Raw genomic sequence first — 144,179 nt, 5'->3', positions numbered from 1 at the left:
ATTTCTCTTATTATTAATGATTGGAGCATTCTTTCATATAGTTGCTAATAGTTTGTGATTATTCTTTAAAGAACTGTATGTTTATGTCCTTGTCCACTTACCTATTTGTAAATGGCAGGTTGATACCAAAATATTTTATGCATTTTGTAGTTATTTGGAATAGGATTTTTCTTTCTAATATTGCCTCTTGGATTTTGTTTTTATTATACAGGAATATTGTTGATATTTGTAGCTTTATTTTGTAACCTGCAAGTTTGCTAAAGCTATTAATTCTCTCAGTACCTTTTCTGATTCCCTGGGATTTTCCAAGTCATGTTGTCAGCAAACAAACCTAGTTCCATCTCATCTTTGCCTTTTTTATGCTTTTAACTTCTCCTTTTGTCTTATTGCTATTGCTAACATTTCTAGAGCTATATCAAATAATAATGGGGAGAGTGGGCATTCTTGCTTTACTCCTATATTTATTTGGAAAGCTTCTAGTGTATCCTCATTATATATGATGTGTTGTAGTCACTGCTCTAACATTAGCACCTTCAGTTCAAATGATACTGGGACAAATAAAGTACTGGCAAATCGCTGAATATTCAACAAAAGAGGAGGTTTGTTTTTCTCTAACACAGCAAACCTTGTACAGCAAAGATACAATGGCACTTAGCCTATATGAGCATACACCCCAACCCACTGACCCTAGACTCCATCTGGAAAAGCATCTAGTTAGTCAGTCATCAGGTATGGTGACTCACATGCTCTTGGGCCAAGTCTCAGAGTTGATTACTACACACAGCTGGGACATTCCCAGACCAGTAAGCTGAATCAGGGAAGCTGGGGCCAATTAAGTTCTATGAGGGAAGGAAGCTGTGTCAGGGTCAGGAAAGTTTCCTCAAGAAGTCACAGGACTCATCGCATGATTCTTGCTTTTGGCTTAAGATATATACTTCCTATGACATTTTAAAAAGTATTTTTAAAAAATCTCTTTCTGTACTTAGGGTTTTTGTGCGAGCATGTGTATATGTTTGTTTGGTTTTGCTTTTTTTTTTAAGCAAAATGAGTGTTGTACTTTATCAAAGGCTTGTTTTTCTTCTATTGAATATCAAGTATATTTGTATATTTGTTTTCAAATATACAACCCTTTAGTCAACCATCTTTTTATTTGTGGTCTCTAAACTGATTACATTTTTTTTTTACATTATGGTTTGTAAAGGATAAATTTGCTATTTCTGCCCTTTAACATTTATTTGTGATATTTCTGTGCTCTAGTGCATGATGAAGTCTTGTAAAAATTCCAAATAATTTCTAAGAAATACATATATTCTTTAGCAGTCCCATTTAGAAGATACCATAAGTCTTTTAGTTCAAGTTTCTCTAGCAATTTGTTCATATATTCCCTTTTGTTTCTCTTTCTGTTAAATTTGTCCATCAGCAATAATTTAACATTTTTTATATGACTTTAGATGAGCTCATCATTTCTTGTAGCACAATAGTATTCTATCACAATCATACACCACAACTTATTCAGCATTCCCCAATTGATGTGCATCCCTGCAATTTCCAGTTCCTTGCCCCCACAAAGAGAGCTGCCCTACTTCCTTCCATACTATTCTTCTATTTCTGTCTAGACTAAACTTTTAGTCTATGATTCATGGTTCTTACATTTATTTATTCCTTTGTTAGTCTCTTTGTTCCATGTGAATTAAGGTTTCTAACTACCTATTTTGAATTATCTCTTCTAAATAATTCCTATTATTGCCTTGCAGCTCTGACTGCATTCTCCCTTATTACTGCTATACCTCACCCTTAGAAGTATTAATTCTTGAAGGAGATGGAGACCAGGGAAGTATTGTCCCATTGTGGAAATTTTCTTGTGTGCCTGATCATTCATTTTATTTTTACCCTTTTTTTCTCACGGTCAGTTTTCTTTCCAATTTGCCATGAAATCTTTCTGGGTCCATGCTCTTCCATCCTCTTGGACATCAGATTCCCCAGGAACTCTGATTCTCCTTATCTTAAGTCAGGATGTTGTCTATGGAAGCACAAGATTTACTCAGAAGTAGTGGTCTTTCTGAGCAAAAAAATCCCTATGATTATACACACTGTAAGGTCCCTGTCTCCCATTACAGAATATCTCTCCTCCCATGGGAGGGTTCTCCACTGGGACTTGTTACTAAATTCAGATTTCCCTTTTTCTTTCTTCTTGTTTTAATCTCTCACTTTTATGCCTCACATTTTCCCAAAGTTTCTCTTCTTCCTGAGAGACTATAGAAGTTATCTCCCATTCATTATTTATCATTGACTTTCCTAGACTACCTCACATGTTCCCCTCTATCTTCATCCTCCCCTCTGACCTTTTATGCTTTCCCATATTCTTCAGTTTAGTCTCACAAACAAATATTGATTTATTTATAGATGGGGTATTGTGAGGTTTAGTCCATGGTTTTTCAGGACTGATCCTTCACCATCATTTCTATTTTAATTCTGCTTTCTTCACCCTTGTGTCTGTTTTATTTTAGAAAGAAATCTCTTAGTTATCCCCCATTGTTATTTTGTTGTTGCTATTTTTGTTTTGTTTTGCTTTTCAATCTTATAGGAATCACTTTTCCTTTTTCTCCAGTGTAATTTATTTCATTACTTGTACTTTCCTTGATAGATCTCTTTGGTTTTGGTGTTATTTTTGTTCAGTCCTGTCTGACTCTTCATGACCCTGTTTGGAGTTTTCTTAGCAAAGATACTGGAGTGGTTTGCCATTTTCTTCACCAGCTCATCTTACAGGTGAAGAAACTGAAGTAAACAGGATTAAATGACTTGCCCAAGGTCACATAACTAGGAAGTGTCTGAGGCCAGATTTGAATTTAGGAAGATGAGTCTTCCTGACTCCAGGCCAGGCACTTTATCCACTGAGCCACCTAGTTGCCCATTCTGTTTATTTTGCCTTTCTTGTATTTCTTTTACCTGGAGTCCATGCAGAGCAAATTATCACATTTTTCTTTTTTTTTTTGTAGAAATACTTTCAAATTTATTGAATGTTCATCTCTTTCATTGATGATTAGGCTCAGATTTGTAGGGCATGTCACTTTGCATGGTGAGCTTCTTTGGTCTTTGAAACACATCATTCTATTCCTTTCTGTGATTTCTGGTGGTTACAAATAGCCTTCTGTTATTTGAATTTCCTTTCCTTTATATTTTAATGTCTTTCCCTTGGTCACTTAAAGGATTTGGTTTTTATCATTAGAATTGCTGGATTTAATTACTTTGTATCTAGCAATATGCTATGTAGTGTTTTCTTTGTTTTTTTTTTTTGAGGTATACAATTGATTCTTTTGATGGGCACTTTGTTTTCTGCTTTCAGAAGTTATAGGCAATTTTCTTATATTATTTCTTGCATTACGATATTCCGATTTTTTGGACTTGTTCTGTCCTTCTTGGGAGATCTGTGATCGTTATCTACACATTATGTCTTAGATTTTCATGTTGCCCATGTGTAGGCATCATGTGTTCTTTTAACATTATTACTTTTTTGATTCTCTTCTTCCACATTGTCCTTCACTTCTATACATATGTATTTCCAATAAGTTGTTCTTCCTTTTATTTCTTTGGAGAGATTTGCCACTACAGAATCAAGTTTTTCTATTCTGCAAATTATTTGTGCTGTGTGGGTCACAAAATCTACTTTCATGATTCTTATTTCTTTTAATCATTTGGGAACATCCTGCTATGATTCCATAACTTCTTGAGAATACACAGAATATTTTCTCATTATGTGTTGATTAATTTTCATTTGTTTTGCAGACTTTATTCAGAGACGTTTGCACATTTTTATTTGATCTGGAGGCCATCTCCCCTTCTATTTTTAATATCTTCCCTTTTGATTTATATGTTAGTATTCCAGGTTCATAACTGAATTTTCTTCCTCCTGAAAGCTTTACAAATTTTATTTCTTTCCCCTTACTTCACCCTATCTTTCACTTTCTGACTTCTTCACCTTTGATCATGGATATCCCACGGCTGGACCTCAAAGCTGTCTCAACTGCCTCCTTTGTTGTAGAATTCATTTTTCACCAGCATCATTCCCTGCCCTAAGTGATTTCTGGGGAAACACGACTGGCTCTGACTGGGTGCCAGTCCCCCTTTATTCAGACATGGTGAAGTCTCACTTATATATTGGCATCTCCCTGAGTTTTCTATTTCTTTAGCTCTCTGAGTATTATAGCATTGTAGTGCACTGCTGTTCTGGACTGAGAAGGCTTCAATTTTTCTATATAGCCACCTTGGACATAACTATGTGAATTCATTAGGTTGTTGTCTCATTAGACTTCTTGGTGTTTTTGCCTGTGGAGACAGCTGCAATTACTTTACTTCTTGTACCTATTTCTACTTTTTTTTGGAGAGTTTTGCGAGTTTGGGAGGATCAGAGAAAATGTCTAGTCATCCATTTTATTGGCCACATCACCCAGAAATCCCTTTAAAAGAAACACTAGACTAGCCTGCATGGAGTAGGACCTCAGGGAAAACTAGACCAGTCTATGTATTAGGGCCCTAAGGGATATTATTTCTACTACCAATCAAAGTCTTATATTTCCAAGATATTTAAACAAATATTCTTCAGAGAAAGGCCTTTAACACATTTGCCATGAAACTCACTGTATTGCTTCAGTCTATTCCACCATCTTGTCTCTACTCTGTTTGATGAGTTATTTAGACAATGTATTTGCAGAGGGAAGGAGGTTGCTTCTCTAGCAACCTCAAGTTTATTTCCTTTCCTTGAATAGAAACCACAGAATTGCACTAGGAGACTGTATGAGGAGGGCCCTGCAGGAAAAATGGGACTCACTGGAATGGAAAAATAATATCAATTATTAGGAAATTACTGTGAGTCCATTATGTAATTTTGGTATTTTATGTGAGGTGAAGTAACACCTGTCTCACACCTGATAAGTATTTGTTACCTTGAGTATTTGTATTAGAACTAGTGTACTCATTTATCCACATCTGTGAATACATAATCATGACCCTAAATTCTGAGATTTCTCAGATGAAACTCCAGGTGGCAGCAAAATGAGTTAATGAAAGAGTGCTTTGGGGGAGATCCCCTTAAGATATGACCTACGATGCAGAGCACCAGATTCTCCATGAAGAAAAAAACATAATAGGTTCTGCCTTGATATCAACATGGGTGATGTTTGGCTATCAAATGAAACTATCAAGATTTTACAAATTTGATTTTCATAACTCTTGTAGTTCATTCCATGAAGCTAAATTCAAACATTTTTGAACAAAGAAATAAGTGTTTTTTTTAAGTCAGCTTTAGTACTTAATGTTACTCATTTCTTTCAAACTCTGGATCTGTAGGTCTCTCATAAATGAGGCAGATAAAAATGAAGACCTCTGAAAGGAAAAAGAAGTAGATTTGTGTTTTGTTTTAAATAGGTTTTAAAATAGTTTCAAGGGACTTTAGATTTCTTTCCTAAGGGTATTAGCAATAATGGATTGGATTGGGGCTGGTCGTATGATTACATTGCTTTAGGGAACTCCTGGATGAAGAGACTCTGCGAGTACTTGGCTCTGTCCCAGCCATTCAGCTTCACACAGAGGAACACACCCAACTTCTCTGGCACAGCTACAGGGAGCTCTGTCACCACAAACTCACTCTGTGAGCCTTGGATCCCAAAGGAGGTCAACTAGTATTGGAAGGCTAGGGAATAATATTTTTCCTCTTTCTACCCTGTACAAAACTGTTCCTTTTTCTCCCTTATTAATGTCTTCTCTCTCCCACATACATGCTATTTTTCATATTTAAATATTTCCCCCTGCAACTTACAGTTGAAAATAGTATATTTTTCTGAAAAACCCAGAGATTAATTGATTTGTCCAGGGTCACACTACCAGTAGGGGTTAAAAGCAAAATCTTCCAGGCTTTAAGGCTAGCTTTCTATCCAGTGCACACACTGCTTCAAAAGAAGTAATAGCCAAGTGAAACAAAAAGAAAGAGAGGCACTTTTTATTGGGGGTTGGGGGCCTTTGAATACTTTCTGAATTAGTATTATATACTTTTAAAAATTCAGTTCCTTAGAAAAGAGAGGTGGGTCAATTATAACCTTTATCTTTCGAGTAAAAGTGGTACGTGGCCAAGAACAGGGTTTGATCCCTCAAGATCTTTTGTGTATCATCATTATGTCTAATATGGTTTTCATCTGGTGACTTGGAGAAACAGTTATTTTCAAGCATCATCTTTTCTCTGTATTTTGCCTAAGTTGATGAACTCCTGATCATTGGCAGTTGTTGTTATTATTTTATTGCCAGAGTGGAACTGCTGCTTCATCTCTGAGACTTCTGGGTTTCAGCATGGGATATGATTTGTGCATGTGAATAAGTATAGCTCAGTGTGTGGACTTTAAAATCCATCTGGAGAATTTTATGCAGCCCGGATTGCCCTCTTTTTTGTCTCCTTTGTTCATGCTACAACCACAGATAAATATTTTCCTCAAAATGATGACAGTCACTTTCTTTGGGTCCTTTCCTAGCATCTGGTCAAATAGGGGCAAAGATAGTGGGAAAGCAACATTTTCAGAACTCTGAATATTACAGAACTATAATATGTCTATAGAAATATGAACCAATATATTTACCTTTCCTCATTTTATGTCAGAATTTATTTTGTGTTTCCTGTTCGTTGTCTTATAATCTCAGTTCCTTTTAGTGGTTTGTGTCCAGAGATATTGTGATCTATTAGCTTTAAGGATATCATTTAATAAAGAGAATGAAGCAATAGTGTATTATTAAAAATTAACAACTGGCTATATGGTGATTTTTCAGAGGGAAAAAAAGGCAATTTAAGTCCTAAGTGAAAAAGAATGAGCAGTGAAACATTATATTTCATTTAGACATGTTCTAGTAGGAGCCTTCTTTAGATGTTTAGCCACTCTTAAAAAATAGCAACTTCTTATTTTGTCTCATGTTACTTGGGAATTGAGCTGTTCCAAATAAATTCTAAGTATTTCCAGATAACTGAAGCTTCTCCCTATAAATGCCAAAACTTTGATTTCAATAATTTTATTAGAAAAATTTTTAAGATGTATTGCACACTTCCTTCACTGCTTCTTGAGCAGTACATGGAGGTTAATTTCACTTTGGGGAGGGGGGACAATTTTTCTGGAGAGGCAGCTTGAATAGCAGATAGAGTTCTGGTCCTAGAGTCAGGAAGACCTGAGTTCAAATCCTTCTCCAAATACTTAATATTTGTGTGATCCTGTGCTTAAATTTTCTGAATCTAAGACCCCTATCTGTAAAATGAGGAGCTCTGATGGCAACTAAAGTTTCTTTTGGCTCCATATCTGTGGTTTAGGTTCATGATTCAGTTTAGTTGTTTTTCAGTCATTTCTGGCTCTTTGTGACCCATTAGGGATTTTCTTGGCAAGTGGTTTGCCATTTCCTTCTCCAGCTCATTTTACAGAGGCAAACAGGGTTAAGTGACTTGCCCAGGGTCACACAGCTAGTAAGTGTCTGAGGCTACATTTGAACTCAGGAAGATGCATCTTCCTGACTTCAGGCCCAGCACTCTATTGACTGAACCACCTAGTTGGCCAGACTCATGATTATAAACATAAATATTAAATTATGGCTTCTGTGACTTCGAGATTTGTAGGGTTATTTGACTGTAAACAAAATGGCCTGGCCATGTGTGCTTTAAAAATTCTTCTGTTTGCTTTTCAGTCTCTGTCTCATTCAATATTATGAGTTTGTCTAACTCTAACAGCAAACTTCTACCTACTGGTGCTTCTAAATATACTGTTTCAACAGCAGAGCTAGGAAGAATTAAGTTCTCAAGAGAAACCAGCAATTAAGTTTATTAAATTAATAATCTTATTTTAAACACAGTTCTGAGTCAATAGACTCTGGATTAAATCCTGATGGTGGTTTTCTGTCCTTTTTATGGCATAAAATAGGAAAGCACTGATTTCCTGTGTGAACTTGAACTTGTGCAAGGCTTTTGACTCTGGTCTTTGGTCCCTGGTCTTCAGTTAGCTCATTTGCCAAATGAGGTAGCAGGACTAAGTATCTTCTAAAATTCCTTCCGATTTTAAGAGCCATTCATCAATTTATTCATTCACCTGACCAAGATGTATTGTCAATTGTGTGTAGAGCACCGAGCTGGCATTGAAAGATCTATAAAATTTAGATGACATAATCCTTGCTGTCGTGAAGACATAAAGACAGATAATTGTAATACTGAACATTACAGTATACAAAGTATATTGGAGAACTGTAAATCCAAGTGCTTGTTCAGTGGAAGCTGAGGGGGAAGCCAGTTACTGACTAAAGAAGTAAAACTGAAACAATGAAAATAAATTTTATGTTTTGTGTTCTATGGTCTTATTCAGGTGTTTTCCTTGTCATATAGATGCTTTTTAGACTTCCAGTTTCATAGCTATGTTGTTGGTTTTGAGAAGTTTGGCCACAATGTATTTTCTATATTTTTATCATTTAATATAGGTGGTAATTAATAGTCTAGGTTTTATAATTTGTGAGCAGATTACTCTGTTGAATGAGCTATGTGAATGAGCCACTACGAAGATTGCATATAAGCTTTTAAGTTTGTGGTCATAATCAACTCACACTTTCCAGGTTAATCAATCATACTTAGTGGTATAAATAATCAGAATTGTGGTGAATGATAATTAGACATGATTAGTCAGTCATAATCCAAGAAAGTGATTGCTGTGTGCCAAACATTGTGCTAAACTTTAAGAGGAACAAAAAAAAAACCCTCACAATCTTTGTCCTTAAGGTACTAACATTCAAATGGAGTGAGGGGAGATAACATGCAAACAGGTATCTCCATACAAACAAAATAGCTACAGAATAGTTGGTGGGAGAAGTAACCTAAGAGGAGAAGGAAGACGCAGCTGGGGAGAACAGGAAAGGCCTCCTGAAGGAGCTGGCATTTGAGCTGAGTCTTAGAGAAAGCCTGAGATTCTAAGGGGGATGGAATTGAAGAGGGAGAACATTTCAGGAATGGGGAACAACCAATACAAAAGGCCAGAAACAGCCAATGGAGTGCTGTGTTTGAGGAGCTGCAAGCTGACTAGTACAGCTAGATTGCAGAGTGCAGACATCTGGCAGAAGAATAGAGAAAAAAGAGAAAAGAAGATTAGAAAAACAGGTAGGGGGCATTTGATCCCAGAAGGAATAGGGAGCCACTGGAGTTTATTGAATAGGGGTATGACACAGGCATGTCTAAGCTTTAGGAAAATCACTGTGGCAGCTGTGTGAAGGATGGATTGAAATAGAAGAGACTTGAGTCAGGAAGACCAAACAGAAGGCTATAGGGGTAAAGGTGTGGGGTGATAAAAGCCTGCACCAGGGTGGCCTTCCATTTAGGAGAGATACAGTGAAAGCAAACAACAGCACTTGGCAACACATAGGATGTGTAGGATGAGTTAGAGTGAGGAGTCGAGGATAACACCAAGGGTAGATAGTCTGAGTGACTGGGAAGATTGTAGTTCATGTGGTAGTAATGAGGAAGTCTGAAAGAGAGGTGGATTGGGGGAGGTGGGGAGGAAAGAGCTAGTGAGTTCTCTTTTAGATCTATTGAGTTTTGAAGTGCTTATAAGACATATAGTTCAAGATGTACAAAAAGCAGTTGGTGACACAAAACTGTATCTCAGGAGAGAGCAGATAGGGCTGCATAATTAGATCTGATAAACATCTGCATAGCAATAATAATTGGACCCATGGGAACTGAGATCTCGAAGTGAACTAGTACAGCAGGATAAGAGAAGATGACCCAGGACAAACTCCTGAGGGATACACATGGTTAGTAGTTATGACCAGGATGAAGACAGAGCAAAGGAGACTGAAAAGTTAGTGGTTCGATGAATGGGGGGAGAACCAAGGGAGAGCAATATCATGAAAAGCTAGAGAAGAAAAAAGATCCAGGAGGAGAGGATGATGGGCAGTGTCAAGGACTACAGAAATGTTAAAGCAGAGAGAATTGAGGAAAGGCCATTAGATCAGACAATTAACAGATCATTGATGATTTTAGAGAGAGTAATTTCAGTTGAATGATGAAATTGGAGGCTAGAGTTCAGAAAGTTTAAAAAGAAGAAGTGAAGTACACTTGGTATAGAAGACTTTCTCAAGAAGTTTAGCTGAAAAGAAGAGGAAGAGAGATATTAGATGGTACCTACCAGGGATATTAGGATCAAGTGAAGGTTTTTTAAAGGATGGAGGAGACATTGGCATTTATGTAGGCAGCAGAGAAAGAGCCAGTAGACAGGGAGAAAAAAGATTGAAGAGAGAGTGGGAATAATAAAGGGGGCAATCTGCTGCAAAAGACAGAAGGAAAATCAAAAGGAAAGCATTGGGAAAGAAAAAAAAAGAAAGAAAATTGGGGGGGATTATAATTTCTCAGATAAAGGTCTCATATCTCAAATATATAAATAACTTTTTTGTCAAATTTATAAGATGAGTCATTCCCCAGTTGATAAATGGTCAATGGATATGATCAGGCAGTTTTTCAATGAAGAAATAAAAACTATATATAGCCATATGAAAAAATGCTCTAAATCATTATTGATTAGAGAAATACAAATTAAAACAACTTTCAGATATCTATTTATACCTATCAGATTGGCTATAATGATTGAAGGGGAAAGTGACAAATATTGGAGGGAATGTGGAAAAATTGGGACACTAATTCACTGCTGTGGGAACTAATCTAACCATTTAGGAGAGTAATCTGGTACTATGCCCTAAGAATTATAAAACTGTGTATAACCTTTGATCCACTAATACTACTATTAGGTTTATTTCCCAAGATCATTAGGGAAAAAGGAAAAGAACTTATATGTTCTAAAATATTTATTGTAGCTCTCTTTGCGGTGGCAAAGAAAAGGAAATTATGGGGATGTCCATCAATTGGGGAATGGCTGAACAAGTTGTGGTATATTATTGTGATGGAATACTACTGTGCCGTAAGAAATGATGAGCAGGTTGATTTCAGAATAACATGGAAAGACTTGCATGAAATAATGAAAAGTGAAATGAGTGGAACTAAGAGAACACCCTGTACAGTAACAGCAATATTGTTCTAAGAACAACTTTGAATGACTAAGTCATTTTGAATATTATAAATACCCAAGTCAACTACAAAGGACCTATGGAGGAAGATGGTAAATGCCTCCAGAGAATAAATTGATAAATAGAGGTATGTATAGTATGATTTTACATATATATGGATATTTGTGTCCAATGGTAGCCTTCTCTAGGCCTAGTGCTTCTTAAACTTTTTCCACTTATGACCCCTTTTTGCCTGAGAAATTTTTATGCAACTCTGGGTATATAAGTATATAAAATAGGTATACAAATCAAACATTTACTGATAATAAATCACAAAGAAATTTAATAGTCTTGAATCTGAGCAGAGGTGTTTCTGGCATCATTTGTTATAATTGTGTGGTGTGACAGCATATGCAGTGCAAAGTGTGTATGTTGTGTGTTCAGAACCAAGACTGCAGTGAGGTTGCATGATGCAACATCGGCAAGTGCTGCCAGAAACATCTCAGATTCATTACGTGCTTGATTTTCAATTAATTTTTGGTTGTTGCGCATTCAGAAACCTTTTAGTATTGCCAAACTTTTCACCATCCCCACATTCAGTTATGCAACCTCATATGGGTTGTGACCCACAGTTTAAGAAGAGCTGCCTAGGGCAAGGTGAGGAGGGAGGGAGGAAAAAAAAATTTAAGTGCACAATAGAGAACAAAACAAAACTTAGAATGAAAAGCAGAGCTTTGCAAATGTTCTGTGGTACTTATTACATAGTTGTTATTTTTTTAAAGTAAACAGTATGAAATAGAAATTCATGGTTTTATATTGAATCCTCTTTTTATGTTGTGCTGTGTACATGGAAATGTTCTTTTTTGTCTTTATGTATTTAAGTTCAAAAGGAATACAAAAGAAGAGATAGGAGACAAGGTCAATGATACATGGAAAGGGGTTAGTCTTGACAAGAAGGACTATCTCTTCATGATGGCAGAAATGGGAGAAATTTTACACAGGACTGTTGGATCACAGAGTAAGAGCCTGAAAGAATTTTTAGAAGCCAGGGAGGACTAGCACCACTGGTGTGACGGTTTTCTGAGCCCTTTTCTGGGCTGCTTATCCACCTTTGGTGTCCACCTGCCACTCACCTCTTACCTGTGGCTCTAAGAAGCTGTAGCATGCACAGCGGCCACACTTCAGTAAAACCAACCCAAACCAGGTTGAGAGTAACTGTTGATGAGTTAGGGTGATGCCTACCCCTAACATGTGAAGACTTTACTTGGTTGATTGGGTGGATGACACTTGTTCTAATGGCCATGAAGGCAGCTGAAGCAGACTTTGAGGAGCACTTTGAGTTTGGTCAGACACTGAAGACACTGAGATCATCCACCAGTTGTCTTGACTAGCCTTGCCACTGAACTTCAATGATTCTAGATGAGAGAGTGAGGCTGACAACTTTATGCGACTTAGACTCACTCTGACTATACCAGACAACAAATGGAATAAGTGAGCTCTACCACTAGAAGCAAAATGTCTCAGCTAAACAAAGAGTGAGTCTCTGATTTCACCCAAGGGGAAACTCTCCAAAGTGTCTTGGGGACACAAGTTGAAAATCAATGACATGTTGAAGTACCCAACTCCTCTTCCTTCCAAAGTCTTTTTTGTCTTGTGCCCCATCTCTCCTTCTCCCTTCCTGTTTTGAGAAAGGATACTTCTGGTTCTCTCTCTCCCTCCCTCTCTCTCTCCTCCCTCCCTCTCCCTCTCTCTCTCTCTCTCTCTCTCTCTCTCTCTCTCTCTCTCTCTCTCTCTCTCCCCCCCTCCCTAACACCCACCTCTTTCTATATGTCTCAATTTTGAAAATAGGAAGCAAATATGTCTCTCTTCTCCCAAGCTCTCATACCAACTCCATCTTTCACTTAGATAACATATATAGTGTAGCAGGGGTAGGGAACCTGCTGCCTTGAGGTCACATGCAGCCTTCTAGGTCCTTGGGTGCAGCCTTTTGACTGAGTCCAAGTTTTATAGAACAAATCCTTGTATTGACTTGGAGTCTGTAAACTTAAAAAATATATATACAGAGAGAGACAGAGACAGAGTCATCACCCTCTCCTTCATTGAGGATAGTTTTATGCAGATGATCTAGGCTTGATCCTAGGGTTACATTAGACAAAAAAGAGGCTGGAGACACTAAAGATAAATTTTGCTAACTACACATTTTTGCCACAGATTGTTTGCCTTTATCTGTTCCCAAAGCTACTTCTCCTTTTATAGCTTTAGGACACTGCCTCTTGGAAGGGACTATAATTTATCTTATTCTTACAGATCTCCATAGAAAGACCTTCCCCCACCCCCAGCTTTCCTTGGTAACCTCTTCTAATGTTAAATAATCCTTTCTTCCCTGATTCATTTCCCTCTCTAGTTCCCAAATCTTTCCTGCTTTATCTTCTTTTCCTGCTGTAGCCCTCTCTCACTAAAATCCAATTCACTTGCTTATCATGGCATCACCTTCCTGATGTTATGGTCTTCTTCGAGAATGAAGGACAGTCAACAACAGGGGATGAATGCAGTGCTTTCACTAAACTTCATATTGTTAGGAAATCACTTATGGCTAAGTAACTACTGTTCTAACTTTTATTCATTGATTCAATTTTCTAATAGTAATGTTTTTATTTCTCCCATTCTCTCATTTAATTTCTCTCATTCTCTCATTTCTCTCATTTATTTCTCTCATTCTCAGACAAAATCTCCATAGTTCCTAATGGAAAGGATTTAGAAAGTGTCTTCACACTTGTAAGCTATACAGAACATGGTGAGTGATTTCAAATTACTACTCTATACTTTTCTATGCCAAATGACCTTAGCCTCCCATCATTTAAACTAACTACCATTTTAGTTGCCAATCCCAGCTCCAAAAATACTAGCTACCTCATAATATTACCTACCTTTGAGAGTTTTGCCACCCAACCTCCCAACTCTTTTTAGTGGAAAACTTTTTGTTTTGCTACTGTTACCATTTTTGAAATATCTCGTATGTACACAATGCTGATTATCCTGTTACAATATCACTATTATCAAAGAATATACGTTTCCAAATGTTTTTGAGGGATGTCGAAAAGATAGAGGAGGGATTAATTTAGCTTGAAAAAAGTGTAGCCAGGAGTCTTATTCTAATACTCAATTCCTTCAATTTAATGTGAATCCTTGAGATCAGGATCTTAACCTTTTTGTGTCATAGTCCCCTTTGACAGTCTGGTGAAGCCTACGGACACCTTCCCACAACATTTTTAAAGACGTACATAAAATACATAGGATCACAAAGGACAGCAGTCATATTAAAATATAATTATATATATATATATACATATATATATGTGTGTGTGTGTGTGTGTGTGTGTGTGTGTATATATATATATTAATTTTTTAAATTCAAAAACTCCAAGTTAAGAACTTCTGCTTTTGCTAAAACATTGGGTGATTACTCTAGAAAATTCTGTATTTAAACATAATCAACAATGTAATCAGAAAGGAGAGTAATTTTCTCTCATACCTACCTGCCTTCCTCACCAAACTGATGAATTATAATCTTATTTTCTCCTTTTACCAACACAATGACAAGTTAATTCTATTTTGCTAACAAAATAAACTCTGCATAAGAGGCTATCTTTGAATGTTTACTTCAAAGTTACAAAATCAATGTGTTTCTTTGTTTTTTAAATTCGTTTATAACTAGTTCTCTGCCCTCACAATGCTTACCATGTAGTTAGGAAGATGATAGATACAAACTAAATAGAAAGATAAGTAACAAGAAAACAAATTTAAATAGTTCAAGACAGAACAGCAGAAGAGGTGGCCTATGATTGTCCTGCTTAATGGTTAATTGTCCAGTGAATTAGTATTGCTAATGATCACTACAGGAGTTTCAAGAAAGGAGAGATCACTTTTTGTTGGAGTGATAAGAGAAAGTTTTCACAAATGCTGTAGGATTGTAGGATTTGAGCTGGGTATGGCTGTCAAAAGTGTGCTGGAGCCAATTCAAACTGGCTTAGGAGAGCTGATTATTAAATTTTTGGTGTGAGCATTTACACCCCAGAAATTTGCAAACGCCACAAATCCAGGCTGGGGATTGATGTATTGTCTTGTTAATTGTCTAGACTTATGAAAGTGATAGAGAAAATCCTAAAAAATAGAGATTAAACTTAAAAAGGGGATCTCAAGTACATTTTCTTTTTGGGAGAGTCTGGTTGTTAAACATTTACCAGCACACTACTGGTAACAATCACGAAGTGACTAGATCTACGGGAGACCTTATTACTTTTAATAGTTAGGCAAACTCTGTGTTGAGATCCAAAGTACCTTGGGAAGGAATCCTGCCAATAATAAGCAAGGTTTTATTAGAAAAGATGATCTTCCCCTAGTAGTTGTCATTCTGTGTGTGGTTATTGTAAAACAGCAAACCATTTCATGTAGAGTTGATCCTATGCAAGGTACAGTTCTAAGTTCTGGAAACTCTGAAGCGGTCCATGCCAGAAATAGCAAACATGTGAGTGTATTTGTAGAACTCTGTGTTGAAGCACCTGTGCCCACAGTGTCGGGGCATGGTTATTAGTCCTTCACTTTCCTGAGGGGTAAATTTGTTCACAGATGTTATTGGAGGGGAAAAAAAAAACTTTGTCCTATTTACTTAATAGACTCACTCTGAAGAAACCATTATGCTCAGCTATGGAAATACCTTAACTGTTTTTGTATTCCTTTAATTTCGGAAACCTTTACTATTTGCAGTGTATACCAAAATAGCCCATGTCACAGGCACAAATAAACACTAAATGTTCCTTAAACACCATGGATCTGGGAGAGAAAAAGAGGAAGTAAACCTGTATGCACAGTCAATCCAGCACCACTACTGGCAAAAGGAGATGAATTGACTAACCTGGAAACCAGTGTCCTTTCCTATATCTGCAACACAAACATTACAGAAAATATACTTGGAATAAAGTTTGGATTCAACTCTGAGTTAGAATAGACATCTGCACGAGGTGTATGCTTAGTATTCATACTCATTTTATCCTAAAATAAATTTATTCATTTATTTCTGAGGATGACAAAAAAGTAGTAACAAGCACTTTCAGGAATTGGAATAACTGCACAGACATGAACCTGTATTTAAGCTCTTCCTCTGGCTACACAAGGGAGGCTTAATATAGTTTGTTGGTTGACCAGGAGGGAAGCAGTGAATGAAAATGACCTTACATATCTTTTCCATAGAATAATCACTGCACCCCTGTGTAGTATAGTATAATAAAAGTGGGTGTCTCATGTGTAACATAACCATGTTGTAGGAAAGCATGACGGCATTTGACCTGTAAGGGTAGTGAGGACAGCCTCAATTCCATGGAGTACTAACACACACACACACACACACACACACACACACACACACACACACACACACACACAATGGCTGTCTGCTTTCCTGATTGTTGGAACCTGTGTCTGCCTACGTTTGGGCAATTAGTCCAGTTCTTAACATCCCAAAGCTGTTTTGTGCTTCTTTGTGAAAGTGGAGAGAACTTTTCTCTCCCAGATTCTTTTTCCAAGAATTTTCCAAAGCCAAATTCAAAGAGATATTATGAAAGCAGTAGATTCTGGGATAACATTTATTTGAGTCTAAGCATTCAAAGCCTAAGGTGTTATGCTTGTTTTTGCCATCTCTTTTTCCTTTTACTTCCTCTTTCCTGGTATTACATTAAGGGCATGACTTTCCATGACTTTCTCTGACTTTATTTGGCTTCTTTGTTGCCTATTGAACTCCATGAGTTTTTTTTCCCCCCATAGAAGTGCTTCTAATACACTATTAACCATGAACACATTAGCATAAATCAGTTTATCAGATTAGTTAGCAGAAACAAAGCTCTCAAAGATATTGGACAATAGATATGTAAAGTTAAATGGAAAACTTAAGGAGAGGGGTGTTTAGGAGCAATTTGGCCTAACCAGGGAGAGCCTACCTAGATGGAGTACAAATGGGGTGTGGTGAGATGAGCAGGTAGAGGGCAGAAACAATATAAGGGGAAGAACAAAAAGAAAGGAATGATCCAATAGAATTATAAGTTGATACCAAAAAGCATTTGATTTTACCTCATGTTAGCCCTGGCCAAAGTAAAGCTTCTAGAGAAAAATAGAATTTACATATTTAAAATGGTTTTTTTGAGCTTTGGTTTTGAAGTCCCCTTGTGAAGTACCTAATATGGCCACAAAATAAACTAGTTAATGTTTTAAGCACCTCCTTCCCAGGGGGTTAATGGGGTACCTATAGGAAGTATAGACTAAAACTGGAAGCAAAAGACTGGAGATAGGCTGGAAGTGAGTGGGAATGATGGGCTTTCAGGAGGCAGTGTAACCAGATTGGGGGGAAAATGGCTGTGAAAATAGGACAATATATATTTAAAATGGGTTCTCTTCATGACTAAAGAGAAAATAGCACCTCCAAACCTGGTGTCAGTTCTCGGCAATTATTTTTTGTCCCTTGTCTATTTTTCTTGGGAACTATTTTTGCTAGTTCATATTTGGAGAATTCTCAGACCTTGTGGTGAGCTTATGGCAGGAGTTTTGCAGAGCTAGCTCATCTGGGTTTACAAAAGCTAATTGCTAAATTTTCAGTGTGAGGATTTACACCTCAGAAATCATCAATTGCTAACAAATCAGGGATTGATTTATTGTATTGTTGATAATCTAGAATTTTTAAAGTGATGGAGAAAATGTTAATAATGCAGATTCAACTTAAAAGTGTATACATTTGGGGGCAGGGAGAACCACTCATTAAACATTTACCTGCATACCTCTGGCTAATGGCTACTAAACCATTCCCTGCCTCCTCTTTCCAAACTTTAAGAACAAACTTCTAGAACCTCTGGAAAGTTCATGTTTTGTTCGTTTGCGTGTGTGTGTGTGTGTGTGTGTGTGTGTGTGTGTGTGTGTGTGTGTGTAAATGAATGTTTGGATCCTTATTAGAAACAAATTAGTTTTTTGGTAGATTGGTTTGGGGACTAAAATTTCCTCAAAGTGATTGTTGTATATTTCAGGCCTCTGTGTTTGATAAAATACCTGTCCCTGGTTTTTAAGGGGAAAAATGTGCATGTGATTTATTAAGTACAATTTGCCAAGACATGCTATTGCCAACATTTTAAGATCCCTGGGTTTACAAGAGATTCGTTCTGCTACAGAATTTAAAGAACAATCTTGGCAGTGTAACTGATTTATGCATGCAATATAACCACATGAAACCAAGATTTCTTGTAATACATTTGACTAAAATAATAAGAGCTGATATTTCTGGAATATTATTTTAAGGTTTGCAAAGTTTTACATTTACTATCTCATTTGATTATCACCATTTTTACAGAAGATCCTAGCAGCCATCTAGTCCAAACCAAAACTGAAAGAAGTACTCAACATAATGTACCTGGCAAGTGGTCACCCAGGATCTCCTTGATGACCTCTGAGAGTGAACCTACTGTCTCTTGAAGCAGCTCATTATACTATGGACAGCTCTAATCATTAGGAGGTTTTTTCCTGATATTAAGCCTCAGTTTGCTTCCTTGTGATGCCTACCTATTCTTCCCAGTTCTTCCCTTCTGGGAAATTAGGAGTTCTCCTCTTTTCTAGATGTAGAGACTGAGACTCAGAGAGGTTATGGCTTGCCCATGGTGATGCAGCAAAGTGTTGTAGATGGGATTCAAATTTTGTAACTCATGGCAATATGCCATACTGCTTCATAGCTCTGTATGAGCTGTATATGTATATAAGACACATACCTTGTGAATCTTAAAATAGTGAAGGATAAAAGGTTTCATGATATAATTAATAGTTAGCTTTTATACAGTGCTTTAAGGCTGTCAAAATACTTTACTTATTTCATTTGATCCTCACACCAATCCTGTAAAGCAGGAGCTGCTGTTATTATCCGTATTTCATAAGGAATTGAGACCAAGAGAGGTTGAATGACTTGTCCAGAGTGACACAGCTAGTAAGTGAACCAAGGCAGGATTTGAATACAGGTCTACTTGACCACAAGTCCAGTGCTCTATCCACTGTTCCACTTAGCTATTTTAATAAGAATAGTATGGTGTGTGGATACTTTTTCTTACTTAGTAATTGAAGTGGTTGGTGACACATCTACCCCTATAAAAGGCATGATGTGAAAATTCATTTTTATATTGTCATCACAATTATTATTTTATTTTTTATTTTTTATTTTTTATTTATATTTATATTTATATTATTTTATTTTTTAATTTTTATTTATTTATTATTATTAATTCTGTTGTCATGTGGCATTTACTATTTACTATTTATCTTATAGAAATACAGTAGTAGTAATAATAACATATGTGTATATAAATATATGTGACCCCTTAGATACATTATAAAAATTTGATCCTCACAATGACCTTATGCGGTGCATAGTCTTATTTCTCTCAATTTACAGATGTGGAAACTCAGAGTTTCTCAGGGCAAAACTCAGGGCAAAGCAAGTGCATTGCCCATGGTCAAAGAGGTAGTAGATCCAGGATTCAAACTCAGATCATCTTACTGGGCCAGACTAGATGAACTTCAAGGTCCCTTTCAGCCCTAAATATATAACACTGTGTTCTTCTACAATAATTTACCCAAACTCCCCAATTAGAGATGATTTCATCCAACTAGGAGTATTGGAGTATGACTAATTGGGGCAGCTAGGTGATGCAGTGGATAGAGTGCTGGGCCTGAAGTGAAGAAGGTCCAAGTTCAAATCCTGTCTCCAAATACTTGCTGATGCTTCAAATACTTGAAGACAGCTCACCCCAACCTAAGTCTTCTCTAGGCTAAGCATTCCCAGTTTCTTCAACCAATTCTCTTATCATATGGACTCAAAGCCCTTCACCATCCTGCTTTTTCTCTGGAAATTCTCTTCTAAATTTAGGACATCACAAAATATTTTATTGATTCAAAGCTTCTCCATGAAACAGAAATCCAACTTTTTGATGACATATTCTCTTTGGTGATGCTATAATATTGCAAATCACGGGATATCAATATCTTCAAAAACTCATAATTTTGAGTTATTCAGAGGAGGAATGGAATGACCCATGGTTCAAGGGTATTTTATCTTTTTTTTAACACTAAGTATAATTGCAACTCTGCCATCATTTCTATTTTTTAAAATATGCTTGCCTATGTTTATGCTTACATATTTTAAAATATGGAATGTTAGCTTCAGAAGAAACCTTATAAATCATATCTATCAGGTTTCTGAATCTGCTGACTGCCAAGTTCTTACAGCCTTCTACATAGGCATAATCAAAATGATAGGAAAGGGATCAGAAAGTGTTGTCAAAGACATACCTGCTGCTCATTTGATACCTAGAGTCATTCTTTAGCTAAGTCCCCTAGAAAGCAAGGTCCTCCAGAGCAGGGATAATTTTGTTCTTTGTATCCGTAGTACTTATAATGTAGTAAGGACTTAATAAATATTGGTTGAATTGAATTGTCACCCAGTAAAAACTGGTATATTCTGTTTTCAAAACTTCAAGCACTTTGCAACAACCAATTAACAAGCTTTTATATAATGTTATGGGACAGCCATTGTACTAAGTGCCAGGGAAACAAAGACAAACACTAAACAATCCTAGACCTCATAGTTCCAGATCACAAACTATACTACACCTTAGTACTGGTTGTTAGAAAGACTGGTCAGTGGAACAGCTTAGGTACATGACATACAAACATAAATGTTTCTAATGCCTGAGTATTTGATAAATACAAAGAATTCAGCTACCAAGATAAAGTGGATAATTTTTATTATATAACATTAAAAGGTTTTGCACAAACAAATCTAACAAAGCTGAAATTAAAAGGGAAACAAATGGCTGTAAAAAATCTTTGTAGCAAGTTTCTCTGATAAAAGTCTTATTTCCAAGACATGGAAGAAACTGATTGAAATTTGTAAGAAAAAGAACCATCTCCCAACTGATAAATGATATAAAGATATGAACCAACAGTTCACAAAGGAAGAAATGAAAGCTATTTACAGTCATGAGAACAAATGTTCCAAATCATTACTAATTAAAGAAATAACATTTATTATTTTTATTTAACTTATTTTCAGTCTCAGAATAGAAGAAAGGCTGATGCTTTCTTTAGGGTTATTGACAGGGACTGTTGCCTTTCTACCCTACACAGATCAAAGATGCTCTGCCTACTTGATTATAGTAACAATCTAGTCTAAACTCATTTTACAGAAAGAAAAAAATGAGTCCCTAGATGATATGGACCGCATCCGTTTGATTTTGAGCAGCACACATTATGGTGCCCTGAATCAATACACAATTAACAATTATTATTTGCTGTTGATCTCAATGATGATAATCATGATGACATATAGCTTTAAAAAAGAGCAGCAAGGTCCAGAGAACCTGTATGACTGTAATATCTCTGTGATGAGTGAATGAATGGATGAAATAAATACACAGACACACACACACAGACACACACACACACACACACGTATATGTATATACTCACATATGTATTCAGAATTTTTTTTGGTTGAGGATTTAATAATATGACATACTGAACATTAGGGTACAAGGAAGAATACATTAGGGTAAAAGGAAGCAAAAGGCAATGTGGCATAAGAATTTTGAATCAAGAGACATGGGCTCTATTCCTGGCTCTGCTACTAACTCTTCTTGGACAAATTATACATCCTCTCAAACCTTAGTTTCCTTACCTCTAAAATTAAAGCTGACTAGATGATCTTTAATCTTCTTTTTAGAATAATATCTGAGGGTGGAGCGAAAATGGTGGAATAAAGGCAGGGCCTTGTCCGAGCTCTCCCACAAACCCCCTCAAAATACCTTTAAATAATGACTCTAAACAAATTCTAGACCAGCAGAACCCACAGAAAGATGGAATGAAACAATTTTCCAGCCCAAGACAACTTAAAAGGTCAGCAGGAAAGATCTGTTGCATCAGGGTGAGAGAGGAGTGCAATCCAGCCCAAGCTGGGCCCCAGCAAACCCAGAGCGGGCATCAGAGTGAGTGAATCACTGGCAGCAGTGGTGGTTTCCAGACCTCTCAGCCCACAGACACCAAAGACAACTTAGAAGTTCATCAGGAAAGGTCTATCACACCTGGGTGAGAGTGGAGCACAGTCCAGCACAGGCTGCACCCTGTCAGCATAGACCCAGCCCCAGCAATCCAGGAGCAGGCCTTGGGAGTGACTGAATCAGTATTGGGAGTGGCTGCTTCTGGAGCTCTCTATCCAAAGATGGTAAGGGGGTTGAACAACTGGTCAGATGGAGATTATAGGGGCCTCTTTGCTAGCATTGAGGCAGGACCCTATTGTTTTGTCCATACTTAGAACGGGACCACAGCCCTGGGTGGCAGTCCCAGGGCAAGATGGGGTACTTGCACACCAGAGCTTGCAGCCACAGTGGAGCAGGGACCCTCTCACAGTTTCAGGGCAGAAAAAAAATTTCTTGTGGTCACTCATAGACCAGAGGACAGGCCAGGAGAATACTTAAACACCTCTCCTTAGATCATACCACCTTGAAAGAACTGAAAATTTACAGATCTCTAGAAGTATCTCTAAAAACAGCAGCACTAAACCCCTGAAGCTTGGGACAAGTGCACTCTCCATCCTGGAAACAGAGTCCTACTTTAACAAAGAGTTAAAAGTCAAGTAATAGGCTGAGGGAAATGAGCAAACAACAGAAAAAAATCTGACCATAGAAAATTACTATGGTGACAAGGAAGTTCAAAAGAAGACAACAAAGTTAAAACATCCAAAGCCTCCAAGAAAAATATGAATTGGTCTCAGGCCATGGAAGAGCTCAAAAAGGATTTTGAAAATCAAGTAAGAGAGGCAGAGGAAAAATTGAGAAGAAAAATGAGTGTAATGCAAGAAAATAATGAAATAAACAGGTAAAGGAAATACAAAAAAAATTGAAGAAAATGACACCTTAAAAAATAGACTAGGCCAAATAGTAAAAGAGGTACAAAAAAATCACTGAGGAGAATGCCTTAAAAAGGCAGAATTGGCCAAGTGGGAAAAAGAGGTGCAAAAATTCAATGAAGAACAAAACTCCTTAAAAACTAGAATTGGCCAAATGGAAAAGAAGGTCCAAAAGTTCACTGAAGAAAATAATTTCTTAAAAATTAAGATTGAGCAAGTGGAAGCTAATGATTTTATGAGAAATCAAGAAACAGTGAAAGAAAACCAAAAGAATGAAAAAATAGAAGACAATCTGAAATATCTCACTGGAAAAACAACTGACCTGGAAAACAGATCCAGGAGAGACAATTTAAAAATTATTGGACTATCTGAAAGCTATAATCAAAAAAAGAGCCTAAACATCATCTTTCAAAAAATTATCAAGGAAAACTGCCCTGATATTCTAGAACCAGAGAGTAAAATAGAAATTGAAAGAATCCACCAATAACCTCCTGAAAGAGATCCCAAGATGAAAACTGCCAGGAATACTAGTGCCAAATTCTAGAGTTCCCAGGTCAAGGAGAAAATGTCACAAGAAGCCAGAAAGAAACAAGTATGGTGGAGCCACAGTCAGGATAATGCAAGATTTAGTAGTTTCTACATGAAAGGATCAGAGGGCTTGGGATATGCTATTCTGAAGGGAAAAGGAGCTAGGATTACAACCAAGAATCACCTACCTAGCAAAACTTCAGGGGAAAAAATGGGCGTCAAATAAAACAACAGACTTTCAAGAAATCTTAATAAAAAGACCAGAGCTGAATAGAAAATTTGACTTTCATATGTAAGGTTCAAGAGAAGCATCAAAAGGGTAAACAGGAAGGAGAAATCATAAAGAACTTAATAAGGTTAAACTGCTTACATTCATACATGGGAAGATGATACTTGTAACTCATAAGAACTTTTTCATTATTAGGGCAGATAGAAGGAGTATATATAGACAGAGGGCACATGTGTGAGTTGGATGGGAAGGGATGATATCTAAAAAATAAAATTAAGGAGTGAGAATAATTTACTGGGAGAAAGGGGAAGAAATAGGTAGAATGGGGTAAATAATCTCACATAAAAGAGGCAAGAAAAAGTTTTTACAGTGGAGGGGAAGAAGGAGAGGTGAGGGGGAGTGAGTAAACCTTACTCTCATCAGAATTGGCTCAAAGAGGGAATAACATACACACTCAATTGGTTATAGAAATCTATCTTAGTCTATAGGAAAGTAGGAGGGGAAGGGGATAAGAGAAGGGGGTGATAGAAAGGAGGGAAGATTGGAGGAGGGGGTAGAAAGAAGCAAAACACTTTTGAGGAGGGACAGGATGAAAGGAGAGAGAGAGAGAGAATAGAATCAACAGGGGAAATAGGATGGAGGGAAATACAGTTAGCCATAGTGACTGTGAAAAAAATTATTAAAGCAAGTTTCTCTGACAAAGGCCTCATTTCTCAAATATGTAGAGAACTGAGTAAAATTTATAAAAATTAGAGCCATTCTCCAATGAATGGTTTATGAACAGTTTTCAAATGAAGTAATCAAAGCTATCCACATGGAAAATGCTCTAACTATTGATTAGAGAAATGAGAATTAAAACAATTCTGAGGTACTACCTCATACCTGTAAGATTCGCTCAAAGAACAGAAAAGAAAACTAACAAATAAAGGAAGGGAAATAGGAAAAATGAGACATTAATGCATTGTGGGTGGAGTTATGAACTGATTCAACCATTCTGTAAAGTAATTTGGAACTATGCCCAAAGGGCTATAAAACCATACATACTCTTTGATCTAACAATACCACTACTAGGTCTGTATTCCTAAAGAGTTTTTAAAAAAGGAAAAGGAACTATATGTACAAAAATATTTATAGCAGCTCTTTTCTGGGGGGCAAAGAATTGAAAATTGAGGGGGCACCCATTGATTGGGAAATTGCTGTACTAATTGTTGCATATGATTATGATGGCATACTATTGTGCTATAAGAAATGATGAGCAGGACGCTGTCAGAAAAACCTGGAAAGACTTATATGAGCTAATGCAAAATGAAATGTACTATGTACAAAGTAACAGCAGTATTGGAAGATGATCAGCTGTGAATGACTCGGCTACTCTCAGCAATGCAATGACCAAGACAACTCTGAAGAACTTATGATGAAAAATTCCATCTATCCCCTAAGAAAAAAACTGATGGTATCTGAATACAGATTGAAACATGCTTTTTTATTATTTATTTTTCTTGAGTTTTGTTTTGTTTTGGGGTTTTTTGGTCTATTTTTTTTTCACAATATTTCTATTGTGGATATGTTTTGCATGACTACACATGTACAACTTATATCCAATTGCTTGCCTTCTCAGTGGGAGGCAGGGAGGGAAGAAAGGAGAGAATTTGGAGCTCTAAGTTTTAAAAACAAATATTAAAAATTGTTTTTTACATGTAACTGGGTAAAATAAAATGCTAAATAAGAAAAATAAAATGAAATAAAATCCTAGATGGAAGAGAAAAACAAAACAAACAAAAAAGAAAGGTGGCAGGCACTGTGCTAAGTGCTGGAGATACAAATGATAATTCAATGAATCTATGATCTCATGGATGTGGGCATTCTCTCCAGTGACCCAGATTGCTTTCTCATCCTGAAGGCTCTTGCCAGTGAGTTTTATTGTGTTTGAAAAATCATTGTCAATTTACAGAGCAAGAACAGCCAAGAGGCAATTACACTGTAGGTCCTGTCCAGCCATGCCCTAATAACAGAAATATTCTCAGACAGAAATTAGTAAGTACACAATGTCTGTTGAACCTGAATCCACAACACCATCACTGACTACTCACAAATGGCATTTTCTGTGGGATTTGCAGAGGCATCCCAGCCCAACCACAAACAACAAGGCACACTGTAGGGGAAATAACACACACTGCCTATTCATCTGGCTGCCTCTCCATGAGATTTAGGCATACAAGCAAAACACATTAATGCACACAGAGAAAGATAGACATCTAGGGACATGATTCGATAGCAGTTAAGATGTTTCTCCACCTGAATCCTGCTGACCTCCTTCTTCCTTGTATGTTGAGCACAGAATAGTAAGGGGTTAATTTACAAACTCTACTCAGATATGCTTAATTGAAGGTGGTTGAACCATGAAAGATAACCTGATATACTCCCTATATCTATTAGCTACAGCTATTCCTTTTCCTACAGGGAACAGCTATAGCTAAAAATCCAACTGTGCAGTCCAACCCACGTCCAGCTGCTCTGCTTTTCTTACTGTACTAACACAATCCACTTACAGTATCTGACTTAATCATCAGCAGAGAGAGAGATACCACAGATTTCAGCAAAACAGGAAAGATCAAATATTCCACATCACACAAAATTTCCAGATAACTCAACAAAATAAACTAAAGCATGGCATAATGGAAGACTGCTAGCACCGGGGTCAATAAACCCTTGGATCCAATTCCTGCCTCAAACATTTTATACATATGTGTGTGTGTGTGTGTGTGTGTGTGTGTATAGATATACATATATATAGATATATAGATATACATATATATATATCTATATATATCTATATATATATCTATACACAGACATACACACATACACACACACACACACATATATATATAGAGAGAGAGAGAGAGCGAGAGAGAGAGAGATTATATACCTTTATCCCTATCTATCTATCTATCTATCTATCTATCTATCTATCTATCTATCTGTCTGTCTGTCTGTCTGTCTGTCTATCTATCTATCTATCTATCTATCTATCTATCTATCTATCTATCTATGTTGCCCTGGTGAACAAGTCACCTAACCTCTAAGTCTCAAGTTCTTTATCTATAAAATGGGGATAATCATATCTATAGCCAAACTTCACGCAATTGTTGTGAAGATCAAATGAAATAATATATGGAAAAGACTAGTAAACTTTAAAGCACTATACACAGCAAATCCCTAAAGCTCATTCTCTAAGCTATTTAAGCTCAAAACTGTATGAAGACTTCCTGGTTCATCCATTTCAGTCATGTCTGACTCTTCATAACCCCATTTGGGGTTTTCTTGGCAAAGATACTGCAGGAGTTTGGCATTTCCTTCTCTAGCTCATTTTATCGATGAGGAAACCGAGGTAAGCTGGGTTACTTGATTTGCTAAGTGTCTGAGGTTGGATTTGAACTCAGATCTCCCTGACTCCTGGCCTGGAGTCCATCCACTGCACCAGACTTCTTGGACATCCTGTCTATTAACAGTTCCTCGCTGATCGGATTCCCAGTTTATTTTATGTGCAATACAGATGATGTCTACATTAAACTTCAACCAATTTAATCTTAATTGTTTACCCATTGTCCCAAAACTTGAATACCAAAGGGCAACTTTTAGTGTTAAGTTTTTCAACAATATACTTTATTTTAGTAGTTTCAGTACCTGTTTGCTTTGTGTAATTCTATGTGTAGTATAGTGAAAAGAGCACTGGACTTGGAAGACCAGGGTTCCACCACTTAGTTTCTGTTTGATTTTGAACAAATCACTTATTTTCTCAAGGCCTCAGTTCTTTCATCTGTAATATAAGAGGATGTGACCAAATGGTCTTATCTATCCTAATCCTATTATCCTTCTACATTGTATGGGTGAGCAAAGATGGAAAGAAACAATAACAATAAATAATAAGCACCTACCATGTACCAAGCACTATGCTAAGCATTTTACAAATATTATCTCATTTTATCCTCACAACAATTTTGGGAGGTCCAGTGCTATTATTATCCCCATTTGACAGTTGAAGAAACTGAGGCAGACAGAAGTTAAATAACATGCCAAGCATCATACAGAGTTAGTTGGTGTTAAGGTCAGATTTGAACTTAGGTCTTCCTGACTCCAGGCCCGGACATCACAAGGACTTGCAGTGATTCCAGCAGTTTGACAGATCAGCTCAGTCTGACACTATGGGGCACAAAGCATCCCCTAAATATTTGGTGCCCTAGTCTACTTATTTCTCTTTGCTCACTTAGGACTGTTTATTTAGAAGAATAATTAGCCAGAAAGCTGACTTTGAAACAATATTCTGTCTGGTGCTTTGAGCAGAGTGAGAGGCAGAGCTATGCTGATATTTAACAACTAGCTTTGGGTGGGGTGGGGGAGGGAAGTACACATCACATACTTTTTAATCTGCATTATTAATATTTCTCTATCACATTCAAATCTAGACATTGAACAAAACAATAAATCAAGTCCCAAATTGTAGTTTCATTGATTTTCAAGGTGTAAAATGCTCACTCTGAAAATTTAATAATTGACTCTCCCAAGCCAGTTTGAGCTGAAGCCAGCACATCACTGGATGGGAGAGAGCCCGTGGTGGGTATTCTCTCTGCTGCTTAGGAGTGGATGACTCTATAGCAGCTCTGCTCTTTCATTCTGTGGATTGTTCAAGAGATTGTATATAATCTGTGGTATTTTAGCAGTAACTATGAGCCTTGGCAGGGAAGACAACTCAGAGTCAGTGGACCCATGCCGGTCACTGACTGCTGATCAGTGCTTCTGCCCAAGGGATAAAGTTCTACCTCATTAAACTTAGCATGACTCCAAGGGAGTATAGTATAATGGGTACAGAAGACACCCTCTTTCCTTTTATAGCCAGAGAAGTCACATTCCCTTTTACACAGTGGGATGTTGAACTCTCTGAGAATTAAACAGTCCTTGGAACTTCTCCGGAACTTGAAGCATAGATTTCATCAATGGTATAGTTAATGCTAGGTTGAGACTTTCTGCTTGTAATTTTGGTACAGTTTCCTGTTTATAATAATCTTGAGGTTTAAGGATTGTCTGACTCAGGGGAATTCAAAGTAAAAACATAAAAGCCAATATAATTGAAGGGAAGATGCAGGTTGTAAAATAGCAAGTTTCTGACTCAGTTCTGGTTGGTATGAAACATTCCTTTTAGTGGAGCAGCTAATAAAAGTCTATTTTCATGGTCAGTTTTTCTCTGTTACGCATTACTTTTCCTGCTTAGTGAAATGTTACTACAAGAGCTATTTATAAATAAAAAATACCTTTTTTGAAGAGTTTTGGGCACATTTTTCAAAATGGGACTTGTTTTCTCCTTTAAGTTTGAGACAATAAAAAGCAAGGACCCCTCATTTAAACCAAAACTTTAACATACTTTTTGCATTTGCTCATGGTGATAAATCTCTAGGATTTATCAAATGGACAAATATGTAAAGTAAGACTATTAAGGAGAGCAGTTTGTTAGTGAAGAATTATATCACACTGAAGGAAAAACAAGATACATTGTAGAATGTCAGTTCAGTATGCTTCCTTCTTGTCTCATTATAAGAATATACTATGTGTCAGTATGATTCCACCTTAACTCCAGAAAAGTATAACTTAGTGATGATAAAATTAATCCTTTGAAATTGTTTTACACCTGGCCAACTTTTCCTTCTCCTGGTCCTAAGATAACAACTAAGAATTCTATTCTCATAGTGGCAACATGGTGAACTTTTGGGGATTAGAATGTGAACTCATTGAGAACCAGGACTATTTCATGTTCATCTTTGTATCCCAAGCTCCTAGCATAGTATGTGATCTTAGCAGGTGCCCAATAAATACTTATTGAATTAAATTAAATTGGAATTTCTTTTTTTTTAAATTTGTGAAATGGATAGCACCTACCCCACAGGGTCGGTGTGAGGATTAAATGAGAAAATATATATAAAGTGCTTTATAAATGTCAGTTATTATGATTCAGAATCTTCTTAAATGAAAGATCTCATAGATTCATAGAATCTTAGAAATAGAGGAGACCTTAGATACTATCTGGGCCAATGTCACATTTTATAGATGAGGAAACTGAGACCCAGAAGGTCAAAGTCATTGAGGTGACAGATCTGGGACTCTAACCAAAGACTCTTCACTCTTATATCAGTTTTCTTGGTATTATACCACACTTTCCAAATGGCAAGTTCAAAAGAGGTTTGGGTCACACACAAAAATCCTTATTTGGTCTCCTTACAGGGAGCATATCAGCTTATCCTAGCCTATCTCCCTACTATTGCCCTGATTTGATAAAATAGGCATGGGTGTAACCTCAGAGCAATTTAAAAGTTCTAAGTGGGGAAGAAAGTTGAACCCTGATAGTGCAGCAGTCTGTTTGCTCACCAAATGACAGACCTTACCAGCAGGCTTACATTAAATGTATAGATGGGTTAACAGTTGTGTGCAGCCAACATTATATCTGGCAAGGTGTGTATGTGGAAAGGATTAAAGTTGTGTGTGTGTGGGGGGGAGAATCACACCTTACAGGCACTCCTGACATCCTCTGGACTGTTTTACATGTACAGAGTTCTCACTGATTTGGCCAAAAGGTCTCTACTCTTCTCAGCTGGCAAACTGTGGTACCCATTAAAACAACTGTGACTTTCAATAAAATCCTGCTGCAGGCCAAAGCAAACCTGTGAAAACTGTTCACTTTTATGCAACCCCAGAAAAGTCTATAGAGTGCTGAAATCACCATTTAAAAGGATTTCCCTAAGTGCCAAGAGAACTGTGTTTTTGACTCATTTTGAGTGGAGATTCTTCTAACTCAGAGCCAAATTTGCATTTCATATCTGGAACCAGGACTAGTAGGAGCCAGTGCAAACAACAAAGGCTCACTGGCTTGTGTTTTTTTTTTCTGAAAGAAGAATAAATGATGATTACCTGAGTTTGGGAAGCTAATCCTTGGTCATTTGTTGGGGCTTCTTGGGTGGTGCTTTTGTTAAAAACAAAACAAAACATAAATAATGTATTCCAACAACTGTAGAAAACAAATTAGATTATTAAAATAATCTTTTTTATTTTGTGAAATATGTTTTTTTGGGTCTCATTTTCTTTTTTGCTACTTCAGTTTAAGAATTCCCTTGCCTATGAGTTTTAATAGGATAGTTTCAATGGTAAATCAAAATGTCACCACTGACCTTGGCAATATCACCTGGTAACAGGGATGAAAGGTACATGGAACAATTTGTATCATAAGTGAGTAACCCAGTTTTCCTTCAACAGCAAGAATGTGTCATATGTTTTGTCATTATTTTTCTTGAGCTATTGCTCAAGCAAAAGTCTACTTGCCCTTCTAAATTTAGTCTTAAGTAGATTGTGAACAATATGATTTGGAAAATGTTTATTCCCAATTCAATGAAACAAACTTTTTTTTTTGGACTACCTATCATGGGAGGAGTCAGTGTGTTGTAGGGAAATAGGTACTTCCTTAAGGAATAGGAGATCTGGGTCCTAATCCTGACCCTGCTATGAATAACTATAACATGATATAATACAATACTACATACATGTATATAATCACAGACACATATACATATCTATATGTGTCTGTATTTGTGTATACATATACACACATATTGCATATTACACATGTGTGTGTACATGTATATGTATGCATTTATGTTTTATGCGTGTATCTGTATAAACAAATCTATAATTTTGGGGAAATACCAGAAAAGAACTTTTGTTAATTCATATTGACACCTGCTGTGCAATTTATGGTGCCAGAGACTTGCCTAGAACACTGAGAAGTTAGGAGACTTACTCAGGGTTGTGTTGCCAGTTTGTGTCAGAGGCATGATTGAACCAATGGCTGCAGCTGCTCTCTATCCATTACAAAAGGTGTAAGAGGCATAGAATAGGAAATCTGCCCTCAAAAGTACCTATTATGTAGTTGGATAAACTGGATAAAGCTTCAAGAAACAGTTAATCATATGATGCCTTGAATTATTAACTAAATACTAAAATGGGTGGTACAACTATCAGTCCTTTGCATTTAAAAAAGGGCAAGATCAATTTGGAGTGAAATGATTGGAAAGATTCCTTAAAGAAGGTAGGATTTGAAATATACACTGAATAACAGATAAGATTTGGGTAGGTGGAGACATACAGGATCACAAAATAAAATAGGAATCTTAGAGGCCATCTAACCAACTCCCCACTCCTCCTTTGACAGCTGAAGAAGCTAAGATCCAGAAAGATTAAAGTACTTGCCCAAGGTCACACAAGTAGCAAGTGGTAGAGTCAAGAGTTGACCCCAGATCTTCTACATCTGTATCTAATATTACTTCTTTTTTTTGTTGTCATGCATTTTGAAATTTTTTTTCTTTTTTAAAAAAAATTATTTATTTATTTATTTTTAGTTTTCGACATTCACTTCCACAAGATTTTGAGTTCCACATTTTCTCTCCATCTCCTCCCTCTCTCCACCCCAAAGTAGTGTACATTCTGAATATCCCTTCCCTAATCTGCCCTCCCTGCTATCCCCCACTATATTCTCTTATCCCCTTCTACTTCTATTTTCCTGTAAGGCAGGATAGATGCCTACACCACATTACCTGTATATCTTATTTCCCAGTTGCATGTAAAAACAATTTTTAACATCTGTTTTTAAAACTTTGAGTTCTAAATTCTCTCCCTTCCTCCCTCCCCACCCACCCTCATTGAGAAGGCAAGCAACTTGATACAGGTTGTACATGCGTACTCTTGCAAAACACTTCCATAATAGCCATGTTGTGAAAAACTACATTTCCCTTCATCCTATCCTACATCCCATTTATTCTATTCTCTACTTGGAGCCTGTCATTCTTCAGAAGTGTTTGCTTCTGATTACCCCCTTCCCCAATCTGCCCTCCCTTCTATCATCTCCCCTCTTATCCCCTTCTTCCCTATTTTCCTGTAGACTAAGATAGATTTCCACACCCAATTAAGTGTGTATGTTGTTCCCTCCTTAACCCAAATACAATGAGAATAAGATTCACTCATTCCCTCTCACCTTCCCCCACTTACCCTCCACTGTAAAAGCTTTTTCTTGCCTCTTTTATGTGAGATAATTTACCCCATTCTACCTCTCCCTTTCTCCTTCTCACAGTATAATCCTCTCTTAATTTTAACCCATCCCTTAATTTTATTTTTAGATGTCATCCACTCATCTTCAACTCACCCTGTTCCATCCATCCATCCATCTATCTATCTATCTATCTATCTATCTATCTATCTATCTATCTATCTATTTTATATACATATATTTTTCCCTCCAACCACCTTAATACTGAGAAAGGTCTCATGAGTTACAAATATCTTTCTGTGTAGGAATGTAAACAGTTCAACTTTAATAAGTCCCTCATGATTTCTCTTTCCTGTTCACCTTTTCATGCTTCTCTTGATTCTTGGATTTGAAAGTCAAATTCTCTATTCAGCTCTGGTCTTTTCATCAAGAATGCTTGAGAGTCCTCTATTTCACTGAATGTCAATTTTTTTCCCCTGAAGGATTATACTCAGTTTTGCTGGGTAAGTGATTCTTGGTTGTAGTCCTATCTCCTTTGCCCTTCAGACTATCATATTAAAAGCCCTGTGATCCCTTAATGTAGAAGCTGCTAAATCTTGTGTTATCCTGATTGTGTTTCTTCAATACTTGAATTGTTTCTTTCTGGCTGCTTGCAATATTTTCTCCTTGACCTGGGAACTCTAGAATTTGGCTATAATATTCCTAGGAGTTTTCTTTTGGGAATGTCTTTCAGGAGGTGACTGGTGGATTCTTTCAATTTCTACTTTATCCTCTGGTTCTAGAATATCAGGGCAGTTTTCCTTCTTTTTTTTTTTATCATGGCTTTCAGGTAGTCCAATAATTTTTAAATTATCTCTCCTTTATCTATTTTCCAGGTCAGTTGTTTTTCCAATGAGATATTTCACATTGTCTTCTATTTTTTGATTTTTGGTTTTCTTTTATAATTTCTTATTTTTCATAAGGTCATTAACTTCCATTTGCTCCATTATAATTTTTAAGGAAGTATTTTCTTCACCAAGCTTTTGGACTTCCTTTTCCATTTGGCCAATTCTGCTTTTGAAGGCATTCTTCTCCTCATTGGCTTTTCGGACCTCTTTTGCCTTTTGGGTTAGTCTATTTTTTAAAGTGTTATTTTCTTCAGTATATTTTTGGGTCTCCTTTAGCAAGCTGTTGACTTGTTTTTCATGATTTTCTGCACTACTCTCATTTCTCTTCCCAGTTTTTCCTCTACTTCTCTTGCCTCCTTCTCAAAATCCCTTTTGAGCTCTTCCATGGCCTGGGACCAATTCGTATTTTTTGGAGGCTTTGGATGTAGGAGCTTTGACTTAGTTGTCTTCTTCTGGTGGTACGTTTTGATCTTCTTTGTCACCAAAGTAAGATTCTATGGTCTGATTTTTTTTTTGCCCAGTTTGCTCATGTTCCTAGCCAATTATTTGACTTTTAAACTCTTTGTTAAGGTGGGGGTTTGCTTTCAGTGTGGAGAATGTACTGTCCCAAGCTTCGGGGGTTTTGTACAACTGTTTTCAGAGATACTTCTAGGGACCTGTAAATTTTCATTTCTTCCAAGGTGGTACAATCAAGGGTGAGGTGTTTACTCCTTTCCTGGCCTGTCCTTTGGTCTATGACGGACCACAAGTGCTCTTTTCTGCCTTTGAATTGTGAGGAGGATTACCTCTTCACTGCCACCACAAGCTCTACTATGCCAATGCTCCTCCTCGTCCCAGGACTGCTACCCAGAACTGTGACCCAGATCCAAGCATGGGCAAAACAAGAGAATCCTGCCTTAGAGCCAGCAAAAAGATTCCTGCAATTCCCCTCTGATCAGCCACTTGCTCCCTCCTCAGTCTGTTGGCTGAGAGCTCCCGAAGTAGCCACTGCCCCAGAGCTGTGCTGGGAATGGGGCTGGACTGAGCTCCTCTGTCACTCAGGTCTGATAGAACTTTCCTAGTGACTTTCTAAGTTGTCTTTGGTATTTGTGGGTTGATAAGTCAGGAAACCACCACAGCTGCCTGTTATTCAGTCCCCTGAGGCCTGCTCCAGGTTTGCTAAGGCCTGGTCTTTGCCTGCAGGGCCCACATTGAACTGTGCTCCTCTCCCAGCCTGGCACAACAGATCTTTCCTGCTAACCTTCCAGGTTGTCCTGGGCTGGAGATTTGTTTCACTCTGTCTTTTTGTGGCTTCTGCTGCTCTAGAATTTGTTTAGAGCCATTTTTACTGGTTTTGGAGGGGTTTGGGGAGAGCTAAGCAAGTCACTATTTTTACTCCATCATCTTGGCTCTACTTCTGCTCTATTACCTGTAATGTATCATGCACTGTTTGTTCTAGGTATGAACAAAGACAAGAAGGCAGCACTGAGCATGACATATTAAGGGAACAATGGCTAGACCACCCACATTGGAATAGAAGTTTTGTCCTGGGAATAATGGAAGATAAGATTGTAGGGTGCCTTGAAATATGGTCTGGCAGTGAGCAGTTATGATTCCAAAGGACTGCTAGGGAAGCAGACTTTACACCTTTCAGTCTAGGGAATGGACAAATAAGTATAGCATGATGAAGATATGGCTAATGTCCTGGTTTATTTTACTTAACTATATTTCTTTGTTATAAGGGAGAATTTTATGATAGGGTGAAGGAAGTCCTTGAAAAATCACAAGATAAAAAATATAATTTTCAAAAAAGCATTTGTTTAAAAAAGTTTTAATCTAAGGAGTTCAGACTTTATCCTGAGGGAAAGATCAATAAGTAACTTTTAAATAGGGAGAACAATGTGACAACAGAATTAAAGGATCTTCAAGTCAGAAAAGATATGATGGTAATCTAATTCAGTTTCTTCTTAAGCATGAGACAATTCTTCAACATTTATGGTTGTTTGACTTATACTTGAAGACTAATGGAGGCTGTTTCAGTTATCCATGTCTGAGACCCCATGGCAATAATGCTTGAGCAAGGATGGTAGCAACAAGAACAGATACAAGAAACATTATGAAGGGAGATTTCACAGACCTTCAGGTAATATTTGATATTGAGATGAGTTAGGCAGAGTGATGAATTAGAGAAATTCAAGGTTTCTGGGATAACAATGATTCTGTTGACAGAAATACAGAAGTTAAAGGGAGAGCTGGTTTGAAGAGGGTGGAGAAAGCCTCAACTTTAAATCTATTGAATCTGAGGTTATGATGGTACATCTAAGTGTAAATGTATGGCAGATAGCTGAAGACATGGACATGTAAATCAGGAGAGAGATCATAACTTTATGTATGCATATATGTGTTGGAGAAAATGTTAATATGTGTTTTTATACACACATATACATGTATAATTGTTCCTGGTATGAATTCGTAAGTATGTGTAGTCTGCCCAGCCTGGTGACAACCCATGTGGATGCTTAGGGACCCTGCTTCTAGGTTTCTTCTAGAAAAGCAGAATGGGAGGCTCTGGCCCCCCCCACCCCATTTTAAAGTATACAGAGATATTTTGTGACTTTTCTGTAGCCTTACCAGGTGAGAATGGAAATCTTTCTAATTGGCTGCTGAGTCAGAAATGAGTGTACATACAAAAAGCTGTCAACAGGACAAATATCTTTTTTCCTTCCTGCTGTTCATGAGGTGTAAGAACTCTGAGGTCTGGAGGGTCAATCAGTGCCCTTCTTCACCCAACAGTCCAACTCATGAATACATAGCCATCTAGGCAAGTCTGTTTTTGGCACAGTGCTACTTTTTCTTTTTTTCCCCTTTTTTGGTAAGCAATGGGGTTAAGTGACTTGCCCAGGGTCACGCAGCTAGTAAGTGTTATGTGTCTCGAGCTGGATTTGAACTCAGGTCCTCCTGACTCCAGGGTGGGTGCTCTATCCATTGCTCCACCTAGCTGCCCCTACAGTATGACTTTCTGATTGTTTCCTGTACAAGGTACAGGGCCTTGTAAGATCACAAAATGTGGGAAGAGACACCAGAAGCCCAGTGAGCAAGCCTGGTGAGGAGCACAGCTCTGAGGGGTAACAGTGTATGTGTGTGTGTTAGAAGTGTGACCTAGCTTATCAGAGGAACACCCTGCTTGCTGATATGGTTCAGGGTTCTTTTTCTTTGTGAGTTCCTTTATGTCCTATTCAACTGATCTTTCTGAGATTATGTGATTTAAATTGCCTATTTCTTATTCTGTTAACATGGCTATTATATATTTTTGTAAATATCATTTCATTTTATTTTGCTTGCCAGGTTTGTTGCCATATTAGTCTTATAATTTAACATAATGGTTTCTGAAAATTTCTATTTCTTCTTCCTTTGTGAATTCTCCTTTTTCATTTTCAATATTAGCAATTTGGTCTTCCTCTCTTTTCATCAGATTAGGTCACCTGTTTTTTCCCTATTTTATTAGGTTTTTGTTTTGTTTTTGGTCTTTTGTTTTTGGAAACCAGGTCCAAATTATATTTGTAAATTCAATGATATTTTTGTTTTCAATTTTCTTTACTTCTTTGATTTTTAAAAAATTTCTACTTTGGGGGGCAGCTAGGTGGCGCAGTGAATAGAGTACTGGCCTTGAAGTCAGGAGGACCTGAGTTCAAATCCAGCCTCAGACCAAACACTTGACACTTACTAGCTGTGTGACCCTAGGCAAGTCACTTAACCCCAATTGCCTAAAAAAAAAATTTCTACTTTGGTATTTAGTGTGTTCCTTTTGCTTGTTTTTTTTCCCTAGCTTCATGTTTGATTCATGTCTCTTACGCTTTTTGAAATAATTTAGAGATATAACTTTTTCCCTAAGGATATAAAATTTCTTCTTTGCTTTCCAAAGTTTATCATCTTGTCTCATTGTTGTCCTTCCCTTTAATAAAATTATCTAATAATTTTTATGATTTATTCCCTTCTTCACGAACCCAAGTCAGATCTCTAATTTTTATACTTTCTTTCCTCTTAATCTTGATTTTGTAATCAATCTCCTGAATTTGAAGTTTGCTTTGCTTATGACTTTTCTTTCCTTGACACTATTCTTCCTCTTCCCCCCCCCCCAGGGGTGTGCTGGAGCTGAGGAGAGCCTAATGATAAATTTTCAGAAATTTTGTACCTCAGAAATCAGCAATTTTACTAATTGAGCCTTGATTTGTTGATTTGTTGGTTGATTAGACTTAAGAAAATGTTGGAGAAAATGTTGATATTGCAGATTGCACTTCCAACTGTGTCAGGCACATTTTTTTCCTCTCTAGAGAGCTGGTTGTCAAACATTTGCCATCACATGCCTTTCTCCTCCTTCTGTTTCCTCAAATCTTTCCTTATTGAGTTTAATGTTTTTCTATATTATATTCTCTCTGTGTTCATTCTTTCCTTGTCTTTTTCAGATAAGAATAAAGAGTGCTGAACTGGGAAGACTTGAGTTTGAAACCTGCCTCAGACACTTACTAGTCATGTGATTCTTGGCAAATCACTTAATCTCTCTTGGCCTTAATTTATTCTTCTGTAAAGTGGGAATAATACTGTCATCCACCTCCATGAGATATTGTTAGGATCAAATGTGATAACATACCTAAAGCACTTTCACAATATCGAAGTGCTGTATAAAAGCTAGCTACTATCTTACTACAAAGCCATGAAATATCCATTCCTACTACCCTTTCCTCTTGTCTACATACTCCCTCCCCCCATATCCTTTATGTGAAATAATGTTCCTTTATTTATTTTATTCCTTCCCTAGCATATTCCTTTATTCCTCCAATTTATTTCATCTCTTAAAACCAACAAAACAGAGAGGAAAATCACACTTAGACCCTGTGTTTATCTTACTGAAATGCTTCTGTCACCCTTGAAGATAAAATCATTCTAAAGTGACACTTATCTCTTCTCCCCATCCATTTGAATATAAATACTCATAATCATTTAATTTTATTCTCATCTGTTCTTTTCATCTAAATGCTGTATAGGATTCATTTATATTAATGGTTCATCTTCCTCTTCTATTATTATACCCAGTTTTGCAGAGTAAGTTGTTCTTGAGTGTAAATCTTTATATTTTGTCTTTTGGAATATATTCCAAGATCTCCTTTGCTTTAAAGTTGTGACTATTGTGTCTTTTATGATCCTGATTGTAGTTCCTTGGTACTTGTACTCTTTCTTACTGGCTACCTACATAATTTTTTGATTTGTTCTTGACTACTCTGGATTTTGGCTTTGGTATTCCTGGGTGTTTCCACCCTGCTATAGCTTCTGGTTCCTTATTACTGAACCTCGTGCTGGTTTTTGGTCCCCCCTTTCAGACTGATTTATGACTTTAGATTTGTTTGCATAAGTTCACACCAATTTAACTAGTGTGGCTCCTCTCTTCACTCCTAACTGCCTGTGGTCTTTTTTTTTTTTCCTGAGCTGTACAACTGGTTTCCTTGGTGTGACCTTTCTACCAACCTCTGCAAGTTTCTGGCTATCTTTCGATACAGTTTTCTCTTGGATAGAGGGGTTTAATTACATTTAATTTTCAGTTTTATTTATAATTTGTATTTCTGTGATCTCTTTCAGATAGTTGCTAGGGGGATTGGATAGTTTATATAAGGAGGCCTGGCTTGTCCAAGTCCTTTAATATGTTTATTTTATGCAGAAAAGAATCTTGTTGTTCTGTTGTTTGTTGTTCTGTTGTTTCTACCTTAACAATATATCTCAAATCCATCCTCTCTTCTCTGTTCACATAGTCACCACCCTACTTTAGGTTCTGATTGTACTATTGCAATAACCTCCTAATTGGTCTCCTTGATTGTAATCTTTCCCCTGAAATATCTGTCCTCCCCACAGGTACCAAAGCAATTTTCTTTCTGCACCCTGCTCAATAAACTATAGTTGCTTCCTGGTATTTCTAGGATCAAATATAAATTCCTATGTAAGCTTTCAGATCCCTTTACTTTTTGAGCTCAACTTTATTGTATATTACTTTCCTTCCCACATCCATGGTCCAATAAAACTGGCCATCTTGTTGTTCCTCACACATGACACTCTATCTCTCATATTTGTGCCTTTGTACTAGATGGATGTCTCCTATGCTTAGAATTAATTTCTGCCTCATCCCCACCTCTTAGAATCCATTGGGTTTTTTTTTAAATTCTATTTAAAGGGCACCTTCAGCATGAACCCTTCCTTATCCTTCCAGCTGCTAGTGCCCTCATCCCCCCATTGATATTTATTTTGAATATTTTCTTCAACATAATTTATATTCCTTGAAGGGACTATTTCCTTTTTGTTTCTGAATCCCCAGTAACAATCATATTGCATCACACGTACTAGGTTTTTAACAAATGCTTGATTTATTGACTGTTGTAATAATCCAGACAAGAAGTAACACAACCTTAAAGGAGTTGGTTGCAGTCTAAATAGAACGAAAGGGCCAGATTTGAGAGATATTAAGGAATTATTACTCACAGGATGTGGCAATTGATTGAATTTGGGTGTGGGGAAATGGAAAGTATTAAAGAAAACCCTGAGGTTTTAAGCATGAGTGAATAAGAACATGGTGGTGCCATTAAAAGAAGGAAGGAATAACAGTTTTGGGGGGATAGATGACAAGGCTAATTTTTGACATATTGAGTTTCAAATATTTGGCAGATTATGCAACACCTGGTAAATGTAGGACTGAGCCTTAGAGAGAAAACTGAGTATATATTTGGGAGTCAGTCATGTAAAATGACAAATGTGATCATAGAAATGGATGAGATTACCTAAATAGATAGTATACGTAGAAAAGAAGAAGTTTAAAATTGCCTAAAATAACACTTGTATTTATGGTGTGGGAAAGACAAAAGGAATCTGAAAAGGAGGCAAAAGGAAGGGATGGTGTGGTACAAGGAAGGGACAAGGTTGGATAGAGTTGTTATTTTCTAAAGTGAGGATTTCTAAGTGGATTTATTGTCTTTTAGTTTACTGAAAGGTGTTCTATGCAATGGTATAGACTTTTGAGTACCTTGGAGTTTAAAGACAGTAAATTTTTTTTTCAAGTCATATTGTAGACATTTCAGAATTGGCCCAAAGATCACCTTTTGGAAAACCAACTGCCTTGCTGGAGAGGAAACTTCTCATGAAGGTTAAACATATTGAATCTCATTTTAGATAGGCAGAAAGAAGAAATTACACAGTGTCTTTCAACTTAAAAATTGTATAATTCTCTGTAATTATTTTGAAGAGAGTCAATTATCCTGTCAATTTGTTTTTATTAAACCTCAGTAATGTCAACTTTGTACTTCTGCTATGGCCACTGGGGAAAAAAAAAATCTCACATGGCTTTGTGTAGGCTTAGAACAGATTCATGGAATAAGACCAGTAACACTGCATCAATGAGACAGACCATAGGGAAAAACAACAACATGTCTTTTATTCCATAAAACCAATCTGATTTATTCCTTTAATAAAAAGTTTAGTGTGGAACACGGATGCAACATCCCCAGTTTTGTGAAAGGTAAAAATAGCCTGGAATTTTTCAGTGAGAGTGGAGGTATCTTTGTCAGTCAAAATGTGGGTTCTGATCTGCTGATGAAACATCCTACTGTGTTGGGCTCTTTAAAGTATTGTATTGAGTCAAAAGATTCTTCATGGCATCTTGGGAAGTAGAAGAAATTCAGGAATTGTCTCACAAATGATACAGATAGGATTCAGTGGTGATTTGCTGCTTCCTCATTTCTGCTTCCTCATCTGTAAAATGAGGGAGTTGGACTAATCAGGAGCTCCTAAGCATTTTTGGTGTTGTGTACCCTTGTTGAAGTCATGAATCCTGTAGACCTTTTCTCAGGGAAAAAAGGTTTTTAAATGAATAAAACAAAATACACAGGATTACAAAGGGAACCAATTATACTGAAATATAGTTATCAAAATATTTTTTAAAACAAGTTCACAGACCTCAGATTAAGAATCGCTTGTAAGAAATCTAAGGTTTTCCAGCTCTAATAACCCAGGGTTTTATCAATAGTGGCAAATAAAACCAGCTCTATGGGAGAACTGATTGAACAAAGGCTATGGGGTCCTTGTTCTCAGATTGAGCTCAGAAGGACCTGAGCAAAGTTATCTTGGAAGTTGCTGCTGTTTGTTGCCAGACCAACAGATGCAAGCTGCTTAGGAGCCTTCGTGAATCAAGGGCATTTTGCCAGTGTTATAAATAGAGATGGGTAAATATACTGGAGTCATCAGCTTCCAACTCTTCTTCTGATGTTTGGGGCTCCACAACACCCAGAAGACATTGTGCTGAGTACATTTTCCCTTAATTTGGGGGACCATGTGTAATTTCTGGAAATGGAATCCATATGTTTCTGTTTCATTTACACTGAAATCATCAAAAGGTTGTGTTGTAAGAGCTATTTGATGTCTAAGATGCCTTTTGAGCTTTTCTTAAAAAAGAAGAAGAAGAAGAAGAAGAAGAAGAAGAAGAAGAAGAAGAAGAAGAAGAAGAAGAAGAAGAAGAAGAAGAAATCTTTAAAGCCTTTTCTCCTTTGAAAACAGGAAGGCATGTTTGCCAAGACCAAATAAACTTGAACCAAAAGGTTCAACTTGGGCTGAAACTCCAAACCTATTAATTTCAACTGGGTTCTCAACTCAGAAAAACACAAAGGCCATTTTCCCAAAGCTAGTTACTGAGACACACTTGAGGGAATGTAGAGAGGACTGTAGCTTGGCAGCTACTCAAAAGGGACAGCAAGAGCCCTGAAGCATCCCTTGTTACCAAGCTAACAAATGCTCAGGTTGCTCTAAGCCTGTGTTATTTTCTAAACTCCTGAAAGCAGTCACTCCAGGTCAGGGTTAAGAGCTCTTGGCAGGAGCCTCATGTGGATGAAGCTTTAAATACAACTGCTTGCCTTTGTGTGGAACTCAATGATTGCATGATGTTTTTCTGGGGATAGTCTTTGGGTCCAGGACATATTTTTTTTTCTCTGCATGCTGTTAATCAGTCCCATTTTCAATACCTGAGTAGACTGTGTCCATGTGAAAGTGTGCAAAAGTTCTTTTTAAAACTTATTAGAGGGGCAGCTAGGCGGCGCAGTGGATAGAGCACCAGCCCTGAAGTCAGGAGAACCTGAGTTCAAATCCGGCCTCAGACCAAACACTTGACACTTACTAGCTGTGTGACCCTGGGCAAGTCACTTAACCCCAATTGCCTAAAACAAAACAAAACAAAACAAATTAGACAATTGATTCTAAGAAAACCTTTCATCTCACAAGTTTGTTAAAGATAACTAGTTTGAATAGAGTGCTTTGATAAACTAACAATGAACAAACAAGTCTTTTCATTTAGAAGGTATGAGTTAAATTCAATTAAAAAACATTTTAAAGTGTACTATGTGGAAAATATTAGGCTAGATATTACCAGGTTGGGAGGGGTTATATGTTATGTTCCCAGCTGTACCTAAAATATAATCAATGTAAAACATGTTATCAATTTATGTATTGAGGGTAATCAGGAAGGCACTTGATTTGGTAATTCCACCAGTCCCTTGAAGAGATTACTGAGAAAGCAAAACATATAGTGCAGAAAAGATACAGTGAGATCCTTTGATTGGTTGTCAGTAGTTAAGGCTACCTCCTTATGACTGGTTGACTGAAGCAGTTTGGTCAGAGAATCCACCCCCTCTGTCATCTGTAAGAGTGAGCTGGGAATATGTTGTCTCTTTTACTTACTTTATCTTGTAGGCAAAAGGGGTTTAATGCAGATCTCTACCAGTCCTCACCCTTAGACTTGAGCGTCCTGTGAATGCCCAGGTGAGACTGGACCTCCTAATCCTGGCTGAACTTTTTTTTTCCTATTTCCTTTTCTGAACCCAAATCAAAGATTAGAGGTTCTAAGAATGGATGTTTCTAGACTTGAGGGTTGTCCCCTGGGTAATCCTGAGTTCAAAAATACCTGAGTCAAGAGTTGAGCACAAACCTCCCAGACTAAAAATGCTTTCCCAGAGAAGAAAGAAAGGAACCTCTACAGAGAAGCAAGCACCCCTCAGCTAATGGACAAAAGCCATGCCATGAGAACCCTAGAATGTTAGACCTTTGCCAATCTTCCATGATATTTCAGTGAGGTACTTAAATGGCACAAACCCAATGTGAATAGAAAGTATTATTTTTTAGTAGTTTAACAAAAAAATTTACTTTTCTGGGGAAGTATAAAGGATATAATGGGCTGTTTCAATGAGTCTTTGTGTTATGTTTTTTGATGCTGTGTGTGTGTTGGAGGAAGCAAAAAGTTATTTCATATGTGATACCCATACTGAACATTGAACACTTGTGGGAAAAACATATAGGGAGATGAGGAAAGTTCTAGGGATAGAAGGATGACATGACATAGGCCCTTCCTTCAAAGGACTTGCATTCTACTAAAGGATATGTTATGTACCAGTAAGTGTAAGACAAGGTAGGGAATGATGAGGATAAAGGAGAGGTCCAGACAAAATGTTGTAGGAAAAATTGAGAGGGAAGTCAATGTTTTCAGTTGAAGAAATCAGGAAGGATTTCACTAAGCCTTAAAGGAATAGAAGGATTTTGAAAGCTAGAGATGAATAAGAAGTGCATGAATGCAAAGAGTTTTATTATGACATCTTGTCATTTCTACTTACTGGAGAAGCAATGTAGTGTTGCTGGCTTTGAAGTCAGGAAGATCTGGGTTCATGTCCCACCTGTATGTGAGATAACTGGACAAGTCAATTAATCTCTCAGTGCTCTTGGCAACTGTGTAAGACCTTAATATTCAGAGAGTGTACTGACCTACATTGATAGAGGAAGTTTCCTATATCAGTGAACTCAGATTACTTCCACCTACAGATAGTTATACTGTGGTGTATTTAATATAATAACAAAACTTTAAAGTTAGAAAATCCTTCAGAGGTCACCTCGTTCAGTTAAACTTTATGTTCCATGAGTTACTTAAACAGCCCTATAGGTGACTTCTGTCATCCATTTTTGATTGGCAAAACGGAAAAAAACAAAACAAAACAGTGAACTTTTGTATAAAGTAAATTACTGTTTTGTGGATATTTTTACACATGTTCCTTTTGCTTATTTTAACATGGATTCAGATTTATAATGAAAAGATACATTTTCAAAAACCCTATATTTTGGTGTGACTAGTATTTTGGACTTATTCAAAACTAATGCTTTGTGACCCAGTAGCATACACCTCAATTAGACCTAAGTTCTTCTAGACAAAGGAGGATCTTTAAGGATCTTTTATAGAAAAAAAGAGGTTAAGTAAACAACTTCATGGAAATAACACAAAAGAAAAATCTGTTCATTAAAGAAGCATGTTCTATTTATTCCCTTTTGCTTTCCCTACTAAAGAGCCTCTGGTATTTTGTTTTCCTTCTATTCCTTTTGGGCAGTCCTACAGTCCTACAGGTTAGTTTGTGAGGAAGTTGCAGCCTGTACCTATTTTCATTGTTTGTTGCTTAGTTCATTCATTTTTGTTTTAAACTTGTCCAATCAGCGTCTGCATAACCCAGTCACATTCTTTTTGTTGCCACGTTGCCAGGTTACATCCAGAGGACAAAGAGCTTGGATTCCTGTTACCCAGGCAGTATCAAATGCTAATATTCTAAAGTCTTAAGGGAGAGGAGACTTCTGTCTTTGAACTGGGTGGTTTTGTTCCTATCTCTCACCAACTGTACCGGGCCCTGGTATGTTATGGCAAAGGACTGAGGCTGAAAGGTAAGAGAGACATGTCACAAGCCAAAATTATCAGAATGAGTTGTTTTTGTGTTGTCTATATCTCCTTCAGTTTTAAATTTTCCTTTGAACTAAAAAGAGATTAGTTTTGTTCCTAGTAAATGCTTGCACCTGATCTTGTCATTTGATGACCATTTAATCCTCAATATTTCTTTGCAATAGACAAGAAAACCAAAGTAAAGTAATTAGCCAGTAAGTCAAAATCTTAAATAAAATGCTGTAAAAAAAAATCCAGTCACTTCATTGTTTGAGGCTGGTAATGTGAGCCATTCTTAAATTTAATTAATTTAATTAAAAAATTAAATACTAATGCATAAAATGGAGAAACAATTTTTATGCAGAGAGAGAAACTTTTGTCATATTCCTTGGGTGGGGGGAAGACTATAAATTGAGAATTCTTTTTGGTTTTAATTTTTTTCTTAATTAATTTTGATTTATTAACAATCACTTTCATAAGCTTTTGAGTTTTAAATTTTTCTCTTCCTCCCTGTCCCGCTCCCTCCTCAAGATGGGTGCGCAATCTGATATAGAAGAATGTTTTTGACAGATGTTTATAAACTATGTTATCTGTGAAAGAAAAGGTACTATTAGGGCCAAATGTACTCACTGATAATTTTTAAAATGATTTGATAGTCTTATTTATGAATTTCCTCATCTACATCATCATGTTTTTAGTATTTGCACCTGGTGCAAGCATAAAAAACAAATGTGCAAATTGATACCTCCTTTCACTCTGTTCTCTTGGGGCTATGATGGACTGTCAGGAAGTACATGCTTTCTCCACATATTGTGTGCATATACTCACTTCTCCCAGTACTCTAATGTGAAAAAGATTTTGGAGTTAGCCAGAGCCAAAGAGATAAAAAGTTTAAAATCTTTTCTCAAGTAACAGAGAAATATTTTCAAATATGCTGTATATCACTTGAAGTTGATAAGACCTCAAATTTCTATTAGACAAGAGATGTTTCATATGTAGTATATATGTAAATACACATTTTATGTATGAGCATGTGTGTAAAGTGTTGCATATCAATGAGTTAGTTTCTCTAAATAAGAACAAATAAATCCTTTTTAAAAATTTTGTAGCAAAATAAAGTATCTTCCCATTTTTATAACCCTAGATGTAATTATAAATAAACAAAAAATCAGCACTTTGAAATTTTTGCTAGCCTGTCATTATAATGAAGCAGCAGATTTCAATGTTCTTCGTGGTTTAAAGAAAAATAAATTCTTATATTCCTATAGTATTCTGCAGCTAAAATGCTCATGTTATCTCATTTTATCCTGCAACAAACCTATGAAGTAGGCAAATAGATTTGTTATAACCATTTCAAGATGAGGAAATTAAGGATCATAGAAGTTATATGACTTGCTCAAGATCAAATGATTAGTAAAAAGTCAGGACTAGAATCTAGGTCCTTTGACTTCTAGCAACTATTCTTTTCACTGTACTGTTTCACAGTATTGTTTCTATGGATCATATTTTCTAGCTTCTTTATAGAAAGTATAACCCTTCCAGAATTCCAAGGGATTTGGCATTTCGGAGGGACTGACTGCTGAAATCATCTCTCTGAAGGTTTTTAAAAACTACACAGTCATGAAAATACATGTAAAAGCATTTTCTCAACCACATGCAAATAGAAATTCAATGTATATATATATATATATATATATATATAATATGTAAATTTTATTGCATGTATTATGTATCTATATACATATATCTTAAGTTGACATTTAATGCAACACAAACCAAATTTATTTTTTTTCCAGTGGACTTTCCATCTCAAAGTACATTAAAAAGCAACATCAGAGTGAGCAGTCATAACAGACCCAAACTCAAAAAAATCCTTCCTGACTGGGTACAATTCCTTTCATAAGCTATGTAACTCCACTTTCTTATCAATCTGTAAAATTTCAGTCAATTACCCAAGCTGTTAGAAGGAGTTGCTTCTTCACTAGGGAAGGGATAATAACAACTAACCATTTCTGCACTAAATGTGGCCAAAACAGTCAAGCCATAGGACCCAACTTCAACGAAGAGTTATCTTACAAATGTTGAAGGAAGTTTAAGGGTGGTGCAGGGAGAAGCTCCAAAGATTGTTTGATGCACAGTTTTGATGTTAATAAGATTTGGGCCATTTAATATGAAATAATTTTTCCCACCATTTTCATGCATGAGAAAAGGCTCTTTGGTTTCATCATGGCATCCACATATCCAATTCATTGTCAAATTTTGTCATGTTTGCTTTTATAATATCTTTCATAAATATCCTCTTCTTTCATATAGCTATACCCCTAGTTCGGTACTTCATCACCTCTTACCTACAACACTCTTCTAACTGCCTGAAGTCTCCCCTCCTGTCCATCTTCTACTCAACAAGAATGAACATTCTAAAGCATAAATTTGACCACATCACTGGCCCTCTACTGTAGGGATAAAGTTTAAAATGTTTTATTTGACATTTAAAGACCTTCACAGTCTGACTCCTTTCTACTTTTCCAATCTTTTTTATACTTTACTCACCTCTAAGCACTGCTACACTGTCCTGCTTGCTGTTCCTCACATGAAGCTGCATGACCACTTCTAAAAGGTGCAGGCAGTTTTGTCTTACGATTTCTTGAAATATGGTCTCTAGGTTTCAGGGAGTCCAATCATTCCTAAACTCTCTCTCTTTAATCTGTTTCCCAGTTCTGTTTTTTTTTTAAATTTTATGTCTTACAATTTTTATCTATCTATCTATCTATCTATCTATCTATCTATCTACCTATCTATCTATCTGTCTGTCTAATTTGTTTGTTTGTTTGTTTTTAGTTTTTTGACTTTGTTCTAATCCTGTTGTCTCATGGAATCACCACATGTGAATTGCTCTGTTCTCTCTTTCAGAGTCCGCTATCTGAATAAGTCTTACCTTTTCTATTTTTCCTTGCATATCTCTCATTGCTAACTTTATTTTTTCAAGTGTTTGCTTCATTTTATTTAGCTGCTCTCAGAGATTGTACAGTAAAGCCATTTTTTTCCTTTGAGGCTCTGCTTTATATATTCTTAACTTATTCTGTCTGGGTTTATCTCCTCGACTTCTCTCAACACATGGAAATTCTTGTTTATTCATATTTTCAACTTTAGTTCTTTGATTTTGACTTCATGATAGGTCTAGTCTCTGGTACTTTAGGATTTGATCCTAGTTGGTACTGCTCCCATGCACTCTTTATTTTATTTTATTTTAGTGAGGCAATTGGGGTTAAATGACTTGCCCCAAGTCACACACCTAGGAAGTGTTATGTGTCTGATGCCGGATTTGAATTCAGGTCCTCCTGACTCCAGGGCTGGTACTCTATCCACTACACCACCTAGCTGCCCCCTCCCCTGAACTTTTGATGCACTGCCATTCTGGACTGGTGGCTGTTACTAGACACTACTAGATCTGCCTTGATACTTGTCTTCTGACTCAGTGTCCTGATGGTACTATACAGTTGCTGACCTCAGCCTATCTCTTTCTCTTCCTTTCACAATCCCCAAATAATCTGTTCTACCCATTTCTCTTGCATAAAAAGTCCCAGTTAGATGTTGATCGGGCCACTGATCCCTGACCTGTGAGCACCACCATCCATACCCCAATAACGTTTAGGTGATCAAAGACTGAGTTGGCCCTGTCTCCATAGTTCATAGGTAGGCCCTCTCTCCCTGCACAGTGACCTGTGGGGACAATTACTATGCTGGAATCTGGTTTTAGGTATTTATTAGTGTAGCTCAGGCTGCCTTGTGACACCTTCTACCCCTGACCCTGGGAGTGTCCTTGTTCAGAGGACCTGCTGATTTCAGGACAATTTACTGTAGCTCTTACGGGCTTTCCTAGCACAGCCCCTCTCCTGTAACATGCCAGCTTTTTACTTGCTTACTGGAGATTGGGTTGGTTTCCCTGGTATTACCACTTTCCTAGCCTCTATTGACTTTTGGATGTGCTCTTCTGCAGTTCTGGACTAAATGACAAAGCTTACTTCTATTTCTCTTGGTTTTCTTTGTCATTGACCTGGTCCTTTGCAGTTATTTTCTTGAACTGCCAACATAGCTGGTTGTTTACTCAAGCCACTAACTAAATTTACTTACATACATTCAGCATTCATAGTTTGTTGCTCATGAACCATAGCTGTCTCATCATTGTAATGGGAACATCACATTTCAAAAAATTAATTGATTATTTTGTTTTTATAGTGTCTTCTTTTTTCAATATATCTCTTCCTCTCTCTCTCTCTCCTGAAATAACATTCTCATTATAAATAATTAAAAGAGAGAGAGAGAGAAAGAGAGAGACAGATAGGCATACAGAGACAGAGATGAAGACAGAGAGACAGAGATAGAGAGACAAAGAGAAACAGTTGGGCAAAAGTTATCAATATATCAACAAAATGTGACATATGTGGGTTTCATACCCACAAATGCCTGCTTCTTTGGGGATATGTCCCAGGACTGATTTCTAGTTGTTGTTTTCATCTACATTGTTGTAATTGTTATGTATATGTTGTTTTGTTTTGGTTTGGTTCTGCTTACTTTGCTTTGTATCAGTTCATGAGTTTTCCCATGCTTCTCTGTATTCTTGATATTCATCTTTTCTTACAATTTCTATTACTTTTGTTTACCAAAGTTTAGCCAACTCCCCATTAGTAGGATTATACCTTGTTTCTAACTCTTTGTCATGCCAAAAATTGCTACCATAAACATTTGGGTGTATATGGACCTTCAGTTCTACAATATCTTTGATTTCCTTGGAGGATATGCCTTAGAAGCCCAATCTTTGGATGAGGGGATATGTCCATTTAGGTATATATTTTTTGAGTGAGATTCCTGAACTAATTACTTCTTTATTGCAATTTAAACTGTCAAATATTTTAAATTATTTATAATTTCTCTGTCCTATCACATAATCTGTTTTTATAGGTACTATATGATACTACAAAATAAGAATATTAATGGAAATTAAGATGCTGCTATTTTTTTCTTCACAAATTCTGGAATACTGTTTATGTCTTTCTATTAAATAGTCCAACATTGAGAGAAGAATATTATTACAAATTTTAAAAGGAGGTATAGCTATTGCTCACAAACATTTTGGAAGAGTTGTCTAACTATATCTAAAGTTTCTGGTGAATTGAAAGAAGGACTCTGCTTTACAATGCGGTGTATATAAGGATTAGATTAAAATGAACACTAACAGTTAAGAATGTGTGGGAAAGATAGCAAGTGATACCTAAGTGTTTGGTTCTCTAACTATTTCTCTAAATAGTATCATCTTTTCATAAGAGATTTCAGTAATACTTATGAGTTTTAATAATCACTTTAAAAAATAAAGTAGAAAAGTAGGTTAATCTCTCTCTCAATTAATCATGCCAAGTGACTTTTTATTCTGTTTAACTATAAACATGACATCACAGTTTTCTTGGCATCGAAACAACTTATCCTTTAACAGAAAATTCAAAGAAATGATGAGCCTCTCAGGTGCTGGATTGTAAAACCTAATTTTACAAAGTGATAGTAGTGTTACAGAGAAACTGTTCTAAGTTAAGAGAATAAAATGAAAGCAGGAGAGTAAATAGGTAAAAATCGATTTCATTAAGAAGTACAAAAACATAAAGAAATGAGAAGATATAAAAGTGTGAAGGAGAAATCACAGAATTACAATAACACTGCCTATTCTCCCATGTTCAGAATATATCCACCTTTTTCTCCACCTCTTGGAATCCTTTGTTTTCTTAAAGGGTCAGTTACGGAACAATTTCTTGAGACTGAAAGAAACACGAAAGCATTCCTAAAGATTACAAAGTCTGAGGCAAATAACTGAAGATCTTAGGGGCACAGGTAGTATTTTCATCACTACTGCCCATCATATATTAAAAGGACTTAAAAGAGAAAGGTTGATTTGGTAAGTGTTCAAATCATTAAGATGATTTTAAAAATAGGATTTGGATTTCTAGACCACAGCATTGGATGGCTTCTGAGTATGGATAAACTGCATCTAAGCATGGCTGATAAATATTTTCCTGGAGTCTTGCAAATCTAATCAGAAGGATTTCAACTGAAAAGGGCAAGGGAGAAAACTGCCTAGAAGTTAAGAAAAATAACAATTAACTCATAAATCTACATAAGACAAAATCCAAGAAAGGGGCCATGATAAAATTAATGATATCAAATGTCAAATGTACAAAGTATGAGTAACAAAGGAAAACGGAAATAATAAGAAAACACCTATAAAGTAATACATCTAATCAGTTTCCTTCTCTGCCGCTGTGAGTAAAGTAAGACAGTGGCATAGGTTGTGGATAATCCAACAATCCAATCTAACAATTATCTGTTACTCTTGGTCCTGCTTAGATAAAGCCCAGTGATCTCCTACTTTACTGAGATGATATAGGACTTCTATCATGAATGTCTTCATCATCTTTTCTCTATACATCAAAACCTTCTTGTCTTTACCAATCTTTTTGCTCCCCTCTTCTCAGAGTAGAAGAAATGGTTCTCCTTCTTTCCAAGGTTAATTCTTCTACTATTTTACCCTTGATTCTATCCTATCTCCTGAGACTTGGCTCCATAGATCATTCTCTCTCACACATCTTGAATTACTTGCTCTCCACTGACTCTTTCCCCTCCATCTACAAATACGTTCTACTCTACTCTAACCTCAAATGTTCCCATTATCTGACTCTAGCTATTGTTTTTATCTCAGGTCCTTCCGTTTACCATCAAACCTCTAACAAGGTTAGTCTAAACTAATTGGTTTACTACTCATTCAATAAGTCAACTGAGTCAAGCAGCAATTAAATACATGCCAGAAACTGTGATAGGTGCTTGGTATATAAATAGAAAAGTGAGACATTCAATGCCCTTAAAACTTTTTTTTAAAAAATTTATTAATTTTAAACTTAAATACAAAATAAGAAAAGAAAAAAGAACACTTGTGTGTACACAGCAGAATATAAAGTGAGGATTCAATATGAAACCATGAATTTCCATTTAAGACTTGACTTTTTTTCAAAAACTACGCAATAATTACTACACATTGTTTTCAAAGTTACCCAGCTTTTCTGTGCTTCCTTCTATGTTTTCTTTTTTTCTCTATTATGTACTTTTAATTTTTTTCTCCCTCCCCTTCCCCTGCCCTAGAGAAGACTACATAAACACAAACATATATGTATAAATGTACACACATATATGCATATACGCATTCATACACATACACACATAAATACAGAAACACATGCACATTATATGCAAGACCATACTATATATACTTCTATTTATGAGTTCTTTCTCTGGAGGTGCATAGCATCTTCTTTCTTAGGTCCACGTCTTTCCATGTTTTTCTAAAATCAATTAGCTAATCATTTCTTTTAAGGCAGTAGTATTCCATCACAATCATATAACATAACTTGTTTATCCATTCCCCAATTGAAGGGCATCTATCATTTTAACCAATCTGATAGATGTAAGATGATATCTCAAAGTTGTTTTAATCTGCATTTTACTCATTAATAGTGATTTAGAGAATCTTTTCGTATAACTATATATAGTTTTGATTTCTTCATCAAAAAAACTGCCTGTTCATATCCTTGATCATTTATCAATTGGGGAATGACTTATATTCTCATAAATTTGACAAAGTTCTTTATATGTTTGAGAAATGAGACTTTTATCTGAGAGATTGCCTATGAAAATTTTCCCCCTCTCCATTTTCTGCTTTTGTTTTAATCTCGACTGCATTGATTTTATTTTTACAAGAACTTTAAAATTTAATATAACCAAAATTATCTATTTTATACCTCAATGCTCTCTATCTCTTGTTTATTCACAAATTGTCCCCTGTCCATGAGTCTGATAGGTAATATATTCCATGTTCTTCTAATTTCCTTGTTATATCTTCCTTTATATCTAGGTCATGTACTCATTTTGACCTTATCTTGGTACACGGTTCAAGATATTGATCTATTCCCAATTTCTGTCAGACTGCTTTCTAGTTTTCCCAACAATTTTTTTTACCAAATAATGAATTCTTATCTCCAAAACTCAAGTCTTTACATTTGTCAAACCCAAGGTTATTATAATCCTTTATTGCTGTGTATTGTTTATCTACTCTGTTCTACTGATAAACTTTCTATTTCTTAGCCAGTACCAGATAGTTTTGATATTTGTTGCCTTATAATATTTTGAGGTCTGGTACTGCTGAACTTCCTTCCTTTACATTTTTTCATTAGTTTCTTTGAAATTCTTGATCTTTGTTCTTCCAAATGAATTTTGTTACTATTTTATCTAACTCAGCAAATTTTTTTTTTTAGTAATTCAATTGGGTTGGCATTGAATAAATAGGTAAAATTGTCACTTTTGTTATATTGGCTTTGCCAACCACGCAAAATTAATGTTTCTCCAATTATTTAAGTCTGACTTTATTTGCATAAAAAATATTTTATAATTATGTTCATATAGTTCCTGGGTCTGTTTTGGCGGATATACCATCAGGTATTTTATACCATCTACAGTTATTTTAAATAGGGTATCTTTTGCTATCTCTTCTTGCAGGGTTTTGTTGGTGATATATAAAAATGCTGATAATTTATGTGGATTTATTTTACATACTACTAATTTGCTAAAATTGTTCATTGTTTCAACTAATTTTTTGGAAGAATCTTTAGGATTTTCCCAATATATCATCAAATCATCTGCAAAAAGATAGTTTACAACCTCATTTCCCATTCTGATTGCTTCAATTTTTTCTTCTTTTATTGCTATTGCTAGCATTTCTAAAACAATATTGAATAATATTTGTAGATGGAGGGGAAAGAGTCAGTGGAGAGCAAGTTATTCAAGATGCATGAGAGAGAATGATCTGTGGAGCCAAGTCTCAGGGGATAGGATAGAATCAAGGGTAAAATGGTAGAAGAATTAACCTTGGAAAGGAGAAGAATAATTTCTTCTACTTTGACAGAAGAGAAGCAAAAAGATTGGTAAAGACAAGAAGGTTTTGATGTATAGAGAAAAAATGATGAAGACATTCATGATAGATGTTCTACATCATCTCGGTTATTTACTTTATCTTTTAAATTAAATCTATTTTAGCTTTAATTTTGAGATCATGATTGCTACCCCTACTTTTTTTTATAATATTAGCTGAGTCATAATACATTCTATTCTTGCCCTTTATTTTAATTCTGTGTGTATCTCTCATTTTTAATTGTGTTTCTTGCAAACAAACAATGTATCAGATTCTGATTTTTAATCTATTCTGCTATCCATTTCCATTTTATGGTTAAATTCATTCTATTCACATTCAAAGTTATGATTACTAATTGTATATTTCCCTCCATCCTATTTTTCCTCATTGTTTATCCTTCCCACCCTGTTTACCCTATTCCTCCTCATGTATCTAATTTACTTCTTACCACTACCTTGCCCTCTGATTCCTTATTATACCCACATCTGTACTCCCTCCCTTATTCTCTCCTCTCATGCTCCTAATTTTTAACCTATATATTTTCTATAAGTCCTTCCCTATAAATTTAGAAGATATTAATCCCTTTCTAAATGTATATGTTGTTCCTTCTTTAACCCAGTACTGATGAAGATAAGTTTCCAGCACTACCAACCCTCCAACCCCTCTTGTTTCTATAATCAGTTCTTCCTTCCACACCTCATTTGTATAATTGCTCCTTTTAACCTCTCCCTAGGCAGTTCTTTTTTGTTTGTTTTTAAGCAGCCCATCTTATTCAGCTCAGTCTAAATCCTTCTTTCAAACTACCCAGGTAATAATGACAGTCCTAAGACTATTGACAATATTTTCACATATAAGACGTTAACAGTTTGATCTTATAAAGTGCCTTATGTTTGGTCTCTAATGTTTACCATATGTTTCTCCTGAATCTTATATGTTGAATTTTCCACTGAGTTCTGATATTTTTGTCACAAACACTTGAAAGTCTTTTAGTTCATTGAGTATTCTTTTTTTCCATTTAGGATTATATTCAACATTTCTGGGTAAGAATTCGTTTGCTTTTTGAAATATTATGTTCCAAGACATATAGGCTTTTAATGTACATGCTTCTAGGTCTTGCGTGATCCTGATTGTAGCCTCATAGTATTAAAATTTTTTATCTTGTTGTTTGTAGTATTTTTCTTTTTAACCCGGGAGCTTTGAAACTTTGCTATGATTTTATCCTGGGATATCTTTCAGGTGATGACTGGGGGATTTTTTCTATTTCTACTCTACTCTCTCTTTCTAAAACTTCAGATCAATTTTTCCTTCATAATTTCTTGCAATATTGTAGCAAGACTCTTGTTTTTGGTCATAACTTTCAGGTAGCCCACAACCATTCTTATATTGCCCCCCCTCCATCTGTTATTCTCCAGATCATTTGTTTTCACATTCTTTTCCATTTTTTCATTCTTTTGTTTTTGTTATTATTTCTTGATGTCTTATAATATCACTATCTTCCACCTTACCCAATTGTAGTTTTCAAGGAGTTGTTTTCTTCTTTAAGTTTTTGGATCTCTTTTCTCAATTCTTTTCATAATTTTATTGATTTTCTTGTATTGCTCTTATTTTTTCCTAATTTTGTTCTCAATCTCTCTTATTTGATTTTTGAAGTCCTTTTTAAGTTCCTCCAAGTTACATTCCTCCAAGCCGTTTTTAGCCTTGTGACCATTTGATATTTCTCTTTTTGGATTAGGAGTGGCTTTTTTAAACTTCACTACCTTCCTCTAAATATGAACTCAGATCTTATCTATCCCCATAGTAGCTGCCTATGATCAGATTCTTTCTCCTTTGCTTACTTATTTTTATTTTTGTTTTGTTTTATTTTTAACAACTTATTATTGCAATCAGCTGTAGTCCTAAGGTGTAGTAAATGGTACCCCAGGCCTCAGGACCTGTGCAGGCAGCTCAACCTTGCCTCTCCACTCCCAAGCAATAGCTAGGGCCCCCAGCCATGCTGTTTAGCAACAGCTCTTGCTCCACCACCACCCCTCTCCCTCCTGTGGCTGCAATCTTCACCTCACTCTTGGAACTGAAAGCCTGAAATTTTTTGACCTACTTTTCCATCTTCCCAGAATCCTTTCACCCTTAAGAATCTTACATTTTGCCTTTTAGAAGCAGCATTATCTAGAGAGCTGGATTTTTATTCTCAGAACCCTGTTTTCAAATCTTGCTTCTGACATTTAATTTACCTTGTGACCCCAGGCAAATCACTTCCATGTCTGAGTATACTTCACATCTCTCAGTATCCTCCTTTGTAAAATGAGGATTATAGTACCTATTTCATAGGTAGGATCGGATATTTAGAGTTGGAAGAGGCCTTAGAGGGCATTTAGTCCAACTACCTCATTTTATACGTAGCACAGGGCATGGTGTCTGTTTTCCTTTTCCCTAGTTCTTTCTCTCTTTCTCTCTGGAGCCTGGCCCATTTATTTTACTTGTGTTCACTCTGAAAAAGATAGTTTTCCTGAAGGAGGACAGCATGGCCACTACAACTCACTTTTAAGGTTTTAGGAGTCACTCTGTCGTAGGGGAGGCTGTATATCTCTAACTTATAACCGTAGATCCTAAGCCCCAACCAGTGTGTTTCACATTTAAACAAAGCAGTCAATATGACACCATTAACTCTTAATCAGGAATTATTTACTGCAAGGCAAAAATATTGATCATAACATATCAAATCATAAACTTGGGTCCTACTTTTCCACTGATGTATGGAGTGTTTATGGGGTAAGAATAAACACAAACATGCAGAAATCTTACAGGTAGGTACATACATAGAAAAACCCATGCGGCTGGGGTAACTCCTCACTCTGGACAGTAGGCCTTAATGTCCTTAATCTTCTTAGGGAATAGTCTGCACTATGTGCCACCTGTTGGGTGGGACTGATTCTTTTCTAGGCTCCTTTCCTCTCTTGCTGGGCAAAACAATTTCTCTGCCAGATGCTAATATTGGGACACAGAATCATCCTGCTTTTATTCTTTTAGGGTAAGCCAAGATCCAAAACAGAACTGTTAAGGTCTGCTCCCTTGCTTGGAGAACAGAAATAGTTTTCCTAAATCTGGAATTTGGAAAATTAATTAGGTTAGCTCACTGGAATCTGAGGGGTTTCCCCATCTTAAGCCGCAGATGACAATAAAGGAGGTAAACAAACCTCTGAGGAGTTTCCACTTTTCAAGCTGTAGGTGGCAATAAAGGGTAAAGAAGTCCAGTCTTTCCTTTCTCCAACCAGCTCTTCACACATCAGAGGATTCTCCTTTCCTCCAATCAGCTCTTTCAAATAGCAGAGCTTTTGTCCAATCACATTAACTCCCAGAAGCATCCAGAAAGCCTATCTTCTTTTAATCTTATTACAACAATAATAGCTAGCATTTATATTGCATTTTAAGGTTTTCAAATTGCTTTATAAATATTATCTCATTTTTTTCCTTTACAACAATTCCTAGGTGCTATTATTATACCCATTTTACATATGAGGAAACAGAAGCTTAGAGTGGTTGAGTGACTTGCCCAGGGTCACAAGGCTATTAAATGTCTAAGATCAACTCCCGTCAGGAGCTTCAAAACTGGTCTTCTTCAACAGATCTCAGCTGGGCTTGGGTTAAACCAGCTTCCTCTCAAGAAGAAGCCCTTGGTATGAAGTGACTCATTTTGTTCTTGGGGTGAGAAAGAAAAAGCGCATTTTTGTCAGAAACCACAAAATAGGCTGTTTGTAATTTTCACAATGAATACAAAGGTACTAGGGTTTTTCCTAGTTAGCAGTCTCAAAGCTCTTTATAGTTACATGTAAATTAACTGCTCAGAAGCAAGCAACCTTAGCCATCTGTGCTGAAAAGTAAATGCTCTTCCCTCTGAGGAGCTATCAGGTCCTCTCAATACATTTATCTGAGTTACTACTTCCTTTCAGGTCCTTTGTTTCTCTACCCATTGTAACAAGGGGCTGCTTTTCTGATTGTTTCTCACACAAATGCCCATTTTTCTCACCCTTACAATAAATAAAATGTCCAAATAAGACACAGACAAGGAAATTGAAGCCCAGAAAAGTATAGTGAACTGTACATGGTTTATGTAGCTAGGATGACATGCTAAACCTGGGATTTGGACCACTCTTGTCTAATTTCAGTCCCCCTTTCCACATTGTTTCATAAAAATCAAGAATATGTTACCAAAAAACCCAATATAAATGTCATGATTTTTTGTTATGCCTGTGTTTATTGAATTGAATTTTGAGGAATGGGAGGAGTCTAATTATAGTCCTCTACCCTTCTTTGGAAACTACTCTTTTTTTTATGATTATCAGTTCAGGAGTATACTGGTACCAATTGGCTGAAACCAATTATTAGATTTTCACTGTGAGAATTTACATCTCAGAATTCAGCAAATACTGCAAATCAGGTCTTCACTTATTTTGATGATTGGGTAGACTTAAGAAAACAATAAATACAGTTTTAACAGCATAGATAAAACTTAAAAGCGATTCAGGATAGTACTTTTTTTTTTCAGAGAGCCAATTGTTAAACATTTACAACTGACACACACGTAATTACTATTACTCTGACCTGACCCTGGGGCGGCTAGGTAGAGCAGTGGATAGAGGGCTGGGCCTGACTTCAAATTGGGCCTCGAAGGCTTACTAGCTGTGTGACCCTGGGCAAGTCATGCTGTTTGCCTGTTTCTTCATCTGTAACATGAGCTGGAGAAGGAAATGGCAAACCACTCCAGGATCTCTGCCAAGAAAACCCCAAATGGGGTCACAAAGTAAACAACTGAACAACAATAACAACATGGCCTGATCTCTCTATTATATTTGGTACTAAAAACCACACCCTTCTTCTTGATACTGAATCCTACCTTGGCTTACATGATATGATGCCCTTCGTAATTCACTTCATAACTCATTGACCCCATTTCCCTTTTCTCCTTTGTTAGCTCACTTCTTCTTTCTGTTCCATAAATGTTGACTCTGTGCTTGACTGATTTTTATTTTTCTCAGCTCTCTTTTCTTGGAAATCATCTATTCCAATGGCTTCAACTATTACCTGTCTATACAAGTACCTCCAATCTCAACTTCTCCCCTGATCTCCAGGTGACATCTCTAACTACCTGTTTTATTTATGTGTGTGTGATGTGTATACATATATTAAAACATATGTGTATGTATTACATGTGCATATTATATTTATACATATATTAAGGTATATGTGTACGTGTGTGTATGTGTGCGTGTACATGCACACATACATATATAACTAAATTTGTCATTATTTACTGGAAAGTTGCCTGTCTTCCTATATTCTTATTTCTGTTAATTGAATCACCATTCTTCCAGTCTTCAAAAATTGAAACTTTCAGTTTATGCTTGATTCCACATTTCATCACCCCCATACAATCTTATCAACTTATCTCACAATCTGTCTCATCCTTACAATTCCCATTGCATTCACCTTCATTTAAGTCCTCAAGTACCATTATCTGAACTGCTGAACCAGCCTTCTTATCTGGTTTCTATGTCTCTAGTCTCTCTGCATTCTATTCTAAGCATAAAACAACTGCTGAATTAATCTCAAGCTGTGAAGTCAAATAGAAAAGTAGCCACTAAATCTGCTGCCTGCATATTGACTAAGAAAACCATATACTAACATTATCTATGTTCTCATATCTTCATTTTGTTAAATACTTTTCAATTACATTTTAATTTAGTTCAGCTATGCTCTCCCTCCCCACCCCCACCCCCACAGTGTTATGGCAGCAATGTCTCCCTTTAGGTGTTTGACTCCTGTCATCTAAAGTGTGCAAAGTACTTTGTAAAACCTTAGAGCATGAGTTAAATAAATGTCGGTTATTATTGTTATTATTAGGGTTATTGTCCTAATATAAAACTTTAATCTTGTCAGCCCTCTTCAAAGGAATCTTTGTGGCTTCCAAAATATCATACCAAATAAATTGCCAAACTTCTTAGCTTGGAAATCAAAGCACTGTCAAATCTTATTCCAACCTAGTTTTCCATCCTTATCAAGCTACTCTTGTTTATACACATTAAGTACCCAGCAAATAGGATCACTTACTGTTTCTCTCTTTGATGCTATTTCTTTCTGATTCTATGCTTTTTATCATGCCATCCCATGTACCTAGAATGTATTCTCTCCCCACTCATACCTGTTGAAATTCTGACCATTTTCAAAGATAAGCTAGCATGTTGCACTGAAAAACATCAGAAGGCTAGGACTCAGAAGCCCTGAGTTCTAATCCTTTCTCAGCCAGAAGCTACCTATGCGATCTTTGGCAAGTCATTTAACCACTGTGTTTCTCAGGTTTCCATAACTCCATGGGAATTGCTTCCCAGTACACTAGCTGCTGGGGATATAGTGGAAACAAGATGGGTCTGGAAGGTGGGGTCACTCTCTGTACTCTTGGGGTTCCCTGCCAAGCTGTGGCAGTTGGTCTTTAGCTTTTGTTGGTTGATGTTGAAGGAAGTGAACCCTTTCTTCAGAGTGCTTGTGCTTAGCAATTATGTCTGAGGGAGCAAGATGGAAGCATGATGGTGTTTGTGTGGGAGGTGAGAAGTGGGGGTGGGGCTTCTATTCCTAAAGACTCCTAAGATCAGAGTTCTAGACTATCTCCATTGGAGTCTGAGGACATGGTAATTAAAATAGTGGGATTGTTTTGATTTGCCTGGCAAGTGCTGCCTCCTGTCTCCCCTCAGTGTGCCAGCTAACCTGGTTTGTCCAGCCTCTGGGTGGCAGTTGCTGCTCCCCTCAGTGATATCTTCAGGGCCTTGGCTGGAGAAAGGGCTGGCCCACCTCCTACAGGAAGCCTTCCCCAACTCCTCTTAATTCTAGTGTCTTCCCTTTTAAATTGTTTCGTAGTTATCCTATAGGTAGCTTGCTTTGTATATATTATTTTGGATGTTGTCTTCCCCATTAGATTATATGCTCCTTGAGGACAGAGACTGTCTTTTGCCTCTTTTTGTAACCCTGGTGCTTAGCACAGCTCCTGGCACATAATAGGTGTTCAATAATTTTGATTGATTGATTGCTCTTCTCAAGACTCTTGGGCTTGGGGCAGCTAGGTGGCATAGTGGATAGAGCACCGGCCCTGAAGTCAAGAGGACCTGAGTTCAAATCCGGCCTCAGACCAAACACTTGACACTTACTAGCTATGTGACCCTGGGCAAGTCACTTAACCCCAATTGTCAAAAAAAAAAAAGACTTGTGGGCTCAAGGTCCTGGGCTATCTCCAGTGGAGTCTGAACAGAGGTAGTGGTTAAGGTTTTGAATATCAGTGTTCTAATAACAAGAAATAGCACAACTGAACAAAAGAATGCTCTGTCTTCTTTGTTTGGCAAGAATATTTATTCAATAATACAATGGAAACATATACCTCTCTTTTGAGAACATTCTAAACTATGGCTCATTTAGCCTTAAGTGGTACACAAAAAAGTTAATATTTGTCTCAAATAAGTTCATGACTTCTTAAAAGACAAAAAAAAAGTGTAACAGCACAACTGAATAAATAAATATTAGGATGATTTAAATGTTCAGTCCTTAGTGGGCCATCATACACGTGAACAAAATGAAATTTCATTCAGCCCAAACTAAAAACACATTTCACTTTGGCAATAAGTTGTTTTCTTTATAAAGTGCAGTTGCAAGAGGAATTTAATTATTGTAACTATCAGGTATAATTGCAAAGTGATAGGGAGATTCCAGATAAAAGTTTCCTACAGAGGTTCCTGGGATGATTTATCATACTGACTAATGGGAAATGGATCCCAGTCTATTTAAAAGTTCTTGGAATGACCCCAACCCTTGTTTTACTATATAAAATTAATTTGCTAGTGATTTACTAATGATGAAATAATAGTTAATGAAATTGGCTTTATTGCATCATTAGTTTTTTTTTAATTTAAACTGGCACCTTTAATTTATTATGACATTTGAGATTCATAAATCTTTTGATTTATCTACCCGGGCAAAACATTGACTATTTTATGTGTACAGAATGGATTGATCTTAGATATATGTGTTTTAAAAGCATATTGATTCCACAGTGTCTAGAGAGATTTATTCCTGTCCAATATACTTTTCCCATACAATCATAGAACTTAATAAAGTTCTGGTATTTGAAGAATTATAAGACTGGGAACGAGATGGTGTAAACAAATAAATGAAAACCAGTTCCCGATACTTAAAAGGAAGTTAAAGGAAGAAAACTGGAAGGAAGAACAGTGACTGAAGGAAAGTAACAAACTGTGAAATCACAAATAAGAACTTATTCCTTATATCTCATTTGTAGCTTCCCATACAGTGAAATGTAGTGAATATTGATCTCATAGGTAAGTTTTTCAGAAGAGAGACTGAAAGCTGGAGAAAATAGTAATAATACCTAGCATTTGTATACTGTCTTAAGGTTTGCAAAATGCTTTGCATATATTTTCTCATTTAATTCTCATACCCCTGTGAGGTAGAATTATTATCCCCACTTGACAGATAAGAAAACTTAGTCTGAAAGAGGTTAAGTGACTTACCCAGGGTTACCTAGCTATTAAATATTTGAGGTGAGATTAAAACTCCTGTCACCCTGACCCCAGGTCTAAAATCCAGTCCATTATGCCACCTAGCCATCTCTTATACTGATGTGACTTGAAATAGTGCTCATCTAAAGGTAAGATTGCTTTCTCTGCCAGTAGAACTGCTGCGTCTAGATAAATTGAGAAATGGGAGGGAGTAAAAGGAATGTGTATTGCTGAAGTCTCCCATATCTCAGGTTTTGTGGAACTCCATGGATTCAAAGACTAGGATAGGAAGAGGAGCTGCTAGACAAATCTTTGGACAGAGCCTGATTATACAACATCAGAAATTGGGGTGAAGGTCATTTGGAGTAAACTGTGGAAATGGCAAAATCTTAAAAGTAGTTGGGATTGGGGGCATGAGTTTATAGGATAGCCAAGGGAATAGAGCATAGGGCATGATTGAGGTGGCTATTGTTAATAGAACCGTGAGGAGAAGTGACGTTCGATTACATGGATTCCATACTTTTTCTTTCACCAAACTATGGCATAGTTCTTCATTTACCCTAATTTTGTCTGTGGGTCTTTTAAGTGTCCACTGGCCATATTAGATTTGGATGGACCCGGGGGTCTTTTCAGTTCACTAAAGCCCTACTCCAAAGTTTCATTATAGTGTAACTTTCAACTACAGGTTCTTAAAAGTCTATGCCAGAGGATTATAAGCTCTGGCAAATACTTCCAACACAGAAAGGCTTAGAGTGTGGGTGTAGGCGTGAATTGTGTGTCTATTGCATTAGTAGTCTAGCTGCATCCAAGAGGTTGATCACCTGGCTAATTGAAGGGTGACAAATATTTCAGGCCTAGCCACACTTGAAGATCATCTACTAAATTATAGAGAGATTGTCATCTGTTAGTGGAAGAGATACTAAAATTGACAAAATTATAAATATTTGAAGTCTTCTAAATGTCTCTTGACTGTGTTAGTCTTACCTCATAGGGACTGGATGTTCTCTAAGGTACTTTCTATCCCTTAGATTCTATGATGTGTAGTTGGCTACACGCAACAATCAAATGTGCCTCGACATTTTTTATGAATTTCTACTTCAACCAAAGAATTCAATCTGGTAAACCCAACTTCAGAAAGTGACACTTTTAGGCTCATAGAAATGCCAGTTTTATGTCTTGCAAAATTGTCTGTTTTCTGAGGCACTCTCTTATTTACCCTATTGTCATCCATTTCATTCCTCTGTTTTCCTCTGTTCAACACTAAATTACCCAACTCCAGGCTTGTAACCCAGCCTTGTGAATCTCTGATAAGTTATTAAATAATAACTTAGGTAATAATAATAACCAGCATTTATATATTGCTTTAGGGCAGCTAAGTAGTGCAGTAAATGGAGTGCTGTGTCTGAAGTCAGGAAGACTCATCTTCCTGAGTTCAGATCTGGCCTCAGACACTTCCTATGTGACCTTGGGCAAGTCACTTAATCCTGTTTCCTTCAGTTTCCTCATCTGTAAAATGAGCTAGAGAAGGAAATGGCAAACCACTCCAGTATCTTTGCCAAGAAAACCCCAAATAGGGTCACAAAGGGTTGGACATGACTGAAAAATGACTGAACAACAAATATACTGCTTTAAGCTTTGCAAAAGCACTTTATACACATCACCAAGTTTAATCCCAAATCAAGTTTGATTTGAAACCTATATTATTATTTTCCCTATTTTAGAGATGAGGAAACTGAGGCCAAGAGATTAAATGACTTGCCCAGTTACCTAGAGCTAGGAAGAGTCTGAGGCAGGATTTGAACTTAGATCTTGACTCTAAGCCCAACACTCCATCCATTGGGCCACATAGCTCCCAAAAAGTTCAACCCTTTCTCAAAGTGTTTGCATTTTTTCCTGAAAGCTAATGTATTTCATTTTAAAATTAATTTTTACTCAGCAAAAATCTGCCTCTTCTCTTGCCTACCATCCCACCCCCACAATCGAGAAAGAAAAACAAAACTGTTACAAACATGTGTAGTCAATCAAAGCAGATTTCCACATTAATCATGTCTTGCTCCTCACTCTGAGTCTTTCACCTCTCAATCAGAAAGAGATTGATGAGTGCCTTTTAAGTATAATTTTTGGGAAAAAATTTTATAGTGTAAGTATTAATCATGTGTTATATTTTTAATAGATTTCATTTGTAAATCCATCTGCTAGAGTGTTTTGTGGTTCCCTCCCCTTTAGAAATTTATTTATGGCTTACTGATTTTTTTCCCTAAGATTGAGTTAAGATACTTTTTTTTGTTAGTTTGAGTGTTTTATATTTTTGTAGACACTTGAACTGCTTCCTTAGAATTTTCACTTTTGCATATATATAAGGTAAGAAAGGATAAAGTAGTTTCAGATCATTTTCTTTTCCAAATGCTGTGAACTCACTTTCATTTTTTTATTTTTATAATTTGGTTTTCCTCTATTTTTCTTTATCTGGGTACCTAATAGTTTATTTATTTTTTTATTAGTCTTTTAAAATATCTTAGTTTTGTTTATCAGTCCTATAGTCTGTATTTTCAAGTTTATTTCTACTCTAGTTCTACAGACAAGAGTCACTTGTTTTAAGATTGCTATATTTTTTTATTTCTATCTTTTTGATTGCATCCTCTTAACAGTTATTATTGTTTCTACTTTGTTCTTTGACTCACTCATTCATGATGCCATTATGTTGTTTCCATTTAGGTCTATATTTTTTGCAAATATTTCATCTATTAATTGTATTTTTTACATTATAGTCTACAAATAATACATATATTATTTCTACCTTTTAAAATTTTTCATCATTTATTTTATGTCTTATAAGATGATTTTTAAAGGTACCATAGTGTGTTGAAAAATATGAATATTCTTTCATTTTCCCATTCAAAAGTCTCTAATCAGTTAAATCTGTTTTCTGACATTCTCTTTAGCTCTGTACTTTTTTTCCTTCATCTTTCTCTTATATCTCTCCAGCTCTGAGAAGGGAATGTTAACGTCTTCTTTTATTAATGTGCTACTATTAATGTTGTTTTTATAATCCACCCAGTTTTTCTTTTCAATATGATATTATATGATTTAGTGGGTATATATTTAATATTATCTTCTCCTTGCCTCTGATGTCTTTCTATATGGCACAAGGGTGAACCTTACTCTCATACATATATATATATATATATATATATATATGTATGTATATATATATATGTATGTGTGTGTGTGTGTGTGTGTGTGTGTGTGTGTGTATATCACTATTCTTTCAAGCTTTTCTTTGTGCAATGGCTATCTACTTTGTTTCCAATTCTTTGTTGTTTTGTGGTAGGTTCTTTCACTTTATCTCTCTAATCATCATTATTTTTGTTACATTTGGGTGTATTTTTCTATTTGATTTGGGGTGATAGAGAGGTCAGGATTCCCAGGTACAGTCAGTTCTGTTATAACATGTGTTTCAAAAATGTGAATTCATTGCAACATGATTAATATATTAGGGAACCATTTGATCATGTTTCAAATTTGCTTCTGATCAATTTCTTTCTCAAAAAACAAGAGCATTCAGAAAACTGCAGCACTCCAAAATAACTCACGAACTTCAGACACCCACTTCCACAAGCAATCTTCAGGTCTTTGTCAAGATAAAATGTTGTATGTATTGTATGTCTTCTGGTGCAGTAGGCTCTGTGAGCAAAGAAGGACTGGTACACCCAACCTTTTCCTCCATTACATCATTTCAAAGCCCAGAATGGCAGCACGCTGCCCAACTTGCTTGAGAAGCCAGGGGCACATGCCTGGCAGCACTGGAGGTCACTATTTATTGTAGTATTTATGTATTTCTTAACCATTTAACATGTATAAAACTGTTACTGATTTAACCATGTTCTAATCTTTTTTATGTGTCACTGACAGTTTTTCAGTGTTGTACCACTGACCTATATTCCACACAAGCTGTGCGTTTTTTGTGGTGCAGTTTTGTGTAGCAGGTGTTTTGGGGGAATGAATTTGTCTCTTATAGCAGAACTGCCTGCATTTTTTTAGACTGCAAATAGAGTTCAGCAAGAAGACATTATAAGAAAAAAATTGACTAGAATACGGTTAGTAGAAAAATGAGATACTGAAGATATTTTTTAAATGATAGGAGAAATCATGATTTATTTTCTACTCACAGAATTGCCTTTAAATTGAATGCTTTCAGTGGAAGGTCACAGTCTTCAAATCTTATGAATTTTTAAAAATAAAAATATTGAACCACTTTCTTGTTTACCAAAAGTAAAAATGAAAAAGGCAACTAATAATACTCTTTTATTTGTAGCCTCAAGTTCAAGGATTTTCCTTTTTTTGATAGCTAGTGGCATACCAAGAATTTTCAATAAACATTTAACAACCACAAAATTTTGGCTGGAAATAGGGTTAAGAGATTACAAACAAAGAGCTGTCACCATGGTTCACATTTTGTCTGGGGGACACGAAGGGCCAGCATGTTCCTTCTAGTCGGCAGGAAACCAACACTGTTCATTTATGACTCTATGAGATAAACACTTCGATTAATTTTGCATCATGGGATTTTCTACAAGGGATTTTGTGAAAAAATGAAAAGACTGTAGGATGGAGGCTTCACAACTGTCAGCCAATTCCAATTTTTAGCCAATAAAAAAAATATCCTTTTTCCAGGATTCAGATGGAGTGACAATAGCTTTTTGAGGAGTTATTTACTTAGGAGGACCCAGAAAGACGGAAGGATATAAAGACTCTTTGTTCAGGAAAAAGTTTTGGACTAATGGGGAACGTATGTTTCCAATGCACCACCAAAGAAGTCATGATGAACATGCTAAACAGATTAGCATCAATCAAAGAAAGGTCTGCAACACAAATATCAACACCACACCTATGGGCTCTGCACTATTTGACCTCTCTCTTAGCATTACGCTGGTGAAACAGCTTAGGTTAGAAGATGTTATTAATAAAGAGTGTTGACATCATTGCAATAAATTGTAATGAAAATCAATTAATACTATTGCCAGGCTCCAGGTGGCCTTGACCTGGGGATGGGAGCAGGGATATAAAAAGCTCAAAAAGACTTTGGGACCAGCACACTATAGAGCTGGCAGCAGTTCAAAATGCACTCCTAGAATACAGAGACTCCTTCTCTTCTGCGCCAGTCTAGCCTTGCCAACACAGCCCTTCTGAGGCATGTTTGTTAACCACTGTGTTCCATTTGCTATAACCTGGCCTCCCCTCACCCCTGACTTTAGATTTCTGATTGCCAATCTGTAGTTTGGAAATTAGTGCTGTTATATACCACTATTATGGTATGATAAGGAGTAACAGCTAGAATTCTAGACAGTGAGAGGTTAGAGTATGTGTATCATGTAACTGGACCTAGTTTAAAAAAAAAATTCATCCATTTGAATTTTTTCCAATTCAAGGAAAAAAAATGGTAGGATTGCTATGGGACTATTTTTTTAAAGTGTCTTTTATCATAACAAATGAATTCTAGGAACTCAATTCATATTCGAGATTTTATCCAAGGTTGAAAGAAGGTTGCTGAACCATTCCTATATATTTTTATTTCTTACTGATTTATAGGCATTGTCCAACAAAACATTCAACTTGGCAAGAAGAAAAGCCAACCAAGTAGTGTAATTCCCAAAAGGAAAGATAATTCTGTTATGAAGTATTTCCAGCCACAATCTTGGAAATCTAACAATAGGCTATATTGTTAATGGCTTGCTTAAGGGTTCTTTTATTGACTGATTCATTCTTTCAACTAATAGCTTGAGTCACCCAACATTCTACATGTGGAGAATCAGTGACTGCTTAATGCAAAATCAAGGTCCATTCAGCAGAAGGGAAGGATAGCACTCACTGGATAAATTAGCAACTAATTTATCATAGGAATACCTTCAAAAGGTTTTCTGAGCTGTTCTTTACCCTCCCCCCACCCCATCCCTGTCCAATTATGTTTTTATACTTCATCATAAAACACTGGTTACTGGAACGCCTGTCTGCTTCTAATGAAATGTCCCATTTCCTATATCCTCCAATGTAAAGGTGCTTAACCTGGGATCTGCTGTTAAATATATACACGTACGTATACACACATATACATACACATACACATAGTTATATAGAGAGATATATACACATATCACATATATGTATGCATATGCATATACATATGTTGATATGGTAGGGCCTTGAATGTATGTATATGTATATGTTTAAGTATAGATATAGATGTAGATTTGAATGTAGCAAGGCCTTAGAGCATTCTATCACCTAACATAGAGGGACCCTTACCACATGGGTGGGTGTAGCCTCCTTTGATTGGTTGCATAGCTATAGCAAGCTGTGTTTGTAAAAACTGCCAGATTTAGACAGTTTGTGTCTTCCTATGCACTCTTTCCTGCTATGTCCAGAGAGGGAAAAATAACATTTTACACACAGCATAGGTATCATAAACTGAAGCAGTGAGAGAGGAAGGATTTCCTTTCTCTGATCTCCCTTTTATCAATTGGCTCTGAGAAACGGGTCTAGACTTTCGATTTCTGTTCTGTATTGTTTTCTTCAGTTTCAGGTACTGGTAGCAATTCCCACTGGACTGGGGAGTTTGACTCGTGATGAACTTGGAGCCAGGATTCCAAGAGAGATATTTCAGTCAGTAATCCTGGCAGGGAAGGATAAATAACAGAAAATAAATAGATCCCCAGGCCCATTTCTTAGAACCAAGCAATAAAAAGGAGAGCAGGGGTAGGAAGTTCTTTCCCTTTCATTATTTTCAGTCTGTTCCAAAGGTGGTACTCCCCACTCATGTGGTGGGGGAACACAAAGAAACTAGGTGCCTCCATGTTCTGATATCTGAGCATGCTTTGAAGTCCCACAATTTTATAATGCTGATAACTGTTTTTCAACATAATTGACTTCTTTTGTAAACCTATGTATTTTATTTTGTCTTTTTAAAAATATTATTCTGACAGATACCCATTTGCCCAAAGGGGAATAAAAAAGGTTAAGAACCCTAATGGCTGCCTTAATGGCTCATGAAGATTCTTTCCCAGGAGTCTATTTTATCTTTTTTCTTTTGTTTCTCCCCACTCTAGAACCAGGCTAGTTGATGTATCTTGGCCTCTTTCTACTTGCTCTAGTAGAACACCAACCAAAGGTTAACGAGAAAGGTCCTCATCAACCAGTCAACAGTTACAGGCCACTTTTAGGGAGGAGGAGGACCTGAAAGAGAAATGAGAGAAAGTGTGGCTTGGAAGAATATTTCCATTGTTGTTGGTCAGTCAGTTCAGTCACATTTGACTCTTTGTGACCCCATAGACTATAGCACATCAGGCTTCTATCCTCCTTCTCTTAAAATGTGTCCAAGTTCTTATGCATTGTTTCTATGATACTATCTATCCATCTCACCCCCTGCCATCCACTTCTCTTTTTGCCTCCAATATTTCTCAACATCAGGTCTTTTCCAACAAGTCCCCTTTTCTTATCATGTGGCCAAAGTATTTAAGCTTTGGCTCCAGTATTTAACCTTCCAGGGAATGGCCTCAATTAATTTCTTGAGAATTGATTTATTTGACCTCCTTACTGTCCAAGAGACTCTCATTGTCTTTTCTAGCACCTCAATTTGAAAGCATTGATTCTATATTCTCAGCTCTTCTTAGAGTCCAACTCTCACAGCTATACATTGCTTCTGAAAAAAAAAAAACATAGCTTTGACTTTATGGACCTTTGTTGACAAGGTAATATTTCTGCTTTTTGGTATTCTGTCCAGATTTGCCATAGCTTTTCCAAGGAGCAAGGTGCAGTCACTATCTGTAGTGAACTTTGAGCCCAAGAATATAAAATCTGATGTTGCTTCCATTTTTCTCCCTTTATTTGTCAGGAAGTGATGAGACCAGTTGTCAAGATCTTAGTTACTACAAATTCACTTTAAATAGTCACTTATGTACAGTCTCTGAACTCTGACAAAAGAATAAATGACTGTTTTAAGTGCTTCTGCCTTGTTTCCATATCCTGCCACTCTGATCTACCATATAATAGGTAGCAACAACTTCTTCCCAAACTACTTTACCTCTATTGTCTGGGAGAGCTGTTAAGTTTTGCAAGAAAGCTAATATTTCCTCCTTGATGGCTGCCACCTTCTTGTAGACTGAGCCACTCTTTCCTAACTCTTCTCTTCAAGCATTCCCTTGGACATGACTTTGTATTAGTCAGCACCTTCACTCTACCCCTCAGAAGAGATGTTTCCTTGGACCTGCCCAGGAAATGGAACAACAGAGAAAGGAGTTACCCAAGATCAACTTTCTCAATATGACTAAAAGAGAAAGTTTCTATCATACTTCCTTTCTATATAATTCCATTGATTTAGTATTAAACACTAGATTCATTTGAACTTCTTTACTTTGGGGGAGCTTAATAATATGCTTTCAATAGAAATCTCTTCAGTTCCTTTCAAGCCCCCAGCCAATGAAACTGGTCATTTGGAATGGGGCCATTCTCTCTTCCCTGTCCTGACCCCTGTGTCCCAAGGAGACATAGTTCTTTTGAGCTTTTTTTTTTACTTTTTCCCCAAGGACACATATGCAATGTAAACAATATCTTAGAAAAACTACCTTATTTTGAAAATGCATGCCAAAAACAAAAAATTAACAGATAATCAATAGAAATAATATTCGAAGAGGAAATGCAGATTTTCTTCCTTGAGAGAAGGCTAGAAGGGTATCACCAGCTCTGTCAGTAATGCAAATGGTTTATCTTCTTGCATCAGCTCTGTTCAGCTCAGTTCTACAGTCTGTTTTTCTGGCAGCCATGTCCTCTCACTAGCTATAGGCAGCTAGGGGGAGCAGTAAATAGAGTGCTGGACCTGGAGTTAGGAACACTCATCTTTGTGAGTTCAAATCTGGCTTCAGATAAATACTAACTGTGTGACCCTGGGCAAGTCACTTAACTCTGGTTGCCTCAGTTTATTCACCTGTAAAATGAACTGGAGAAGAAAAATGGTAAACCACTCCAGTATCTTTGCCAAGAAAACCCCATTCTACCTTAGGAAGAGTAAGAGCTAAGCTTTCAGTCATTAGCTTTCTAGTTTTTCTAGGCCTAATGTAGAGAAAATCATTTACTCAGTCATGGCAAAGGTTTATTTTTGGGGGACAGAAAAGCAATGAGAACCAAGATTACTAAGGGTCAATAAACTCTCTCATGCCTCCTCTTCCACCCATATAAGAATTCTTCACAGCCCTAGGCCATTATAGTACAATGAAGGTGGGGAGAGTAAGACTACTAGAGTTAGGAAAACTCCTAGGATATACCACTACTTCCTTTTTTAAGATTTGACCTGTAATTGTAATTCCTTTCCTTTGATTTCCTTTCTGAAAATAGCAACACTCTAGCTTGGTTATATGTAGGGGGGAAGTAGCATATGAGACTTACTGAGTTTATAAATAACAAAATTACAGGGTTCCCTCCATGATTTGGTTCTGTTAGTGGGTAGAGGAAAGAGGTTATAGCTCTTAGAGCTTGTCTCAGGTGTAAAAAATGACTGATTATGAGTATAAGCGATGAAGATCAAGACCTAAACCACATTGGGGATATTTGTAGGAGACTGCCCAATTTAGAAACACATGGGTCCCAGTTGAAGGTTGTTTTCCCATCACCATTTTGGTCCCAACCCATGGTATCAAGGAAAGCCCTAAGTCACCATCCAAAGATTATGAGGATTAGATATTGGTTTCTGACATTTTAGTTGGACTCATGTATCCTGATAATGGATCTTCATTAGTGGTGATCAACACTGGAGGGAGATACAAGAAGAGGTATATGTAGTATATGTAGTATTTCTGTGATCTCTGCTATTGCTAGCATAGCTGTCAATCACCCTCCAAAAACTGCTGATAACTGGATGATTAACAGATCAGGCAGCTAGCACCATTGATGGGAAAAGGAAAACATGGTCCTAAATTCATGGTTCCATAGAATTAAAAAAAATAAAATTAAGGGGTGAGAAAGAGGAATGCACTAGGATAAGAGGGAGTTCATCTTATTCATATTTATAGTTACGATTACTATATAGTTCTCTCCATCCTCTTTCCCCCCCTTTATTCTTCTCTCTCTCTCTCCCTCTCCTTTCGCTATGTGCTTCCTCTCAAGTGTTTTGCTTCTGACCACCACTTTCCTCAATCTGCCTTTCCTTCTATCAGCTCCTCCCCCACCCCATTCCCTCTTACTTTCCTATAGGCTAAGATAGATTTCTACACCCAATTAAGTGTGTATGTTATTCCCTCTTTGAGTACATCCCAATGAGAGTAAGAGTCTAGTATTTCCTGCCGCCACAGGGGCTTTTTTTCCTCCACAGTAATGGGTTTTTTTGCTCTTCTTCATGTGTAATAATTTACCTCATTCTGCTTCTCTCTTCCCTCTTATCCCAATGCATTCCTCTTTCTCACACCTTAATTTTTTAAAAATTATCCAAACTTAGTCAATTCATACCCATGTTCTTTATCTGTGCATCCTCCTTCTAACGGACTTAATAGTAATAAACTTTTTAAGAGTTAGAAGTGTCATTTTTCCATGTAGGAATGTAAACGTTTTAATCTTATCTAATTCCATATTTTTTTCTTTCCTGTTTACCTTATCCCTTTCCCCCTACTTTCCTGTACAGTAAGATAGATTTAAGTAGGTAAGATTTAAGAGTAAGATAGGATAACATACCTATTCGAGTGTGTATGTTATTCCCTCCTTAAGCCACATCCAATGAGACTAAGATTCATTCATTCTTTCTCACTTCCCTCCTCTTCCCCTCCATTGTAAAAGCTTTTTCTTCTTTCTTTTATGTGAGATAATCTACTTCTCCCTTTCTCCTCCCAGTATAATCCTTTCTCAGCTCTTAATTTTATTTTTTAGATATCATTCCTTTCATATTCAATTCTCCCTGTGCCCTCTGTCTATATATGTATTCACCCCAACTACCCTAATACTGAGAAAGGTCTCATGAGTTACAAATATCATCTTTATGTGTAGGAATGTAAACAGTTCAATTTTAATAAGTCTCTCATGATTTCTCTTTCCTGTTTACCTTTTCATGCTTCTCTTGAGTCTTGTGTTTGAAAGTCAAATTTTCTATTCAGCTCTGATCTTTTCATTAAGAATGTTTGAAAGTCCTCTGTTTCATTGAATATTTATTTTTCCCCTAAAGGATTACACTCAGTTTTGCTGGGTAGGTGAATTCTTGTTTTTAATTCTAGCTCCTTTGACCTCCAGAATATCATATTCCAAGCCCTCAAGTCCCTTAATGTAGAAGCTGCTGAATCTTATGCTATCCTGATTGTGTTTCCACAATACTTGAATTGTTTCTTTCTGGCTGCTTGCAATATTTTCTCCTTGATCTGGGAACTCTGGAATTTGGTTACAATATTCCTAGGAGTTTTCCTTTGGGGATCTCTTTCCAGAGGTGATCAGTGGATTCTTTCAATTTCTATTTTATCCTCTTAATGTAGAATATCAGGGCAGTTTTCCTTGATAATTTCTTGAAGATGATGTCTAAGCTCTTTTTTTTAAATCATGACTTTCAGGTAGTCCAATAATTTTTAAATTATCTCTCCTTGATCTATTTTCCAGGTCAGTTGTTTTTCCAATGAAGTATTTCACATTGCCTTCTTTTTTTTTCATTCTTTTGGTTTTATAATTTTTTGATTTCTCATAAAGTCATTAGCTTCCATTTGTGTTTTCTTCAGTGAGCTTTAGGACCTCTTTTTCCATTCAGCCAATTCTACTTTTTAAGACATTCTTCTCCTCATTGGCTTTTTGTACCTTTTTTGCCATTTGGGTTAGGCATTTTTTTAAGGTGTTCTTTTTCTTCAATGTTTTTTGGGGTCTCCTTTAGCAAGCTGTTGACTCATTTTTCATGATTTTCTTTCATCACTCTCATTTCTCTTTCCAATTTTTCCCCTACTTCTCTCACTTTCTTTTCAAAATCCTTTTTGGGCTCTTCCATGGTCTGAAACTAATTCATATTTTTTGGAGGCTTTGGATGTAGGAGCTTTGCTTTTGTTGTCTTCTTCTGGTTGTATGTTTTGATCTTCTTTGTCACCAAAGTAAGGTCTATAGTCTGGGTTTTTTTCCTCTGCTCATTTTCCCAGCCAGTTTCTTGACTTTCTAACTCTTTGTTAAGGTAAGGCTCTGCTTCCAGTGTGGAGGGTGTACTGTCCAAAGCTTCAGGGGTTTTGTGTGGCTGTTTTCAGAGATACTTCTGCAGACATATATATTTTCAGTTCTTCCAAGGTGGTATGATCAAAGGAGAGGTGTTTACTCCTTTTCTGGCCTGTGCTCTGGTCTATGAGTAACCACAAGCACTCTTTTCTGCCTTGGAACTCTAAGAAGAAGTCCCTTTCTACCACCACAAGCTCCACCATGCCAGCACTCCTCCTTGCTCCAGGACTGCCACCAAGTACTGCTAACCAGATCCAAGCATGGGCAAAGCAAGAGAATCCTGCTCAGTGCCAGAAAAGAGATCCCTGCAATCACTCTCTGATCAGCTGCTTGATACCCCACCATGTGTGAACTGAGAGCTCCAGAATTAGCTACCTCTGCCAATGCCCTGGAGCTGCACCAGGGCTGGGGCCATACCATTCTCCTCTCTCACCCAGGTCTGATAGAACTTTCCTATTGACCCTCTAAGTTGTCTTTGGTATTTTTGGGTTAAGAAGTCTGGAAACCACCACAGCTACCTGTAATTCAGTCCCCTGAGGCCTGCTCTGGATTTGCTGGGGTACTGTCTTTGCCTGTGGCAACCCACGCTGAATAGTGCTCCTCTCTCAGCCTGGTGCAACAGACCTTTCCTACCAACCATCCAGGTTGTCTTGAGCTGGAAATTTGTTTCACTCTGTCTTTTCGTTGGTTCTGCTGCTCTAAAATTTGTTTAGAGTAATTTTTACATGTATTTGAAGGGGATTGAGGGAGAGCTCAAGCAAGTCGCTCTTTTACTCAGTCATCTTAGCTCTGGCCCTGTGGATAGCATTTTTTCTCATAAATCCTTCAGAGTTTTCTTGGATCATTGTATTGTTGAGAATAGCTAAGTCATTCACAGTTAATCATCTTATAATGTTGGTGTTAGTGTTAGCAATGTTCTCCTGGTTCTACTCATTTCACTTTGGGGGGCAGCTAGGTGGTACAGTGGATAGAGCTCTGGCCTTGGAGTTGACATTTACTAGCTGTGTGACCTTGGGCAAGTCACTTAACCCTGACTGCATAGCAAAAACAAACAAACAAACCAAAAAAAGATACTCATTTCATTTTGCATCAGTTCATGTTAAGTCTTTCCAGGGTTTTTCTGAGAGCATCTAGCTCATCATTTCCTTTAGCACAATAGTATTCTATCACAATCATATACCACAAATTGTTCAGCCGTTCCCCGACTGATGAGCATCCTCCCATTTTCCAATTTTTTGCAAACAGAAAAGAGCTGCTATAAATATTTGGGCATAATTCCAAATTACTCTACGTAATTTCTTATTTGCAAAACAAATCCTATATTTCTAAGATTTCCCATTCTGTGCTAATAGAAGCTTTATTAATTCAGAGAGCCTTTCATAGAAAGATACTTAGGGAAAGCCAATGGTAGGGGCAACATCTAAATCTCACCATATGCAATCTAGAGATGACCTTACCAGTAGTTAAAATACGCTTCTTTTTTTTTTCTTGGTAACCAACAAACAGTAAGCATGATAGGACCTGATTTTCTCTACATCTTCCTATGAATTGTGTAAGATGAAATAGGTAGACTATTGATGAATTTCACTTTTGAAAGTCTGCTAGTTGTCTACTGATATCTTTATTGAAGATGCCTCCATTTTTTGTACAATGATTATTTGGTGATGCATTTGTTGGCCATGGCAACCTATGACACAAAGAAAAATACAAAATTATGTTTGTCCCTACATGCTCCCCTTCCACTTCTGTAGTGATTGTGACAAAGTGGTAGTAAAAAGAACAAACAGGTCCTCCAATATGTTTTGTATAAGTGGGATAGGAGGGACATACAATGGCAGATGTTGATATTTTATTTGCCTTTTGGGCCAGGGAATATTTAATATCATCTGGGATTTTTCCATTTTTTTAAATGTTCCTTTAGATACCTTACATAAAGATGCCATGGTGATTGTACGATTGTGTCTCCTCCAGTAAAGAGCTCTTCTTGTTCCAATCTGGACTGCTTTTCTCATTCTTGTTCTTGTTAATGCCATTTCTAGCTCCTTGACAAACTTATCTGAGACTATGTTAGCTAAGGACCAAGTGTGGTGGTTTTTCATTTATAATGGAGAAAAACATTTCTTAGAGTTATCTTTTCAAATACTTTCCATCTTTCTTCTATTTGTTATCTCTTTAAATTTTGTCTTTAAATGTTTTAGGGATGATTTTGCTTAATTCTTACCAAATTTTCTTTAAACTGGTTTTAACGTACTTTCCCATAATATTCTTTCATCCTCATCTTTCCCTACCTTTTCATTTGAAGTCAACAAGGATCAGACAGTATATTGATTTCATTTGGAACATCTTACAGAATTCTTCATAGAATTTTTCTATCTCTTCATCTTCAGGAACTGATATTGGTTCATAAGCTACAGTTATTTTCATGTCTTTCTGCAATTACTTATCATCAGTTATGCAGTATAAGATGATCAGGTATCTCATAAAATATTTCTTGTTGCCTCTTGTCGTACAATAAAAACAAATTCTCCAACAACTTCTTCTTCTTCTTCTTCTTCTTCTTCTTCTTCTTCTTCTTCTTCTTCTTCTCTTCTTCTTCTTCTTCTTCTTCTTCTTTTCTTCTTTTTCTCCTCCTCCTCCTCCTCCTCCTCCTCCTCTTCTTCTCCTCCTCCTCTTCCTTCAGGAGTACCTGTGATTCTTCCTTCATTTCACTTCAACTTTCCTCTTTCTTTAATTTACTTGATAGCAAAGATGTCAAGAGTGACATGATTTAGCTCATCCAGCATTCTTTGGTTATTGGAAAAAGATGTTACATTTAGAGCACCAATAGTCAAATTAAAATTTGTTGATGGTTTAAAAGTACATGATTTTTGGACCTGTTTGTCCACTTTACTACCACTTTGTTACAATCACTACAGAAGTGGAAGGGGAGCATGTAGGGTCGAACATAATTTCGTATTTTTCTTTGTGTCATAGGTTGCCATGGCCGACACATTCATCATCAAATAGTCAGCCTAGTGGTGATGAGCCTTTCCATACTTAGCTGGGTTGGTCTTTGGAAAATAGACTCAGTCTGTTCTCAGGGCCTTACTTGAAGATTTTCCAGTGTAGTAGAATCTGCCAGAGTTTATACTAAGCTGGCATACATAGCCTTTGAGAACCCAAAGTAACTTCTGTACCACAATGAGGCATCAAATATGATTCTGTGGAGAACCTTTAAACTATCCAGAGCCAAAATTTATGCTGATTATTTTATAGAAGTGTTAGCTAGCTAAATAACTAGATATGAAACTCTACCAAAGTAGTTTTTATGGAATGGAAATCTACTTTTTTAAATAATAAAGCCTAAAATTCTAGCCCTACACAGGTACTTACATTAAGGATTTTGGTGGATTGAGAATGTATTGAATTCAGTTTGCAGAGAAATAGCTCACCCTAGTTCCTAAAAGCCTCTTTCCACTTGTGAGTGTGACGCCTATTAATTATGGCTAGCTCAACAGCCACCATGGGCTTCTCACTCTAATTTCTAGACTCTCCCTAGAAAAGAGGTAAAGACAGAGAAAATTTATAGACCTCAGTGATCCAAGAAGAATGCCTATTTCCCCCTCCTTATGCTTTACCACCTCTTCTGGGTCAGCCAGATACCATATTCAAAAGAATCCATTAAAGGTCACAACTCTCAATCTCCCCCAGTCCCAACAGCTGTCAAATATCACCAGCCTTTCTAGAGGAGCCCACACCATATTTTGAGTCAATAATTTTATTTGCCTGTGTTTGTCTTCTAGCTTTTAGAAGCCTCATAGTGAACCTGCACTTTCTGTTTTAGAAACCAGATCTGGTGTGTTGTTACTTAGGGAAAGGGCCAACTGAGAACAGTGACTTTTTGATCCCTATACACAGCCTCAACTAAGTACACCCTTTTCTTAGGAATTAAATTCTGACAGAAGCTGGCCCTTAAGGGCCTCATTAAACAGCTAAGGTGCAATGATAAAATTGGTTAAAAGCAAGCAGGCTTTTAATATAAGGCTGCTGGAAAGTGACAGGAGTAAAGTCAGGCATGCTCTATTCATTTTGATTATGGCTAATCCTCACTCCATCCTTCCTCTTATTTGTTTTGTCATTTGTAGGTACATTGATCCTGTATCCACTGAGCAGTGACCTTGTATGATTAGTATATCTTTTAATTTGCTTGTGTGAAACAACTTTTTAAAAATATTAAATCAATATTTTGTTTCTCCTCACCTTTCCCCAATCCCACTTCACCTTTACAGAACTATCATCTGTTGCTAACATGCAGTCTAGTTTTCCACATCCCTTCCATCTGTGGATATATGAATATTTCTTCCCAGTCCCAGGAACAGAAGAACTTGGGGAAATGGTGTCACATGGATTGAGAAGTAAGGCATTTAAAAGGCATTTTTGAAAGGTCCTACTTGTAGAAATAGCCAAAATGAACCACTTTAGCCAAAAGGGGTTTGGGTCTCTATCCTTGATTAGAATATGGGTATATTTATAAAATTTTTCTTTAAATGCTAGCCTAATTATTTTTATAATGTGTTTGGGTAACAGGCCATGGTGACATTTTAAATGCATATGTTTGATACTTTCTAATACAGCCACTTAAATTTTAAATTCAGTGGTCTCTACTTTTTCTTTATCAAACTTTATTCTGCTTTCTAACATTAAGCTCCAGTAGTATACTAAGCACTGAATAGATTATCTTTAGTTACACACATACTTTTTAATTTCCTCTGTCACAACTATATCACATATCATTGATAAGTAACATGTAGTAGTTGTTTGTCACTATTACAAAAAGATGTCAACGGGTCCAGTCCACCTCACACAAAAGGACAAAAAGGGGCTGATCCTGGCTCTGGCATGAGTTCTGATTCAAAAACAGAAACTGAATATATGAGCAAACAAATAAACCTGAAAATAAAGAAATAGAGGGAATCCCAAGATAAAATCCCAGAGGAATTTGTTCTGGAGACAGCTTTTTCACCTTTCAGGGAAAAACTAGCCTACCCCATGCTATATCAAGGAGGAGGGAACTCTAGTGTTGTTACACTACGGATCCTCTGGGTAAATGAATTTGTGATATATTTCCAGGTATAGATATGTCATATGTCATGCTATAAGTTAATATTTATAAAAAAGTGATTCTATTTCTACATGTCACATTTTAGAAAGAACATTGAAAAAGTAGAGGTTGTCTAAAGGACAGTGATCCTCTAGAAAAAGGGACTGAGTCAAATAAGGATCCACTGAGGAATTTAGGATACTTAGACTGAAAAAGAGAAGATTTGGGATAGGTGAAGAGGAAGGGGAGGAGGAGGGTAGATAGACATGACAATTGTTTGCAAGTACTTGAAGGCTTATCATATGGGACATCAGACTTGTTCTGTGTGGCCCCAGGAGCAGAACCAAAAACAGTGGGTTGAGGTTTGAGGAGGAGATTTCAGTTCAAGGTGAGGGAAGCCTAAGTGGAATAGCTACCTAAGGTGGGAGTGGATTTCCTGTCACTGGAGGGCTTCACACAAGGACTGGATGACCACTTGTTTTCAATGTTAGGTAGCAGTTGAAGACCTCAGAAGCAGGAGAAGACCTCAGATGTCCCTTGCAACTCTGACATTCTGTGTTATTCTATAGGTTTTTGATACCATGAAACTTACATAGCATTCTTTGTGAAAGGTAGCTAGGTGGTGCAGTGGATAGAGCACAGGCCCTGGAGTCAGGAAGACCTGAGTTCAAATCCAGCCTCAGACACTTACTAGCTGTGGGGCCCTGAGGTAAGTTGCTTAACCTCTGTCTTCCTCATTTTCCTCATCTATAAATGGGAATAATAATTTCCATGGTGGGTCTGCGGCTAAAATGAGATAGAATTTGTAAAGTGCTTTGCAAACCTTGAAGCCCTATATAAAAATGCATGCTACGAATGCAAGCTCTGATTCCCTCCAAAGGTAGACAAGGCAAACAAAGAGAAACAGTAGGAATTACCACCTAAACCCGTGCCCTTCTGCCAAGACCTAATTTTCCTCTTCTCCCATTCACCACCACCCTTGCTATATATTAGGATTAAGAGGAGCAAAGGAGCTCTGCAACACCAGAGCTAAGGCCTACTGTTTTGTGCAACCAGGACCAGACTGAAAAAGGGTTTGCATAATTTCTCCAGCCCCTCTTCATCTTTAGCTACTGAGAGCCATGCTCCAAACTGGCAGTGGAGGACATCCAACCAGTGTGAGAATGTGGATAAAAAGTTAGCCTTGGAGTCAAGGAGACCTTAGTTCATTCTTTAACTGTGATATTTAGAAGCTGTATGACCATGGATAAGCCACTTAACTTTTCAGTGTCCCAGGATACTCCCTGTCTGTGAAGTGCAAATCTCCTATGGTGGGGAGAGTTACAATTCTAGGAGTTTCCCACACTGATAACATTATAGCTCAGGATTTTACCTCTGCCATCAAGGAAAAATAAAATAAGAAGATGCCCAGGATATTTAAGTTTGACTGGAAGCCTTTTTAACTGTTGGGTCAAAATGTTTCTACTCTTTATTATAGTGCCTCCAATCCTTTTTCTTTCTATTGAAAGTCTGAGTTTCTTAATTGTCCATGGTAGAGTGAAGGGTTCAAAATAAATTATTAATGTTAGCCCAAGATCTGGGACTGTCTCAGTTGGATGTTAAGGGAAGAGTCTTTTGAAAAGAAGACACTTGATTTCAATGCAGAACAGAGAGGAGAGGGCATTGAAAAGAAATTTTGCCCACTCACAACAGGAGCTTGGTTGGCAGGAGAAAATGTGAATGGGAGGGAGAATTGGATTAAGAGCTTCAGACCCCCAAAGACATGTTCTTCCTCAGGAACAGGGGAGGGAGGCAGAAAGAAGGTGACAGATCCATGAGAGGGGAAAGAAGGGACACAGCTTTTGTGAAAACCCAAGCAGAGGTGGAGCCCAAGCCAGGAGGACATCTTAACTCACTGGAATAGGCAGTTATCCCCTCCACATTGCATCTTTCCCCATTGCGGTTTTGATATATCACAGGTGCCCATAAGAAATTAAGTGGGAATTTTTGGGGAGTTTTGCAAGAGTTGCAGATGATATGCAAAGGCCAGCAGACAACACAGAAAAAGTTTAGAAAATCAGAAATGCAAAAATATACATAAATATTGTATAATAGCTACATATTTTATCTTTTAATACCATAAAATTCAGGCTTCTCTAGTATGAAGAAACAGCCAAAAAACTTTATGTGGATTTTCCAGATCATGGGGGTACCACACCCCTAACTCCCACAATGTGAAAGGAATAACTGTAATGCAAGGAAATCTTTCTGCAATCTATCTAATTCTACTCCATTTTCTGAAGTCTATAAATCAATCAAATTATATCACAGAATCAGCGTCTTAGTTAGAGGTCATTAAGTCTAACCCATATTTAATGGTGGTTCTCTCTATGATATGCCCAACAATAGGTCAGGTAACTTTTGCTTGAAAACTTCTAGGTGGGTTGAGTGGGAGGTGACCATTATCTTTCATGGTGGCCTATTCTGATTTGGATATTTCTAATTATTAGGAGGCTTTTCCTCACACAAGCCTGAAACTTGCCTGTCTGCAGCTTTCACTCATTGCTTTCAATTGTACCCTATTGTCTAATTCTTTGCCACACAAGAATCCTTCAAATAATTGAAGATTGTACACATGTCCCTCCCCTCCCCACAATATTCTTTTCTCCTGGCTCAAAATGCTCAGTTTTCTTCAACTGATCCTCATGTTACATGTCTACCAAGCTGTTGTTCATTGTTTAATTTGTTAATGCTCTTAGGAGCCAGAATTCACTATTGTGATTGACAATTATAATTATTTTCCAAAATGTTAATACTTATTTTATTTTTTACGTTAAAATGTTTTCCCATATTTCTGATTGGTTAGAGTATGCTCATGTCTCCATAGCATAATATTATTCAAAGTATTTTATAGGATATTATTGTTTAAAGTTACAACCTAGATACAGTTTACAGAAGTTCTAGGCTAGACCTGACTCATGTCAGGCTGATGGGTCAGTCTAGGAACTGCTATGAAATGAGATACACTTACAGACTATGTTTTGTGGTTCAATTGTTCGGTAATATCTGACTCTTCATGACCCAAAGGAACATAGCATACTAGGCCCTTCTATCTTCCACTGAAGTCTGTCCAAGCTTATATTCATTGTTTCCATGACGCTATCTATCCATTTCATCCTCTGCCATCTCCTTTTCCTTTTGCCTTCAATCTTTCCCAACATCAGGGGCTTTCCCAATGAGTTTCATCTGCTCATTATGTGGCCAAAGTATTTAAGCTTCAGCATTTAGCCTTCCAGTGAATGACCTGAATTAATTTCTTTGAATATTGACTGATTTGACCTCCTTGCTGTCCAAGGGACTCTCAAAAGTCTTCTCTAGCACCATAGGGTCTGCCTATCTGAAATTGTTGATATTTCTCCTGACAACTTTGATTCCAGCTTTTGATTTGTCTGGCCTGGACTTACACATGTTGTACTTTGCATATGAATTAAAATAAATAAGATGACAATATACAGCCTTGTTGCACTCCTTTTCCAATCTTAACCAATCAGTTGTTCCATGTTCAGTTCTAATTATTGTTTCTTGACATACAGGTTCCTTAGGAGAGAAGTAAGATGATCTGGTACTCTCATCTCTTTGAAGACTTGTCACATTTTGCTGTGATTCACACAGTTAAAAGCACGGGTAGTCAGTAAAGCAGAAGTAAATTTTTGTGTGTGTGGAATGGTGGCAATTTGGTCTCTAAATCTGCTGCCTTCTCAAAAACAAACCTGTACGTCTGATAATTCTTAGGTCGTATATTGCTGAAGCTTAGCTTACAGAATCTTCAGCATAACCTTGCTGGCAGGTGAAGTGAGCACAATTATTCAGTTATTTGAACATTTTGGCATTGCCCTTCTTCAAGATTGGGATGTAAACTGGTCTTTTCCAACCCAGTGACTGCTGTTGAGTTTTCCAAATTTGCTGACATACTGAGTGCAGCACCTTAACAACATCATCCATTAGTGTTTCAAATAGCTGGAATCTATTAGTCTTATGGTTAGCAATGTTTCCTAAGGCCACTTGATTTCATTCTCCAGGATGTCTGGCTCAAGATCAAGTAACCATAGCATCATGGTTATCAGTGATGTTAAGATCTTTCTTATAGAGTTCTATATATTCTTGCCACCTCTTCTTAATCTCTATTTCTCTTAACTCCCTACCATTTCTTACTTTGATCCCATTTTTAATGGAATATTCCCTTGATATATCTAATTTTCTTGAAGAGATCTCTTGTCTTTACCATTCTATTGTTTTCTTCTATTTATTTGCACTGCTCATTTAAGAAAACCTTATCTCTCCTTACTATTCTTTGGAATTCTGCATTCAGTTGGATATATCTTTCCCTTTCTCCTTCTTTCCTCAGCTTTTTGTAAAGCCCCATCAAACAGCCATTTTGCTTTCTTGCTTTTCTTTTTCTTTAGGATGTTTTTTATTGCTGCCTCCTGTACAACATTGCAAACTTCTGTCCATAGTAATTTAGGCACTCTATCTACCAGATCTAATCCTTTACATCTACTTATCACTTCCACTTTATTTTCATAAGGGATGTTATTTAGATGACACCTATACAATCTGATGGTTTTCCCTATTTTCTTCAATTTAAGTCTTTAAAAATTGCAATAAGAAGCTCGTGATCTGATCCAGGTCTTGTTTTAACTGACTGTATAAAGCCTCTCCCACTGTGTTTGCAAAGTATTTAATCAATTTGATTTTGATATTGAACATTTGGCAATGTCCACACGTCCATCTACCTTTTGGGTTGTTGAAAATGAGTATTCTCTATGACTATCAAGTTATCTTGATAAAACTTTATTAGTCTCTGCCCTGCTTCATTTTGTACCCAAGGCCAAAAATTACCTGTTATTCCAATTATCTTTTGATTTCCTACTTCATCATTTCAATCCCCTGTGATGAATGTGATATCTTTTTTTTTTTGGTGTTATATCTAGAAGAGCTGTAAATCTTCATACAATTAAGCAACTTTGGCCTCTTCAGCATCGGTGGTTGGCACACAGACTTGTTTTACTGTGATGCTAAACAGTTTTCCTTGGATTCAAACAGGTATCATTCTGTCATTTTTGAAATCATGCCCTAGTACTGCATTTCTTACCCTTTTATTGACTATGAGGGCTACTCTTATTTCTTCTAATGGATTCTTGACTACAGCAGTATATGTAATGATCACCTGAATTAAATTCACTCATTTCCCATCCATTTAAGTTAGCTTACACCCAAGATGTTGTAGATATTTCCATCTCCTGTTTGAGCACATCTAACTTACCTTGGTTCATAGATCTTACATTCAGGTTCCTGTGCATTATTGATCTTTACAGCACTGGACCTTCCTTTCATCACCAGATACACCCACAGCTGAGCTTTCTTTCAGCTTTGGTCCAACTTCCTCATTTTTTGTGGAACTACTTGTAGTTGTGCCCTGCTTTTGGGTTGGACATCTTCCAATCTGAGGGCTTCAACTTCTGATGTCATATCTTTTATCATTTTAATACTATCCATGGAGTTTTCTTGGCAAAGATACTGGAGTCATTTACCATTTCCTTCTCCAGTGAATTACCTTTTGTCTGAACTCTCTTCTGTGACCTATCTGTCTTGGGTAATCCTGCATGTCATAGCTCATAGTTTCTCTGAACTATGTAAGCCCCTCCATCACAACAAGGCAGTGATCCAGGAGTATATAGACCATATAGCATTTAACAAAAGGGAAAGTTTGCTGAACAATATAACGAAAACAATAGTCAGCAAAGATACAGCATTTCAGGAAGGCACAGTTTCCCAACCTCTGAATTTATACTGCAACCAGTCAGTTGGGTATATCTAGCTTAAATAGCCCCAAAATCCTCATGTACTGGGCTTTTATTCTTAGGAGGCCAGGAAATTATGACAATGAATTGAAGTCTTAATTCTCTGAACAATTAAATTTTGAGAATGGTTTCATTTGTTTTAAGGAAGAACTAACTTTACCTACATGGAGGAGATGTTGCAATAGTGGTAATGTTTTAATTTTGGAGTTTTCTTTAAGAGTTCCCAAAGCTCTTAAAAGCCATATCTTGCCCTAGGGCTATAGGTTTGTTACTTTTGATATAATTATAATCATTTGGTCTACCTTTTCTCTCAGGTCTCAAAGACTTCCGAGGGTTTGATGGAGACTTTACAATACTCCAAACCATCGCCTTGCAATGAAGCTTTGGATACTAGATCTTTGGAACCACAGTACTTGCAACAACATGGGACTTCAGGACAGCCAGCATCATACTAAGAAGAAACCCATCTTATCCCTTGTCTTAAGGGAAGAGAGATCATCCTGAATGGAAAAATCAAAGAAGAAAAAGAATACCAGCAGCTTACAGCACACTGCAAATAGCTCATCAGGGCCTGACCAAGTAATCCTTACTAGTGATTCCAACGCTTATAGACATTCACCAAGAACAGAAAGGTTTAATCCTTCTAAAATCATCAAAAAAAATACTCAGATAAAGAGACCAACTACTGTCACCCTATTGCAAAGATCCAAAAGGGGAAGCATGTCTGATGGTCTGGCTCAACCCCCTATAATCCCGCCCCGAAGACCAAGATTTAGACTGTGCTACATTTGTGGAAAAGAATTTGGTTCTCAGTCCATTTCCATTCATGAACCCCAGTGCCTGAAGAAGTGGCACATTGAAAACAACAAGTTACCCAGAAATCTCAGAAAACCAGAGCCCCCAAAACCAAAACCTCTCAGTGGTACTACTTCTTATGATTTGCAGTCTATCCACGAGACTGCCTTTGAGAGTGCTCAGGCTCAGCTATTGCCTTGTGAACACTGTGGTCGAACTTTCTTGCCTGACCATCTTCTTGTTCACCTAAGAAGTTGTAAGCCAAAAGCTAATTTCTCTGAGAATCCCCCTGGCAAGAAGAAAACCCTTGGTGGATTCATGTCCCCACCGAAGACTCTCCTCTGTTATGTCTGTGGCAGAGAGTTTGACAGCCAGACTCTTTCTGCCCACGAGTTAGAGTGCCTGGAGAAATGGAAAGCAGAAAATCAGCGACTCCCCAAAGAGCTCCGCCAGATACCCCCTCAGAAGCCAAAGCGTTATTCAGCCAAGCCAGCTAAGCCTGAGACTTCTGACAGTCATGAGGATACACAAATGGTGTGCTCCAAGTGTAACAAGATCTTTATATTGGATCGTCTTCATATACACCAAAAAATTTGCCAACTTCAAGCCTCTGATTCCAGCACTTTTAAAAGTAGAAGCAATGGGAAGGAGTCAGTAAAAATTAAGCAACAAAAGAACAAGGCAGGATCCTTCAGATCTGACAAGGTAATCCCTTGCACAAAATGCATACTAAAGGGGCCTGGTAATAATTTCCATGGCACTAGAAGAAACTTTTCTTCTGGACAACTTTTTTAAGTGTCTAATTTCTCTTTTAGGGAACCCTTGGTGAATCTGCGGGAGAAGTACAACCTTTTCTATATCAAAAAAAAAATCATGACTTGCCCTATTGTTTTCTTTATTATCTAAATCTTTGCTGTCCAGGGGGAAGGAAAAGAAAGATGGACACCTTATTCCTTGGTTCCTCATTATGCTTTATCTCTGGGAGAGGCTGTTATTTGCAAATGAGTCATTAATGCTGTGTCTGTGTTACAAAGTTATAACTCCCATTTCAATAGCCAGGATTCATTATGGTTTATTTCAGTCATCTGCATTAGGAATTTGCTTTTTGGCAATACTGAGTTATGTTGAGTTTATTTGACTAAAATAGAATCTGTGTCAAAAATCCCAGATGACTAAAGCAGTACACACTAGGGTACTTTTGGTAACTCACAGACCTGCAATTGTGACCTCTTTTTCTTAAAAAATTAGTCAATGGATAGTTAATAAAATGAAGGATATGCCCCAACACAACTGTTATCCCATAATCAAGAGGAAAGGAGGGCAAAGTGAATGAATATTTATAAAGTCCTACTATGTACCAGGCACTCTTTGCTAAGTGCTTTACAAATATCTCATTTGATCCTCACAATAACCTTTTTGACATAGGTATTGTTATCCCCTTTTTACAGAAGAAATTGAGGCAGACAGAGGTTAAGTGACTTACCCAGAGTCTCATAGCTAATAAGATTCTGAGGTTGGATTTGAACTCAGGTTTTCTTGATTCTAAGCCCAGTACTCTATCCACTGTGCCACCTAGCTGCCAGGCTAATAAATAAGCATTTCTTAAGCACATTCTATGTGCTGGCTAAGTGCTATTCATTGCCACAAGAGTCAGCCAATGTCCCCCACCTCTGCTGAGCCCCATGCTCCAAGAATAGCTCTAGGCCTAGTGCTCCCCTGGACCATGCCCAGTGGTTGTTCTATTATTTCCCTATCTTTTGGGAGTGAAGAACTACTATACTTTTTACCTAAAGCTTTATGGTTGACTAGGGATATGGAATTAGACTGTGAGAGCAGTGGAGTGAATGCTGGAAGGGTTCTACCCTCCTCTGATGTGATGGCAAGCCTAGGCTAATACGTGCCCACCTTCTAGGGTTTGCTTTCTCAAATGTTGATTTATCAAACCAATTGGACTGATTTGACTGATTGGGGAATCCTGCAATGTACAAGTTATTTTTCAGGACAAAATAGAATAGTTTATGATTTTTCTCATTTACATGGTTTCTGTTCTTCTTTACTAGTTTTCTGTTTCTTTGGGATGAATATATTCTTTTCTTCCATTTTTTCATGTTTAATAATTAAAGCTATATATATTTGCATTTTTAAAATCCCCAAAGGATTACATTGAAACACCAGAAAAAATTACAGTATTGTATAGTTTTGTAGTGAACACTTATGAAAGAACTCAAGGGGAAACTAGGTGGTAGAGTGGATAGAGTGTTGGGCCTGGCATCAAGAAGACCTGAGTTCAAATCCAGCCTCGGACACCAGCTGTGTGACCCTGGGCAAGTCACTTCCCCTCTGTTTGCCTCAGTCTCTTCATCTGTAAAATAAAGATAATAATAGCACCTATTTTTCAAGGCTGTTGTAAGGATCAAATGGTGTAATAATTAGCACAATGTCTGGCACATATTAAATGCTATATAAATATTAACTATTGCTATTATTATTATTATTAATTTTCTTACGTAGTGAAAATCTCAAATTTTAGATGTGGCACACAAAGGTACTCTTCTAGTCTAAAAAATTTGTTTCTTTTTTCTTTTGTGACTTTAAAAATTTCTGTATTCATCCAAAATATATAATCTGACTTCATTGAGAGAGACAGAGACAGAGAGGAGGGAAAGGAAGAGACAGAGCAAGAGACAGACAAAAAAGACAGAGACAGAAAAGAGAAAGGTAGAGAAGGAGAGAGAGAGAGATAGAAAGATATATATCTATATCTATATCTATATCTATATCTATATCTATATCTATATCTATATCTATATCTATATCTAATCTATATCTATATATCTATGTCTATATCTATATCTATATCTATATATATTGAGAGAGAGAGAGAATGTTAGAGTGTAAGTTCCTTGTGAGTAGGGACTATTTTGTTCTTTGTACTTGTATCCCCAAGCACCTAGAACAATGCCTGACACACACTAGGCCCTTTTGGAATATTTTTTCATTGATTGAATGTGTATGTATCTGTATCTGTGTGTACATTTGTACTACAAATCAGATTCCTTTGTATTCTTACTTAAAACTTTGTCTCTTAATTGGATCCACTTATTTCAAATGTTCTTATTACAGATCATGGATATGGAACACTTTGGTCAGGATTCTTTTACTTGCTGCTATGCTCCCAAAAATGGAGCCAACAGGCAAAGCACAGCATGTACTCCTATGCAGTCAAACTGCTAAAACAAAGTGCCTTGGGTGGATGTTTTATAATACTCTGTTGATTTGAGCTGAAGGCAAAAAAAAAAGCCCTAATAAAGGTCCATTGGTGGCACACCCACCTCTACTAAGCTAAGGGGAGTCTCAAGAACCAAGCCAGAACTCTTCAGAAGATGCTATAACTTGTGTATGTTAGGGTACATATGTCACAACTCCCAACCTAGAGTAAGTATGTCAACAGGAAACTGTCACCCACTGCTCTCAGGCATGTGCTCACTGTTCCTAGGACCACTCGTACTTTCAGAGAGAGTATAAAAAGGCCATCCAAGATGGATACCTTTAGCCGCATGATTTAAAAAAATTTCGGTTAGGAGAGAATTCTTGGTTTTCTGAAAGGAAAAATTACTTCTAAAGCAATTGGGCATTCAGTCTTTCCCTTAGCTATACTATTTCTCATTCCAATAAAATTCTTCAGCAAGAAGCCTTTTTCCATTCGTTTCTTCTCTGGTGCAGTCTACTGAAACTTCTTCCTTTTTTACCACTCTGTTACTTACTAACTCTAAAGTCTCTGCCCAGACTTCTTTTTTCTGGACAGTGAGGCTATCAATTATCCTTCCTTTTAATACTCTTTAATTTCTCAACATCATTCTAGTATAACATCTTGTCTAAGATACTCCCCCAATTCATGGTTTGGGTCACCGTAGTGGTTACTACTCTTGGGATCTATAACTAAAACTGAAGTGCTACTTTGACAATATGGCTCAAGAGCCCCCACTGGTATGTATCCCATTAGTAAACAATAAGTAGACTCAGCTTTTAGCAAAGTTATTTACTAAGCTGGCATTATAAAAGCAATAATTACAACCCCTTCCAAAATCCCTCCCCCCCACACACATATAAGTACACACTTACAAAAACTTCAGGCACATTCTCCAAAAATTACACTTGAGATTGATGGGAAGAGTCAGTTCAAATTTAGAATATAATGGAAATGAGGCATACGTATAAGGAATATCTTGTCAAAGACGTCAAAACTTCTAGTATTGGAAGTTCCTTCTCCCTTTGTGGAATCCATATATAGCTTTTTTTGGGGTGTAACATCAATGCAAGACAGGTTGCTTAGCTACTAGTTTCAAATGGCTCCTGAAATATGTAACTTTCTTGAGTTTCTAGTCAATACTTCCCTCTGTTATTAGAGTTCACATTCCTTGAAGCTATCTTCTCCCTCTCTTTCTCCACTGGTCTGTCCTCAATATGTTTTCTGCTCCCAGATGGATGCATTGTCTCTTATTAGTTCAGTTTTTCTGGTGACATAGTCAATGGGACTAGTGATGTAGTCACTTTCCTTCCTTGTTGCTCTCTTCAATAGATAAAAATAATGATCTGACTTCATAAAGCACTTCTAATCCTAGAATCTTTTACTGCTGGACTGGTTAAACTCCTAAATTCACTTCCTCTTTTTAAATACTGGCCAAAAGGAGTGAATGATTTTCTCAGCCAATCAAATTGCTTTCTTTCTTGTCCGTCTTCTAGGGAAGTTTGCACCTAAGAAAGGAATTAAGGAAATTATACATGTTCACACATTCCTAACTTGGGGAATTCACTCTCCATTTACTAATGACTTGGGGGCATTCAGACATTGTCCTTCCCTAGTGCTTTATGCCAAAGGGTGTCTGAAATGTATATGTGGCATGGTTCACAAACAAATGTAGAAATTATAATTTTGCCATATTTCCAAATATATGGAGATGCAATTTTACAAACAAATACTATTTCATAAAGTTTTCCACTTGTCTTAGTGTTTGCGAAGGTCTTCCCCAACCCAAAGACAATAAAGGAAAAGGGAAAGAAAGTCAAATGTTTCATCTCAGAGGAAAAATCTCACTCCCTGAAGAGGTCCCAAAACATGTTGGGCCCTCTCCATAGGAATTAAAGACATGGGATTCAACAAAAGTCAACCTCTCACCCTTCAGACGAGAACTTAAACCACTTTGCTTTGGTGCTTGGGTAACAGCACTGGGCCTGAGACATTTACCTTTTTTCTCTCCCACTGAAGTCCCTCTGTGCATTGGGTTCACTCGGATACTAAGTGCCATAACAAACTAGCATAGGACCTGGGGTGAGAGGAGAAGGGGGCTGCAGTACTTGTTCTCTCTCTGAGTAATCACCCCCAAGTCCTCTCCCTCTCTGTTTAAGAGGCCCCTCTGCTCAGAGCCCCACATAAAACTTGCGTTTAATCTTGTGAAATTCATCTGGGTTCCAACATAAGGCATCCAAATTCTCTAGAGATCCCTGAAGTGTATGGGGAATCTAACTGGAGGTCTAGACAAAACATTTCCGGTATCTTATCATACATAAAGCACACCAAAATTTCTAGGGATTTTTTCATACATAAGGCAATCCAATTAGAAGTTTCAGATAAAAATTATCTCTGAGTTCCTGCACCATACATCATCCAAAATTTCTCCACAAATCCCTGAAACTTATAGGGGTCCAAATTCACTCCTTACTAGGACAAGTAGACTAAACTGAAGAAAAAGAAAGCAAACTCAAAAAATTTCCGAAGGGGTATAAAGGTCCTCAAAGGGATGATTTTTGAGGATTTCTATTCCAGAAAGCATACTTTATTCCTAGTAGTCCATAACAATATGACATTTGAAAAGTTTGAGAGACAATTTCTGGGTAATTTAATCATTTTATTAATAATGCCAAGCATTTTTAATAAAGGGCAGTGATGCTCTCAAATGCCAAAGACCATCTTGGTGGTGGGCTCACAACTTGTATGCCCTTGGAAGAGGGGTGTTCTGGTGAGTGGCAGTCAACTCTGATTGGTTAATAATTAGTGAGAGAACAAATATTACAAAGATAAGTAAGCTCATACTATTAAGAGGCTGAGAGTGACATCATGTCACTCTTGGCCAGAGAGACTATCCCTATATCCAAACTACCTACCCAAGCCTGAGCTAGTTGGTGGAGTAGCAATACACAGAATGAGGAGAATGTTAATCCTATCTTCCATCAGCCCTGTCCTTGAGAAATTGGTCAAGGAAATTGGACAGAGGGGAAAAAATTGTCTCCTCAATTTTAATAATTGGCTATTGATATGACAGAGAAATAATCATTTCTCTCAGTGACAAGACAAAAACAGCCTAGAAATACTAAAAAGTAAAAAAAAAATGAATATTTATGATCTATCAAAACCTGGTCTATGTGAAAGGCTCAGTACCAGTATTTTAGGGACACAAAATCCGTACTGCTCATATTAACTGCAATGCTTATGATGGGTACAGTAATATAATAGACATCAGTATATAAACATTAAAACAAACAAAAGTTATCTTAAAGGAATTGGTTTTACTCGTAAAAGAAATACATGGAAAAGTTACTGTCCAATTATGTCTAAAACAAAATAAAAGAGAATAAATTATTTTTTCTTCATTGGATCACTGCAAATTTTAGTACATAAGAACAAGAGTCCTGGATAAAGAATCTCTCCAGTAGCTCTCTTCAATTGTAGCAATGGGAAGAGGAAGGGGAAGACTCATCTGAACTTCACATATGAATTTCATAGGAATAAACTCAGGCTATACTGTGGGGAGCAGGGGACCCCTTAAACAGAGAGGGAGGGACATAAGGGTAATTACTGAGAGAGAAGATAAGTATTCTTGCCCCCCTGGGCCCAACATCAGTTTGTTATGGCACTTATATCCAAATTCATATTTCCTGAATTAACCTCCTCTGCAGAATTTCTTCAATTTGCACAAATGTTTTGGGGTCCCTAGAGGGTCAACTGCTAACTTAGGATAACTCTGTGAGGCTTCATTCTTAACATTATATTTCTCAAGCCCCCACCTATGTGCTTCCTATTAACAATCAGCCCCCAGACAATTAGCATTTAGCAAAGACATTTGCTTTGATGATATGATAAGAACAACTGGTACAAAACCATTTCTTCCAAAGCCTGGAAAACACTTTCCCACAAATACATCAAGTATCCTTGGGGAAAATGGGCTAATATGTACCAAAAAGGCAATTAAAAATCCCTGGTATTGAAAGTATTTTCTCTTTTATAGCATGCTTATGCAGCTTACTTCTGGTCCTCACATTGTACTTGACAGGCTACCCAGATGCTAGGCTGAACTGGTTACCAGGAGTTGCTCTTTTCTTGGATCCATAGCTAGCATTGTCTTTATATAATTGCCTCCATAACTGTCTCCATACCGTAATGGATAACACTCCTGAAGCTGCCTCCCTTTCCAGATGACTCTTAGCATCTGTCCTCAGAGTGTCTCTCTGCTCCCAGATGGTTGTATTATCTCCTACTGTTTCAGTCTCTATAGTGACAAAGTTAATGTTGGATGGGGAAGTGGGAAACATGTCTTACGGGGTCACTCACTTTCCATGTCAACCACCTTGCTGGACTCTGGGATAGTTACAAGGATCTGCCTCAATAAAGTATTCCTGAGCCTGGGATCTCCCATCACTGGACTGGTTGAACTGCTAGCATAACTTTTATATATAGGACCAAGGTTTTAACAGATTGTCTCAGCCAATCACATTGCTTTCTTGACCTCAGGAGAGAGAATTTTGCATTTGATAGAGGAATTAGGGCTTAGATAGATCTTGTTTATATAACAAAACCTGTTCCTGTGTTATTATATTATTGTGAGGTTGTAGGAAAATTCTTTAACACCTACTACATTGTGATTATATTCTGGGGTTAACTGGTTCAGTTGAGGTACTTAGCCCTTCTGTGTTTCTATTAATTGAGGTATGTTAGGGAGGGGGTAAACAGGGCAGTGGAATCTCACCTTCTTACACCAGATTCCTAAATTTGAGACCAAACTGGAACCTAATAACACAAGATCAGATTTGTCAGACATCCTCATCCCATAATAAATCATACTGAGGAACATATTTTCCAGAACTCTGATCCAATCATTCCTTTAAAGTGAATCATATCTGAATGGGTGACAATAACTACTCCCCTAAAAGAATATGGTCCCTTACTACTGCATCAATTCTTTTCTCTTCCAATGATTCATGGAGTTCTCTTAGTTTCCTTTGTAATACAGAAGCTTCTATCATCTTTACCTAAGTCAAAAGAACTCCTTGAAAACTTTAGGAGTCATATTGGAGCCTGATTTTGGCCATGAATCAATTTACTGGGTTGGAGAAAGTCACACTGGACTTTCATTTCTTCATTTGTAAGATAGATCTGAAATATCTCATAGAAATACTATTAATTTTCATTTAGGGTGGGGGAAGAGAAGCCCTTAAGTCAATGCCTTCTGACTATCTAAGAAATAATCTTTGAAGTTAGTTTTATACACCCTCCTCAAAAAAAAAAAGACATAGAAAGAGCATGATATGGCAACCAGGTTATTTTCTTAACTATAAATGTTCCATCTTTAGCATGTATTTTAGAACAACAAAAAATATTTTAGAAAAATAAAATGAAAAAAGCTGCTCAAATACTTAAATAATTTATTTCTCTTTTACCCTCCAAATGGTCTGTCAAATTCTTATGTAGATGATCCAGACGGAAATACATTTTTTAGTGCTGGCAATTTAATATTTGGCAAAGTCTTTGTCCTTTCCTAAAAGAGGCTATTTTTTAAAATTCTGCTGGCTTTACACTCTTTTAGACCATTTGGAGCAAAGATAGATAGAGTTAATAACATTTAAGTAGAAAGCCTTTGCTTAATTAACTTTTAATAATTGTATGCTATTTGGGTTAGACTGTGTTAATTATATTGCCTGTATGATATGATATAATGTGAAACATTCTTTCTAAAATCCTTTAAGAAAGATATCTGTTTCACATTTTTATATTAGATATTGTGAATACAATTTTGTGATTGATTTTGGAAGATATAATGCATTTAACTCTAAAACCTTGTCAGACATATTTTTAGCATCTGGTGCTGCCATCTGGTGTTTTTCTCCTAGTGTAACTTTCTTTCACAGATTTTTTCTTAACCCTTTCTCGTTGGTATCTTGCAACTATAACTTTTATTAAGGCTCCCTTTTTATGAATTCCCAGATTTTCAAATAAATTTGTCTAGATCAAAAGAATCTTATAGACATAGCTTACCTAGATTTTATCAAAGCATTTGATTGATGTTACCATAATACTCTTGTGGAAAAGATGGAAAGATACGAGCTAAAGGTGAGTATAGAAAACCTTTTCACCCACTAGATAACGCAGCCAAACTGGACTATTCATTATTCCCTTCCCTTTCCCTGCTTTATGCACTTGTGGAGAACTTTCACATCTGGAATGGACCCATAGAAATGCTTTCTTTCCTTTAAGGCTCAGTTTAAATACTAGTTTTCTGGAAAGTATCTCCCTGATTTCCTTAGCTAAAAGTGATTCCTTCCTCCTCCAATCTCTTATGCATTTAAATCCATATTTGAACATGGATTTTAGTTATTTGTGTACCTGTCTCATCTCCATGCACACACACACACACACACACACACACACACACACAGAGAGAGAGAGAGAGAGAGAGAGAGAGAGAGAGAGAGAGAGAGAGATTATAAACTCCCTAATGGTAGATTATTATTTTTCATATTTGCATCTCCAGCCCAAAGCACAGTGCCTTGTATATAACAGATGTTTAATAAATGATTGTTGAATAAATCAATGACCTGAGAGCCATGTTAGCAGAAGCAATCAGAAGTTATAAAAGATGTCTAGAAGTCCTTGAGTCCATTTTCCTGGGTCCAGAACAGACAGTACCACAATCATTTTAAGCAACTAGGTGGTAGCTGTTCTTAGACAGTTTTCTTAACATAAAGCATCTGAATATCCCCCTGCCAAAATATTTGAGTGTGTGTTTGTAGACATTAAATCTAAGAAGTCCTTAATATAAATTAACCATTCATTTAGCAAGGAGTTATTGAGCAAGACTGTGCAAAAAAAAAAATTTAAGTCTATGTAATGTGAGTCTAATGTATGCTTATGTCTACTGTAATGGGGGTCTGATGCATGGACACCTGGAATGAAATCTCTTCACCTCAAGAACCTGGAAAGGCTGTTTCTAGGAGAACCCTAACGCATATAAGAGAGGTGGCTTTGACAGAAAGACTGTGGAGGATGTGAAGACAATTCTGTAACTACATCCAGGAGGCTAGCCACATATTGACGAGGAGGCATTTTGATTGGTTTATGAGGCATCCAAAAAGGTCTATCAGTTTCAGCTACCATTTCTTCACCTTGATGCTCTCAAGGAGCTATGTGGCCAATGAAGAGACTGTGGCTTACAACTTTTTTAGTTCAAGAGGTCCAGAGGGCTCCTTGACCTCCCATAATTCCAGTCAGGATTTTTAGCCAGTGCATATTGATGCCAGAAGGGGTAAGGAATGATCTTTTGGACTCTAGCCCAGTGGTAGCTGTGACAAAGACCCTCTGGGTCTTGATGCTACCTGTGCACATGAATTTGGTGAAACCAATACTTTGTAGGAACTGAGCTAAGTTTGGCCTACCCTGTCCAGACACCAAGGTGATGTAGAGAATGATATGACCCTGAGTTATTGCTAGGGGAAATGTTTGTACTTGATCCTCTCTATGTCTTTGAAGTAAATATTCCTTTGAAAAAGCTACCTTGTTAAAAGGGTAAGGGAACCGGAGAACTAGTTACAGTCCCCTAATGAATGAGAGAATATGGCTGGTGGGGACTTGAGGCAATGACAGGAAAGGAAGAGAAAGAATCTTCTTGGGTATCCTGAAACCATGAAAAGGAGATTTAGCTTGCCTTGCTCTGAGATAAAGGGCTAGCATGCTGGGTACATTTATAATGCACTTTAAGGCTTATACAACACTTCCTTCAAAATACCTCCTATGAAGTATATAGTATAAATAAAACTATATCCATTTACAGATGAGAAAATTAAAGTTCTGAGAGCCGAGGTGACCTTCTGAGATCATATGGTAAATATTGGTAGAACCATTATTCAAGCTCACATTGTCAGACACCAAGACCATTACTCTTCCTCTACCCTCAAATTTAATTCATGGCCTCCCAACCTTCACTCTTCTTAAAAATTTCTGTCAACTGCTCATAAGGCATGTATAGAGCTGGAACTCTTGGGAATACCCAATTAAGTGCTTTATACATGTTTATGGCTGTTCATAACCTACCACCTTTAAAGGATGATACAGTTATTGCCTGAAAAATAAGATTTCCTGTCTTTTCTCATATTCTGGCATAGTGATGTATCTAAGGAGGAATGGAAACCTCTTAGCAGTCAGACAGTCTTTGAAATGTCTGCCTTAGTACTTTTAGTCACCTGTCCTGCCTCATTTATTGTTCTACGAACTTTTATGCCTGTATATGATCCTTCAGAAGGCAGCAACTTGACCTAGAGCAGTCTGAACCACTGACATTCATATACTAATATCAAACAATAAGAAATGTCTCCAGGCTCTGTCTCTGAAAGGAAAGGCTACTGGGGCCAAAAGGAAGGTTGAGAAAAGGTTTAATCAAAACCATTCCTTGACCCCTCCTTCCACTTTCCCACAGCCAACCAATATCCTGCTAGAGAATGAATCAACGGAGTGACTCTGATTTTCATAAACTTTAAAGGAAAGAAAAAAAGATGTGAAACTTTAGAACATCTTAGAAACTGTGTTCCTTTCAGCAACATGGATTTTTAATTTAGAAATTGTACTTGGACATACATTTTTTTTAAGCTCATCTCTCAGGATGAACTGTTAAAATGATTTAATCATTGTCACATACACTTAAATTCCAGCAGATCTTATTTTCAGATACAGAGAGATGTTTTCAAGTGAATGACATTTCCAAATTAATGGGCAAAAGTCTTTCTTGTTGTTAAATCTCTCTTAAAAGGGGCAACACAAGACACCAACCAGTAACAGACAGTCTAGTTACTGTCCAATAAGCAGTCTGGATTGGAAAATTCCTTTACATGGAATCCAGTGATTTCCAAAAATAATTTAACTTCAAACAATGATCCTTCCAGATGTGACATTTGGGTAGAATAGTTGGAGAATGCCAGAAATGAATGTTAAATGCTAGCAGTGTCTAGAATCCTGAGCAACCTCTGCTATTATTGAGATTTTCAAATTTAAGAATCTGATTTGTTTTACTCTTTACATGAAAAAAAATCATTTATTCATTGTGTGAACATATATAAGTGCATGGAAAGATGGGAGGACAGAATTGCTAGCGTATTTTCAAACTGCATATTTTGTTTCAATTGTGTCACTCAAAATAAACCTATAACTTTCTCTTTTTCTCTCCCTTTTTCCCTGAGAAACCTATGGTTTCCCCATCCTGATGACTGGGAACATGGATGGGTGGATGGAACAAATTAATCAAAATCTCTAATCTTATGATCCTGTGAACACATTCACAAGTAGTCATAATTAGGTTCAGGTGACTAGGTGCTGACATCTGGAAGACCATACTCATTTCCCAGAGTGGTCCTTTTGACCTATTATCTCTATGCTTTGTGACCCTTTACTGGTCCACATCACGTGACACAACTACATTCACCATTGGATACAAGCACTATGGCACCCTTTTGGGGGCTCTCTTTTCCTTACCATCTTGTCCTATCTGACAGAGACCTCCCTCCTCCTTCTTCTGGTAGGGATTCAAAGATTATAGATATAAGTTGGACTTTATTGGGCGGGGGGTGGCACACTGCCTTCTTTCCCAGTGTGATTACACTGGACATAGGTTGGCTATCCTCTACGCTATTCTGATTCCCCAACTGAAGTGTTCCATGTACAACAATTCCTAGTTATAGCTCCATCCAGGTTGAAATGATTCCTGGAGATGGTAAAGTTTAACCAACAATAGTCGGCTAATGCTGGAATTTGGAAAAACCCAACAACATTAAAGTGTCTGAAGTCCTCATTAGGTAAATGTCTGCCTATTTTGAAAAGCCATAAGGCCAACCTTGGTGTAACACATAGAGTGAAAAGCTTTGGATTTACAGTGAGAAGACTCAGGTTCAAATCTTGGCTCTACCATTTTCTATGTCTGTGTCCTTGGAGAAGTCATTTAACTTCATTGGGATTCAACTATAAAATAAGGAGGCTGGGCTGGATTATCATCAAAGTCCTTATAGCTTTAAATCTGTAATACAATAACCAAAATGAAGAGCATCATCTCCAGGGCATTGGATCTGGAGTCAGGGATCTAGGTTCAAATGTCGCCTCTGATGTTTACTATCTCTGTGACTTTGGCCAAATCATTTAATTGTACTGTGCCTCAGTTTCCTCATGCATAAAATGAAAGGATTAGACTAGATGATCTCTGAGGTGTCTTCAAGGTCTACATCTGTGATTTTATTCTCTCTTTACCACCTATCTATACATCCTATGCTTTTGAGGGTTCATTGATCTGAAATTCAGACTTTCATATTACCCCATATTTAAAATTATATAACTTGAGAGATGGAAAGGATCTTATTAATTTATCTATCTCAACTCCTATCCATCTCTTAAACAAGTAATCATTCCACTTCCAGCAATAAAGAACCCACCACCTCACAAAGTTGCTCATTACAGTTCTTTTTGGGTAAATCTAAGGTGAGGAAGCTTTCCCACATAGTGAGCACAGACCTGCTTCCTTGAAACTTCCAGGCTACCTGTAGAACTGAGCAGGGGAAAGAGCATTGGATCTGGATTCAGGGGACCCAAATTTGAGTCCTGATTTGTTTACTTCCTAGTTCAAGCTCTTACACATTTACCAGCATTGTATTCTTGGACAAGTCACTTACCCTCCATCTACCTAAGTGCTCACAACCTGTAACAAGATAATAACACTTGTTTTACCTTCCTACCTCTTAGGGAGAATGCTTTATAAACCTTAAAATGAACTGTAAACAAGGGTAGTGATGATGTTGGTGGTTCCATTCTCAAGTCCTAGTTTTGGTACCTAGAAACAGAGTCTAATTTCTCTAATGTTTGACACTCCTTTAAATATTTGGAGATAGGTTGTATGTCCCATCTAAATCTAAAAGTTCACTTTATTAATTACTCAGCCAATAGGAATTTATTAAGCATGTACTATGTGATGAGCTATGAAGAGTGTCATACAATCTACAACTGTGAAAGTGAATTTTGTCTTTGTAAGAGATCCCTGGCCACTCACATAAAGATCTCACAGTTAAGAGTACCAGCAGTTCAATTAATGTTTATAAGCAATCTAAAAACAACAATTCCTATTATTCTTTGCCACCCCTCCCCTTTCTATCACCCCTACTGAAGCAGAAAGAGACTATGCAAAGTTGAAGCCATTCTGTATTTTTGTGTGTTTCACTGATTGCCATAGCCAAGGAATTGATTACCTAGGGGCCAATGTAGACAAGCCTTTACATTAACTAGGGTGTTTCCCAGGCAACATGTAACATAAAATCTCTTAATTGGACTATAATATAGAAGCCTTCCATTATGGTAGAACTACCAAAACTTGTATCCTTCTGGCATAGCCTTCAAAAATCCAGAGCCATCTTTATGCCATGATGATCCATTTGGTTGATAAGTAGTCAGTCAATAAGCATTTGTTAAGTCTACTATCGCTAAGCACTAAACACAAAAGATAGTCCCTGACCTCAAGGAGCTCACAATCTAATAAGGGAGACAACATACAAACAACTATGTACAAACAATCTAAATGCAAGATAAATAGGAAATAATCAACTGAGGGAAGACACTAGAATTAAAAAGGATTGGGAAAATCTTCCTGTACAAGATAGAAAATTAAGGAAACCAGAGAAGGCAAGAGGCAGAAATGAGAAGGGAAAGCATTCCAGGCATGGGAGCAAGCCAGTAAAAATATCTGGAGCTGAAAGATCTCTCTTGTTTGTAGAATAGCAAGAAAGCTATTATCACCAGGGTAAAGAGTACATGGTAGAGAGAAGGAATGTAAAAGGGAAGAAGACTGGAAGGCGGGGGAGGTAGACTATAAAAGGCTTTGAACACCAAAAAGAGAATTTCTTACTTGATCCTGGAGATGATGGGGAACCATTGGAGTTTACTGAGTAGGAGGAATGACATGGTCAGACTTGCACTTTAGGAAAATCACTTTGTTCACTGAATGATGGAAGAACTAGAGTGGGGAGAAGGACTGGAGTGTGGCAGGTGGACCAACCAGCAGGCCATTCCAATAATCCAGGGGTGAGAATATGAAGATATATACTAAGGTGGTGGTATTATCAACAGAAAGAAGGAAGTATATTTGAAAGATGTTTCAAAGGTGAAATTGATAGGCCTTGGCAATAGATTGGATATAGGGGATGAGAGATAGCAAAAAGTAGAGGATGACACCTAGTTGCAAGCCTAGAAGAGTGGGAGGATGGTCATACCCTTGACAGTAATAGGGTAGTTTGGAAGGAGGGAGGGTTTTGGGGAAAGATAATTTTGGACATGTTTTGGACATGTTGAGCTTAAGTTGTCTACAAGGCATGTAGTTCAAAATGCCAATAAGGAGTTGGAGATATGAGACTGGAGGTCAGCATAGAGAGTAGGGCTGGAGAAGTAAATTTAAGAATCATCAGTATAGACATAATTGAATCTATGGGAACTGATGGAATCACTAAGTGAAGTAGTAAAGAGGGAGAAAGGAAGAGCCTAGTACTGACCCCTGTGGTACACTCAATGGTTAGCAGGAATGACCTGAAGGAAGATTCAGTCAGATAGGTAGATCAAGATAACAGTGTCCCAAAAAACTGGAGAGAAGACAGTATCAAGAAGAAGAGGGTAATCAGCAGTGTCAAAGGCTAGAGAGAAGTCAAGAAGGGTGAAGATTGAGAAAAAGCAATTGGATTTGGCAATTAAGAGATAAGTGGTTACTTTAGAGAGAATGGTTTCGGTTAAATGATTAGTTCAGAGGCCAGATTATAGAATTTCTCAGAGGAGAGGAAATGGAGGCACCTATTGCAGACAGCTTTCTCAATCAGTTTATCTACAAAAGGCAGGAAAGATATAGAGTGGTAGTTAGCAGGAATGGAGGGATCAAGTGAAGATTTTTTGAGGATAGGGAGACATGGGCATGTCTATAGCACATAAGGAAGCAGCCACTAGACAGGGAGAAGTTGGAACTGAGTGAGAGATCAGGGATAATAGAGATGACAATCTCTTGGGTGAGATGGAGGGGATGGAATGGGATCACTTATGAAGGTAGAGGTATTTACCTTGGCAAAGAGAAGGGCTACTTCTTCATGTGAGACAGGGGTGAAGGAGAAGATAATGGCCAAAGGCATCTGAGTGACATGAGATGAGAAAGAGAGGAGAAGAAAGAGCTCTCCATGAATGGCCTCAATTTTTTTTTCAATAAAGTGTAAGGCAAGGTTCTCAGTTGAGGAGCTGGGAGAGACAGAGCAATGGGAGAGACATGGAAACCAAGAATAACAATGGCTTAGAACTCATCTGCAAAATGTTAAAGATAAGATTGTTTGAAGGTTACAAGCACTATTAACACACAAAACAGCAAAGAAAACAATTCTGCAGAAAACTTGATGCAACACACACATTATCACTACCAATCATGTTTATGAGTGGAACAAAAGTGGATAACACATAGATTTTTTTCTAAATGGAATAAATATACAAGCATTTTTATAGCCATAATTTTCTTCATCAATTAGAATGATAAAACTACCACATTTGTCTTTGGTCCCTGATCTGCCATTGAGGCAATGCAAATGGCACTTAAGTAGTCTAAATTGTGAGGAAGAAATCAAGTACACAAAGAATAAATTCATGCTGGAAGTAATATAATCTTAAAAGGATTGAAGAATTGGTTTTCTAGATAAGTGAGAATGGAAAATATTAAACAATTTGAAAAAAGCACAGATGGTATTGTTACTGAAGAGATGTGGCCAAGATGACATTGGCTAAAACCCACATGTCTATTTTCTCATCTCTATAAAATATTCACAGGAATGCTTTATACACATAAAGGATATCTGAGTAGAAGATAAAATAGGCTTTCAAAATGCTTTTTTTTAAAGAAAAATAGAAGACTACATAGTCATAGTCACAAAATTGAAGGAAAGGTGTAAAAAATACATTATCTTGTCATATTTATCTTTGTTCATTATAAAATAGTATTTAACTTGATAGAGTAAAAATGTAGCATTAATTTTTTTCTAAAAGGTTGTCTCCCTAAATTATGTAAGCCAGGACTACTCAACCTTGGTTTGTTGGTCAAAGAGAGCACCTGGGTGCATGTTTTATAATCCCCTTTATCTTATAACTTTTATAGAGAACTCCCAAAGGCAAAAACAGTACTGGCTCCCGGTCTGGCTGCCTGGTAGGCCTGGCAGTTCCTCTCCAATCTCTAGAGAGAGGAGGAGAGAGAGTGAAGGAAGTGTATTAGAGGAGAAAGACTCTCCCAGAAAACCAAAAAAGACATAAAAATCAACTGACGAAAAGAACTTAAAAAGCAGAATTAGCCAAATGAAGAAAAAATGGTACAAAAATTCACTAAAAACAATTCCTTAAAAATTATATTTGGGCAAGTGGAAGCTAAGAGAGACATCAAGAGAAATTAAGAGACATCAAGAAACAATAAAAACAAAGTCAAAAGAATGAAAAAGTAGAAGACAATGTGAAATATCTTGCTGGAAAAACAAGTGATCTGGAAAATAGATCCAGAAGAGATAATTTAAGAATTATTGGACTACCTGAAAGCCATGATAAAAATGGGAAAGGCTATACATCATATTTCAAGATATTGTCAAGGAAAACTGCCCTGATATCTTAGAACAAGACATTGAAATGATCCACTTATCACCTCCTGAAAGAGATCCCGGAATGAAAACTCTAAGGAATATTATAGCCAAATTCCAGAGCTTCAAGGTCAAGGAGAAAATATTGCAAGCAACCAGAAGGAAACCATTCAGATACCATGGAGCCACAATCAGGATCACAAAATATTTAGCAGCTTCTACGTCTAAGGAATAAAAGGCTTAGAATATGATATTCCAGAAGGCAAAGAAGCTAGGATTACAACCAAGAAAGCCTACCCAATAAAACTAAGTGTAATCCCTCAGAGAGAGAAATGAAGTAGAGGACTTTTAAGCATTCTTAATGAAAAGACTAGAGCTGAATAGAAAATTTGACATTCAAACACAAGACTCAAGAGAAGCATAGAAAGGTAAACATGAAAGGGAAAGCATAAGGGACTCAATAAGGTTGAACTGTTTTTTATATATGGGAAGATAATACTTATAACTACCAAGAACTTTATCAGTATTAGAGAAGTTAAAAGGAATATATACAGACAGATGGCACAGATGTGAGTTGATTATGATGGGATGATCTAAAAAAAATAAGAGGTGAAAAAGAGGGATGCACTGGGAGAAGGGAGAGGAAGAATGGGGGAAATTACATCACATAAAAAAAAGCATGCAAAGAAGAGCTGAGTAATGCTTGAGTATTATTTTCATCAGAATTGGCTCAAAGAAGGAATAATATACACACTTGGTTAGGTGTATAAATCTATTTGCCAAAGAGAGAAGAAAGAGAAGAATGGGATAAGAGAAAGGTGGGAACCTGATAGAAGGGAAGATGGATTAAGGACAGCAGTGGTCAGAAACAAAACAGATTTCAGGGGAAGGATAAAGTAAAAAGAAAGAAGGATTAATGGGGGAAAAAAACAGGATGGAGGGAAATACAGTTAGTAATCATAACTGTGAATGTGAATATAATGGAATCACCCACAAAATGGAAGCAGATAAGAGAATGGATTAGAAAACAGAATACTACAATATGTTGTTCACAAGAAACACACTTGAAGCAGAGAGACAAACACTGAATAAAAATAAGGGGCTAGGGTAAAATCTATTTGCTTCAGCTGAGGTAAAAAAAAAAAGGCAAGGGTGCAACCTCAGGCAAACCAATAGCAAACATCGACTTAATTAAAAGAGATAAGGAAGGAAACTACATCTTGCTAAAAGGGACCATAGACAATGAAGTAATAGGAACACTAAACATACATGAACCAAATGACCTAGCATCCAAATTCCTAAATGAAAAGTTAAACGAGTTATAGGAAGAAATAGACAGTAAAACTATACTAGTGGAGGACTTTAACTTTCCCCTCTCAGAACTAGATATATCAAGCCATAAAATAAATGAGAAAGAAGTTAAGGAGATGAATAGAATTTTAGAAAGGTTAGATATGATAGACTGATGGAAATAGAAATGAGTATACCTTTTTTCTCAGCTGTACATGGCACCTTCACAAAAACTGGCCATGTAGTAGGAACTAAAAACCTCACAGAAAATGTAGAAAAGCAGAAATATTAAATGCATCCATTTCAGACCATAAGAAAATTAAGGTTATGTTCAATAAAAGACTGTGGAAACATAAATTAAAAATTAATTAGAAATGAAATTATCTAGTCCTATAGAATGATTGGGTCAAAGAACAAATCATAGAAGCAATCAGTAATTTCATTAAAGAAAATAATAATGAGACAACCTGCAAAAAATTATGTAATGTAGTCAAAGCAGTACTTAGGGAGAATTAATATGGCTAAAGTCTTGCATCAGTAAAATAGAGAAAAAGTAGATCAATGAATTGGGTACACAATTTTAAAAAGCTAGAAAAACAACAAATTAAAAATTCCCAATTAAATACCAAATCAGAAATCCTGAAAACAAAAAGAGAGATTAACAAAACTGGAAGTAAGAAAACCATTGAACTAATAATTAAAACTAGGAGCTGTTTTAATTTAAAAAACACAATGAAATAGGTAAACCATTGATTTTAAAAACTAATTACTTTAATTAAAAAAGAAAGAAGAAAATCAAATTACCAATATCAAAAACCCAAAAGGTAAATGTACCATTAATGAATATGAAATTAAAGCAATTATTGGGAGTTATCTTTTCCAATTATATACCAAGAAATCTGATAATTTAAGTGAAATGGTTGCATATTTACAAAAATATAAATTGCCCCAATTAAGAGAAGAAAAAATAGAATATTTAAATAACACCATCTCAGAAGAAGAAGTTGAACCAGCCACACATGAGCTCCCTAAGGAAAAAAAAATTCTAGGACCAGATGGATTCACGAGGGAATTGTACCAAACATTTAAAGAACAATTAATTCTCATACTATATAAACTATTTGGGAAAATAGGCAAAGAAGGAGTTCTAGCAAATTCCTTTGACAACACAAATATGGTGCTGATACCTAAACCAGGAAGAGCAAAAGCAGAAAGAAAACTATAAACCAATTTCTCTAATGAATATCAATGCAAAAATTTTCAATATACAGCAGTGTATCACAAAGATCATACATTATGATCATGTGAGATTTATACCAGGAATGCAGGGTTGGTTCAATATTAGGGAAATTATTAAGGTAATAGACCACATCAACAATAAAAACAACAAAAATCATATGATTATCAAGTAGTATCTATCTAAAGCCACCAGCAAGCATTATTTGTAATGGGGATAAGCCACAAGTCTTCCAAATAAGATAAGGGGTAAAGCAAAGATGCACATTATCATCACTATTATTTAATATTGTATTAGAAATACTGGCTGTGGAAATAAGAGAAGAAAAAGAAATTGAAGGAATTAAAATAGGCAATGAAGAAACAAAACTTTCACTCACTGTAGATAATGGCATATTTAGAGAATCCTAGAGAATCAACTAAAAACCTGGTTAAAACAATGAACAATTTTAGCAAAGTTGTAGAATATAAAATAAACCCACATAAATCATCAACATTTGTATATACTACCAACAGTTCCCAGCAGAAAGAGACAGAGAAATTCCACTTAAAATAATTGCTGACAATATAAAATACACAACTACAAAATACTTTTCACAGAAGATCTAAACAAATGGAGGAATATTAATTGCTGAGCCAATATAACAAAAATGAGAATTCTACCTAAGTTAATTTACTTATTCAGTGCCCTACCAAACTACCAAAAAAATTTCTTAGAGCTAAGATAAAATAATGATAAAATTCATGTGAAAGAACAAAAGATCAAGAAAATCAAGGGAATCAATGAAAACAAAAGTGAAAGTATGTACCTTAGTAATACTTGATCTCAAAATGTATTAAAAAGGAGTAATCATTAAAAAAAAATCTGGTACTGGCTAAGAAATAGAGTGGAGAATCTGTGGAATAGATTAGATATACAATACTCAGTAGTAATTGGCTAAGTATTCTAGTGTTTAAGAAACTTTAAGGGGGCAGAGCCAAGATGGCAGAGTAAAAGCAGTAACTTGCTTGAGCTCTCCCCCACACACCTCCAAATACCTATTAAAAAATGGCTCTAAACAAATTCTAAAGCAGCAGAACCCACAAAAAGACAGAGCGAAACAAAGTTGCAGCCCAAGACAGTCTGGATGGTTGATTGGAAAGGTATATCACTCCGGATGGGAGAGGAGTGCAGTTCAGTGTAGATGCTCAGGCAAGGCAGGCCTCAGTAAACCTGGAGCAGCCCTCAGAAGCACAGGCAGCTGTGGCAGTTTCCAGACTTCTCAAACCAGGAACACCAAAGACACTTAGATGGTCAGTGGGAAAAGTCTATGTCTGTGGTGAGAGAGAAAAGCACAGTCCCAGCCCCAGTCCCCAAGCACAGCCCCGTGGTGGTGGCTGCTTCCAGAGCTTCCTGCCCACAGACTAAGGGGGAATCAGGTAGCTGATTAGAGGGGGATTGCAGGGATCTCTCTGCTGGTGCAGGATTGTATTTCTTTGCCCCTCCTTGGATCTGGGTCACAGTTCTGGGTGGTGGTCCTGGGGCAAGAAGGAGCACTGGAGTGGTGGAGTTTGTACTGGTGATAAAGAGCAAATCCTCCCCACAGTTCCAAGACAGAAAAGAGTGCTTGTGGTCACTCATAGACCAGAGCACAGGCCAGGAAAGGAGCAAACATCACACCCTTGATCATAGCACCTTGGAAGAACTGAAAATTTACAGGTCCCTAGATGTATCTCTGAAAACAGCTGCACAAAACCTGCAAAGCTTGAGACAATACATTCTGCACCCTGGAAGCAGACCCCTACCTTAACAAAGAGTTTACAACTCACATAATTGCCTGAGATTATGAGCAAGCAGCACAAAAAGAGTCAGACCATAGAATCTTGCTTTGGTGACAAAGAAGATCAAAACATACAACCAGAAGACAACTAAGTCAAAGCTCCTACATCCAAAGCCTCCAAGAAAAATATGAATTGGTCTCAGCCCATGGAAGAGCTCAAAAAGGATTTTGAGAAGCAAGTAAGAGAAGTAGAGGAAAAACTGAGAGTGATGCAAGAAAATCATGAAAAACAAATCAACAGCTTGCTAAAGGAAATCCAAAAAATACTGAAGAAAATAACACCTTAAAAAATTAACCTAACCCAAATGGCAAAAGAGGTCCAAAAAGCCAATGAGGAGAAGAATGCCCTAAAAAGAAAAAATTGGACAAATGGAAAAGGAAGTCCAAAAACTTACTGAAGAAAATACTTCCTTAAAAATTAGAGTGGAGCAATTGGAAGCTAGTGACTTTATAAGAAATCAAGACACTGTAAAACAAATCCAAAAGAATGAAAAAAATAGAAAACAATGGAAAACCAACTGACCTGGAAAATAGATCCAAGAGAGAGTTTAAAAATTATTGGACTATCTGTAAGCCAGGATCAAAAAAAGAGCGTAGGCATAATCTTTCAAAAAATTATCAAGGAAAACTCCCCTTTTATTTTAGAACGAGAGGGCAAAATAGAAATTCAAAGAATCCACTGATTACCTCCTGAAGGAGATTCCCAAAGGAAAACTCCTAGGAATATTGTGGCAAATTCCAGAGTTCCTAGGTCAAGGAGAAAATATTGTAAGCAGCCAGAAAGAAACAATTCAAGTATTGTGGAACCACAATCAGGATAACACAAGATTTAGCAGCTTCTGCATTAAGGCACAGCAGGGAATGGAATAAAATATTCCAGAGGGCAAAGGAGATAGAATTACAACCAAGAATCACCTACCCAGCAAAACTGAGTATAATTCCTCAGGGGGAAAAAGGCCATTCAGTGAAATAGGGACTGTCAAGCATTCTTGATGAAAAGACCAGAGCTGAATAGAAATTTTGACTTTCAAATACAAGACTCAAGTGAAACATGAAAAGGTAAACAGGAAACAGGTCGTAAGAGACTTATTAAGTTTGAACTGTTTACATTCCTACATGGAAAGATGATATTTGTAACTCATGAGACCTTTGTCAGTATTAGGGTAGTTAAAGGGTAAAAATTATATGTATGTATGTATGTATAGATAGATAGATAGATAGATAGATAGATAGATAGATAGATAGATGGCACAGAGTGAGTTGAAGATGAAGGGATGATATCTGGAGAATAAAATTAAGGGGTGAAAGAGGATTATACTGAGAGAAAGAGGGAGAGGTAGAATGGAGTAAATTATCTCACATAAAACAGACAAGAAAAGGCTTTTACAGTGGAGGAGAAACAGGGGAAGGTGAGAGGGAATGAGTGAATCTTATTCTCATCATATTTGGCTTAAGGAGGGAATAGCATACGTACTCAATTAGGTATGGAAATCTATCTTACCCTACAGGAAAATGGGAGCGCGAGGGAAGGGGACAAAAGAGCAGGTGGATGATAGAAGGGAGAACAGATTAGGGGAAGGGATAATAAGAAGCAAACACTTCTGAGGACGGACAGGGTCAAAAGAGAGGATAGAATAAATGGAGAGCAGGATAGGATGAAGGCAAATATAGTTAATTTTTTGCAACATGACTACTATGGAAGTGTTTTGCATGACTACACAGTATAACCTGTATTGAGTTGCTTGCCTTTTCAATGAGGATGGGGCGGGGAGGGAGGAAGGGAGAAAATTTAGAACTCAAAGTTTTAAAAACACATGTTAAAAAATTGTTTTCACATGCAACTGGGAAATGAGAAATACAGGAAATGGGATATAGAAATCTTTCCTGCCCTACAGGAAAATAGAAGGGGAAGGGGATAAGAGAAGGGGGGGGTAAGATAGAAGGGAGGGCAGATTAGGAGAAGGGGTATACAGAATGCATGCCATCTTGGGGTGAGGGGATGGATGAGATGGGGAGAAAATTTGGAACTCAAGATCTTGGGGAAGTGAATGTTGAAAACTGAAAATAAATTTAAAAAAAGAAACCTAAAGATGTGGTCCTTTGACTGAATCCAAACTTCACATAACAGATTTGTTTTGGATTCAGTCAAAGGGCCCCACTTGAGGACCTAGAGGGCCACATGTGGCCTCAAGGCTGCAGATTCCCTACCCCTGGCTTAAATTTATTAAGCACTTCCTATATGCCAGAGACTATGCTAAGCAATGAGGATATAAAAAAGGCAAAAGATGGCCCCTGCCTTGTAGGAGCATACAATCTAATGAGAAAGATAACATGCAAACAAATATGTACAAAACAAGTTATATACAGGATAAACAGTAAATAATTAACATCAGGATTGCTCTGGAATTGAGGGATTGGAGAAAACTTCCTATAGAAGGTGGGATTTTAATTGGGACTTAAAGGACGCCAAGGAGGCCAATAGTCCAAGCTGAGGCAGGCATGGGGGATTACAAAAAATTTTTGAAATCATATTCATATATGCAATATGAATATATGGATATATACAGACATAAAATATATAGAATATACAAATATATAGAATTTGCAAATATATAAAATGTACAGAAATAAAACCAATTATAAGCCATACTCAGGAATGACTGAGCTTTGGCAGGGACAGAGGGAGATGTAGAGCAGTAGCGCAGGAAGTACAAACTGTAATCAGACTAGTATGGTATTTCAGGGCAGATAGATTCTTGTAATAACCCTCAAATCACAATAGATGAGAAACCTACTTTCCTATGCATAGGACTGACCATGAATGGCTAATGTAGAATACATGTGCAAATGACATTAGCATCTTTCATATTTGGAAGTTTTGAAAGTTAAACTGTTTACTAAGAGTGACTTCTACTTGACTGTGTGGGTGTGTCTGAGAAGGCTGATCCATGATTCACTGAATATCTGCACATGAAGGAGCTTTCTTGGGTCCTTGGCTACAGATTCTGCTTACCATTCTCTTACTCTTTGTTAATCTCTTCCTAGCCTCAAAATCATCCTGAAGCAACCCTTACATCACAGCATGATTGGGAGCTATATCCAAGACTGCTTGGTCTCCCATTGGTCCTTTGCAGTAGGCCACAGCTGTAGTTCATTGTCTGAAGATGTGCTTTCCCCGTTCCCTCTGTGTTGTGGTTGCCTCACTTACTCCTCATGCTGCATCTGCTTGAGTATACTGCTGTCATCTATTCCCCACATGTGTCCCACCCAAGGAAATTATGTTTGGGACAAGCATTTTTCAGTGCTGGTAAGGCCAATTCCATTATGGGACTTGATTGTTCATAATCCTGGCTCACCATTTAATAGCTAGGCTCAGAAGTGATATGCACAAGTACAAACACACATTTGAGACAAAAATGTGATGCAGATTGTTTCCCTGATTCTCTTAGAGGTACGAGTTTTATAAGCTCTTATTATGTTCTAAAAATTTTCCCTTTAATTTGTTAAATACATCTCCCACCAGCAAGCATATAATTCTTTGTAGTATATGGTAAAATTAAAAACTCCTATAGAAGGGTTACATACTATTTTCAGGGAACAATGACTTGGAGTGAATAAAAGTACCATCTCTTGGGTGGTAGGGAACCCAGGAAGCCAAGGGAAAGTGGTGGCACAAAACATCCTTAAGAAATGTCATCAAAGCAAGTCCTGAGGCTTGTTGGTAAAATAAGAGTGGTGTTTCCTAGGGCCCCACCATTGAACTGTGTTTAGTGTTTAGGTAATGGCCTGTTTCCATAGTAATTACTAGCAGACAATGTGGTAAAGTGGATAGAGTGCTAGACTTGGGGTCAGGAAGACCTGAGACATTAGCAATGTGACTGTTAACAGATCATTTAATGTTTTTTCAACTTTAGTTGCCTCATCTGTATACAAATTAAGACAATAAAGGCACCTGTTTCCCAGTGTTGTTTTGTAGTTCAAATGATATGTTCCAGTGTTTTGCAAAAATATCAGTCATTATTAGTATTGCTACATTGTTTATACAACCCATTGTGGCTGAGTTTATATAACTCAGTGAGGGGAGTTGACAATTAGTGGGGTTTTTGGGGTAGCATAGACAGCCAAATTGGGTAATTCAGCACAAATAGATTTACCATCCACTATATTCACCAGAAAATTGCTGAATATCTCCTTTATTTTACATTGCACAAATCTTACCTAAGAGAATGAATTCTAGCATTTCTTAGCAGTATAAAGCAGGACAATTAACAGCAAGAAAAACGTTGTTTAAATAATATAAATGATAATTAGCAGCAGTGGCTAGTGAAATAATTAAAAACATATGAAGAACAAGTGGGCCCAAGTTTATAGACGTATATATGTACATACATATACACATATATGTAGATATGTGAGTATATATATATATATATATGTATATATATATATATATACACATACACACACACACACACACACACACACACACACACACACATGCTCTCCCTAGAGTTTTCAGGTCCCTCTTTTCATATTTTGGCTAACCAGGACATGCCCAGTAGTTGACAGACAAAAGAAAAAACCTGTGAGCAGAAATAATAGGTTTCTGTGTGTAAGGGTATCATATTTCATCTGTTAGATTCATACCTGTGACCCAGAAAATCAAGCTTTTGCTGATTCTGGAATAATGATATTTTCAGGCATCCTCACCCCTGTCATGAAAGCTTCATAGAACTTCTCAAATATAATTTGAAATTTTGACACTTTCAATCTAATCCTTTGCTCTGCAGTAACTTTGCATTAGCTAAATTTAGAGACTTTCCCTCTGCCTTCTTTGGATTGCACTTTCTATGCCTTGGCAAGCTATGACCAAAGCACAGTAAAGATCTAATTTCCCTGCTCTTATCAACTTCCCCCACACCCCAAACTTTCATTTCCCTTGGCCCTGTCTGTAATGGTATATTCCAAAGAATCAAGAGACTGCACATTAGGAGAAAAAGGCTTGATGTGGCTTCTGGCTAGAGTTACAATCCCTCCCACTTTTGCTGTGTTCCCTGTTCATACACGCCCATGTGCTTTTGAAAGTACTGGAGGGAGAGGCTGGGGACTAAAACCTTGGCAGCTGGCAAAGTCACAATAGCCCCAAGTTGAAAATGGCTGAGCTTCTGACTGACAGTCATGAAATTGATGAGAAATACAATGTGCTCTTATCTTAGTCCAGACTGGATGGGTTATGTTCTCTACAGCAGTTGGGACTGAATTGCATATAGTTCCCTAGAGCATGACTTAGGAGTTAGGATGTTCGGAACTCAAAAATATGGAACAGGTTCCAAGTTCAGCAGCAGTTCAACTAATATAATGCATGAATCTAGCCTTGGAAAATATAACATAGACCACATTAGCCTTTTATGGTATTAATTTTCTTTCACATCCGCTTTTATTTTTCTGTATAAATTTTCTAGGCTCTGTGTCTGCTTATTCTCCTTTTAACTTTTCCTAACAAAGAAATCTTTGGCAATATGGCATGAATGTCATTATTTATGAACACATTATTTATTTCTTTGCATGTTGAATTAAATACTAGCTTTGGTTCATTCTTTTTAATAAAGAAATTTAATAAAAATAATTATTCTCCAAAAAGAAAGTTGCCTCTTTATGTCTAACTGCTCTATCTGTATCTCAATAATCTTGCAAACAAATTAACATGTAAAAATTGTAACATTATTGTTACAAAAAAATTTTTTTAAGAAGAAAAACTTTTAGTGGTCTTTTTTTTTTGGTTCCTAATCACTTTAGTTTACAATTCTTTTCCTTTTACCCACTGTTGTTTTCACATTTTTTTTTTATCACTGGATTTTTAAAAATTTCTTCAAATTCATCTTTTGGACGATCTATGATGTGACTGCAGAGGGAAAGGAAAGTGGAGACTGGATCAGTTTTCCAATTTGGCCTATGTATCAGCATAATTAAGCAGGGATTTTTTCCCTCAAATAATTTTTTTGCCTGCATTATGTGACTATTAACTTTACTCTCCATTTGACTTGGCCTGTTTTGACATGGGGCACGCCAAGAAGTCAAAAGCCTGTAGTGATTCTGCTTAGGTGAGTAGAGGTTACAAACAGCTACTTAACTACGGATCCAAACCTTGTACAGCAGTAGTGTCAATCTCAAATTGAAATGGAGGTCACTAATCTGTATGTAAAGATCCTTGTAGGCAATATGTTGACTTAGTTTTAAAAATGTGCTATTAGCTATGTTTATTGTATATTTTTATTTATTTAATTTATTTATTACCTCTATCAAATTACTTACCATCTTAGGCTAGGGGGAGGTGAGAAAGATAAAGAGAAAATTTGGAACTCAATTTTTTAAAAAAACTGAATGTCAAAAATTGTCTTTACAAGTAATTGGGAAAAAATACATATTTTTTTAAATTGTGCAATCACAATCATTCCCTTTCACACTGTGGAATTTTTGTCCTGCATTTCACAATTCTTTGCTCAAGTGCATTTGATTGAATGTTGTCACAACTATTCAGTTTTTCAAGCAAATAAGGTTCTTGTCAAAACCAGGGTACTTCAAACTAAATTGGTCAGTGACATGAAAAAAAACACCCTCTAAACCCTTTTGGAGCAGTGTTTTTAGTCCTTTACTTTACAATGAATTGAAATCTCACAGTCTGAATGTCTTCTCCGAGAAATCCAAATAGATCACAGAACTTAGGGTAGCATAACTTAAAGAAAAGTGCTACACAATCTGCTTGGCCACAGTAAGGCAAAACATAAAAACAAAAATTAAACCTGGTAAATGTATTTCAAACCTGAATTGCATGATAACAAGTTTTCTATTCTTGCAGCCCTCAGTGAAAAGACGACCACCAACAATTATTTGCTACATTTGTGGTCGTGAATATGGAACTAAGTCTATCAGCATCCATGAGCCACAGTGTCTGAAAAAATGGCATAATGAAAACAATTTGTTGCCTAAAGAGTTACGGAGACCAGAGCCAAAAAAACCAGAAGTCAGACCCATTGGAGGTAAGCTACTGGGGAAGACAAGAGTGGAGTTATATAGAAAAAAAGAGTTCTTTCGATCTTTCCTAAAATGTGAGAATACTCTTTATTCATACTTGTCTCTTATTTGTTCATAATTCTAAAATCAACTACATTTTTAATCTTGGCCACCATTAAATGGGAAAAAAAACCCGTCAAAGTGCAATTTCAAGAAAGCTTGTCTTCAAAAAGAACAGACATTTTCTGCTCAAGGCTAAAGTGAGGAATGGGATCTATATCACCTGGTTTACATGACCTTACTTAAGATCATCTTACCTAGCATTTAAAAGTGGCACCTGAAATGTAAAATACCTTTGGCTCATACCTAGCTGCGCAGCCCCTCTAAACCTATTTCCTCATCTGAAAAATGGAGAAAATAAAACTTATACTATGCCTCTTATATGATTATTATGAAAAAGTACTTTATAAACCTTGAAGTATTATACAAATAGAAGGTAGTATTTTTATTATGGTACCATAAGGCAATGTCTTCAAGAATGGAGATATGCCTTAGTGCTCGCAGAGAGCCTCATGTTTATCTAACGTGGTTAAGAGCACATTCCCCTAGCACAAGCACAGAAATTGTCTCATGGCACTTCCCTAACGAGATCACTCTGTCTGGTTCTTAGTTTGATGCAGGGGATGGACTAGTTCTTCAAACTCCTTCCAGGAATGGTGCGGAGAGTTTTGTAGTCCCCTGTGGAGCTGATAGAATTGTAGACATTGCCAGGCAAGAATTATGCATAGTCTCTTCCTAGAGGACAAACATATGTACATACACTCTTCAGAAATATGTATATGTGTGTATACATATGTGTAATATATATGTGTGTGTGTGTGTGAGTGTGCATATGTATGTGTGTGTACATGTGTATTTTATTGCTTTTGCTGAGTCTTTTCAGTCTTGTCTGACTCGTTATGACACTATTTGGGATTTTCTTGGCAAAGATATTGGAGTGGTTTGCCATTTCCTTCTCCAGCTCATTTTACAGATAAGGAACTGAGGCAAACATGGTTAAGTGATTTGGCCAGGGTCACACATCTAATAAGCGTCTGAGGCCAGATTTGAACTCAAGATGAGACTTTCTGATTCCAAGCCCAGTGCTCTATCCACTGCACCACCTAGCTGCCCAGGTGTGTGCATAAAAGGAGGTAAAAAGAACACAAGATGACAGCATTTGTGTACACATGGAGCCTATTTAGACTGCTGACCACCAACACACTTAGCAGTCTTCTTTTCCTAAATTTGTTTCTTCCTCTCTGCTCAGCACTCTACATCCCATTCTCTGCATGAACAAAACTTTCATGTTTCTAGGAGTTGGGATGGAAATAATTTACTCTAAAACCCAGGCTGTATCACTGTGAAATCATCTGCATGCTGGTTAGACAGGAAGGTCATTGTAACTTCATTTCTCTTAAGTTTCCCTCTCAATCTGTGCTGACCCATTTCTATCACTACTGACATTCCTTCTTCTTAATCAAAGAACCTGCTTGCTATGAATTCCCACCACTTAAGACTTCAGTCTTAAAGGTGACGTAGTCCCCTCACACAGCTGCAACCAGACACATGGTCCCAATCTGTTAGGTCTATGCAAAGCCTTTTCCAAAGTTATGTAAACCCATTTCGGTGATGCTTCCACATAGTATCACTGAACAAAAATGATTATGCCACTTACAGGATGTTTTGTGTTTGGATTAAAACCGATTTGGGTAAAGAGAAAGTTAACCCATTTTTCAAAAGAGGCTTTTCAAGGTACTCAAAAAACACATTCATTTTCTTCACAGAATGAGATGCTTGCTTCAGCCATGAGAGAAAAACTGTTGTGCTGAACCTTACCTCCTCATTGGAAACAAAGATATTAAGAGATCTAAAGCTTGTTGTGTTCACATGAACTATTAGATATGAATCATTTTTAAATGATCTGAAACCTTAATGAAGAGATATATGCTCTGAGACAGAAGCTTTGTATCATATATAATGTACATAAAATTCCACATTAAAAATTTATTTAAAAGTGGGCCATTTGCTTACAGTTCCAAGGTAGTCAGTCATATTGTATTTAAGCTCTTCTTTTTAAGGTCCTTTTGCTGACACGGAATCACATACTGTTTCTCTAAAATAAGCTATGTGTATTTTTTTATGTTGCACCAGTGAAGGTTATATGATCTAGGTACTATGTGTGGATGCACATTTAAGCAAATCTTCTATTTAGTAGCTTAACTGTTCTGCTTGGAATGCTGCCACATTACTTTCAAAGTAAAAGGAGCTAAGGTTTTAGGATGAAAACCAGCTTAAACTCACTCTTAGCTAGAAATGCTGGTTTCTTCAAAATGCTCTGAAGTAATATGACAGGGGAGTAATCTCAAGGGTATGCTCCTTTCCTTTGGTAAGCTCATAAGAATTTATTAAGTATCTCCTGAAAGCAGTACAAAAAGTAATATTTGCATGATGATCATGTTTTTTAAAAAAGAGATGTTAATAATTAAAACCAAGAATGCTTACCACAGGGTTTCCCCCTTTCTTTAAGGCAGCTAAGTAAGTGCCCTGGTCCATAGTTAGCTTTATTTAGCCTTTGGGACATTTTGTAAAAGCAATATGATTTGGTTAAAAAGGCTCAGTCAACAGGTATTTCCTGAAAATATTTTCCATAAAGAGTTGAATATGATTCTCCAGAATGAAAACTGATCCTGTTTTCTCCCCCTCCTCCCCTTTTTGACTTTTCAGCCAAAGGCTACTATGATCTAGATGCTATAAATGAAGCTGCCTGGACAAGTGCCCAGAACCAGTTGGTTCCATGTGATAACTGTGGGCGTACCTTCCTGCCAGACAGACTAGTCGTCCACCAGCGGTCCTGTAAACCTAAAACAGCCAAGTAAAGCCTTCTCTCACAACCAAAGTGCTACAGAATTTAATCCCATTTGAAGATGATGGTGGGAAGGGGAAGTAAATGAGAGATAAAGTGGGATAATAGTTTCAGAGGCTGATAAAATAAGAGGGAATTGGGAGTGGTACATACAGAAGCATGGCTGAAGCCCATCAAGGCATAGTCCCCATTCACTAATGTTTTTAACCAAGCTACCATGAATACTCTCTTTTTTGCTCTTCATTGATTGGGTAGACTTCAGTGATAATTCCTGGCACGGGCATGGTTGGGGATACATTTCCCCACTTTGTCATTTAACATTACAAAGGTGTTGTTATTCAGCATAATACTGGCCTTAGCTACCACTGGAAACATGGGAATCGATACGTGTCATTTCCTTCATTGACTTTTTCATGAACAAGACTTTACCTCATGAGTGAAAGTCATTATGCAGCTGAAAAGAACTATGTGGGCAATGGTGGGGTTCCAGTGCTCCTAGAGGCTATTTCTCAGTCCCAATGAAACTTGGATCCCCTTCCCTTCCTAACCTCTCTGTTCTCCTGAATTATTCTGCTACTTTCCCCTTTTGGGGTCCAAAAAACAAATGTTAATTGAACAGAAGAGGTATTCAGATGGGGTTGAAAATTTGAAATATTGTGTCCAATTTTCACTCAGCCCCTGTCCAATAGTCAGCTGGGGAGAACACTTATGGCCTCTTCCACCAAGGAAAGTCACAAAGAAATCATAGAATAAGTACCTCCCTCAAGGTTTAGGAGATTATCCAATACTCTTGTGGCAGAAAAGGGTGGAGATTACGCCCTTCATTCTAACAGAAATCAACCTGGTCAGAGCTCCCAACTCCCTCATTATGGTTCATAGGTATTTCATTATTGAGCTCCAATGGCCCTTCCAGGAAGCCATATGCCTCCCCTCCTGTGGTTCTTACACAGACTGCAAATTGTGAAACCATCATAACTCCTGGAGTCATGCATAGCACACTCACACACATATACATACACAGACACATAGAGGCAGAGTTAACTTGGGAAGGGTCCAGGTCCTGCCAGGAGCCTAGCACAGGAAACCCTGCTCCCCTAGGCAGCTCCACTTCCATCCAGCTTCAGGCTTTTTGCTCTGTGCCTTTGTTCATTGTATGTATCCCTTCCAGGGTCACACTAGATCAACTGACATCCAGCAGACCCTACATTTGCGATCTTCCATAGTATATACAATTCCAGAGTAGAGACAGCTTGAGCTGTCCTGTCAATTTCATCCACATTTCTTCCTTCTATGATGAAGCAAGCCAGGAGAATGAGGCCAAACATTCCAGCTAGATTCACTAACAAGAAGCAGGACAAAGTAACTATTTTTTATTTCTTACTATACCCTAGCAAGAGACATCCCTTTCAGAAAAAATGGTTAGAGATCTAGACAGAGAGACCTGGGGGTCAATACTTGCCTCTGACACCTAGGCAGAAGTATCTAACTCTGGACAAATCAATTCATCTCTCAGTATTCTAGGCAACTCTGTAAGTCTGTAAGTTGCAGAGACCCTACTAACCTGCACTGACAGAGGGAGTTCCTGAACCTCAGAGTTCCCTATAGTATGGAAATCACAGGTCCAGGCCATATTCCTGCTATACCTTACCTCTGGATTCTTACCTTTTTTTGGGGGGGAGGGGCATTATGGAACTCTACTGGCAGTCTGGGACCTAACAACATGATGTCTTTGTAAGGTCACAAAATTGGTTGTAAATAATGCCTTCATTTGTATTTTATGGGGAGAGGGAGGAGTAGTAAGTAGCTTTGATTTATGTTAATCACTTGTGTGCCTAAAGCACAGCATCAGTAGAATTTGACAAATGGAATAGTTAAAGCCTATGACAAATGTTAAAAGTCCATATATAATATTGAGTAATTATATCAAATAGGGATTCTAATCTTCAAATCCTGACTCTGCCATTTAATACTTGTGTGACCTTGAACATATCACTTAATTCTGGGCCTCAGTTTCCTCATCTGTAAAATGAAAATGTTAGCCTAGATAGCATGTAAGTTCTCTTCTAGCTCTGTGAGTGTGTGGTCCCTGAATCTGCCACTAATTAGTTGTGATCTTGGACAAGAGGTGAAGACCTCTCTAGATCTGATTCCTCACTTGTAAAATGAGAGGAAAGGATTAGATAATGTTGAAGATTGCTTATACCACTAATGAATTGACTGTATATGTGTTGCTGGTCATTTTCAAAGATCCACTTAGAATGAAGTGAATGTACATAGGACTAGAGTATTTGTTGGTATTTCAAAGGTTTATGCTGCTTCCTACTAGGGCAAAGAAGCCAAAAGCAGCAACAAAAAACATCTGCTCTGGCTCAGTCCTTTTATTGCACTTGGTATAATGGAAAGAATCTAAGACACTTTACTCCCAACAGCTATTCAAACACAATTCTCGATTCTAAAGTGTGAGAGTCCTTGAAATAGCTGAAAGGGTGAGTTTTATGTGAATCTTTACAGAAGGAGAACCTTCAGCCTGGCTGAATTAAATCCACAGCCCATCCTGAAATTTCTGCCTTTCCAGTGGTTTTAAGGAAGGGAGTCTCAAAATATATTATGTATTGAAATCTGGAACCAAGCAACCAATTGTAATGACATCAATGTACAATTGTTGGCAGGGTATAAAAACAATACAACACCATTTTACTAAGAGGAAACAGTTTGCCTGCACCTCCCCCAATTAATTGAGAAGGGGAAGGGAAAGGAGGTGAGAGAGGAAAAGAGAAAGAGGGAGAGAAAAAAGAAAAGGGAGAAGGAGGTAGAGAAAAGGGTGATGAAAGAGAGAGAGATGGAGACAAAGATGAGGGAGGAAGGGGGAGAGAGAGAGAGAGAGAGAGAGAGAGAGAGAGAGAGAGAGAGAGAGAGAGAGAAAGGAAGAGAGAGAAAAGAAAAGAGAGGAGTCTCATCTGAATAAAAGAACTTCTCACATAGTGGATGGTACCTGTAGGAGTTAGGAATTCAAATCAGATCTTCTGAGAGAAGCAAAGTAACAGTTTTGAAGATTACTTCCTATAGATGATACAAACCAGAGGTTAAAGTACTCGGGACTTTGGGAATGAGCTAAGCTGTTATTGGCACTGAGCATATTATCATTATTGTCCTTGCTAGTCCAGGCCTGTGATTTCATCTGCTTCAGGGGATTCCTGTTGTGGAAACAGCTGTAGAGTCACCTGGGGCACTGAGAGGTTAAAGGATTTGTCCATGATTTCATGGTTAACGTGTCAGAGGTGGCACTTGAACCCACCCCTCACTCTAGCCACTGTGCCCTGCCATGACCCTGTTTTCCTTATTAACTTGTGCTGAGCAAACTTTACTTTCCCTCCCTAGTGTGTGTAGTTGTTGAGTTGGGACATATGCCAGGATTTCTCTGATAATATTATCTTCAGTTGTCATTAACATCATTATCAACGCAGGACAGAGTGTGCACAGATAGGGAATAATGGGGATTGAACGTAGTCAGTACTGTATAAGGTTCTTAGTGCTAAGGGAGAGAAGATTTCTTTCTGCTTAGGAAGAGACAATTCACCCTCTGATTTTACATGCATTTCTGTTAGAAATAGGTCATGTGAGCTCATCTGGCAACTTAGTAGAAACCACAGGAACCTCAGACTTGCAAATGGATATAAGGTGGCTATGGGCTGGAGGGAGCTGAATGGGAACGAGTCAGTGCAAATACAAAGCCTCAGAGCTTTTAGAAGTGACAAGGTAGGGGTGGGAGATTGGAGGGTAGGAGGCTGTTCCTATCTCAGGAATATATTCTCAGGAATATCTCAGCCCTGAGACCCTCTCCTCTTGAGAGAAGGTGTTGATCTGGCTACTCCTAGCACACTCCTAGCTTTCTGGGACAGAAGAAGGAAGAAAGAGCCCTAGGGGTTCTGGGAATGAAATCAGACCTTGGGGTCTCTAAGCTTCACTCATTCTGGTGTGGAACCATTTCATGCCCTTTATTCACCGTGCTTTATTTTTCCCTGCTTTGGCCAGACAGGAGGCAAGGGAAAGGAGAGGATCTTAACTTTTTCTTTCACCTGTTCTTAAGGGTGTATTCTTTCCCTTGGCAACTATTTCCTTCCCCTTATCTCAAAGACTCATTGCCCAGACCACATAAATGGCTTTACCTGTTTCTGCTGGCACAGCACATTCCCTGTTACTACTGTGGAGAGAATTGAAAAATGTTTTCCTGCATTTGGAAAAAACAAAATCCACTGGTATGCTCATAGATTTGTAGCATTTTAGAGCTAAGAGAGAGAACCAATTCATTTTGCAGATGAGGATATTGAGGCCCAGAGAAGTGATAATACTTGCCCAATGTCAAATAGTAAGTAATACAGATACGGAACTAGAAACAGGTTGCTTTCCACCCAATTCAATTTTCATCCTACCACATGATGTTTTAATTGTTGACAATTACTTAAGGAAAGGAGCTATCTGGGGAGGTGGTGAGAGGGAAATGAAGCTATATCACCAAGGAAAACTTCAGACTAGTGTTAGGAGACCTGAGTTCTAGTCCTGACTCTACAACTAATTTTGTCAAGTCATTTAAGATCCCTTTCAATTCAAAATCCTCTGCTAGGATCTTGGGCAGGGCATTCTTTGGGCCTCAGGATCATCCATAAAATCGTCTCTGACCTTCCAGATTCTATTATTTTATGTACAAGAATGTGTACCCTAGAATGGACCCCATATTAAGCTCCCATTTTAAAATCCCACTGAAATTCAAGTTAACAAGTTTACAAACTTTTAAGCCCTTGTAGTTTGACAGGCACTATGCTAAGGAATGGGAAGACAAATACAAGCAGAAAGAAAGTTCTTGCCCTCAAGGATTTTACATTATAATGGGAGAAGAAAATGTATTTTTTTTCTAAAAGCAGGAGCTGAAAAGATGGTCATGGGGTAGAGAGAGAGAGAAGAAAGTACTCATGTTGGGGCATGGTAAAGAAAGTCTGGAGAATTGGAAGTGGAATCTGGAAAGGAATGAAGACTTTGCCAGGACATTTTCCTTAAAATGGAAGTTCTAGGAAGAAGCAGCACTGGAAGGAAAGAAGGAAAGAAGGAAGGAAGGAAGGAAGGAAGGAAGGAAGGAAGGAAGGAAGGAAGGAAGGAAGGAAGGAGGGAAGGAAGGATGGAAGGAAGGGCACTGAGGTACAGAGTAGTTCCAGGGTGAGAATTCCAGGGGTGAAGTGAACTTCAAAAGTGAGGAGTCTTTTGTGGCACAGTAGAGAAAGTGTAGAGAGTCAATAGGGGAACCCAGAAAGGAAAGATTAATTTGAATAACTCATAGGTGTCTGGGGTTTAAAGCCAGACAAGACCTTTAGAAATTGTCTTGCACAATCCCATCATTTTTTTTCTTTTTTACAGATGAGGAAACTGAAGGCCAGGGATTGAATTGCCCAGAGTCAGAGGCAGTAAGCAATAGAGTTGGGATCTGTTCCTAGGTCCTAACAAATGCCCATTTCATGTACACAAAGAAGGAAGAGAGACAGGGGGTCCTTGGACTTCCATCAGATTTTCTGATAGTATCATTCACAAAACAACAACAACAATGTTATTTATGGAATTATTAAATTCAAGTGAACATGAGCATGAGCAAACCGAAGACGTGCTAAAAGATGTGCGAACGAGCCACAACAGGCATATTTCCCCAGCAAAATGTGCTAGACGAGCCAGCTCACAGATATAGTTATTAAAAATAGTGTGTGGTTGAATAGAGTCTGTGTCAGTTAGAACCACTGACTGTATAAACCCTTTACCTTTTTATAAAAATGGTTTTCAAACGCATATAGCAGGTGAACCACATGAGGAAATCTCAGTCAGTATTAAGTTCTAGGGGAGGGGGTGGAATACAGCCACCACTTCAGGCAGATTGGGTTACAAAATCTCCAGGACTTTGGAGCAGGAAAGATACTTCAAGACCACCTGGCTGAACACCCTCATTTTTATAAATTAGATTCAGAGAACCAAAACAATTTCACTAAGGTCACAAAGCTGGTAAATATTATAACAGAACTGGGACTCAGACCCAGATGCTCTAACTCCATATCCAGGGCTTTATCTGCTATACTAGGATGTACCAAAGGGCACCAAGACACTAAATATTTCTTTAATTCAGTCAACCATAAAAGAACTGTGATCTTGAACATGTATACACTGTGCAGAACAGACAAGCTTTGGAGGTGGACTCTTAACTTTCTGCAGAAAAGCATTATTTAAAAATATTTTCAAACCATGCAATACTGAATCTGTCATATGCTTCTATTTTTTTTTTCAAAAATAAAATGGATAAATGCAATTAGACAACTCGGTGATTTTCTTTTGGCACAAATGATCCCCTCCTTCTTCCAAACCTTGTTCTGTTAAGACTGTGAGTCCTTGGTCACATTCCTTTTAGGGAGCTGCTGAAAGGATGTAATTGTTTAATCTGAAATGTTAGATGGCTTCATTGTTTAAATAATCTACAAATAAGTCATAGATTCCACTATTTTGAGACACTTTGCCCTTACACCCATAAAAATGTACTGTATAAAGCTCAAAACTCTTTTGTGAAGGTGATTTGAAAGTCAGATCCAGGTATATAAAAGAGATCAGAGGACAATGCACACAGTGATAAATACTCATTGGTTAAAACTAATGGTTGGGTAAAAATAATTCCCACTAAAATGACAAAATCTGAAGTTTCTTTAGCATCAGCCTATCTTTCTTTTTGGTATCCTCTTCCCTACTAAGGAGCTTGGTCCACAGGGTTTCAGCGTCATTATGCCCTCATCTGACTCTCCAAAGCCTTGCACTGCATCATCCTGCCCAGGACTGTTATGGCCAGACAGTGTACAGGCTCTAAATCTTACACTCTTTTTTCCCTGTTCTATGCCCAATTCTCACAGAGTTCTATAATTAGCTATTCCATTGAGAAATATATAAATTCATTATAAGGTCTTTATGATTTAATGTGTTATTTCTGAGGGTTATTTTAATTTTTAACAGAGGAATACTGAAAGCAAAATGTCTTAATCCAAAGAAATTTAAACTCTAATTTAGGATTTCAGGCCCTGTGACTGGCATATGTGGGAAGATATCTGTCCAGTGTGTTCTCAAATATATTAACTTCAGCCTACTTCACCTACATTTAATCTCAGGATATTAGCACCATTTCAACCTCTGACTTACCCATCTCAACTCTGAAAAATCGCTTAATCTATTTCACATCTTTACAATGGAGGAGTGGAACTAGGTCTCTAAGATTCCTTCCAGATCTTACATCCTGTGAATTTATGATGACTAATATGTAACATGGGTGAATTGGCTGATAGAGACCATTCCTTAGAGTGTGGTCAGATATTCCCGACTTAGTTCCAACAGCCATGTGGAAAATTAAAAGGAGATTGTTTCCAAGCATGTGAGGACCCATTGCTAAAAGTACTTGGCATTTCAATATGATGTAAGAGACCCTGAATGATTCCTAGCTCATCCTGTCCTCAAACTGTGACAACAGTAAGGGGGCATCTTAAAAAAAAAAAAGGAACAGTTTCTGGCTGGTGCCCTCTTGGCTACCATTCTCTATGGGGGAAGATGTGACTCCACTGAGGGGCTGGAAGATATAGTCATTCCCTATCATGTTTTCATGGAGAAGCCATTAATGTAGCAGCTAATGTGAAGGACTTACCCAGACATTAGGTGGCCTTTGCCTTTCTTTGTGATTGTTTTTTGCTTATTTTAGGTGAATGAATATTCCAAGATGGATGGACCCATGCTTGTAATTGACCTTATAAGCTCGTCTGAGGGTCTGTGAGTAGCATGGTGGTAGCAGTAGTGTCCACCAGAGTGGTTGATTACAAAGAAGAAGTTCCACCACTAGGAGAAGGTCCAAGTCTGGCTCTTTTTTGCCAGCTAGAATAAAATTTAAAATGGTCACTTAGTGCAAATTAAAATAACTCTGAGGTACCACCTCACACCTATCAGATTGGTTAACATGACAGAAAAGGAAAATGATAGATGTTGGAGAAGATGTAAGAAAATTGGAACACTAATGCATTGCTGGTGGAGTTGTGAACTGATCCAACCATTCTGGAAAGCAATTTGGAACTATTCCCAAAAGGCTATAAAACTGTGCATACCCTTTGATCCAGCAATACTACCACTAGGTTTATATCCCAATGACATCATAAAAAGTGAAAAGAATTTACATGTGCAAAAATATCTATAGCAGCTCTTTTGTGGTGGCAAAGAAATGGAAATTGAAGGAATGTCCATCTATTGGGGAATGACTGAACAAGTTGTGGAATATGAATGTAATGGAATACTATTGTGCTATAAGAAATGATGAACAGGTGTATTTCAGAAAAACCTGGAAAGACATAACATGAATTGATGCTAAGTGAAGTGAGCAGAACCAGGAGAACATTGTACACAGTGATAGTAACACTGTGTGATGATCAGCTATGATTGACTTAGCTCTTCTCAGCAATACAATGATCCATGATAATTCCAAAAGACTCATCTCAGAAAATGCTATCCTCACCCGGAAAAAGAACTATGAAGTCTGAATGCAGATCAAAGCATATTTTTTCACTTATTTTGGTTGGGTTTTTTGTGGCTTTTCCCTTTTGTTCTGTTTATTCTTTCACAAAATGATTGCACATGTATAACCTATATCAGAATGCTTGCTGTCTTGGGGAGTGGAGGCAGTAGGGAGAGAGAGAGGGAGAAAAATTTGGAGCTCAAAATCTTATAAAAATGAATGTCAAAAACTATCTTTACACATAGTTAGAAAAAATAAAATACTATTTGCAAAAAAGAATAAGAATTTGAAAAGAAAAAAAGAAAAAATGGCCATTTAGCAGCCTTTCAAACTATTTTATATTCCAAAGAGGTTTAGCAACCAGCCTCCCAGAAAATAAGTTATACTGGATTCTGTTTAAATCATTCTGTTAATGCACACTGTATATTACTCTTTTACAGAAATAAACTACATTTCCATACTGGATTAATGTCTATACATTAAGTACTTTTATTATTCCTCTTTGAGCCTTAACCTAAGCCATGAATAAAATTGTTTACTGTGTCCCTGAGATTGGGGTTTGTTATCAACCAATGAGTAAGAAGGAAGAGCCTAATCTTCCTAATTAGAGGCCACATTTCTTCATAACTGAACTTAGTCCCCATATCACAATGAGTGATTATGGTACAGAGAGTAAGTAGTCCAGGACTCTAGCCCTTCTGGGCCTAACTTCGGTGCTTCTGTGGTAGATAAAACTGTTGCTTAGTTCCACTACCATTGCTGGCTACTTTAAGAAAGCCAGCGAAGGACATATTGTTCCCCTTTACTCCTCATGGCCAGTCAAATTTCAAACATCTTTGATACTATTTGTACCACATGACGTTAAGCATTGTGAGGGGACAAGGAAGACTCTCCTTCCCTCAAGAAGCTTATGTTCTAGTTGGGAAGACAATACTAATATACATGAAACAAACAAAAAAATACAAAACTATAAGATTATTTTGATGAGGAAACACCTGAACCAAGGCCACCCTCCACTATCATAGGCTTTTGAGGGGTTGAGGCCCCAACAAACTGAAGATTGCCCTGTGTTATGACTAACAAATCTGCATCTCCTCTCAACTATTACATATGATTCAGAGTTGCGTACTCCTAACATACTCCATGTTCCCTACTACTATACCCACACCTTTTCTTTGCTATTACCACTCAGCAGTCTGTCTTGCTTTTAAAATTCACTCCATTTGAATATATCATCTGGTTCAGATCCTTCTTGATGTGACTCAATAGCCTCTTGGTCACTCTCCTTTCTTAAAGAATTCAGCACTTGGTTCACAATTTTTTCTTTGCTCCCCTCTACCCCCTATATAAGATTTCAATATGCATATTGATATCTTATCACACTTAAGGCTCCCTGTTATTTCCATGGTTTGTATTGTCACTCTACCTAAGACACTCATGGGGATAGTCATACATTAGATCTTATAACTCATAACTGTCTAACCTCCATGATTCTGAACTCTGAAATTCTCCTTTCTGATAAAAATCTCCTATACTAACTTCCATTTCTACCCCCTTTCATTCATTTTCTACTCCTATTGTAACAGGAATCTCATTCAACTCCAGGATCATGTTGTCATTTGTACTCAGTGTAATGTTCAAATTATGTCTTCATCTAGTATGTTCTCTACCCACAGAGAACCAAAAATTGAGTAACAAAGTATTTACTTAGAATGGAATACCAAGTAAATGACAGTCAAAAAGTAAGCAATGGAATCACTCTCAGCACCTCATCTCCAAACCCTCCTTCTTTCTCATTCCCCCCCCCAATTAGGGACACTCTTTCATAGTTTTATACACTACTAGGAAAGAAACTACCTGGAAACTCATACACCAAGGTAACAAAGGATTTGTGGAGGCCCTTTGTCTTGTGAGGTAATGTGGAGAAATAGCTGGCCTCAAAGCCAGACTGACCTGGATTCCAGTACTGCCTTTGGCATATACTGGTGTGTGACTCTGGGAAAGTCCTTTAAGCCCTCAGATGACTTTTTTTTTTTAGGCTGTTGGGGTTAAGTGACTCGCGCAGGGTCACACAGCTAGTATGTGTCAAGTGTTTGGTCTGAGCCAGATTTGAACTCAGGTCCTCCTGTGTTCAGGGCCAGTGCTCTATCCTCTGCGCCATCTACCTGCCCCCTTGGACAACTCTTTAAAAGTTGCAGAAAGGTGTCAACCTGCCTTGATAAGGCAGACTTCTTCTTCCTGCATTTCTCTATACTAATAAATCACAATCCCAGTCCCTATCTATCTTAGCTGCCTTAAATGACAGCTAGAATACTTCTCTTGCTTATGTACACTTCACATAGCTCAGTATGGGTGCCACTTTTTCAATGAATCCTTCTCTTATTCTCCCAGTTGTTAGTGTCACCTTGCCTCTCAATTTATCTTGTATTATGTCAATATGAATGTAACAACACCTGGAGAAGGAAATGGCAAACCACTCCAATATCTTTGCCAAGAAAACCTCAAATGGGGTCATGAAGAGTTGGACACAACTGAAATGATTGGACAACCACAATTATACTTGGGGTCAAATTATTCTCCACCCCTTCCACCTTCATCCCCTACACCCATTACGAACCAAAAAGTTGGAAGGAATATCTTCAGATTTGGGGACTGAACAGTTAAGAGATTATGAAATCCCATTGGGAGCTAAAATAAAGATGCTAAGCATCTTTTTCAGAGTTCAGGCATTTTTTTCTTTAATTTTCCTTATCCAGCAGGTGCAGGTGTCAATGAGAATAGAGTGTCAGAGACAGACATACTGTGGGAGAGGCAGCTTGAATGGGGGTGAAGGCTCCTAGGCTCCACAGAGTGGCTTATATCATCATTCACTGCAGACAGCCTGGATGGCAGCAACCATAGCAAAAGATATACTCAGTAGTGGATTTTCCCAACCTCACCATAAAATCAAACGGCTGAGGGAAGGTTGTCTTTCTCATTGCAGTTTCTCTAACTTTTGCCCCTCCCTCCTTTCAGACAGAGATTTAAACACAGATCATCCTGTACCTTTTTAAGCTATTTTTATGGTCAAAGTATTTTCAGTCTACTTTCTGTAGATAAATGATGGCTTTCTTCCAAATGTTTTCCATAGCTAGAACTCTCCTTTTGAATCTTGGTGGCCTAGATATCACCCGGGGGGGGGGGTTGAACAATCACTCACTTTATATGAATAATTCCATAACATTCCAAAGAGGTAGAACCTTGGGAACCTGGGACTTTCTTTTTTCTGCCTCCGGATTTAAGGTAGCCTATTGTGCTGGAAGGCATGTATGGCTCTGTAATAGAGGATAGTGTGCAGCCCCCTAAGATCAAGACTGAATTCCTCTCCAAACCCCCATGCAGAGAAGAGTCCCCCTAGAAAGGGGATGGGGAGAGGGGAGCTTGAAGAGATGAAAGGGCAATGACTAGAGATAAGGCCATATTTAAAAGAGGAAGGGAATAAGAATTTATTAAGGGTTTACTCTTTGTCAGGCACTGCGTTAAGTACTTTACAAATCTCTCTTGACATAACAACCTTGGAAGGTAGATGCTCTTGATCTGCTTTTCACAGTTGGGAACTGAGACTAACAAAAAGGGCTTGACCAGAGTCACACAGCTTGTAAGTGCCTGAGATCAGATGTGAATTCAAGTCCTCCTGACTCCACGTGCAACGCTCCACTCACTATGACGTTGAGCTGCTTCTAGGCAGAGATACACATTGCCTGGGAGGGTTCTGTTCCTTCCCCTTTCCAGACTGGGCAGAGGTCACCAACTAGTCCTATTTATTGTCCATTGCAACACTCTCCATGGTTATGTGTACATATTGTAACATGTTGTGATAGTTTAAATAGAATGTTTGACTATTTTTAACTCTTTGTCTTCGTATCTCCTATTATTTGGCGTGCTGCCTAGAACAAAGCTTGTGTTGTGCTTAATGATTATTGTTTGCTGAATTCAATTGAGTTTAGCCTATGCATTTTCTCATAATTCTCATATTTTATTTTTCCCTCCATTTGGACCACAGACAACTGTGGATTCTCTACCATTGCTGCTAGAAAACTCAGGGGACTACTTCTACCCTTGGAAGTACTCGTTGGAAGTAACTTATCCAATCGATTAACAAGTACTTACTGAGTGTCTACTCTTAAAATGTTCAGTGTCATGGGAGGTACAAAGCTTATGACCAGATTAGGGAGACTCATGCAAAGGTAGCAACATTACAGGACAAGCGTCAAAGGAATATGACAGAAAATAAATGTTATAGGATTTCATAGGTATGAGAGAACATTTCTACACAGGCTAATTATAGAGTCACAGGACTTTAGATGTGGAGAAGACTTTAAGATTAGAATCTGGAGCCATACTCCTCTCTATAAGATGGACCATGATCTCTCTTTTCTCAAGCTCTCAACAGCTTTTCCCTACTCGAAGTCTTAGAACATTGAGTAATCAATCTCCATCATTGAGGTAAGTTCCATACAAATAGCCTTTGAGACACCAGGAATTTCTGTGGCTACTAAAATTTATGAGTTGTTCCTAACCCTATTCTGTTGCCAAAATTTACAAAATAACATAAGGGAAAGAGAATAGCCTAAGACTGATTAAATAAAAATATGTATAAAATAGTGAAGTGGTTAGCAAGGTTTCAAAGGTTAGATGACAAAGTTTAAATTTATGGAGAATTGAGAAGGCATTCCAGGTAATGGGATTAGAATGAGAAAAGAAGCATGTTCTGAGCACAACGATTAGGTAGGCCTAGCTAATTGTGTTATTAAACTAAAGGAGGTCACGGAGCATTTGCTGATGTGAGCAATTAGGACAATTAGCCTAAATCTTAAGATTTTGACTTTATCTTAATAGAGAAGAAGAAGAGGAGATGGAAAAAGAAAGACTAGGGTGTAGTTAAAAGTGATGCTAGCAGCCAATTATGACTATGAAAGACTAGTGATGAAGTCAGCCCTTCACCTTGGAGTAGACTCCATGTAAAAAATAAATCATACATTCTCAGACATACATTTTAGTTTTGACTGACTATAGTAATTGTAATTAGATAAGGTCTTATGAGAGGAGAAGTAAAGGGAATTGTCAGTGGGAAGTGATAGATGGAGAGAGAGACAGAGAGACAGAGACAGAGAAAAGACTCCACAAAACACATTTTGTAGTAATACTAGTTATTTGGCTAATTATAGATGCCTGAAAAGGTTGTTTAAATAAATTCAAATTTATCATATTATTTTTAGATACTAACAAACTGATGCATTTTGTGTGTATAGGTACATCCTAGTAATAATTTGTTTCTGTAGCATTTCAGAAATGAAAGAAAAGCATTCCATATGCCAACTTTGTAGAGGGAGTGTCTGAACCTTGTGATATTATTAGTATAGAAATCACCTTCACTAGTCAACATGTCATTCTCAACTGAGACCACTAAAGGATTTCCTGGGGCCACCAAGGATTTGGAATTTGCCTGTGGTTACTCGGTTAGTGTGTTCCAAAATTAGGACTTAAATCTAAGTCATCCTGACTGCAAGATTGATCCTCTGTCCATGACAACATACTATTTCTTATGCCAACATTTAGACTATGGAATTACTAGCATTAACTTTTAGAGCCATTACGCAAATTGATATCCATTGTCAGAAAGAAAGAATATCAAGATCAGGAAAGTCACTTAACATTTTGGGGCCTTCAAATTCTTAATCTGGAAAATGAGGAAATTGAAATAGGTCATCTTTTCCAATTCTAATATTCTATGATACTGTGATTCTAAACTTAAATGAAAAATATAATAATAGCTAACATTTACGTAGTACCTACTATGCGCCAGGCACTGTGTCAAGTGCTTTTCAAATATCTAATTTGATCTGCACAACCACCTTGGCAGGTAAGCACTTTCGTCATCCATTTCATAGTTGAGGAAACTAAGGTTCACGATGATTAGAGTCCAGATTTAAACTCAGGTCTTCCTGACTCCGGGTCAAGTTCTCAATCCAATGTTCCACCTGGCTTTACTTTTAATATTTTCACAAGTCTTATTTACTTTGCAAGCAGAATATAGGATGAAATATACATTAAATTATGAGATTGTTTTTTTTTCTAGCCCAAAGATTGAACGGAGAGGAAAATATGTTTATTTTCAACTTTTAGTTTAATGAGACAAAAATAGAGTATTTAAAAATAAATTGTCAAATACATTTGAGATATATTATGATCATTCTGGCACAGCAACAAGTATGCATTTTGTCCAGTTCTGGCAAATTTAATTGGAGACTTGAGATGATTACACAGATATTATAGGGCAGCGGCAGGGAACCTATGGCCTCAGTCAAAGGGCCATATTTGAGGACCTAGAGAGTCACACATGGACTCAAGGCTGCAGGTTCCCCACCCCTGCAATAGCAGAGCAAAAGGATAAGCCACTCAAACAAAAGCAGGTGTTTTGCTTAAGTTATAACAATCTTACTTGCCCACCTAGTGGAGTAAAATTTGTTTTCTTTTCTGTCATTTCAAAATGATCATGTGTAAGGGAAACTGAAGAATTTGACATAGTGCTTGACATGTACTAAGCACTTATTAAATGCTCAGTTGCTTAAATGATTTATAATATTGTGAGAGGAATAATATTAATTTCCTTGCAACAGAAGTGAAGCCACAAAACACACCCAGTCTGATTATAGGTTTCGGGAACTTTCACGCAACTTGTCATCATATAGTAGGTTTCATTTCCTTGTTTTTGTGCACCAAAAGAAAACTAATTAAAAATAAAATTAAAGGTAAAGGTAATCAAAGTCAAGATTAGTGTATGAAATTGAATGATTAAACCCTTCATTAATTCCTTCATAGTACTGGAAAGTACATCTTTAATGTGCTTCAGGTACTAATGAACTCAACAATGTTACTTACGCAAAGCAAAGTAATTATAGAGTACTATTTTTATTATTTCAGAAAAAATCTCACTTTTAACTATTCTAGATTACATTGGTCATTCAAATTATAATACATTTGGATCAAATCTCATTTTCAACACATAAACATTTGGGATCAAGATATAATTATTCCAATACTCCAAGGAATCATGATCTCATCATTATAGTCTCTTCACTGATGTATATCATCTCATCCATGGTTGTCCTTCCAGAGATTCACCTCTGATGGTTTGAATTAGGGTCACTCACTGAGGCAACTGGAATAAGGGCTTTCTCTGTAAGTATGAGAAGTTTTAAAACGAGAAGATTTGATCAGTTTCTCCTACCCATTTCAATTCCTAAACTTGGTAGTGGATGCATCATCCCAAAATCAATAATAACTTGGTAACCTAGCATATGTACTAGAGATAAGCACAGAGAAAGCCTATGTTCAGGACTTATGTGTACAAAAGAAATTTTAGAGCAAATTGGAGGAAGATGTTGTGGTCTTCCATATCTCAACCAATTAAGCAATCAATACAAATTTATTGAGCACCTGCTATATGCCACGCACTGTGCTAAACACTGTGGATACAAATACAAAAAGAAGAAAGACAATCTCTGCCTTCAAGGAGCTTATAATCTAATGATATAATCCAATATCTGCATCCAGATTGGGATGATGTGATGCTATGGGGCCACTAAACTTTACATGGACAGCTAGGTGGCATAGTGGATGAAGTACCAGGCCTGTAGTCAGGAAGACTCATCTTCCTGAATTAAAATCTAACTTTAGACACTTACTAGCTGTGTGACCTTGGGCAAATCATTTAACCCTGTTTGCTTCATCTGTAAATGTGCTAGAAAAGGAAATGGTAAACTAGTCTAGTGTCTTTGCCAAGAAAACCCCAAATAAGGTCATAAAATGTCTGACATGACTGAAAAAGGATGGGACAACAACAAAAACTTTTGCATAAAGATCCCAGCTGGTAAACATTGAAAACCATATCTTAACATTATCTATGTTCTATTGTATTTTTATTTATTTTGTTAAATATTTCCCAATTATATTTTAATCTGGCCAGATGCCTGCCTGCCTTTGACCTCCCTGCTTTAAGCTACTTCACCAGTCCAATTTCTTACTTATAATGCATTTCACCAACTCCATGTCCACATGCTCCTTTTCATTGTTCTTTAGAAATCCTCAAGTTCAATTTTTCAGAGACTTTAGTGTTCCTCAATTTGTAGCCATACAACATCATTACAAGAATAGTTGTATTCAAAAGATGTACCTTTGGGTCATGGAGAAGTCCAGGGGCTCTAAAAGAACATATCTTTTTTTCCAAAAGGTAATTCATCCTGCTCCCTGTCTCTTCTTGTTCAATGCTAGGCCTGGTTCTTTTCCTTTAACAGTGTCTCTAAGATTTGTATATTTAGCACAACACCTGGTACACAATAGGCACTTTATAAATACAGATGGATGGATGGATGGATGGATAGATAGATATCTTACTCTGCTGCCTCATTGTAGTATAAAGGTGTCTCTGCATTCTTGAAAGCCATGCCAGTGGAAAATGAGGTCTGACTTGAGCTCTACCCCTAACCCCTCCAAATACTAGTAAAAATGACTCTAAACAAAGTCTAGAGCAGCAGAACCCACAAAAAGACAGAGTGAAACAAATTTCCAGCCCAAGACAACCTGGATGGTGGACAGGAAATGTCTGTTGCACCAGGCTGGGAGAGGAGCATAATTCAGTGTGGGCCACACAGGCAAAGACCAGGCTTCAGAGAACCTGGAGCAGGCCTTGAGACTGAATCAAGGAGAGCTGTAGTGGTGTCCAGACTTCTCAACCCACAAACACCAAAGACAACTCAAGGTCAGTGGGAAAGGTCTGTTGGACCTGGGTGAGAGAAGATCGTGGTCTGGCCCCAATCCTGGCAAAGCCCTGAAGCAGCGGCTGCTTACAGAGCTCTCAGCCCACAGACGGTGGGGGACTGAGCAGCTGATCAGAGGGGGATTGCAGGAATCTCTTTGCTGGCTCTGAGGCAAGATTTTCTTGCTTTGCCCATGCTTAGATCTGAATCCCATCCTGGGTGGTGGTCTGGGCAAGGAGGAGAACTGGCATAGCAGAGCTTGTGGCAGCAGTGAAGAGGGAACCCTACTCTCATTTTCAGGGCAGAAAATAGTGCTTCTGGTCACTCACAGACCAGAACACATGCCAGGAGAGGAATAAACACCTCTCCTTTGATCATACCACCTTGGAAGAGCTGAAAACTTATAGGTCCCTAAAAGTATCTCTGAAAACAGCTGCACAAAACTTCTGGAGCTTGAGACAGTACACCCTCCACACTAGAAGCAGACCCTACCTTAGCAAAGAGTTAAATAGTCAAGAGACTGGCTGGGAAGATGAGCAAATAGAGGAAAAAAAAACTCAGACTACAGAATTTTATTCTGGTAACAAAGAAAATCAAAACATACAACCAGAAGAAGACAAAAAAGTCAAAGCTCCAACATTTAAAGCCTTCAAGAAAAATGTGAATTAGTCTCAGGCCATGGAAGAGCTCAAAAAGGATTTTGAAAAGCAGGTAAGAGAAGTAGAGGAAACACTGGGAAAAGAAATGAGAGTGATGCAAGAAAATAATGAAAAATGACTCAACAGCTTGCTAAAGGAGACCCAAAAAATACTGAAGAAAATAACACCTTAAAAAATAGCCTAACCCAAATGGCAAAACAGGTCCAAAAAGCCACTAAGGAGAAGAATGCCCTAAAAAGCAGAATTGGCCAAATGGAAAAGGAAGTCCAAAAGCTCATTGAAGAAAATAATTCCTTCAAAATTGGAATGGAGCAATTACAAGCTAATGACTCTATAAGAAATCAAGAAATTATAAAACAAAAGCAAAAGAATGAAAAAATAGAAGACAATGTGAAATATCTCATTGGAAAAAGAACTGACCTGGAAAACAGATCCAGGAGAGATAATTCTGAAATTATTGGACTACCTGAAAGTCATGATAAAAAAAGAGCCTAGATTTCATCTTTCAAGAAATTATCAATGAAAACAGCCCTGAAATTCTATAGCCAGAGGGTAAAATAGAAGTTGAAAGAATCCATCAATCACCTCCTGAAAGAGATCCCAAAAGGAAAACTCCTAGGAATATTATAGCCAAATTCCAGAGTTCCCAGGTCAAGGAGAAAATATTACAAGCATCCAGAAAGAAACAATTCAAGTATTGTGGAAACACGATCAGGATAACACAAGATTTAGCAGCTTCTACATTAAGGGATTGGAGAGCTTAGAATATAATAGTCTGGATGTCAAAGGAGCTATGATTAAAACCAACAATCACCTACCCAGCAAACTGAGTGTAATCAATGGGGCGGAAAATTGACATTTGATACCATAGAAGAATTTAATGCATTCTTGAGTAGCCAGAGCAAATAGAAAAACTGACTTTCAAATACAAGATTCAAGAGAGGCATGGAAAGGTAAACAGGAAAGAGAAACATAAGGGACTTATTAAAGTTGAATTGTTTACATTCCTACATGGTGTAACTCATGATACCTTTGTCAGTGTTAGGGTAGTTAAAGGGTAAAAATTATATGTATAGATAGATAGATAGATAGATAGATAGATGGCACAGAGTGAGTTGAATATGAAGGGATGATATCTAAAAAAGAAAATTAAGGGTTGAGAGAGGAATGTACTAGGAGAAAAGAAAAGGAGAGGTAGAATGGGGTAAATTATCTCACATAAAAGAAGAAAGAGAAGGTTTTTATAATGGAGGAGAAAAAAGAGGAGGTGAGAGGCAATGAGTGAACCTTACTCTCATTGGATTTCTCTTAAGGAGGGAATAACATACATAGTCAATTGTGTATGGAAATCTATCTTACCCTACAGGAAAGTGAGAGGAAAGGGATAAGAGAGGGAGGGGTGATAGAAGGGAGGGCAGATTGGGGGAGAGGGATAATCAGAAGCAAACACTTTTGAGGATGGACAGAGCAAATGAGAGAATGGAATAAAAGGGGACCAGGATAGGATGGAGGGAAATATAGTTAGTCTTTCACAACATGACTATTATGGAAATGTTTTTCATGACTACACATGTAGGGCCTATGTTGAATTGCTTGCCTTCTCAATGAGGGTGGGTGGGAGAGAGGAGGGGAGAGAATTTGGAACTCAAAGTTTTAGAAATGAATATTAAAAATTATTTCTGCATGCAACTGGGAAATAAGATGCATAGGCAAAGGGGTATAGAAATCTATCTTACCCTACAGGAAAAAAGAAAGGAAAAGGGGATAAGGGGGGAGGTGGAATAGAAGGGAGAACAGATGGGGTGAAGGGGGAATCAGAATACAGGCTGTCATGGGGTGGGGGGGGATGGGAGGGATGGGGAGAAAATTTGGAACTCAAAATCTTGTGGAAGTGAATTTTGAAAACCAAAAACAAATAAATAAATTGGGAAAAAGAACAAAAAGAACAAAAGATCAAAAATATCAAGGTAATCAATTAAAAAAAAACAGGAAGGAAGGGAATGGAGCAGTATCAGATCTCAAACTATGCTATAAAACTGTAATCATCAAAACAATTTGGTACTGGTAAGACACAGATTAAGTATATAACATACAGAAGCAAATGAACATGGTAACTTAATATTTGATAAACCCCAAAATCCCTGATATTGGGGCAGGAATTCACTATTCAATAGAAAGTGCTAGGAAAATTGTAAACTAGTCTGTCAGAAACTGTGTATAGAACAATATCTGTCATGATAAAAACCTGCAATAAAGAGAAACTGAGGCACAAAAAAAGAAAAGAAAATGATGTCTGAAACTGCTGGAAAGGTTTCAAGTACAGTTGGGATTACAGACCATATCTGCTCTCAGAGGACCAGCCAATGGTATTCTGATAAATGTACAACAATATACTTTTAAGTTTAATCTGCATGATTGACATTTTCTCCATCACTTTATCAGATTTAGACAATCAAGAAAACAATATATCTACTCTTAATTCATAGTATTTGCAGATTCTGGAGTTATAAACGCTAACATTGGAAATTCAACACTCATCTCTTGCAAGCTGGTTCAAGGAGGCTCCAGCATATTACTGGGACTAACCCAATTAAGCACAGAGAGGATGAGCACCAGTAGGCTTGCCATGTAGGGATAAATTCTTTGACCATGACAAACTATGAAAAAAATACCTTATTAATGTGAAGTTAATCAACTTCCTTCATAATGCCTGAAGACTTAAAGCAGGTCTATAGTAGCAAAAGACAGGCTACGTGTATTTGGCAATTGTCCAGCATTGTGTTAGTCAGGACAACTGCAAAAACTTCATTTATAGTCTTCATACCATCTCTACCAGAAAACTGACTTAAGTCAGAGGAAGAAATGTGCTTAATGTTTATGATTAAGCAATAGCAATGCTGAACTCTATTGACCAGCTCATCCTAAAGATTTTATATCTATCTCAACCTCTCTACACCTTGGTTTCTACGTGTAAAAAAGAAACCATTAAAAAAAAAAGGAATATTGAAAGGCAGCCCTAAACATGTAGGAAGCACAGCCAATTCAATGCAATACTGACGTATAAGTGATAGAAACAATCTGCTTTTAAAGGTTTCTGACTATTATGGTATTTCTTACTATCCTAAATTTATAATTTTAATCTGAACCCTTTCCTCTTCCCATATCCTTGAAATTTTTGAAGGATTATGAAGGAAATTTTGAAGGCAATGTTTACATTGAAGATATCTATATCAGTATCTCCTCTACCTTTTGATAGTTGAAGTCTGAAGCCACATGAAATTAAGTACCAGTCAATATCACAATTCAAAATGGAAAACAAAGACCATCCTATTCTCATCTTTGAAATGAGGGGCAGGGGCAGCTGGGGCACACTGGAAAGAGCACGGCACCTGGAGTCAGAAGGACCTGAGTTCAAATCCAGCCTCAGACTAGTCACTTGACACTAGTTGTGTGACCTGAGCAAGTCACTTAACCCCAATTGCTTCACCAAAAAAAAAAAGTGAGGGCCGGTAGTGTGCTGCAGCTGACTCAAAGCAACTTGCAAAATTAGATTGTTAAATTTTCAGTATGAACATTTACACTTTCAAAATCAGCCAATGCTGCATATCAGAGCTTGATTTATTGCTTTGTGAATTGTCTAGACTTAATAAAGTGACAGAAAGATTGTTAATAATGCAGATTGAACTTAAAAGTGTGTTGTACATACATTGTCCCCCAGAGATTCATTGTTAAAACATTTATCGGTACACTTCTGATAAGGAGTATGAATGACAATGGAAGAGAAGTAATAAAAACAAGAATGATAACAAGTTTGCAATTTACAAATTTATTCAAAAACAGTCCTTTTTTATCTAGTCTCTTCTTTTCTGACACTTACCTAATATGATTAATAATATTACATTAAGAAGTGCATTTTTGGAAGTGGATTCACTTAGATTCTGATGAAAAACACTTTGGGGTGAATTGAGGACCATGGAGGAGCAATTAGTTATCATAATTGTTCATAAATCAGCACAAACTTTAAATACTGCAAGTTGCTGGCTACAGAGGTTACCTCCAAAGGTTAAAGCCTTATTTCCTATTCACTGTCATAATCCCATCCTACATCAAACAAGAAAACTGATCAGTCCAAAGACATATTATTCAATTCCAGAGAGACCAGAGTTGCAAGAGGACACAGAGAAAAATCCATAGAGTCCACCAGGTGGCGATATAAGCATTTCTCTCTTGCTTTATTTTCATTGTATCATTTGCATTACATCTGAACTTGCTAAACTTTTATGAAAGTAAATAAATATCCTTTCAATTAACTCCAGTAACTTTTTTATCATAAGAAGTAAGCAAAGGGTCACAGGGATGGATCTGGAATAAAGGCATAGGAAAAGTTTGATTCATGATAAAAATTTGTTTCCTTGACCTGGGATAAGTTGTTTTCAATAAGAGGGGAACATGTGTTTTCATGTCTTCTATACATATTCCCATTAAAAGTATATTTCATCAAGTTAGAAAGAGAGGTTAAATTTTAATCACCAATAGCTAAAAGTTAGATTTTTTTCCCTCCTTCAGCCAACCTATTAGTAAATTATTTAGTATGTACTGTTCTACTTTGTCCTCCACAGATGGTGTGTTGGATTTAAGTCCAGACACCACATTTCAGAAGGAGATTGAGAATCTCTGGAGAGTGTACAAATTAGGGTAATCAGGATGGAGAAGGAGCATATACCACATGAGGATCAAGTAAAGGAACAGCCTAGAGAAAGGAAAACTTACCTGTGGCATGATAGCTCTCTTGTATGTAAAATTATTTTTAGCATAGCATAGCATACTAAAAAGCAGAGACATCACCTTCCCAAAGGTCCATATAGTCAAAGCTATGATTTTTCCAGTAGCAATGTGTATCTGTGAGAACTGAAATGTATGCAGAATTGATGCTTTTAAATTATGGTGCTAGAGAAAACTTTTGAGAGTTCCTTGAACAGCAAGGAGTTCAAATCAGTCAATATTTAAAGATATTCATTCAGGTCATTCACCAGAAGGTTAAATACTGAAGCTTAAATACTTTGGCTACATAATAAACAGATGAGACTCATTGAAAAAGACCCCGATGTTGGGAAAGATTGAAGGCAAAAGGAAAGGGAGAATGGTATAGGATGAGATGGATAGATAGTGTCATGGAAACAACAAACATGAACTAGGACAGACTTTGAGAGATAGATATGACTGAATAACTGAACACCAACAATATAGCATAATATACAACATAGCATAGTATAGCATGTTGTTGGGTTATTTCAGTTGTATTTGACTCTCTGTGATCCCATTTGGGGTTTTCTTGGCAAAGATACTGGAGTGGTTTGCCATATCCTTCTCCAGCTCATTTTACAGACGAGGAACTGAGGCAGAGTTAAGTGACTTGCCCAGGGAACACAGTAAGTATCTGAAACCCCTATTAGACTGTAAGCTCCTTGAGGACAAGGACTGTCTTTTGCCCCTTTTTATATCACCAGCACTTGGACAGGGCCTAACACATAATAAGCACTTAATAAATGCTTGTATAATGATGATGAGGATGATAATTTTAGCCTGTCCTTTCTCACAATTCTTCTTGGTTCAAAAGACCTTTTCCTTAGTAAGGCACTCCTCCTTGCCTTAGCGTGATCAGTCCCACTTTAATCAGGTCTACTTCCAATATTACTTTGGGAAATCTTATGTAGATGGGTGACTAGGGACAAAGGTTTGATTGCAGCATGTGACTCACAAGTAAGTTCATTTTTTGCTATCGTCTTTATATGCAATTGAGCTATTTAAGCCTTTGATTCTTTCTGGGGTGGAGAACGTCTAAGACTTTGGTTCAGTTTTTCAGAAGTATCCAACTCTTTGTGACCCCATGGACCATAGCACACTAGGCCCTTCTGTCCCCACTATCTCTTGAAGTCTTTCCAAACTCATATTCATTGCTTCCATAACACTATCTATATCCATCTCATCATCTTCCATCCCCTTTTCCTTTTGCCTTCCATCTTTCCCAACATCAGGGTCTTTTCTAATTAGTTCCATCTTCTCATTATATGGGCAAAGTATTAAAGCTTCAACTTTAGTATTTGACCTTCCACTGAATAACCTGCATTAATTTCTTTAAGTATTGACTGTTTTGATCTCTTCACTGTTCAAGGGGCTCTCAAAACTATTCTCCAGCACCACAATTTCGAAAGTGTTGATACTGTGGTGCTTAGTTGCCCTTATAAGCCAACTCTCACAACCACACATTGCTACTGGAAGAGCTTTGACTTATAGGGACTTTTTGGTAGGCTGTCCAGATTTGCCATCGTTTTCCTTCCAAGGAGTATCTTTTAATTTCATGGCTGCAATTGCTGTCTACAGTGATCTTTGAGCCAAAGAATATACAATCTGACACTGCTTCTATTTCTTCTCCCTTTGTTTACCAGCAAGAGATAGGATCAGTTGCCAAGACCTTAGTTGTTTTTTTTGTGTGTGTTAAGCTTCAAGCCAGTTTTTACACTTTCCTCTCTCACCTTCATCAAGAGGCTTCTTAATTCCTTGGCATTTTCTACCATCAGAGGAGTATTGTCTGCATATCTGAGATTGTTGCTCTTTTTCCCAGAAACCTTAATTCCAACTTTTGATTCATCTAGCCTGGCATTTCATGTGATTTACTTTGGCTATAAGTTAAATAAATAAGGTGGCAATATACAACCTTGTCATACAAACCACTCCAGTATCTTTGCTAAGAAAACTGCATGGACAGTACTAAAATGATAAAAGAGATGACATCAAAAGATGAGTCCCTCGGGTCAGAAGGTGTCTAATACAGTGCTGGAGAAGAGTGGAAGACAACTGCAAGTAGATCCAGTATTAATGAAGCAGCTGGGCCAAAATTGAAAGGAAGCTCAACTGTGATGCAACTGTGATCTGGTGATGAAAAGAAAGTTTGATGCTGATAGTGGTAAAATAAATACTCCTGTGAACTGC

The 144,179-nt window shown here is 37.2% G+C and overlaps 1 protein-coding gene across 4 annotated transcripts; it reads left to right on the top strand.

Annotated features, from left to right (window-relative positions):
* The first annotated feature begins 45,389 nt into the window (after window positions 1–45,389).
* Window positions 45,390–128,176, top strand: LOC110223841 (zinc finger protein 474-like). 4 transcript variants are annotated; one of them, XM_021009533.2, is made up of 5 exons: window positions 45,390–45,509; window positions 86,502–87,687; window positions 116,113–116,293; window positions 119,034–119,181; window positions 126,932–128,176. In XM_021009533.2, exons 2-5 carry the CDS (start codon window positions 86,692–86,694, stop codon window positions 126,933–126,935), a joined length of 1,329 nt encoding a protein of 442 aa, XP_020865192.1. In that variant the 5' UTR covers window positions 45,390–45,509; window positions 86,502–86,691; the 3' UTR covers window positions 126,936–128,176. The 4 variants fall into 4 exon arrangements, with proteins under 4 accessions (XP_020865192.1, XP_078009095.1, XP_020865191.1 ...); XM_078152969.1 differs by lacking the exon at window positions 126,932–128,176 and adding an exon at window positions 79,536–79,661 and having other exon boundaries at window positions 119,034–126,925; XM_021009532.2 differs by lacking the exon at window positions 126,932–128,176 and having other exon boundaries at window positions 119,034–126,925.
* The last annotated feature ends 16,003 nt before the right edge of the window (window positions 128,177–144,179 follow it).

Source organism: Phascolarctos cinereus, unplaced genomic scaffold (genome assembly GCF_003287225.1).
Source record: "Phascolarctos cinereus isolate Bilbo 61053 unplaced genomic scaffold, phaCin_HiC Scaffold_4;HRSCAF=312, whole genome shotgun sequence".
In the NCBI taxonomy this organism is placed as follows: Eukaryota; Metazoa; Chordata; class Mammalia; order Diprotodontia; family Phascolarctidae; genus Phascolarctos; species Phascolarctos cinereus.
The sequence above is the reverse complement of the archived record's forward strand: the minus strand, read 5'-3'. Positions and strand labels throughout refer to the sequence as shown.

What these genes read in the sequence shown, in the direction of transcription:
- LOC110223841 (XM_021009533.2), top strand. Translation starts at nt 86,692, where the DNA reads ATGGAAAAATCAAAGAAGAAAAAGAATACCAGCAGCTTACAGCACACT. An exon ending in GATCCTTCAGATCTGACAAG is followed by an intron (nt 87,688 to 116,112) that starts GTAATCCCTTGC and finishes CTATTCTTGCAG; the next exon opens with CCCTCAGTGAAAAGACGACC. An exon ending in AGAAGTCAGACCCATTGGAG is followed by an intron (nt 116,294 to 119,033) that starts GTAAGCTACTGG and finishes TTGACTTTTCAG; the next exon opens with CCAAAGGCTACTATGATCTA.